Source organism: Juglans microcarpa x Juglans regia, chromosome 4D, assembly GCF_004785595.1.
Source record: "Juglans microcarpa x Juglans regia isolate MS1-56 chromosome 4D, Jm3101_v1.0, whole genome shotgun sequence".
NCBI lineage: Eukaryota > Viridiplantae > Streptophyta > Magnoliopsida > Fagales > Juglandaceae > Juglans > Juglans microcarpa x Juglans regia.
This window is the reverse complement of record NC_054600.1, coordinates 22,981,853-23,101,358: the sequence shown is the minus strand read 5'-3', so window position 1 is coordinate 23,101,358 and position 119,506 is coordinate 22,981,853. Positions and strand designations below refer to the sequence as shown.

Here is a 119,506-nt window from a genome sequence, read left to right as displayed (position 1 = left end):
ATATCAATAACTAATACGAGGATAAATAATTTTTTTACAAGTTTTTCTTAAATATATTTGATATTTTTTGTAAAAAAAAGTATACAGGATTTACACATATTCAAATTATAAAAATTATTTTTTGAGTATTAATTCAAAGCTTGAACGAAGAAATTAAACCCTAAGATAAGGACGACAATTTGGCTACTCAGTAATTCAATATGGGTGAAATCTAAACCACATTGATAATTAATAATTAATTAATAATAATAGTAAATTTTATAAAAAAAGAATATAAACAAGGAATTAAAAAAGAAGCAAAAAGTGAGATATGAGATGGCAAAGATTCATTGGTTATAGAAAATCACTCTGCGGGTCTTCACCTGAGGGGATCCGGAGTCCGGACCCCTAAAACCCTCGTTACAAGGTCTTTCTTTCTTTTCACCTCCCCCCGAAAGGGTCGAATTCTCTGCCTTCGATGGAGACCGCGGACATGGATGTCGAAGAACAGCCGCATTCAGATCCCAGTCCAAACTCTTACAAGCGGTTTGGACTTAAAAACTCATTTCAGACCAATTTCGGCGATGACTACGTTTTCCAAATCGTCCCCAAGTACGATTTTTTCCCTCCCTACTAACATAATTTTCCTTTGAATTTCTAATTTTTTGGACGAAAACTTAGGAAGAGAGGACAAATTGGATTTGAGTCCTATAAAACACCCCCTAATTGACATAGTCAAAGCTTTAAATTAGGTTAGTGGGCCTTCACTATGCATTTTCGCTTGTGTGCTTTTCCAAACCTTTCTCGGGAAACAAACGAGTAATTCTTGTCTGGGATTTTAGGAATTGTGTTCAGTTGTATTTTGGGAGGTGATTTTTTTGTCTGGTTTTGGATGTAAGGGAGGATTGGACGGCAATGGCTGTGTCATTGTCTACAAATGCGGTGAAGCTGTACTCACCAGTAACTGGTCAGTACTGCGGAGAGTGTAGGGGTCACTCTACGACTATAAATCACATCTCATTCTCGGGTGCATCAACCCCACATGTATTGCACTCTTGCTCTTCTGATGGAACCATTAGAGCTTGGGATTCGAGGTCATTGCAGGAGGTAGTCACTTAGTCTCTCTCTTTGCATTTAGATGTATATATGTATGTGGTTATGTGGTCTCCAATATTTTTGTGTGTTTTGTGAGTAAATTCATTTTAGAACGACTGATTCTGATTTTTGTTTATTTTGTTTCATTCTTGATACTGTAGGTTTCATGTATAAGTGCTGGCAATTCGCAAGAGGTCTTCAGCTTCTCGTTTGGGGGATCAAATGACAACCTTCTTGCTGCAGGATGTCAATCCCAGGTTTGATGTCTATAGTAGGAGATCAATGATATTGACTGTTATGAAATGTCAGTTTTCTGATTTAGATATTTCTAGTTTTTGTGAAATGTTATGCATTTATTATTCCCACACATATAGGATAGCTATGTCTAGAGATGATGTTTCCAGAGGATAATATGCTTGTTTTTTTTCTTTTTCATTTGTTTGTTAGACAAAAAAGTTAGTGAAGTGCAGAAATTACTAGTTTCTTACGATTATCTTCTCTTGCATCATTTTTACGAAGATACTCTTCTGGGACTGGAGGAACAAAAAGCAAGTTGCTTGTTTGGAGGACTCTCACGTGGATGATGTTACACAGGTTTGTCTGATGCTTATGCCTGTGAAATGTGTCCATATAACAGATTGAGCCATGCTCACTTATTTACTTGTTTATGCATAGGCAAATAGTGATCTAAATTAGTTTTTAATTTGCCCTTATCAAGTACTTGAAATGTGTTAGAATGCAACTTCTGCAGTCAGGCGTATTAGTTTTTTTAGGATGGAGCATGTATTAAGAAACCTAGATTCCCGTATGGAATGCTGTGTTATGTAGGCCAAGCTTGCATTCTACTTATTTTGTGATACCTGTACTTGGTAAAAAAAAAAAAAATATTTTGTAATACTTGTCTCAGAAATGTCACAACCTGGTTTTTTCACTGACTTCTTTGAAAAGTTTAATAAAAAAAATTGTCTGGCGTGCTTATATGATCTATTGTCATGATAGGGTGATGAAGGGATCTAATTGCTTGATTAGATAGCTCATTTTTGGAACACGTGTTTATTCCGTCTTTTCCATACATTTGTGGTTGTTGGTAGGTTCACTTTGTCCCTGACCATCGGAGCAAGCTTGTTTCTGCCTCTGTGGACGGCTTGATATGTATATTTGATACTGAAGGAGATATCAATGATGATGAACATCTGGAATCAGTAAGCGCAAGCCTGTAATATGTTGAAATTTATGTCCAACTGAGTTGATTGGGATTGATGGGTCAATGGTCAGTTATTAGGAATTTTAAGCAAATTATTGGTCATTTAAGTGACAATTGCTGAAAAATGCAAGTGGGCTTTTGGTAATCAGGAAATCTGGTAGCAGTAATTTCTCGCTTTCAGAATATGACAGATTTAACATCTTATTTGATAAACAACTTGAATGGAGATCTTGTACATTCCCTTCCAATATGGGACACTATCTTGGAAGAATCAATATAACTTTGTGCGTTGTAGGTCTACATGGTATCATGTGTCATGTAGGCAGTCTTGTGAAAGCTTTTATTTTTAAGTCCTTAGGTTAACAGGGTTTCTGGGTAATATATTTTATATATTCTATTTTTCACCCATATATATTCTAATTTGCAATTTGACTTTTTGTCATCAAGAACAAAAGGGAACAACTATTTTTATTATATTTAGGATTCATCTCAATGGTGTTAAACTATTAAATTGCTTTGTTAGTCAAAACTTGTTTAGTTTTAGTTCACATATTACTTCTCATAGGCATTTCTTTTTGTGGTTCTTTGTCAATTAAATGCTTTTCAGTATTTAAGGGCATATTTTTTTTTTACTTGGAAAAAGGGTTTTTTTTCTTTTAACTGCAAGATTTTGTACCAAAATACTGACAAAAAAAAAAAAGAGCATGTATCAAAAACTTAGTATTTGACGTACGTAGTCACATTATGTGACACGTTAAGTGCTTCAGCTAGAGTCTGACACAAACGCATGGTTCTTTTTTGACAAGTTTTACAACCATGCAGGTAATAAATGTGGGAACTTCAGTTGGGAAAGTGGGGTTTCTTGGAGGGAGGCAGCAAAAGCTCTGGTGCTTGACCCACATTGAGACCTTAAGGTATTAATCATTTCTCGTTACAGGTATAGACAGCTTCATTATTAGAATAATCTTTAGATAAAATGCTACCCTTTTATCTTCTTCTCTTGTGGGAATCACGAGTCATATTTTGTTGGGTGTAATGTGACAAGTGTACCCCTGTGACCTTACCTATGGGGTGACTCGAAAGACATTCTCTCTCTCTCTCTCTCTCTCACACACACACACACACACACACACACACACAAATACACACAAAAACAGTCACGTGCAAACTCACAAAAGACGTTCTTTATACACATGCTACATCCATCTGAAGTTACAATCTATGCCGTGCATCATATTTCTTGGCCCACCTCTTCAATTCGTCTCGTATTATTTGTGCTTGAAACTCATTTTTACTCTGATCGGCTGTCCAAATATATGTTAAATGCCGATAGCTTACTGAATTGCTGCTCATTGTAGTGTTTGGGACTGGAAAAGTGCAAAAAATGAAGCAAGCTTTCAAGATGCTCGTTTGTTAGCCTCCAATAGTTGGGCGTTAGATCATGTAAGTCTTTCATGTTAATAGAATCTTCTCGTTTTAATCAATCCGTAGAAGTACCATGATTCATGTTTACTTACATGTGCAAAACTTTCCCATTACTTATTAAAAAATGTAGCAATAACCCTACCCTTGGAAGCTTCCAAGTCCATGAGTTAGTTTGATTACTTGTAGTAAATAAAGATACAACTTACAAGAGGACCAGAAAGATCACAAAGTCAAGCAGTTAAATGTGAACCATGATTCTGCAGCTACCAACCGAATCACCTATTTTGTGCATATCAACCATGCTTTTGCTGTAGTCAAGTTAAGGGACTCTTTTAGACAAAATGATCACTGAAGTTCTTGTGTTCTACTCAAGTAAATTAGTAACCTCACTTGGAACTTTTGTTGGGCAATCACCTCTAGGCATGTTTCCTTATTTGGCAAGAAATGTTAAAATTCTTTAGTTGCTACCATGCAACAATTGGTTGCAATTTTAACAGTTGAGATCTACATGATATCCATGTAGGCTCAAAGAAATAAACTTTTGACATGTGTGTTAATGTTAGTATGGCCCATACTGATTCCCTTCCAGAATTTGCTGCATTGAGCCACATACCTAGTACCCTTCTGTTTTGGCAGGTGGAGTATTTTGTTGATTGTCACTACTCAGAAGAAGCTGAACGGTTATGGGTGATTGGTGGCAATAATGCCGGCACTTTAGGCTACTTTCCGGTAAATTATAATGGAATGGTAGCGATAGGATCCCCGGAAGCAGTTCTTGGGGTGGGCATACAGGTGTTGTCCGAAGTGTGATGCCTATGTCAAGTTTGCAGGGTGGGTTAGCCCAAAACCAAGGCATTTTTGGATGGACAGGTGGTGAAGATGGCCGGTTATGTTGCTGGTTGTCTGATGACTCTCCTCAGATAAACCGATCATGGATTTCAAGCGCACTGATAATGAGGTCCCCAAGGACTCGCAAGAAAAGCAGGCACCATCCCTACTAACCAATGCCATTATTTAGTGGACTTTGTAAGTTTGTATCGTCCTGTATCTTTCTTTCGGTTTTTTTAAGACAGATTCTATCCATTTTGTTTTAGTTCTTTTCCTTTTTCTTGTGTGGTCAATAGAACCATGTTATATTCAGTACCGTGTCGACTTATGTACCATTAGTATAGTCATTATCCAATCAGAATACAGAGCATAGGGAAACAAGATGCGTTTATGAAGAAAGTAAAACCTATTGATCGACACTTTTTTTTTTTTTTTTATTCGCGTTTGACAATTCAGACGATTTTTTCTTTTTGCAAATTTTGTGCACAGTATGAGGAGAGACCAGGACAAGAATGTAACACTTACGAGACTACATTCTTCCTCCCCTCAGCTCCTCGGTGGAGGGAGGAGCTCCCTGCAGCCCAGCCTGATCAGATCCACTTCTCTCTTTTAGACTTTCCTTTCTCGTTTCATGAGTTTTGCTGTCAATTTTTGTGTCGAAAGTGGTTCTTCATATCTGTTGCCAACTATGTAATTAATTTCTTAAGCTGTGTCTACTGCGTTGAATCGTTTGTCAGGTATCCTCACCCCCTTATATAGCTCTCAATTATCTTGCTTATGTAAAGAAAAATGGTGTTTTGCACGTATGTTTGATAAAGAGTGTAAGTTTCAATTTCCATTCCAATGATTACGTTAAGTGCTGAAACAGAATATTTTATTAACCTTGTAGTGATATACTATTTCAAAATTAGCAATATATATACATATTTATGAACTGAAAAATTACGCAAGAGAATATACGTTGAAACCCATAAAAATTACGAGACCAAAGAAAGATGTGAGTTGAAATACACGGGGTGAAGTGCACCTACTCACTTCCCCAACTGCAAAATCTAATAATTTTATCCAACAACTAAAAAAAAAGAGGGAACCATATTTTGCGAAATGAAAGAGGGGAAATCATTACGTCTATGAAGGAAGAGGGGATTTTCGCAGTGGATGACGTTGAGGCTCTTGCTACCTTACGAGGATTACATATGATTTATCAAAACATTTTTAAAAAATATAAAAAAAATATCAATAACTAATAATCACTTCTTTAACTATTAAGTAAAAAAAATTAAAAAAAATACATAAAATATCTAAATGAGAAGACAAGTTGAATAGACGAAGTAGCATTTTTCAAACTGTAAAATCAAAAAGTTTTATCCGACAAAAAAAAAAAGAAAAAAAAATAGAAGAGGGAAGCATATTATAATCGGTAAAACCCGAATTCCAGGGAAATAAGAGGGTACATGACAGATATGCAAACCTATCACATCTTTTCAGATTTTCAATTAAGAGTGTGTTTAAATGTTGAAGTGAATTAAATTGAGTTGAGATGATAAAATATTGTTGAAATATTATTTTTTAATATTATTATTATTTTAAGATTTAAAAAAGTTGAATTATTTATTATATTTTATATTAAAATTTGAAAAAATTGTAACGATGAGTTGAAAGTAATTGAAGATCCAAACAAAGCCTAAGACTTGCAAAGAATGATATACACAACACATTTCACAACAATATTATAAATTAGAAATGTTTTTGTAAAATAAAAATGTTTTATAAAAATACTTCTCGTTTGAAACATAATTGTATAAATTGTTGTGTAGAATGTTGTGTAAATAATTTTCCAAGACAAAAACCGTGTAGTTGAGACAAGTAGCAAAGATCCTGAACGTGCAAACCAATCACATAATATATCAGCATACAGAAAAGGAGTTGGAAAAAGAAATACATAATAGTATATTAGTACGCTCTCATTTATATAATTAGAAGGAAAAGACACGAATAATTAAAACCATCCAGCTGTTGAGTTTTTTTTTTTTTTCCCCTTCTTTTGCTTTGTTTTCCACCCCGGGGGGGGGGGGGGGGGGGGGGGGGGGGGGGGGGGGGGGGGGGGTTGTAACCTGTAGGATTCAGTAATAGGACTTCTCAATAAAAAGAAAAACAACGGTACAAGCTTGTCACTTAGTTCTGAGATACTACACACCTACATTAACTACTCAAAATTAATCAAATTCCAACTGGATTAATCCTAAGAGGGAAGCACTGGAGAAACTGAACACCTGGACGTTTCCAAAAAAACCTAACCACCCAGACAGCACATATAAAGTAGGACCCAATGCACCTTCAACCCACCCACTGAAGTTGGTTCGCCATAACATGAATCAACCACGGCCACGCCCTGCACCTGTCAAGAAAAGAATGAACATTATGGCTTATTATGGATTCACATTAATCTCTAATAATCTCTGTGAGTGTGTGTGTGTGTATTGAATGGTAAGTCGCACTGCACTAGTGGGTATTGTACCCACAACTTATGGGGAAGGAAATCCCTTTTGAGTTGGAGCTCATTGGTCACCAGCATTAAGCAGAAAATAGCATGAAAAGATATAATGTCATGCAATGCTCTGTTTACATCAGTGCATAGATTTTGCCCATTGTGCTGATAGTTATAACCAGATGTGACACCACAGAGAGGGCAAGAATAGTCAATAAATAAGCCACTTTTACTTTTGACATAAACATAGATTAAATGTCTGTCAGCCCCTTGTACGATGTGACTACAAAAGCATATAACTACCACTGCGCATACTTGTAAGATGGAATTAATCGTAAGCACACTTGCATTCAAATGAACAAGAATGGAAATCACTAAGCAATATATATGGGTTTAGATAAGTTCACCTCTGTTTCCACCTGCTTTTCCACCAGATCCACCCCTGCCTCGGCCTCCACCTGAACCCTTAGCACCTCCATCATCCAAACCACGCCCGATTCCTTTTGGTTGGCGTCCACCAGGAACATCCTCTCTACCCCTTCCTCTTCCACGCCCAACACCAGGTGGTCTCCTATCTGTAAAACACAATTGATAAAATAAGAACCTAAATTTAAAGTAATTTCCACTTTTCTGATATACAAGGCTTTATATTACCCCATTGCAGGGGAAAGCCTTAAAGGGAACTCAAAGCAGGATCATAATTGGGTTAAACAAAATCATATTTGTCAAAATATGGCATTTACAGTAAATTTTGCCAATCCTGAAAAGAATGAATCCTTACAACCCTAAATTTATGTAAAGTGAGTGATGCATCCAGCAGCAGGTTACAACCTGATTTCACAAGATTCAAGAATGCAAGATGCACCTATCTGAATGCATATCTATTCAAACTATCCCCTCATTGCAGAAGTGAGTACCAGAACAAATAACCTAGGCGTCTCTGATGACAAAGTTTATACCTGAGCGGCTCTTGGTTTCTTCTTGAACCTTATCTATCACCTAATAACACGACAGAAAAAGCATCAGATCAGTGAAATATACGGCTAAAACAACCAAAAGAAATAAGAAAAAACTAATCAAAGCAAATGATAATAGAATCATGGCATCCAAATTTCAAAATGTGTAAGCTAACAGTCGACATCAATTCATTCACAACAATATTGGATCCCAGAGTCATGCAGCAAAAACAATTGTGTATTATGCTCATCTTGATCCAATCAGGAAAAAAAATTGAAAAAAGTATCCGCCATGTATTTGAAATAAAGGTGGGGGGACCAAGTAGGTGGAACCCAATGCAAAAAGTGAAGCTGACTATAATCCAAATAAAAAGCCAAGCATCTTTACCATTGATTAAATAGAGAAGAATTAATCAAACGCAATTAGCTTCAAAGAAAATAAATCTCTTTTCAATAAAAATTAACGATACTGCCACCCACAAAGTATAACACAAACTCTAGTCACCCCTCACTTAATGCTGCTGGAAGAAACTAATAACTAACAATAAGAATAGAATGAGTGATAGATCAAATTAAGAATCTCATTATGCATAGGAGATGCATTAACCTATGAAAAGAGTGACACTAAAAGAACAAAAGACGGCCATATCACTTCTCTATTATCTGCAGAAAATTAAAAAAAATTCTAATGTACCTCATCAGGAACTCGAAGGTATTTGATTGTATTCCCCCGGATGTAGCATTCAGGCATACGCCAAAACCTATCTCCATCCTACATTATGATTCCAATAGCATGTGGTCATAATCTTAACCAGAATGCAATATTCTCATTATCAAGAACAAACTCTTCGGAGAACAAAAGAAATTTTTTTACAAAACACCATAGGGAACAGCCGAAGGCAATATAATTACTTTAGAGGTACAGATGACTTCACGGAGATGAATGTTCATCCAAGTATCACAGTTGACCAGATGCCCGTTGTAGGTTTCCCCATTTTTTAGTTCCACCAGCTGTTACAACGCATGATAACTTCACATTATGAATCCCTAAACAGAACACAATGCCTAAGAAGCTTTACAGACTGATGTTTATTAAAAACGTATAATAACTTCATCAAGGAGATGAAACTCTCACCATCGGATGCCCTTGGGCACTCTTAAGTAGAGAAAGTGGAAGCTGCAAATAATTAAAAAAAAAGTGAGTAGAAAAGGTTCGTTTCAAGATTAAATTAAAATCAATATCAACCCGAATTCTCGGTTTGGTCGTGGGAAAGTCATAGAAAAGAGAATAAACTGAACTGATAAACTAGAAACATTTCACATTATTCATGAGTTTCGAGGGCAAAAAAAGGTATCTTAATTGAAATCAGTACAAGCAATCGGCTCGTTTCAGTTCAGCTTCATTTTTGTGTTCGTCTGTTCAAAATAAAAACCAAAACGGTGGGAGAGAACGTTCTCGGAACCAAAATTTAGGTTTCGCGTTTTTTCCCTTCATTTCCTCAGCAAACAACAGAAAGTAAAAATTTTGTTCGGAGAGTAACATACCATATTTCTAGGGCACAGAAAGCAGGCCCAACAAAACCTGCAACAAAAAGTCGTCGTCAAAATCTAATGCTTTTGAAAATACAGAACTAAGCTTTTTGCTAGATCAAGCAATATATGAAAAAATAGAGTTCAAAATCCTAACCAAAACAAAAAAAAGCAAAAAAAAAAAAAAAAAAAAATGGAAGAAGAAGAAGAAGAAGAAAAAAAAAAGTTAAACTGATTACGCTCTTACAGGCAGAGAGAGATTGCGGGTACACAGAAGATGAATTGCTTTGACAATGAGAAACTTTTTCTCTTTGGCTACGTATTTGCTTTGAAACCCTAAAGTAGGATGCTCCGATTGCAGCCGGAAGGCGAAACACAAATTTACCGACGGATCGAGCGGGTTTTTAAGGTTTTATTTTTTGGCCGAGTCGTGTTCGCAGTACGTATAAGCCACTGTTTGGGAACCTTAGGTTTCTTTTTCTTTACCGCTCTGAGTTTTGACAAACATATTCCCAATAAATTTAGTTAGTTTTATCAATTCTTTATCAATTCTGCTACAGGTACCCGTCTTTGGGTACCCGTTGCAGAATCGTTTGACATGGCCATGTCATGTCAATTTTATATTAAAAAAAAACAAAAGGCGGAAGATTGATTTCAGAAACCTTACCTAGACACCAAACTCAATTTCAAAAATCAATTTTTGCACTCTTAGAAAGAAAAGTGAGGACGTTTTCATCGTCTCGCCTTGTCTTCATCGTCTTCGTGCTGTCTTCCTTGGCCATCTGAGCAACGGGCATCAAGTGAGTGATGGCGTGGATATGCTCTGTTTTACTGCCCACTCCCCCACTAACTATGCCGACAAAAGTACCTGCACATGCACACCAAATGTCAACAGCCCAAATGCTGCACAGACCTCACCGATAAGCACCAACCCACGTCCCACTCTTTCTCCCTCATTCGAATTCTTCCTCACAACCCACGTCCGCATGCATGCACAACAAGCTTTACGCAGTAGCGATCACGGCAAATCCGCCATCGACCCCAACCGATCCACGGCGCCACTCTTGCATGCATGCACCAACAGCCGCTACCACCCTAGCATCTATCGTAGAGAAGCCCCGAGAACAGTCGCTGCCACCAAACTGAGAACCACCGTAGAGAAGCCCCATCACATTGCCCTACCATTATTCCTCTACTTTGGCTCCCGAAAACAGAGCACCACTCCCTCCACGTGAGCCACTACCTCGCCACCCCGAAGCCAAGCCAGCCACCGTTGCTGCTCCTCCCTCAGACGACCACCGAAAGCCACTGCCCAGCCAAAGCGTCGGCAGCACCAACACGTCTGTTTTTCTCACTCAAAATAGAGATTTTTACCCACCGAACCACCGCACCTCGCCAGCCGCTCCAAGATGTCGCCACCTGCATGAAAAGGGCCGCCAGACAGACCCAAGCCAGCCCAGCCCATCGCAACCCCTTACGGTGAGTACTCCCTCTCTCGACTTACTCTCTTCTTCTCTCACCCAAGATTTACTCAAGCCAATCATTAAGAAATCCAACCCCTAGAGATTCCAGTTTCAACCACACTGATTTTGTACTCCATGGTGAACGGTAAGAACGCGAGCAGTGTGAGCCCGAGGCAGTCCAATTTTGGAAATCTGGGTTTCGACAAGGAGAGCGGGATAGGCGTGCTCAGGAATCCCACGACGGAGACCAGACGGAATGTTGGGATCAGACGAAGACGTTGCTAGACGACGACGACCACAACAAGCTCTACCCACGACGACGACCACAGATGAAATGTTTTGTTTGTTTCACAACAAGCTTCAGTCGTTTTCACGAAGAAGAAGACGAAGACAAAGGAGAAGATGTGAAGAAGAAGAAGATGAGAGGTACCAAATTTGAACGAAACGTCCCGTTTTATTTTGTACACATGGATGGCCGTGTACGCCGGGTTCCCCAACATCGGGTGCAAGTAGTTTTTTTCTTAGTTTTATTGGTATTAATTATTAAATAATTCGAATGAAATAATAATACAAACAAAAAGATGACTCTTACGTCGGAATTAGAGCCTTTGATCTTAGGTTGCGTTTGGAAAGTCAGTTATTCCAATTTTATGAATAATAATAAAAAAGTAATTATATAATATTAAATAGTAAATATTAATAAAAAAATAAGTAAAAAGTAATAATAAAATAATAAATAATAGTGAAGTATTATGAGAGTATCTATTTTTAGTACCCAAACTAGACTTTAGTCTTCCATTTGAAAAATTATACTTATTATCCTCACATTATATATTACACGTAATTTTTTATTTTTTTATTTTTTTTCTTACCAAATATGTGGTGTATTGAATGATGAGCAGAAAAATTTAATTGATTTAAGAAGAATAAAATAATAAAAAATAAAAATAAATATAATGTGTAGTGTGTAGAGTGAAATCACACCAGTTGAATTTGGAGTCAACCAATTTATATCATTATAATTATTGATATAATCAGTCTTTATGGATATAAATTTAATAAAATAAGAATGTCTTATCTTCGTTTCACTTAATAATTATTTAGTCTTGATATTTAAAAAAACAAATGACTTAAAATATAGATTGATAAGTCACAACTATTGATTAAAATAAGTTATCTTCGTCACAAAGTTACTTTCGTTTTAGATGTGCAAGTAACTCATAAATGACATCATCTTTCATAATATACTATAGAAAATAAAGTAATTTATGTAAATGATGTTCAATGCTATGGGTGCAAATAGAAAGAAAAAGTTCAATTTCCGAAAGCATTAAATGCCAAAGGGTACATGAAAAAAAAAAAAGCTATTAATCATTATTTTAACTATTAGATTTTACTTATTTATAAAATAAATGATAGTTGTGTGTGTAAGTATCGCGCAATCACTTTAAAAAAAATGATCAATTTGAGTGGACTATTCTACCGTCCAGAGTAGCCCGACTCTATACAATATGGATAGATCACAGAATTTTTGAACTTTCTATTTTGTGGATGGTGGAAAGAAAGTATTGAATTTTTATAATGATAATGATAATGATAATGATAATGATAATGATGATAATAAAAGACCCAATCAACCAGTTAGGGAGTGACCATTTGCATTGGATTTGATTGCTCAGAACGGGAGGAACTTAAAATAGTTAGATGAGTTTTTAGGCTCGATACTTTAAATATTTTATAATTTTATGAATAATAATAAAATAATTTGAATTAAGATATTTTATTAAGTTTTAAGAAATAGAGACAAATAGTTTAATTCTATTTTTAGGAAATGAGATAAACAATTTAAATGCATTTTTGTTATGAAGTTTGAATCGTATTGATTTCTTGCATTTTATTTTAAAGTTTGTAAAAATTATAATGATTAGATAATAATTATATTAAAAATATTAAAAATAAAAAATAAAAAATATTTTAATATTTGTGTGACGTTTGGAAAAAAATTGTGAAAAAATGTAAAATTTTTTTAGAATGTCTATCTCATTTGCCAAACCAAAGGTACTTTTAAGGTCCATTTAGCAACCCAATTGTTATCAAGTATTTTTATATATTTTATTTCTAAATATCACTAAGACGCAACTACTTTTCAATTTCTAAGTTTTCAACTTTTTCATATAATAATTTATTTAATAATTATAATTTTTCCAAATTTTCAAACAAAATATAAAATATAATATAACTTTTTCAAATTTTAAAATAAAAATTATATTCAACCAATTTTTTAACTTTATAATATTTTATTTAACTTTTTTTCTCTTCTCCTAAAATTTAATAAAACATTTAAATTTAAACTTTTTTATTAATATTTATAAATATACATATTTCAAGTATACAAACGGCCGCGAGATTCTGGTGAGAATATTTATACGATGATTGCTACGAGGCCATCATTATCCTTGTCTTTTTTATTTTTAGAAATGATTTGTCCAACTTCAAATAGATAAATTTAACAACTCAAAAGGAAAATACATATTAGACATTATGTTTAATGAATCATCTATTTTATGATTTTTTTTTTCTCTCTTCTCCACATAGCTTTTTATTGATGGTCAAGGAACATATAAGCTTTAATTTAAAAAATTAAATAAATAAAATTTGAATGCTGCATAATATTCATAACATATAAGTTTTGATTTAAAGAAAAAAAAAAAGATGCAACCCGAAATCCGGGTTTTAAGTTTTTAGAAACCAGTTTCGTTCCAACCTGTTTTTGAAACCCGGGTCCCAGGCCAGAACCCGAGTCAACAATACTAATTTTGAGAGGGAAATTGACTCAGAGTGTACAGTCTACTTGTCAAAAAAAAAAAAAAAAAAAAAATTGACGGCTCACCTCCCTATTCAAAGATGCCTCAAAATGGGAAGGCCGAAGATTCATAAAAGTGTTGGTAAATGGGTTACATCTAATTATGAAAAATACTTTAGACATAAAAAAATTATATAAAAATAAATTCACAAATAAATGTAGCATAATGTGATACATTAGATTATAAAATTATTTTTATTATAAAGTAAGTCTAACGAATCCCATAAAATTATATCAATTTATAAATTTATTTTATATAATCTCTTTATATATATAGAAGTCATCATATATGATTAGAAGGCATACACATAACGACAATCCCACACTGATCCAAAGCTCACCTATGGTTATAGGATTTTAAGGGATCGAGAACCCTAATAAAAGTGATTGTCAAGAGGAAAAGATGTTCAAATGTTTCCAATCTTGATTTGCGGAGTCGACCAATAATTTTCAAGTTATAACTTCTTGAGTCTACATCTGGTGCAAAAAAATCATTAGATGTGTCCAGTTAACAAGCGAGATCATTTTTTTCCCTAATCACAATCAATCTCATTTGTTCATTCAATTAACAGGACATATCCAATAACTTTTTCACTGAATGGAAGCCAAACTCACAACTTCTTCACGTTTGTTTAGAATTCTCAAGAACATTTTATTCTTCTTGAAAATATGCAGAATGCCCAATAAATCATCCCCAAAATTTAAAAAGGAGCATCATAAAATGAAATGCTTGAAGAAAAAGAAGAGATGATATACTAAAATCCCCAAATTACTTATAAATACCAAAATCCAACAAGAGTTCAGGATACTACCTGCAGACATTCACCTTAACTTCAATAATTTAAAGGTGATCCTGACAATTTTCAAGTTATAAGAAATTGTGAAAACTAGTGCGTGTGCGCCACTCTCAAAAGCAATATCGATTATGACTTCTTAATAGAGATCGTCCAAAGAAGATCCGAATCGGATCGCACTGTTATTTTTTCTTCTTTTACAATATTTGATGTGCTTACTAAACCACCAAACTTCATCTCCTTGTCAACTGGAATAGAAAGAACACAAAAATCAAAGTATATCAGACATGCTATCAAATCAGGTAGTGAAAGAGGAAATATAAAAAGAACAAAACGTAAAAGACCACTAAGACCATCAGCTCCATGACAACACGCCTATAGCACTATTGCCTAACCCCAATATGTGAATATTTAATGGGTTTCCCACCAACTATCCGCATTTGGATGAATAATGGATGGAGGGGTCAACCACTAGAGGACTTGCCTCACTCATTGGAGAACCAGCACCATTACTCAGTGCCTAATAAATTAGCCGTTGCCACCAATTTGGTCATATCTTTATGCAAGATTTGAAGGGCACTGATTGGTGATCCGACCATCAAAGCCAATTTCTTCCCATTAAAGCTTGGTAAATGAAAGCTAGAACTCAGATGGCAAGTGTGGGATTGTGGTATACTTACTTAGATCCCACTGGAGTCCAGTGGTTGTAGTGCTTCCAGATGGCATACCAATAGGAATGAGTCCACAATGCGGACCCTCAACAGAGGACTGGATATGGATCTCATGATGATGAGTTTTTGGAAGAAGGTGAATGAGACAATCATCAGATAAAAGAATTATTCGCATGCTTGAAAAGCGGCAAAGAACGTTGATGTTTCCAATCTCGTGGTCAAACCGCCCACCAAGTGCTCCGGCGACAAGAATGCATAACTGGCATTAAATCAAGAACAAAAATTAATAACAATGCCAAACTGAACATGCATGCTGGTGACTAATTCAGCAGAATCACAGAGCGTCTGGCACACTAAAAAAGAAAAAACAACCCGTATCTAATCAGGAGGTGCAAGAACAGATGCAAATAGAATTGTATAATCACAATTTGGAATACAGAACCAGACAGACTCAAGCTAACACTGGCAGTTTCACATAAAGAGCTTCTATGATGACCATACTTGACTTACATTTGACTTATCAATGTCTGGTGTGAAATCACGCAAATATGCTACACACTTGTGTAGATCTGTTGTGTCCTGGTCCTGAGATTCATCCAATGTCTCGGTTCCCTGAATTCAGTAAACAAATATAGACTTACTGAGAATCGTTCTGGAGCACTGAAAATGTTAAAACCAAACACCAACACCACCATAATAACATAAAATATATGAAACTTGTAAACTTGGATGCATATATAATGGTCTTTAGGTGCTAGCTCCAGGTATAAAATCATCCTTGTAAAGCCAGGTCACAAGTTCTAGAGTCGACTCCACAACAGGATAGTTGAAGGGTTTTCCAGAGAAAATAAACCTAGTTACCAGGTTTGCATAAAAGTCCAGTACTTCTGTTCGAATTGAATCCATGTCACCTTTGATAACATCCGGCTTGTACCTGCGCAAATATCAGAAGTGTTATTTAACACACCAGCATAATTTTAGAAACCACGCTGTAATGAACTAAACCAAAATCCAGCATCTAAACAGCTTTCAAAACAAGACAATACACCAACTCGACAACCACTCAAGCTCTAGCTTGTGCAGTCTAACATGGTGGCTTCAGATGCACACAGAGGGACTTGGCAGGTTTGCATCTAGAGGAGCAGAATTGATACGGTTAAAAGCCAAAGTAGCACAAATACTGCCAATGAACTCTAGGTCAAATGAGACTTCCTCCAAAAGAATGGCATGGAGGGAGAGATTTTGGGTTAAAAAGAAAGTGTGCATAGAATTTTTTTTTACTGTCTCATTTAAAAGAGCATCAGGGAACAGCAGAAACAGCCTGTCATCCCAAGAGACAGAAAGGCGTGAATGATGGAAGTATGAAACATAAATGCTGAAGCAGTTAATGCCAGATCTAAGAACAATTCAAGCTTATATGCATCCATTTCAGTTGGTATAACAGGATGCTCAATTTTCTTTTTAGTGAACTAACGGGAAGCTTCATGATGCCATGATCCAAAAGCAGGCAGCCAAACAATGAGCCCTAAATTGTTGTAGCTAACATAAACTAAAGTAAGAAACTATCCTAGCAGTTCACCACCATGTTCCAAATGATTGGCAAAATGATACACTAACGATAAAGAAATGGAAACCACAAAACGTGTTAAAGCTCAGCTATTTCTTGATAGTGGCAATAGCATGTATCCGTTATTGACTGAACGCAGGCTTCAAACTACTAGTGGCCTCGTTTGTTTTCTCAAAACTTCTCAATTCATCTCATCTAATCATTACAACTTTCTCAAATTCTCACTCAAAATAAAATAAACAATTCAACTTTTTCAAATTTCAAAATAAAAATAATATTAAAAAACTATATTCTAACAATATTTTATTCAATTTTTAACTTTGCATCTCATATGCGAAAATGTGAAAACAAACCAAGCATTAGACTACTATGAAAGACTTCAAATTGACAGCGGTTCCTCATGCCTCTCTGAATCCATATAAGGTCTTCTTTCGCACAGTTTAATCAATTGTTCAATTGTTTACCCCCCCCCCCCCCCCAAAAAAAAAAAAAAAAAAAAAAAAAAAACTTCAAATCTATAAACTTACCATGTACCGACACCAACCGGAACTATTCCTAAAGCTTAAAAGGCCAAAAAGCTTTTTTTTTATAAGTTAAAAGGCCAACAAATTTTCTTTTCCATACTGAAAATTAAGTCCCCGCGCATGCACAAACCGATCTCGTCAAAAATCAAAACTTAAAGTACAACCACTTTAACTGAAAAAAGATTTCTGCATCGAGTACGAATACAAAGAGACAATAAACATAAAAAAGAAAAATTCAAATTAAAAAAAAAAACAGCAAAACAAGCACAGCTACAAAAGAATTTCAAACCTGTTTCGAACATGGATGGCGTCCTCGCGAGGAAAGAGCAGAGGCATTTCATCGTACAAGCGGTTCGCGCCTCCATCAGCACAGAGACAGAGTTGTGCTGCTCTACACAAGCGCATGCACGCACCGTATTATTTCTCAGAGAGCCAGAAATCACCGATTAAAACCCTATGAATGCAGACAAGAAACAGAGCGGGAAGAGAGTGCAAGAAATGTACCGTGCTCCCAGAGCAAGGGAGTAAATTTCGGGATGCGTTGGTTAAGCACGACAAGCGCGTACGTTAGAGCGGGGCGGTGGTCGGGCGGGATTGTGGGCAAAAGGAAGGCCGAAGAATGGGACATGACGTCCATCGCTAACGTGCGCCTTTTAGGTACGCAAACTAATCTCGCAGATACAAGGAAAGACTGAAGATAGAGAGATATAGAAGGGAAGTCTGAAGGCAGAAGGCTCCGCTGTTGGAAGGTGATGGCGTGTCATGACCGCACGCGGGGTAACGTGGGACAGCGGTCTATAATGGCTGCCGGGCTCATCATTAATTACAACTATATCCTTTCAAAAAACAAAAATTTACAACTATACAAAAATAAAAAATAACATCGTATCACTCTTCTATAATTCATCAAATATACATATTTTATACAAAAAAAAAAAAAAAAAAATCTCTATAATTGGCATTCATTTAGAATTCTAAAAGAATAAAAATACACGCATAATTTCTTAATATAATTATGTTTTAAAATAAAGATATTTATATAAAATAATATTAATTTTAGAATTTATTTTATAAAAACACTTATTATTAAAACTATAATTATATATAATGTAAAGAAAATTCTGTGTGAATTATTTTCGATTGTAAAATATATTAATTAGCATGAACATGAATTATGAAGAGAATGAAAACAAAGCTTAATGGTTGACTTGGACAACGAAAGAGCCGGTGTACCCCAATCCATTGTTTTAAATATCGTACCGATATGCCGGTATATATCGTACCGACTATTGATTCAGTAAAGGCATTACATATATTTCATACCGGTTCAAATACCGGCCGATATTTTAACCTGTACTTGCCTGTATTTCAGCCCGTACCGACCAATATTTTGGCCTTTATTTTATTTATTTTATTTTCTATTTTTTCAAACTACAAGCTCATTTTTTGACTCTCAATTAAGACTAGGCTATTTATAATTTATATATATGTATTTATATATAACTTATTCATATAGACTATTATTTTGGAATATAATTTATATATATAATTTATTTATAAATCGATTATCCCGAAATGATACACGAAACAGTACCGGTATCAAAATATTTCGTTCCAGTGCCTTGATCGGTACGGTATTCAAAACTCTGCCCCAATCGAATTAGTGGGAAAATATCCTAGATATCTTTTTCAATTAATGCTAGATACAGTCATGGAGTGTATAAGCGCTATACAATATTTTTAAAAAATAGTGGAGTCTTCTATTAAAAACTTAATATTTTTTTCATGTGAGTAATGTATTTACTCACTCTTTTTCAAAAGGATTGCGAGACACTTGTGTATTTCATGATTGAAAATATCATTTCTCATTTTCTTATGCTATAATTTTTTTTTTTTAAAGAAACATTGTGCCATAATAAGGTTATCAAAGGAGAAATAAAATAGATTAGATATTCAGAAACGAATGAGGTTCAGGGATAACCCAACCTTGTCCTTAGTCTCAATTTTTTTACTAAACAGTTCATTATTTGTTAATGCCTTAACTTTCACAACAGATCGGAAAAGAGGAAATAATCATCCCTAACTCACGATGATGATTTGGGTTTTGATACAGTGCTCTTCGTATTCATCCATATGATAAATAATAAATAAGCGAATAAAACTAAATAAATAGAGACACAGAGATTTACATAGTTCGACATAATGTCTACTTCCATGGATTATTTAAGGGTGAAATCTACTATGATTGGTAATTTTACAATATCTCATTGCTCACTTATCGCTTAATACAATAGACGAATTTAGTGGAGATCCTTTAGAGTCGCTATATGTAGTGAATGTTGTACATAAGGAGCTTTTGTAGAGAGATCTTTTGTGTCAGTCCATTTTGTGTGGGATCTCCTCATATATATAGAGGTCCAACTTACCTTGTGAATCTTTTTTCCTTTTAGGAGTCAGTGTGTCTTTTCTTTTAGGAGTCAGTGTGTCTTTTCTTTTAGGAGTTTATGTGTCTTTCCTCTTAGGAGTCTGAGTCAACTTGTCATATCTCTTCTTAGTTTCATCTCTTAGCTTGGTTTTCAGTCTTATCTTGGGGCTAAATTATAGGCTGCTGATTTGACCCCTACAGATGCATGTGATTTTTAAGGGTGATTTACTGGACAAGAAGGCCTTGAGAATCTACAGGTCAATAATCTGCAGAATAAATTTTGAAAACTGATCCTTGGTTTCCAGTTCGATCCCTAGCTTTTTGTTTGTTTTATGCTAAGCGGTGAAGAGCTCAACTTGGAGAGATAGGAAAACGGTGTACTCAACCCCATTAGATGTGAGCATAGAGCTCTACTTTGGCGGGAGATGTACTCAATTGCATTAGATGTGAGCATGTACCTCTACTTTGACGAGAGATATACTCAACCACATTAGGTGTAAGTGTGAAGCTCTACTTTGGCTGGAGATGTACTCGACCATATTAGGTGTGAGCGTGTAGCTTTGTTTTGGCGAGAGATGTACTCAACTGCATTAAGTGTGAGCGTGAACCTCGATTTTGAGTTTGTTTATTTGTGTAGATGTTTGCCGTGAGAGATTGTTTATTATCAGCAAAGAGTGCATATTTTCATATTTTTTTGTGTGTATTTTTGTGATCGTTTTTACTTTTGTTGGTAGTAGTGGATTTTTTACTTCCTTGGTGTAAATTGTTGTTGGTGTTCTCATTTTGATTCATGGTGTTTGTTGGTAGTAACCCGCACTTAAGTAGTTAGGGAGCTCGTTGACCCCCTAATCCATCTTAGGTGGTTGTTGAGCTCGTCGACTTGTTCCCGAAGGACACTCGCATGAGGTGGTTGTAGAGCTTAGAAGCTCGTTCAAGAAGGTAACCTGCTGGCAGCTATTGTAGCGGGAGGATGCCTCGATCACGTAAGTTTGGCGATGGGTGTAGCTGGAGGATGTCTTGACCGCCTAACTCTGGCGATAGGAGTGTAGCGGGAAAGTTGCTCCACCGCGTACCCCTGGCGAGTGGCATAATCGGAGGGTTCCTTGACTGTGTAGCCTTGGTGAGTGTAGTGTTGAGGGAGAGTTGCTCGATTGCGTAACTCTGGTGGGAGATGTAGCGAGATGATGCCTCGACCATGTTGGTGTTAAAGTTGAGTTCAACTGCTTCGTTGTGTGGGAGATAAAATGCGATCGTACTCTGTGGTGAGAGCTAGAGCTCACCTTGTACCAAAATAAAGACCAAAGAGGTTAGATTAAATAATTCAAATCACAAGTTTAAGATTTGCAAACATGGGCCATCTCACTTGAGTGTGGTGAAGGCTGGTGACACATGAGCGCAATGCCCGTTGGCAACCATGCTTTGACAACTATGAGGACACATGATGCCTGCAATATTGAGCAATCTGTTTTGATGACAACAAATTAAGACGGCGAGCGATGCTTGAGAGGGGCTTCGTAGTCGGTGATTCATGCCACACAGGTGATTCCCAACGAATTATATTCTCGGGGTCGGGGAGTACAACCACTACATTTCTCCTAGAACCTTAAGGAGCTTTACGGGAAAATCCTCTAGAAATCAAATGCATTAGTAAATAAAATAGCAAGTTTGAGACAAACCAGAGCAGTTTAGCTATCGCTTTCAATTCTTCGAGACTCCTGGTTGACATGAGACCGAGGTGCACTGTTCATCAATTCATTTGTCTTCAATTAAACTATTTGATTCATAGTCATTCTGTACAAACGCGTTGCTCATGGCGGAGTTGAGTGTGGGGGTTCAAGTCGTGTGCTTCTCGGTGGTAATTTTGTCTTCACTGGTTGTGACTTAGAGCAGAGTTTGGCAGAGATGTTGGCCTGGTTGCTTGGTGGAGAGGTGCTTGCCAAGGGACATTGCTGTAAGTCGTTGCGTACCATGCACCATCGCTCACTGTGTGAACTGCTTAGTGTTGTCTCTGTGGGTGAGGGAGCTTTCGTGGCCTAGCACTGGCGAGGAACTGGAACTTCGGTGGCGAGGGAATTTCAGTGGGCGAGGAACTTAGTGGCGGGCACTAGAACTTCAATAGCGAGCACGAGTGGTGAGGAACTTAGTGGCGAGCACTGGAACTTCGGTGGAGGTCATTTGGCGATGAGAAACTGGCCAGCAACTCTTCCGTGGTCTAGGATCTCCTTTGCCGGCGTCCTAAAATGCCGGCAAGGCAGGTGATGGTTGTCAGTGGTCTTGCCTGCGCACGAAAACTTCGCTTTTGGGCCTTCGACAGCGTGCATGGTGCAGTTAAGCTCGCCAACTACATGTGGAATGTTATGGCGGGCGGAGCTACGGGGTAGATGACCCCTATGCTGGTGATAGAGACCGGTGGTGGTTGCTGGCTAGTGTGTTGCCAGCGGGTGAAGTTGCCCGAAACGTGCATCGCGCACGAATCCTTAACCTGTTTCCTTTTGTCAAATCCGAGGGTGCCAATGGGAGGGAAGCACCTTGTCACTGACAGGCCGATTCGTGGCCATCGACGACCTTAATAGTCTCTGGGCAGTTAGAAGGCGACTTCCCGTCAGTGTTTGGGTTCCTGGCGGTGAGATACCGGAAACCCTCGTCGACTCTGTCTTAGTTCTCAGCCTAGTAGCCAGGACTATGCCGCGCCACACATGGAGTCGGTGGGCAGTAAGTTTGCCATGCACGACGATCCATGAAGGGGCCGTGGAGTGCTCTGGGCCATACACGAGCACGCAATGTGCATGGCATACGTCACCCAGTGCTTGGTGCACGTTCTCAATGCACACCACATTTTGTGGGTCCCTCCATATATATATATATTAATTTGTTCTACGAAATAAAATAATAGGTGCAAGGTCGAAGAACTTATCTGAGATTTTTGGAGAAGATCTCGTGAGTCGGAGAATGTCTTTCTCCCAATTCTGATACCTCCACAATTTACAAAGGCTATCTTATAATTACTATAAATGCCAATAAAAAAAAAAGAGGAAGGACCAGATTTTCTTAATTGCTTAAGATTTAAGGAAATAGTTGTCACAAGAATGATTGATTCAATGATCCTCAAGGTTATAGCTGATTTTGATTTTCCTGAAAATGACTGGATGTGTGTTTTGTGGCTTGCTTTAAGAATATCATCGGTTAAATCCCCTTGCTTTGGCAAACATAAGTAAAAGGAAAAGCTAGGTTCACAGAAATTGTTTACCGAAACCATCCACCGAATGACTTGGCTGCTGCCAGGTGGATCAAAAAATAAAAAATAAAAATAAAAACCCTCCCTCATCTCTAGACTCCACCTACGAGCCTCCATCCCCCTCATCTCCCTCATCGGAAGCTGCGACTTAAGAGCCCTCATCTCTCTCGTCTCCCTCATCTCCACCTACGAAGCCTGTCTCCCTGAAAATCTCGAGCACATATAACAGAACCAGACGATCCCTCATCATCTTGAAATACGAACCCTTGCCCGTGGCCTCCATCTCCCCGAGCCATCTCATCTCCCTCTTGGCATCCTCTCAACATCTCATCCCCTGAATCACGAACCCTCGCGCGAAACTTGAGCCAGAACCCTCCACTTCCAAAGCCTGTCGCCCCTCACCTTGAACGAACCCCCACCTTAAACCAACGATTGCTTCAATCCCTTTCCCCCATTTATTTTTAAACCCCCTGAACACTCAATCTCCCTGAGCCCGAACCCTCCATCTCCCTGAGCCCGTCGCTTGCCTCCATCCCTATTGGTAGAGCTCCATTTACAACAACAGAGCCTATGTTGTTATACAGTATGCTTCGTTGCTTGTCTCTAATTTTCACTTCTCTATTTTATGCTTTCTGGGATGATTTATGTTTAGCCCCTCTAACTTTTTGCCATTATTGATGGGTTATAAATTGTAATTATTAATTGTTTGAATTACTATTATTGTAAATGTTTTCTGTAGTGATTTATGGTTATTGATTTAGCATTATTGTAACAATTAATATGCTTAATTGGAAAAAAAGAAAAAGAAAAAAGAAAATTAAAGGAAGAAGAGTTGTAGTTTGGGTTGCGTACATTGTTTGAAACTCAAGAAGAAAATGAGAATTTAATTTGATAAGTATTTTCCTTTTTAATTTGCGAAGCAACAGAATGTAGAAAAAAATAAAGGGGCTCTGTGTTAAAAAAATGTTGTATGAAAACAGAGGCTCTGTTGTTGGCTCTATTGTTAACACAGTATGTTGTTGTCACAACAACATTGTTACACATTTTTTTAACATAGTATGCTATTGTTACAACAACATAGGTAAAAAAAAATTTCGTCAAGCTTAACACAGAGTAATTCTATTTAAATGGCAGAAAAAGGACTCCAATTAATTGAGCTCCATTTTACATGTAGCAATATCAGAGATTTTGATTTAGGCAATGGAGTTCTTTGCAAAAAGGGGCATCTGAATTATGGACTTTGATGACCTTTTCTTATGGATTATAATTTACCTTCCTCTGCTAATTGAATGACATGAATACAACAGACTGTTCACAAACTTAAAGTTGTATATTTCATTGATGACAACAAATATTGAAGTTGTACAAAATGTGTAGATGATAACAAGCAGTTGCAGTTGCTGGATGAGCATGAATTTGGTGTTGGGGTAGGAGTTGCAATTGCTGGGTTTTTTCCAACTTTGGTTTGGTATCTTTGTGGTTTAGGCAGTTATGAGATGTACTCTAATATTGACATGTAAGGGAAGGACATTTTTATGCTTTGGGTAATTCTGAGATGCACTTTAATATTGACATGTAATGGAATGACATTTTTATGTTATGGGCATTTTTATGTTTTGGGCATTTCTTGTTGTAAAGTTGTAAATATTTTGCTTTTGAGAATGAATGGACAGTTTTAGATTTGTGTATATCTCCACATGGCAATTTCAGCTTTAGTTTTTACAGGATATTGCATTCCATGTAATCGCATTCCATCACAAAATCGTGCATTATAGGATATTGCACTAATTCCATTAATACAAAAATGCATTATAGGAAATTGCACTAAGCCTATTACAGGAAGTACATTTGAATATTACATTACAATAACTTAATGGACCAAAACACCACCACATACTCCAATAATTTCCACCAAAATCGCACGCTAATAATTTCCACCAAAATATACTCCAATATTTGTGTCCGTACATAGTCATTTCTACCAAAACATTCTTGCTAATCACCACCATTTATACTTGTCCTGATAATCATCATGATCCAATAGATGCAATTGAGATGGTTGGACCTAAAGAAATAAAATTTAGTAAGAACAACAATAAAAAATTAAAAAATAACATTAGTATCTCACATTGACACTACCTGCACTGGAGGAGCAATCGCTCCAATACCCAAATAATTTGTTGTATATACTTGCCCGTGTGTATACTATAGTCATAAAAAAAATGTTGTGTCAAATGTATCAAAATGTAATATCATAATGTGTCCAAACAAACTTTATTTTCTATATTTTTATGAAGGTTTACCTGTGAAGGAGCAGCAGTCGCTCCAATTCCTAAATAATCCATTGTGTATACTTGCTCATGTATATACTATAGGCATAAAAGAATGTTGCGTTAAAACCAAAAAATGTAATAGCGGTACAAACTTTATTTTTTATATCATGCGAATGTTTACTTGCGAAGGAGGAGCAATCAAAGGAGTAGAAAAAAATTATGGTGCATGTGTCCAAACTTGATTTGTTATATCCTGTAACAATAGACAATAGCATTATTCACGTACACAACATCAAAATATGGACAAAATATACATATTGCTCTCACAACAAAAAACCACGAAAGGAAGTACCTGGGTTTGAGGAGATACATATTGTGTGCCGCTCACATTGCATTAATCTGCTATTTGACTACTTTGCTCTCCAGGAACCTCAACAGGGTTGCATCGCAATCTCCTTTTTGTTCTAGCTTTCTTCATAACATTCTCAACAAGATGCGCTTTTCTCCTTGACAATGGTCTTCCCTTACTTCGAACTACCAACAAACTAAGAACTGTATTTTTTCTGCCCTCCATGGAAGTAGGTGGATCAACTGGTTCGTTTACACACTGAGAATTGATGCCAGGGTACTCTAGCTTCACTTGCTCTATTTGGCTGATCAATTTCACACAACTGATCTCGGCCTTTGAAACATTCGAACACATTTCATAGGAGGAATTTTGGATCCCATCGTACCTTTATCCATCGTAGTTGCTACTCGACTCATAACTATTTTTTACAAAGGTGTATTTTTGCTTTATATCTTTCCTCCACCGATCCAAAATGTATTTTGATGATATTGTACTCTTGCCTAGCAGAGCTAAGATGTGAAGAGCGTGTCTGCATAATATGCCTCTACACTCAAACAACTTGCAACTGCATTTAACATCCAGGAGATCTTGATCGACCAAAACACTGTAGTTTGCATGTTTTATTAAGTTATGACTCACTCGAACCTCATCGGCTACTATGTACGTGTATCTTCCACCCATGCATCCCAAATACAAGGTAGTCAAATATAGAAATCCTCGAAATTCATCTTGTACTTCTTTAAATTTGGAAATTGTGTATAATTTTTGAAACTGCTCCTCAAGAGGATAGTGACTGATGCAAGGAATCACATTATTAAATGAATTGAAGTCGGCAATGGATTCATTCTCCACCTTCCTCCTAAAAGCTGAATCGTACTAATCAACAAATTGCTTTAGAGTGGTCTTTGAGTTAACGTAGTTATCGAAAAATGCATTCATACCTTTACTCCATTGTGTAGTTAACATTCTAGCCCAAAATATGTCTCTAACGTAGGTTGGCACCCAAAAATGTCGGTCACTAAATAGTGATCCCAACCATGCATTCTCATGCAAATCATACATGTTGAGGAAATCAGATCAACGTTCTTCAAATTTATGCTCACTTAAAGAGTCATACACGCATTTCTGTAGTACACTCTTAATCTCATCATATCGAGCATGTGACCCAAACCTTTCAGGAAATTTTTTCATTATGTGTCACAAGCAGAAGCGATGCCTAGACGCTGGAAACACCCTAGCAATTGCAATTTGCATTGCCTTGTTTTGATCTGTAATGATTGCACTTGGTGGTTGGTCCTTTATACACTTCAACCATGACTTAAACAACCACTCAAAGGTATGTGCATCCTTACTGGATATCAATCTGCATCCGAATATGATTGACTGACCATGGTGATTCACACCCACAAACAGTGCAAAGGGCATCTTGTAGGCATTAGTCAGGTATGTTGTGTCAAATATAATCACATCTCCAAATGATTTATACATAGCTCTACTTCGAGCGTCTGCCCAAAACACATTATTTAATCTTATATCATGGTCCACGTCTATGGAAAAATAAAAATTTAGATTTTTTTTTTTGCATTTCTTGGAAGTAGTTACATAAAGCTTCAACGCCTCCAACCCCGAGATGAAGTTGTCTTGCTTTGTCAATATAGTTTCGACATTCATTCTCTCCGAATGATAGTTTATCGTAACCCCCCGTTTCAACAACTAGAGACTTGAAATTCTTTGACATTCGTATTCCTGCCTCATCATTTATTTCAAGTCTTTTAGCTACACGAGCATCAAATTTCTTAAAACATTTGAAATGTCTTGCCTTTCCCGGACTACAAATGTGTGTGCGCTCCAAGTTTATTTTAGTCAGGGTATATATACCTTCATCATTCATTGTCACATTAATCCTCGCCATACTCCTTATTTTCTCCGTTTGTCTTGGCTTGAGAACATTGACATCCTTACTCTTGATTTGCCTTCCCTCACACATACTAAGGTAAACCATCTGAGATTACTATCATCATCTTGTTTAGAATTTCATTTACACACTCCAAATCCCTCCTACTTACCATACTTCATATAATAAGATAAAATTTCTTCTGCAGATGAAAATGCCATTCCGACCTTAGGTTCATCGACTATTTCAGCACATTATTTCTCATTATCAACTTCTACCTCTTTATACTCATTATCTGTATGTTTCATATCGGAATCAATTGCAACTCTAGTATTTGAATTACCTAAGAATATCTAACCAGATTCAAATCAAGATATTAACTTGAATATTGAAAGAAATCATATACAATCAAAGAAATCATATATAATCAAAGGGATTTAAAAGAAACGTGTATGATTTGTTTTTGTTGTAATTATTGACAATGGATTTTACATTAAAAACAGTACACTCAGGGGCATTTTTACCAATCAATTAGAGTACTTCAAGAATGGTACTGAAGCTATAAAAAGGAAAAAAAATCATACAAACTAGCTAAAACAAGCAATTTCTCATATAAATTTTTGAAGCCATTGATAGTTGAGTTGAATGCTCAGGCCATTGTGTGCAAACACATCCATACGTAAAGTTCAAATGCTTAGAGATTTTTTATTGGAGTTATGATAAGCAGAAATCACTAAACACAAGAAGTTGAAATAAGCCATTTTTTACCCAAGAGAAAAAGGGAAAAAAGTGGAGAAACAAACAAAAAGTTGGACCACTTCGTATGCACAAAAAGAGAAACAAACATTTTCATACAAAAGAAATAATATATACAAATAATATAATAATAAACTGTATACGTCCAAAATTTTAAGGTCCAAAACTAAATATGTTCTGATTATAAAAAAAAAAAAATGAATACGTCCAAAATTGTGTACGTGAAGTTTGAACACAGACAAAAATCTAAGGTCCAAAACCCTCCAACACAAAAGGCTCAGCAGGATAGAAAATCAAAATAGTTTCTTTTATTATTTAATTCCTAGTGGGTTTGTATTTCTAAACAGATTTTATATTTTTGAGTACTTATTTTTTCTAATATTTGTAGATAAAAATCTTAATATTTGAATAAAAATAGAGAAAAGATGAAGGAAAAACTATCGCTCGGAAGAGGGGGAAAACGATGCCGGCAGAAGATGGACTAGAATTAGAGATCTGTGCTGGAAATAGAGGGAAAAAGCGTTGTAGGCTGTATCAATACAGAGAGGAGACGGACGAATGGCAAGAACGAATGGTAGGTTTGTTTTTTTTTTTTTTTTAATTCACGTGGGGACGAATGGCAGGTTTATTTTCTTTTTTGTTTTTGATTTTTTTTAAATTCTCGTGGGGACGAATGACAGATTTCTTTTCCTTTTTGTTTTTGACCTTTTTTTTTTTTTTTTTTTTTTTTTTTTTTTTTATGGAGCGTGGCATGCCAACTCAAGAGGACATGTCATTCGGTAAAAAATTTATATGACCATTTTCGGTGGGTGTAGCAACTTCCTAAGTAACATGGGAAGATAAAGACATATTGATGGTCAAGGAAGTTGTTGAAGTGGTGCGTGCATGAAGGTTATGCATACGTGGAAATGACGGGACAATACTTGTTTCTTTTGTATTTAATTCTTCGACCACTCATGAATGCATTTTGAATTGCAAAAGACTTGTTTCTCTTTGAGAGCTGACTGTAACTTATTCTGGATGAATCTTAACGTACGCCATCTGCATTGCGTGAAAAAGATGCATACCACAAAGCACAAACTCCGAGTGCATACCATATGTTTCAGAGTTGATACCGATGCATACTACAAGTTTTTGAAAAAAATTAAACCTGAGTTGTCTTTTCATGCTGATTGACTTAGGTTGTAATTTAGTGGCTTGTCCTAAATTCTGAAGCCAACGGAGAGAAGCTGCATTTCAAGAATGAGAATATATGAAAAACATAAATGCTACGTACAACCAGCGTGTGCAACCTTTGCGCAACCGTCTGAAATAACTGGGTCCCATTTTCTCTCTTTCTTCCTTCCTCTTTCTCTCCCCTCTCATTTTCCCATCTTCTCAACCAGCTCTCTCTTCTTTTATACTCAATTAGAAGTATTCCATTATTCATAAAAAAAAAAAAATCTCACAGACAAGAACGAAAAACAATTACAGCAAACAAAAAATGATAACTTGTAAATGATCTTCAAACATTTGAAGCAAAAAAATTCATTCTCCTGGCATTGAACTCAGGTTTAAACATTACATAGAACTAAAATTGAAAATCAAACTTTGATCAATGGAATAACTCCAATAACTTATCAGTTTACATCCATTGAAATCAAACTTCTCTTACTCCCAAGCATAATTTCTTCCTCTAAAGCATAATCTCATTACATCCAAGAAATGAATCAATCATGAAGAGTGCCCAAGATGTCCTCATCCTTGTATAAATGGAACTTTTTGTCCTCCGCCATAGCACTACAACATCTCAGCCACCTTGAATGGTAGCAAGGAAGCCTCACCGGTTCCACCAGGCCGACCACCCCACACATGACAGCAGACCCTCTCTCACTCGGTTTCTCCCTCTCTATTTTTGTCGTTCTCGACCACCACCCATAACCGCAGTCACCAACCATCAACCACCGCCTTTGGCACTACCAGATGCCCAGCCCCATTGTCGCCTTCACCCATAGATCACCAAAGTCGTGAGCCCCATGGAGATGCCCCTAGCCAAAGCCCCTCCCTTCTGTAACTCGAACCCATCACTAAGAGCTACCAACCAGCCTTTGTCTTGGCATCGTAGTCATTCGTGGCTCTGGTTCATGGGTTTGTGGCTCTTGGGTTCAAGAAGAAGACGAAGACCCACTGGCTTCGTGTAGAAGACGAAGTTGATGGAGACAGAGAAGAGGGTTTCGATTGAATGGAGGTTGGCTTCATGGGGGGATGGGGATAGAGGCTGGCGTCGCGGGAAAGACGATGGGAATGGAGAAGACGAAGAGAATCATTTTGTGATGAGGGTTTCTAACTTTCTACTGGAATGGAGGGGTATGAAAGCCACTTCATCTTCGTTGGAATTAAATTAAAAACGATGTTTTGAAATGCCACATGGGACACGGTGATACAGGAGTTCCCTAGATCAGTTGTAAGTAGAATTTTTGTATGAAAAAAAGAAAGCCCCAAGGAATGGTTGCTTTGTGAGGAGAATATGCGCGCGCGCGTGCTGATCAAGGCAGCCTGCTGCTTCAATTGTAGATTAGCTCGTTGACTGATGCTTTCTTATAAATCCCATGGATATGCTGAGCAAATTTGGTGATTGGTTAGCCTGACAAAAGCCATGCACCCATCTTGTTCCTGATCATCCATATCAGATGGTAGCTATTTATAAGTGACAACTTAAAAATAGACAAGTACAAGGTTTCAGTCATTTGAATTGAGAAACCCAACCCATCTCATCTATCTCATCATTACAACTTTTTTAAATTCTCACAATTGTAAAGCAGAGAGAGGGAGAGATGACAGGATGTGAACAAAAGAATCATCAACATGATCGATATACACTTTCTGCAACTTATTATCCTGAACTTACAATTCGTTTTAGAGAAGAAATAGATTGGATTAAAAAGATGCTACAGTTAAATTTACTGCTCGGGCACTCGTAAATTTCCTAACAAAAAGGTTAAAGAAATTTTTTTAAAAAAAAAAAAAACAATAAAAGGGAAAAACCCTATATATAATACAATGGGGGGCAAGGACCTGCAAAGGAATTTCCACAAATTAAGGTCCCTAATCTCGCCACTCTTTAGCTTGACGAAGAATGACCTAAAGAAATGCTATACAAAAGATACATCCACCTACATGAAATAGCTTAGAGATCTCTTCTTCCTTGATCCACCCTCTCCATAAAGGTCATTCCACTGCAAGAGTTCGTTCATATTTGTCGACTCTGATGACACACTTGCACACACCTGCATTAAGACGAATGATTCAATGAAGTAGTCTTCAAGTCCCATAAATATGGCGAACATCATTAATAGGGGAGCAATCTGGCGGCTAGTTAAAGTTTTCAAACCTTAGGCCCCAACAAAATCAAACTCGTACTTCAATTTGTACAAATAAAATTTAATATGGTACTTAACTCCCAATTAAGAAATAAAGTATATTGCGATGCATCATTAGGAAATAAAAACTAGAACTATAATAATACCACGGCCGCAAAAATATAAAACAAAAATAAATACACCTCAAATAAGAACCAATTGACATAACATGCATGTATAAATGCAAGAATCAGTACTAGGTGTACAAGGAGATCTTACAAAAAGTTTTACAACCTAGCGTGTCCTAATGCTATACGTCGCATGACTTCACAATTAAAGAGCTTTATAATCTAACCTACCATATTAAATCATGTAAGTTTGTAAGCTTCCTTTTGTAAGAACACTTTGTAGACCAAGTATTTCTCAAAATCAAAATATAACTAAATAAGAAAGTTAAAAGGCACAGATATTAAAAACATGGGTCAATTGAAGTCAAATAAGCATGTATATCTGACAGCTTAAGGGTATGGAATGAGCAAGTCTTAAGTAATGAGGGCATCGTAATATCTATTGGAGGAATTAGAGAGTTTGGATGGTGTAGAAGAGAAGAGAGCATTATCTGAAGAAAAACTAAGGAAAAACAAAGTGCATTTGATCTAGAAAGAATCACTTTACTAAAGGAGTCTTGGAGGCAAAATAGGAGCTCTACGGTTAAAAAGAGATTGATATACAAAGGTTTTTGCATCAAGTGTCTCTCGAATAGGAGAAACGGTGCTATTGAAATGCTTCTAGTCGATGACTCAACCTCTCTTATCAGACGATGCTATTGAGTGGTTTGCTAGGAGGCTCAAACCTGCCGGATAAGCACTTGAAGCCATAGCACAAGAGATGGCTAAGTGGCTTGAAAGTAAGGTTCATAAAGTGGTAAAAGGTACAATCAATGATGAAGCACCAGACACGGATGGTTTTACCATGACTTTCTTTTGAGCTTGCTGGGATCTGATTAAAGAACACCCCATGTGTGTAATCAACAAGTTTCATACCAATAGTAAGTTTGAAAAAAGCCTTATTGCCACCTTCACAACATCATTTATAAAAAGTAGGGCTAGTTGATGATTATCACCATAAACAATGGGATGTATAAAATAATTACCAAAATTGCCACATTGGGGAAGGTTGTTCTTATCTGTTTTGTATGGTTTATTTGGAGGGAAAGAATGATAGAAATTTTGTGAGTGAATAAAAGAGGAGCCTATTAATTGATTCATAATACTCTGTTCGTTTGGCAACATCTATAGACTTTAATAGGCTGAATTTCCATTATTTTTTTTTGTCACTTTTTCTATTTCTAGCTGGGTGTTCTTCTCGTACAATTTCTGTGTACCAGGGCGATCTTTTGCATTTTCATAAAATATTCAATTAACTATCAATTTAAAATTTAGGACAGCAACTAGAAATCAACATTTAGTTTACAGTTATTAGAAATATTATCTAATTATTTCCAAATATTTGGTTTGATATCTTGATCTACATGTTAGGGTTACAAGTTGGGTTTGAACAAACTACCAAAAACTAGTAATGTGCACAATCAGTTAATTGACCGTCAACAATTTGACAGAATGTGTTATTTGAAATAAAGTTGTAGTTTAGGGATGAAATGTGTCAAAAGTAATAGTTTGCATGTCACATTGTTAAACGTGTGACAGTTTGAGCATGCAATGTGTATTTTTCCTCTTTATTTCGAAGTGAGAGTTTTCAACCCAAGCCCACCATGGGCTTGAAAAATTCCAACTGGAGCTAGAACTTTAGGCTTGAGTTGGTCTGGGCCGGCTTGCCCAAGTGGAGAAAAGATCTACACCTAGAAACTAAAACACACACGGGACCTCTACTCCCAAGAAAATAAATCCCACATACAATCCTATATTATTGCAAGAGATCTTTGTTGACATAACTCCCAACAAATCCCCATATATTCAAGCTTAGCATATTCCATAAGCTTTTAAATCCCAACACCTACTTTATGAAGTCCGACTCCACCTATGATGAAGTAAAGAATTATACCATGACATAAATTTAAAGACGTGTTTAAACTCTATTACACAACCAACTACAACACTCGTGATCATAAAGACCATGAGAAAAGAAAAAGGACTTGATTTATTCCTGACAAAAAGAGTGATTGATTCCAAGAAATACAATCCAAATATCAAACAGAGAGATATATCAATTACCCAACATTGGCAAAAACAAAACCATCAACGAAACACAAATGCTATTTTTAACACGATGCCTTTTTAGCTAAATGGTGCAATGTGATTCATGCTGGGAAAAAAAATTCTTCAATTTGCTATTTCTTAAAACCACTCGACCAATATTTTCAAGGGGTAAAAACTAACTTCTCAAAAGTTTATTCTTAAGCAATTCATCATACCTGCTCATGCGCATATTTGAAATCCTCCATCTTCAGAGAACGAACATCAGCACTGCTATGCAATGCTGGTAAAGGCCTATTCTCTGCCAGCGCTGCATTCTTTTCCTGGAATATACACAAGGGGGTTTTCTTTAAACCAAAATAGACCTGTTATGAATATCACTAGCTACCACATAGGTGTAAAGAGAATAACGACAGAGATGGACACAGACAGGGAGATGCGAAGTAATTGCAAATTTAAACTAATTCCTTGAAATTCCACAAAAAATAGCCAAAGTTCAGAGTAGAAAAAGCCAAGAAGATAACATGCTGATTAGATACAACAATAGAATCTTATTTATGATACCCCATACTAAATGATAAGAATAGGTGGTGCATGTAATCCCACATTGCTTGGAAAGGAGAAGTTCTTGCTCTTTATAATGGTTTCAATGAAGCTCCAATTGTATCATTAACTAGTCCTTTTGGACCAGACGAAGAATTTGGGAGTTTTTTTTTTTTTTTTTGGGGGGGGAAGATTGTGATACCACATTCTGAATGATAGGTAGGTAGTATATGAGATCTCACATTACTTAGGAAGGAGACGTTTTTATTCTTTATAATGGTTCCAATAGAGCGCCAATTGTATCATTGACTAGTCCTTTTGGAGCATAGACCCAGGTGCGACTTGGGCCTACATTATTAGTGTACAAACAATTTCACTACATGAAGTGTTATGGCCAAGGTATCCTATTGCCCACTAAATAGGAAAGCTCCATGAATCAAGACTTCTAATTTTGGTAAATAATAAAATATTTTATTAAAAACAAGAATGTAGGCCAAGTGCATAGGACGTATACACAAATCAACTTCCTAAAGCATCTATAGGCGTAGAAGAGAATCATTATCCCATTTCAGAGTGTTCAAGAAAGAATATTCTCATAATAAATGTTAGAGGGCACTGATGTAATAAAATATAAATATACAATACAAGGGTGTACTAGTCAATTCATTCTCTATTCCCACTACATTTAGCAAAAGATTGAGAGGGAGAAAGCACGACTTCCTCTCATTTTGTGCAGCTCTAGAGTTGACATGGTATCAGAGCAAGATCCTAGGATTCAACATTTTTTTACCGTTCTCGAAGCACTTCTCTTTCTCTTCCCAACCATTTTTCTTAGTAATGTTCTTGTTTCTAATTTTGTTCTCCCTAGTTCTCAAACAATACTCACCAATGGGCTTAGTACATAACCGAAGCCCATGGAGGTGGATGGCTTTGTCATCATTGCCGCAAATGGAGGGATGTCATTTTTTCCATTGCATCGCTTCTCATCTACGTGGTAGACAACAGATCTAGATGGTGGCTGTTGAGGAGGTTATTTTCCCTTAAAAAAGCTCCTTTTCAAAAATAAATAATCCATCGATAAGCTTATCGATTCAAGGATGTTGGTGGTTGTGGGTGATGGTAAATAATGTTTGTTCAATTAAGTGGTGATTCCTAATGCCTTTGTGATGGTGTTGGCATGTCTGTGTCAAGAATCATCAATCTCAACTATAATTGATTTTAGTGGTTATATTTTGGTGATTGGCATCGTTGTGACTATGGTGGATGTTGGCCCATCAGTATGGAGCAACAGGCCTGAAAACAAGGTTTGAAAACTGTAAAGCTCGATCTGCAGAGTTTATCCTTGTAATTATACCAACCTACACTCCCAATCACGATTGAAACCAATCGATTGTCAATTTTTTTTTTTTATAATTAATCAATTATGTAAAATTCCATTCAATTCAGGTGGGTTTTCCTGCCAAGTACAATTGAATCCATGCTATTTGGGCTATTTCAAACACGATTTCCTTTGAATGAGATTCCAATGCCTAATGCAGTGTCATCAGTTTAAAACTATACCAAGTTTGGCTTTTGTACTTTTTTTGGTTCCAGTTTAGCTTTATTCTCTTATTTCAATAGTTCCTACTGAGAGCACTTGCTGTTTGGTCTGGTTGGCGGCCTTTGGGCAATTATTTGGTTGGTTGGGAACTTCAAGTTATTACCACTAATTTTGCTTGCTAATGTTAGTGTATGGTTTTGATACCACCATGTGTTTGTACAATTATTTGGTTGGTTGGGAAATTCAAGGTATTACCACTAATTAATTTGATTGGGTTGCTTCCTACTGTTAGGTTTTGAACAAGTATCATGGATGCTAAGGGCTCGTTTGAGAATTGAGATCAGATGAGATGAGAAATCTATGAATAGTAGTGAGATGGTTTGAGTTAAGATGTTTGAAATGGTTTTGTAAAAGTGTGTGGGTCCCATTGTGAAATATGTTTGGATGTAGAAGTGAGATGAGATGGTTTTAACTTTTTATGGGAGTTTGAAAAAGTGATGCGTCCCCAATTATTAGAAAGTGTTTTTAATGATTAATATTGATGAATCTTATTAATGGAAAATTTCTCTCTTTCTCAGTTTCTCTGTATTTTTTATAAGCTCTCTCTCGACTTCTCTCTTCTCCACCGTGAGACCAAGAAACTGCCGCCAAGGATCAGTCACTGACAGAAGCAAACCCAAGCACAACATCAACCCTAACACCAATTGCACCACCAGCAACCAAATCAAGAGCCACCACTCCATAAAAACACAGCCGCTGTCTCCTGCACCGACGGATTCCTACACATCCAATTAGCAGCCGCAGCCCACGTCCAAGCTCCACCTCCCACAGCCAGTTGCACCACTGAAAAAACCAATGACAGAAGGCTCAAGCCAAGACACCGTTGCATAGAACCACAATGCCTCTGCCAATAAACTGCTAACTGCCACCAACGTCCCACACGACGTCGAAACGCACCTTGGGAAACCAACCGACGAAGCCTCCATAACACCCTCCCCATGAACAGAGCAACCACTTCGGCAGCGTAATGCTCTCCACACCAAAGTATTTGAGATGAGAGCGTCTCTGTGTAAACAAAGTGAGAATGGTGCAGACATAGCTGGGAAGTGGGATTTTACTTTCTAGGCCTTGTGAAACGGAGGAAGGGAATGGCAAAAGAAAGTGGAAGAATCCTTAGGGTAACACGGAATGAGAGAGGAGCCATTCTTGACAAAGGCTTGGGACTGTGTATCTGTATTTTGTGTCCGTGTATGGTTGTCAGTGAATAGTGTTGAGATGATGAGAGACCGACTAGGATGAGATGAGATACACTCGGATTTATGTTTGGATGCCAAAGGTTGTCTATCCATACCAAACACACTAAGACGGTTTGTGTTTCATCTCAGTGCCCAAACAAGCCCTAAGTCTGTATTAATCACCTCAACCTTTTTTTAATGCCAAAATGACTTATGTCGAACTTAATGGCAAAGATCATATCATGGCCATATTTGTGGAAGTGTTTTTTTTATTAAATAGGCAAACAAAATAGGCTTAGCCTAAGTGCACGGTATGTATACAAAGAGAAAGCACCTATCTAAGGACTAGAAACAGATACAAGAAAATCACGGAAACTTAGCCCATTGAAGTCTTTAGCTATTGCCCATAAAAACAAGGAATTGGTGAAGAGATTTCTTAAGTCATCCAATGACTGTTCAAGATCTCCTAGCTATTGCCCTTATGGAATGAACTCTTCACTCGGGTGGGACTAACTTGGGTGATGCCAAGAAGGGTGATCGATCTCCTAACTTCTTAGAGAGGACTTCGGAGGTAACTCTCATATTGCAACGATATGGAAGATGGTCTCAATATGCCTATGGTGCATTTAGAGGGAGAGGAACGAAAAAAGCTTCAAAGATCGAGAGCAGTCAATGGATGAGCTTAGAAAATTGTTTTTCAATACTTTACTCCATTGGTTGGTTGTAATTGATTTTATCAAAATGAGCTTCCATGAACTTCTTGTATCACTGAGCTAGCACACTCAGATGATGCTCTTGTATATGTCATGTATACTTGGATCTTATTCTAATGATCAACAAAATCTTGGTTACCGATTAAAAAACTGTTCACGAAATATGAAAATCCGATAATTTATTTCCCTTTAAATACATCATAGTGAGCATGTGGGCCATCTTTCATACTGCTACGACTTGGGGATTGCCATATAATCTTCTCCAATTTGCAAGAACAACCACCCTTATGAACATCACCCATATCAACCCAACTCTCCTAATTCTGGTGTTTCCTTAAGTTATCCTGATTAGGATATTCTCTAAAGAAGCTGTTCGTACATTTTTTTTTTATAGAGGTATTACGGAGGCAAGGGCATTATCATCATGCAGCATCAAATATGTCCAACATAGCTCTCAACATTGCAATCCAAATGGTTTGAAAATTGTAAGCTCAATCATGTACGCTGTGTATGAAATCAAAAAGGGGCAGGTCAATGTTCAACTAAACCAGCCCACTCAATGGTGGATTAAAACGAAGGCCAAAGCCCTCAAACCATTATTCTCAAAGACCTCAACCTTTGAATTTTGACCTACTGAAACACAAAGGCTGCATTTGGATGTTGAGATGAGTTGGGTTGAGTTGAGTAGTGAATAGTAGTAATTTGGGAGTCCTATTGAGATGAGTTTAATTTTTTTAGATTGAGATGAGTTTAACTTTTTAGGTTGAAATGTATGAAGTAGGTTGAGATGAGTTTAACTTTTTATAGGAAGTTGAAAAAGTAGTGGGTCCCATCAATGATTGGTTTGAGATGAGTTGAGATAAGTTGGGTTGGGTTCAACAACCAAACACACCCTAAAAGAAGCACCTGAGTGGGATGAACAATTGTGGCCTTCTCCAAGCATTGTTGCAGTCCTATAGGCACCAAAGAAGGATGAAACTCACTTTGCTTTTGTAGAAAATCATCAAGAGGAGACCTAATGCACATTGAAGGAGGCAAAGTTTGACAACATGTCTACCAACACCTATCAAGTACAGATTTCAAACACCATTATCCCTTCTTTATGTATGGAGATTGTGGGAAAGGAGATTCGGGAAAGGGTTATGCACTATGGGACCCTTGGGGAAAATCTATTGAGCATCCCCTTTGCATTGGGAGACATGATGATGGTCCTAGGGCTGAGCCCAAAACTAACAACCATTATTTCAGGATGCAAGCACTCCAATTCAGTTTTAGTAACAAGAAAAGGTCAGAAGGAATATGATTACTCTTTTCATTTTTCCTTCCTTCTATTATTGCCATTGGAGGAAAATGTGGGGGTAACCTAAGCAAATGAAAGGTTGTTGCTATGTCTTCAATGGATGCTTGTGTAATGGGTTCTTCGCTGAGGCAATGGTATATGCCTGTGGAATTAAGATCCCCTTCAGTGACAATAGGTAATTACAAGGGATGGCAATATTGTGAACCTCTGAATGTGTCTTCCTTTGAGAGGGATGACTAATGTCACTGTGCAAAGAAGTTTGATATCAGGCTTTTAAGTGCATGTTGGGAATGGGATGGATCTCAGTATTTCCCATCTACTTTTCACAAATGACACCAACATTTTGTGACGCAAGTCATGACCATTTCCACAAGCTATGTTGTTTATTCCTGTACTTTAAGCAGTTCATGATTTAAAGATCAACTTAGCTAAATCTTAATTGCTTCTGGTTGGTAGGGTTGAGAATGCCACTAGTTTGACGGATCCTTTGATATGAGAATGGGATGTGTCCTTGAGAGCTCTATCTCCACACCATCTATCATGCCAGAATTTGATTCTAGATCACGGATCCTTTGATGTGAGAATGGGATGTGTCCTTGAAAGCTCTATCTCCACACCATCTATCATGTCAGAATTTTATTCTAGATCCATATCCCATCACAATTCTAGTATGTCGAAAAAAAACCCCAACCTCTTTTGATAGGCTTCCAGACTCCAATCCCATAAACCCCTTCTACCTCCCTAGTGCTCCCCCCCCCCCCCCCCCAACATACCCACATACTTACGATCAATCACCAACTTCCACAAAGCCTCCCTCTCAATGATATACCGCCACAACCATTTCCCAAGAAGAGCTTGTTGAATACCTTCAAGTTTCTAATCCTCAACCCACCAGCAAAGATTGGAGAGCTTAGCTTCCCCACTTGACCAGGTGAAACTTAATTCATCACCTAACCCACTCCAAATGAAGTCACATTGTAGCTTCTCAATATAGTTCGCCACATAGGCTAGAAGTGGGAACAAAGATAAGAAATAGGTTGGCAAATTGGACAAAGTGCTATTGACTAAAGTGGTCCTCCCCGCCTTTCAACAAATACATCTTCCAACCTACCAATCTTAGTTCGATCTTCTCTATTACTTCATCCCATATTGATTTAGCCCTGAAAGAGGCACCCAAAGGAAGACCGGGGTATTTCATGGGAAAAGAGGATACCTTGCACCTCAAAATGGTAGCCAACATCCGAAGCTTGCGAACGTTTCCAACTGAAACCAACTTCGACTTGCATAAGTTCACTTTCAAACCAGACACGGCTTCAAAGCAAAGTAGGAGTGACAATAAAGAATGAATCTGACTTTGTTTTGCCTAAAAAAAAATCGAAGTATCATCTGCAAACAGCAAATGAGAAATGTTAAGAGTACCACGATTGGTGTCACCAATAAAAAACCCAGCCATAAAGCCACTTCCAACCATAGTAGGCGTCATTATGTTAAGTGCCTCCATAACAATGAAAAAAAGAAAATGGGACAAGGATCCCCCTACCTTAGCCCTCGAGAACTGTTAAAGAAATTAACTGGACTGCCATTCACCAAAACTGAGAACCTTATTTGAAGTTGCAATGCCTAATCCATGAGCACCATCGTTCCCCAAAACCACACCTCCCAAGCAAATATAGTAGGAAGTCCCAATTAACATGATCATGAGCCTTCTCCATATCCAAATTGCATAAAATACCCGATATGCCCGATTTTAATCTACTATCCAAACATTCCTTAAAATTCATTGCCGCAACCTTCTTGGGAATAAGCGCAATAAAAGTGGCATTGAGGCTTTTCTCAAACTTCCCAAATGAGAAAAATTCCTGGAAGACCCTCATCATATCATCCTTCACCACTTCCCAACAGGATTGGAAAAAACCCATAGAAAAATGGTTCGGATCAGATGCTTTATCTTTGACCATCGTCCTCACCAACTTTTAAGAATCGCTCTAATGCTCAAAGGTGTTAAAAGCTAACCCATCGAGATTTGGCCTCCACGCCATCGGCTCGGTGAAAAACTATTCATAAAAACCAGCAACATGCTCCTTAATCACATAAAGGAACGGAACAACTTCGTTGATGTTCAACATCTCAATGGTATTAGTCCTCCTAGGTGAATTCGCCACTCTATGGAAAAACTTCATACTTCGATCCCCCTCTTTTAACCATAGTGCCTGAGATTTTTGATGCCATGAAATCTCCTCCAATAAAGTGACCCTCTCAAGTTCTGAAACTAGTTGTCTTCCAAGAGAGTTCTTCCAGAGATAATGCCCTACCCTCCTCTTCACTCTCTACCTCTTGTAGCTTCTCCAATAGAGACTTCTTCCGATCACCCATATCACCAAAAGATTGTTTATTCCATACCTTCAAATTTTTTTTTAGAGCATGGATCTGTGTAACATACTAGTTTTGGATTTAGGGTATAAGAGTAAATTTCTTAGTAAAAATTTTTCTATTATTATTATGATTATAGTTTTATCAGATTTTATATTTATTTTATTTGAAAATTTTTAGAGTTTGTTTTAATAATGATTACTAAATTGTATCAGACTACGTTCACTAGAGTTGGTTTAAAATTTAAAGTTTATATTTTTCTCTACCTCCACCGAACCTTATCTCTTGTTTTTAGCCTCTATTTTGCACACTTTAAACCACCAATCCGTAAGTTTCATCCCACTTTCTGTCGAATTTGAAATTCTAACCTTATTTTCAGCCTCATCCCTAGCTTAGTAAATTCAAATTCTAGTGGAAACCGACTCTGTTAGTGAGTAACGATTTCCACTCCGCACGTCTACACTCTCAGTCACATGCACGTCTCTACTCCTCGAGTTTTCCTTTTATTTTATTTTTTTCTCTATCGTCTACCATTATAAATATCGCTTACCTCGTACGAGAGGAGTAACTCGTGAGCCACTCCAAAATCATCTGCTTCTGAAATACCCAGAGTACCAAAACACTGCCGTTTAAGCCTTAGGTTCTTCCCAACCGCCGCCGACCACCATAGGACGTCGGAGCACCAACCGTGGAACCAAAAACTGCCGACCAGCTTAGCCCCAGCGCACCCACTCCCTTCCGGTAAGACCTCGACTGCAGCCAGCCTCTTTTTGGTTTCGGTAGTTCTCGGTTTAACATTGTTCTCTCTCTAATCTCTCTCCCTCACTCGGTGTCGCACCACCACAGAGAAGCCACTAGTTCCGCCGCCGTGACCTCCGCTTGTTGCCAGATCCGCCGCGCAGCCCATCTCCATCTCAGCCTCTCTCGGTGAGTCCATCGCAGGATCGCAGAACCCCTCTCTCTCGATCTCTCTGTCGTTTGGTTTTAGCCCGTGTGTTTTCGGTTTCAGCAGAACCCGTGAGTCTATTTTGTTGGGCCCTAGGCCCTTGTGCATGTGTTTGAGTTTGTTTTGTTGGGCTCTGGTAGTAATAATAATATGTTATGGGGCCAAGTTATTTTACAGAAACTAATCTAATTATTTTAAATGGACTTGTATTTTAATTTGGATTTGATTTGATTTGATTTTATTTCAATAACAGTTTACTAATTTTATTGGGCTTAACATTTTAAAAGTCAGTTTTTCTTAAATAAATATATTAGTCAAAGACTATTTTTATAAGGATGTTTGCAATTATTTTGTTAATATTCCTTTGTCTATTTAGTAGAATTTATAAAATTATTATGTTAAGAATTTAATGAAATTATGATGTTAAGAATATTTAATAGAATTTATTAGGTTTCTTATAAGATTTAATAATTATGTTAAGAAATAAAACTTAGTTTAAGAATTTAAGTTTATGAATTATTTTAAAATAGTTCGAGTATTCATCTAAATTATAAATAAGTATGTTAAGTAATTTAGATACTAGGATTTATCGATATGTTTAACACTATCTTTTAGATTGTGGTTTTAATTAAGATATTAGTACTTATGTGATTCCAAACCAATTTAGTGATAGTTATTATTTCATATAGGTCTCAAGTTACGAAGTGTTATTCAAGAAGACACGCAGCGAGGTAAGTAATTTGATCACAAGTTTAGGATCATCACGGTTCAGTTTATAGATAATTAGTATTCAAGCCAGTTCATTTCCAGCCAATTATTTATGCACCACTTATGTCATATGCAAATATGTCATCCAGCATAGCATACTATTTTGTCATTCCGCATCATGTTTAAATTCAAAAATTATGATTATGTATGTAGTATGTCATGCATCTCATGTGTATAAGACACGTAAGCCATCTTAAATTCAAGTGAAAGATAAGATCAGATTAGTTAATAAGATGACCATTCAGATGCATGATACCAATGCAGTTCAGTTTCAGGGTGGATGTGCAAGCCACGAACTCAGTCGTGGTCCACCATAGTATGCTAGAATACTATCAGCGGCCACTGAATGTGGGGCCGGTGCACAACCTTGCACACAAGGTTAAGTGTGTTGGCCAGTCAGATAAATCAGATTAGTCAGATAAATCAATCAGATCAGTTAGTTAATTCAGTTAAAACAGTCATGCATAGCACAAGCATCAGTATGAATAGTCATGATTTTAAACTCTCAGCATGAAAGTTTTTATGAAAATCTTATGTTTAGTATGTTTACGTTGTGATGGATTCCTTGCTGAGTCTTCGACTCATTTTTGTTTATTTTCATGTTTTTTTAACCTGGGTTTTTTTAACCACCCAGGTGATAATGATGAATATGAGCAGGCAGACCAGGAGTAGAAAGAGCATTAAATTTTTGTTCAGACTTTCTAAAGTAAAACATGCTTTTATGACATGAGTTTTGTTCAGTTTATTTCATTTAAATTTTTGGAAGACATTTTATTAGACATTTTATTTACAAAATAAATTTTCTAATTTCATTTAGGAAATTTGAGGTCTCTTGCCGAATTTAATTTTATGAAAAGTACATGACACTCCTAGCCTTTGGGAAGGGGGTGTTACAATCTGATAGGAGGAGGACCACCATTGCCTGACCCTCTCCACAAAACATTCAGTTTTTAGCCACATATTCTCGAACTTGAAGTACCTACGCCCCCTTGAATACCTCCACAATCCAACAAGATCCAAACAGAGGAGATGTAATCTTTTCTGACATAACTCCGGATAAAGGTTTCCCAATCCGAGAAAACTAAAAATCTGTCCAATCTAAACCACGTTTGATTTTTGACCATTTGCATGTTCTAGCCATTAGAGGAATATCCACCAAGCCCAAATCAAATATAAACTCCAAGAACTCCATCATTGCAGGTTGAAGCCCACTCTCACCCAATCTCTCACTAGGGAATTTGATAACATTAAAATCACCATCGATGCACCATGGCAAGTCCCACCAGCTATGCAACCAACATATGGACAAATCCACAAGCTTTGAACAAAACTTCTGGAAATAAGTTCCATCACAATTTCTTGCAAGCAAACAATGTCCACCATCCATTCACAAAGCAAATTTTTTATCCGAAGATGCTTATTGGCCACATTAAGCTCCCGGACATTCCAAGATGCAATCTTAGGCTTCATAAAGAAGTTGAATGCACCCTCCCTTTGGAACCTAACTTCTTAATCTAAGCATGACCTACTACAATGACAGTGAGCAATGTCATAAATTGTTCCTCAAAGCCCTCACACGCAACCCCCACACAACCTTGGATTTGCTTCACCTTTGGTATCACCCAATCAGAGGATGAAACTAAGCTAAGCTAACATGAAGGCAAAGAATTTAAAGGAATGGGTTCATCTGCCATCTCAATTCCTTCCCTTGTGGCTCACTGCAATTCCATCAATTCCCCCATGTCTCCCTCAGGGAAGAGAGATCTGCACTCCAAATCTTGATCCTTATTAGAAGCTACCACCATCCGTAAGGCATCCTTATTACCGTCGAGAAATGAAATTGAAAACTCTGGACCCACCTCAGTACAAGGCTCTTGAGAGCCTTCTCCTTTCAGAGATTCCTTTGTCGACTATGACAACCCCTTGGACTCCAGTGGAATAGCTTCCGTGCAGCCCATCATATCTTCCTGTCTATTTTGGACTGAAGCTCCAATGAAAGGCAGTGAGTTTTCATGTTGGCTCGATTTTGTGCCCATTACACACCCTACTGCCAACTCTTCTTCCATTAATTTCTTCATCTAGACCACCAGCAACGGCTCATAGGTCTGCCGCAAATCAATCGAAGCAATCTCAAGCATGGTTAACAGGCACCTAGCCGCAAAGGGCCCTGTTGCACTCTCACATCCTCCCCTAACCCACCACATTGCATTAGTCAGGGTTATATCAATCAGACCCAACCCTATTTTAGACTTCCCCTTATCTCAACCCATTACTTGGGGCCCAATGGAGTGGCCCATTTGCTTAAAAACTTCAGCCCCAAGCCTCGCTTGATTTTGCCCACCTACCACATTTAAGCCCAACCCACCAATTGCACTAGTTGTTGTATTAGGACTGGTTTGGATAGTGAGATGAGATGAGATGATTTTAGATGAAAATTAAAAGTTGAATAAAATATTGTTAGAATATCATTTTTTAATATTATTATTGTTTTGAAATTTGAAAAAATTGAATTGTATATTATATTTTGTGTGAAAATTTGATAAAATTGTAATGATGAGATGAAATGAAACATTTTCACTATCCAAACGGGGCCTTAATATGCTTTACTAGGCCACTCTCTAAGCCAAAGCCCATTCCCAATTCCTTATCAACACATCGTATTAAACTATTCATTGTCTCTAGCAAATCCATCAATTGCTGCTTCATATCCCATAGAGTGCTACGTATGCCACCCCTTGCAAAGCCACCATCAAGACCATCACCACCCAATCTCTTTTGAGCAAATGATGGACCTACATGCTTACTTTTCTCGAGACCATGGACGTTGTTGTGACCAGCGGCAGCTCCTCCCTTGACTATCAACTTGACATTACCTCCTCCCCTACACTGGGTGCCGGGACAACAACAAGGCCATCGACTCTTTAAGCACCTCCCTATACAATTGTTTGTTCCCTTGGATTACCTCCACCTTCGGCACCAAAACCGACCTCCTTCCTCTAGAAGGCTCCTCCTTTCGACCGAAGCCCAACCTCCCTCTATAATAACCCGATTTTCCTCCATACTCTGAGTTGTTGCACACTTCTCTCAGTACAAACGTCATTTTCTTCCACCCCATTCCCTTCATTTCTTCAAGCATGAAGATAAAATCTCGTCTGCCACCTCCTCCATACTCCACTAGTGCCATATATTGACCATGAGCATTAGCGCATCTCTGGGCAATAAAACTTCTACCACCACCATCCCATGAAGTTGCATAAAATTCCTTCTTCTCACCCATCTAGCATTCCTCCAGCATTTTAGTGAACCAGTTCACCGGGTACATCCCTAGGATCATCTCTTTTGTGACCTTCCAATTCCTCTCAGTTATCTGAATCGATTTGCCTTCCACCATTAATGCAAATACTTTGAATTCAAAGAGCAGCTGTTTCGAAACTCCCATGATTAAAAGTAGCAGCTCCTTGATTCCTCAAACTCAAAAACTTATTGTTAATCACCACAAGGGAAAATATTTCAAGCACATCATCTAGAAAAGTTCCACCAAGAGGGAAAATATGACATTTGTATCTCTATCATATTTAAAATGATAATCATTCTATGGAACTTGAGGTTCTACTCTATATGTCCAGCTATCCTCGTAACTGGACAATATTTAGAAGTTGCATTCAACCCAACCAAAATTCATACATTGAAGTCCCTCAAAAGGAACAGTAATGGATATTATTTTACTACTTTCTGATAAACAGATTGTTCGCTATAAGTGGGTGTACACGGTAAATTTTACATAAATGGCTCAATTGAACATTTAAAGGCATGTTGGTTGCTAAAGGTTATTCATAGACTTAAAATATTGATTATAAGGAGAACTTTATTCAAGTTTTCACGATCGCCTTTGATTCATAAAAGAAACAGGCCTGCCATGTATCCAAATCATGGACTTTAGGAGGATCGAGGATCACTATTCAAAGATCCTACTTATCAAAAAAGTTATTCCTAGATCCTAACAGATATCCTTAATAAGTTAGGAAGCTAAATTATCATACCATCAGTAGTACGGATACGTCATATGACATTGGTATAGCCAATTCTAGGAATTCCTACCGTCCCAATTGGGACACCATCTTAAGAAGCTCCTAGACCCAAGTCATAATATAGGTTAAAATAGAAGATATATTCTTCTTCAAATAGAAGATATATTGCAAGATACTGTACTTTCTAGGCAGTAGTTTGATTACGTGTAAGAATAAGTAAAAGGTGGTAGCTCAAATCAATGCAAAAGCAAAATATAAAGCAATGGATTACTTGTAAAAATAAAAAATAAAGCAATGGATCACAATTACAGTCAATCATAATGTTTATTCCTAGCATATATAACAGAATCAAGAGAGGGAGGAAGCATGCTTTTCATCACATTGTTGACAAAGGGTGCGGCCGAGCTTAGAATACAATTAGCACCAAACATACAAACATAAAGATAAAACTTGACCAAACAGGTGTGTCAGGCTGAGCTTATTATGCTCTCATTAAAAGATAAAGCAGAGTTTCATTCATATACCAAGATAGCAAACCAAAAAGAAATACATCCTTGAACTAAAAATGGCAAACTAACCTTCTTTTCCTTCTCCAAAATTTCTCTAATCGGACAATGTGCCGCAGTCACACAAAGATTCTACAACCAAAAAAGTAATTAGATGAACCCAAAATGCAATAAAGAGATAAATTATCTAGCTGGAGAGCAGATTAAAAAAAAGGTAATGGGAACCTTTAGGTCACTCCCAGAATAGCCATCGGTCATATTTGCAATTGCTTCCAAATCAACATCAGGCGACAACTCTTCTTTGGCTAAAATAACTCTCACAATTTTTTCTCTATTTGGTGCATCTGGCAGATTGACCATCAATCTATACACAACAATTGCATGTAGAAAGCATATGAAACTTGTTTTGTGCCAAATAGTAATGGAACGAAGTGATGACAAGTATGACGCATTTACTTTACCTCCGGGGAAGCCTCCTAATAACAGCCTCATCAAGGTCAAAAGGCCTATTGGTAGCAGCAAGTACCAGCACTCGCTCCTTATCCTTTGTTCGCAGACCATCCCAATTCACCATAAACTCATTTTTCATTTTACGCATAGCCTCATGCTCTCCTGGATTTTCCCTTCTTCCTAGCATGCTATCAACCTGTAAAAATAATTGAAGTGAACAGTTTTTTCCCTGTTAAAGAGGAGGGAGAAGCAACCAGAAAGCTTATATGAGGGCTGTGGTGAGCCCCCCCCCCCCCCCCCCCAACACAAACAACAAAAAGGGGGCAAGGTTGGATCAAACTAATCTATCAATAAAAAAAAAAAAAAAAAAAAAAAAACCGATGCATTAAACTTACCTCATCAACAAAGACAACACTAGGAGCAATTTTACTAGCTAAAGAAAAAACTGCTTTCACATACTTCTCCCCTTCACCAAACCACTGCAAGCAATAGAGAGACATCACTAGAAGTTCGGAAGAAGCAACAGAATAGAGTGCAGACAACCTTTCCATATCCATAAATACCTTTGAAGTAATGCTCGACATCGATATATTGATAAAATTTGCACCGGCCTCAGTGGCAACAGCCTTTGCAAGCATTGTTTTCCCAGTACCAGGAGGCCCAAAGAGCAATATTCCCTTGCAAGGCTGTCACATGAGTAGCTATCTTAAGAAGGTGAATCACAGCCCCCCACCCCCCAAAAGAGAGATCCAAAACAGATGTGCATGGGAAAATAAAGCATAGTTTCTTAGCCAAATATAGGTAGGAGAAACTAGTGAAAAACACATATATAGATCCTCTCACCTTAGTCAGCTGCCCTCTACAAAATAATTCAGGCCTCTGAAGAGGAAGCATCACCAATTCCTTCAAGGTATCCTTTACATTTTCTAAAGCCCCAATATTGTCAAAAGTAACCCCAATGTCACTTGGTGGAATAACATCAGCAAGAAGTTTCTTCTCAAATTCATTCTCAGTTACCACATCCTGAAAAATTTTGAGCTTAAACAGAATATAAAGTACAAACAAATCGGGGGGAGTACATTTCATTCCCAGAAAGGAATGGGAGAGGTGACAATTGAATCTGTGAGAACAACCAAAAAGTAGATGTTAACTTTACCTTGAGTGATTTCTTCAAGTTTTTGCTTTCATTTTGAATGCTCTGCAGAATGTTCAGCCCATACTTAATGCTGCAAATTAACAGTCATGAACAATGTTAACATGGGAAAACAGAGAGGTAAACCATTTTTTAACTATTTGATTACGAATTTCCAAAACATGATGACCACAATTCAAAAGAATTGGACTACCTTTCAGCAGAAATCACAAGTTTAGCATCTTTGACTGACGCTTCAGTATGATGCATAAAGTGGTTACTTAGAGCCCATCCAATTATTTTCTCAACACCTAGCATAAGAATAAGTAAAGGCAAAATGATATCACAGTGAAGATCCCCACATAACTTGGGGAAACAAAGGTTGAGACAGAATACATACTTTCAGTAGTAAGGGCTTGATCTTTAATAAACAAAGTTTCAAGTTCAGGACAATCCAAGCCAATTCGGTTTAGAACCTGAAACCAAAAATTATTTTGTTAACATCCAACAATAGCACAAAGTCAACAAAAACTAAACAATCTGACTGTTATAACAAAAATAAATTTCAAAGAAATACAAATATTAAGGATTTCTGAAGCTGATGAGAATGAATGCATTTCTCCTGTGTGCCCGCGCGCGCGTGCGAGAGAGAGAAAGAGAGAGAGAGATCGCAATATTCAACCTCAAATATTATTTATGAATGGATATCTAATTCCCACTGGGCCCAAATTATGGGACAAATGTACGAGCACTAATGCTACCACTGCCATAATGTCAAATGGTTCTATAAAGCCAAGAAGAATGAGCCAATGGATTTTGTTTCTAGGCAGAAATAACTATCAGCATAGAGGAACGTAGAGGGTGAAAGTAAGATCCCCAAACAACAGGATCAGGTGCTACTCACTGAGTGAATGCTGACAATATTAGACTGAGCTTTCAAAGTTTCAATATCACACTCCAACTGCTGCTTCCAGTCCGAAAGTAGAGTTTCATCCTGTCAAGAATAACAGAAATATCAAATATTTTCAGAAAACAACAGCATCATCATGGCAGTATAGATGAAGGTGGGCCCATACCTGAGGCAGTTGTACCATCACTTTGTTAGGGAAAAGTCGAGCGAGTTGCTTCATTGCTTTTGGGATTTCTTTACTCCTATCATGCAATCTACCAAAATTATCCTGAAATTAAAGCAATAACCATATCATTTAGATCAAAAGTGACCACTGTGCATATGTGTGAGTGCATGTCTATCTCTGTTTGCATTGAGAGAGGGAGAGAGATCATATAATAAACTTCCTATCCAATAGCAAATTTTATGCACAGTAGACAAGATTGTATTCCATAAGAGAATATCTTCACGCAGGTTGAACCGATTTCACTTAAATAACGGCCTCCAATAGAGATGTTCCATGTAGACTTTTTTTTCATCCCATCAACCCATCCGTCCCTCCCTCCCCTCTCTCTCTCTCTCTCCCAAGAAACCCACGAGAAACGAAACCAACGCTCCCTCTCTCTCTCTCTCTCTCTCTCTCTCCTACGAAATTTTTTTCTTATCCTCATCATTGATTTGTGGAACATATATCAGAATTGAGAATATCTTCTAACCCCGATTTCATGGCCAGGACTTTTGTGCTTGATAATCTACTCATTGCCTTTTTTTTTTAAATATGATCTGGTCCATCCCACGCCAAACTGATGTTCTTCCAAAAAGCAATTATAGTGAAAACACAAGTTTTTAAGCTATATTTCTTCAAAAGTAATCATTAATCAGATTTAAGAATATCTTCTAACACCAATTTCATGCCCAGGTTTTTTGGTGCTTGATAATCTTCTCATTTGGTTTTTTTTTATCTGATCTGGAAGTGTTTAGTGCAATTTTACAGTGTTTTTTTAGTGTTGGGTTAGTGCCATCGGAGCTCCTGCGCCGGTATGAATGTGTGCAGCGGTGTGGGTAGGGTGGGTTTGTGTTTTCAGAATAATAGTTGTTTCTCTCGGTGGCTAACACACGTTTTCTCTAATTTTTCTTTTATTAACATGTGATGCACTCACGTAACTTTTGTGTGGGTTGCTGATGTGTCAGCATTTTATTTGTGGCCGTTAACTGCATGAGAACGGAATTGCCGTTTCAAAGAGTTTCTGATTCCATAAACAGAGTAGTGACCAGAAATCAGATTGTAGCTGCCTTGCCATCATGGCACTCAAAGCAAAGGTAACGCTTTCAGTGTTAAAAGCCAACCATTCCTCGTCCTGAAGGCCAATTTCAACTCTATCCTAGAGGAAGAGGAATCACACAAGCCTTGATAGGTTATTTTTTAATGCCACCAACAGACCCAAAATCTTAAATGATCCAACTTCCACTTCACAAAGAGAACCATGTCAAGTTCCACAGTCCTATATAATCATGGTCCCCAAATAGTCATGCATTACCATAATACAAACCAAGCAGAATTGAATGTGGAAAAGTAAGAATACACCTTTCAGCTTTTTGGCCAAAGAAGAAAATCTAATTAAAACAAGATTGATGAAGGCTATCAGGAAGAAACCTAGAAAATGGGGCTTACTTCTTTCCAAGGCTATCTGAAAAACTTAGGAAATGGAGCTTACTTCCCTTCAAGGTTATTTGAATAATTTAGCTCCAAAGAAATATTAAACCTTAACAGAGATTAATATTTCCAAAATTTATAACACATAATGGCAATTAATAGAGGTGAAGGTAAATAAAAAAGTACGGAAGAGGATGTCCAAAGAAATCCTAAGGCATAGTTATGCGAGAATTTATTTCATGTGATTCTTATCCTTAATTCTTCATAAATAATCATACTCTGATCAATTCCCAGGTTGGAGTTTTCAAGTCAGGGCCTTGCTATTTTTAAGGCAAACTGTCGATGATTATCAACAAGTTAGTTCAATTTGTCTTTTCTAGAACTGCTCAAACCACACCTAATACACGGTGATCACTGATTACTTTATAAACTGTAGCTGTGATTTTGCAGGTTCTTCTCATCCTTCACAACCACCATTCTCCTTTAGTCATTCATCTGCAAAACAAAGACTCATTTTCTGTAGCCATCTCAACTAAATTAATACAGGATCTGTCAGGATCATCTCAAGTGGACCAATTTGAGAATAATCCATAGACGTGCTCGATCTGCTTTGGTTGCCTTTATGCTACATAATATAACTGTAGTCAGAGGACAGCATAGCTCATTTCTTAACATGCTGAATATTGTGCATGTCATCTATCATTGTTGGACAATTATCTACCATGAGCTAAACTAACTAGAGGGGAGAAGGAAAATACTGGTGCTCGATCTGCTTTGGTTGCCTTTATGCTACATAATAGAACTGTAGTCATAGGACTGCATAGCTCATTTCTTCACATGCTGAATATCGTGCATGCCATCTATCATTGTTGGACAATTATCTACCATGCGCTAAACTAACTAGTTGGGGGAAGGAAAATTAAAAAACAAGTAAAAACAGCGTGACATCTGCAAATGTGCAATTGCAAGAGATATTTCAAGTTTCCCAAACATATATACAAAATGACAACTCTGAAAAGCTATGCCACTAAGGAGACGTTAGGTATTGCACGCAGTGTATATACATGATAACAAATTGAGACACTAATTAGAATCATATGCATATATAAGTTAGTGACAACCTTTATAGGTAGAGAGCAGAGCTAAGACACCCAAACAAATACATATGGATATATACATGCACCTGAAGCAGAAAGGGCAGAAGGGAAAAAGAAATGGCAGAGGTCAGCATACCGGAAAAGCAAGATCAAGCAAAGCTGTCTGGTTGCTTCCAAACTTAGTGAACAGAAGCCCACCAGGATGGCACTGGAAAAATGGAAGTCGCAAACATTAAGTAGGAACAGTATTTCAGCAGGCCAAATACAAATCTTGGACAAGAATGTCAGTACCTACATTTTCAAACAACCCAACAGAGGAAAACAAGCAATTTCTTACCTTCTCCTTACGACTGTCCATCTGGGTATGGGAGCCAATTATAACAACATTCTCTGGTAAATTTTCGAGCTTACTCTTTAAGACCGTATATGAATCCGAGCTACCCACCATAGCCTTTTCTATGTCTTTGACGAACAATATTAATGGACCAACTTTACTTTCTTTAGAAGTGACCTACAAACATGAGACATCTCAATCTTGATTCCAAAACACCACCACCACCACTTAGACCAGTAAAGAGTGGAACTACCTCAAAGAGCTCATTAATAGCAAGCTTGTCAATATCATCACCTCCAAAACCATCTAAGCGTTGTAAACTATTGGCTGCAGAGTAAAGCATCAATAAGTCACAAAAGACAACAGAAAACTGCAACAAATAGAAAGCCAGGATTCAAAATGAAGGAAATAGAGGAGATTTGGATCAAAGGAATCACCCGAACAAAAGAAACCATGGTCATCTTCACAAAGGCCACCGAGATTGTTGCCATCTGGAATTGATTTATCAAATCTAACCCCAATTTTTGAATTACCATTTTCTTCAAAAGCAAGAACAACTTTGCCACGACAACCAGCTGTTGGTCCCCTGCTTAGGGATGAACTAAATACAAATAAATAAATTTGCAACAAGAACATAGGCGTTTTACACAAAATACCATTAACTTTGCATCAAAGTATAAATTAATACAAAAGATCACTAATCATTCCCTCAATACAAAGAATTAGTACCAGATCCTAATACACAAAATAAAACCGTGATCCCCAATCAATCCTTATATGCCAATAAATGGTATGCGATTTATAGCATGCAGAAAGAATACCTTAGCGGACAATTAGGCAGTGGAGGAACTCCAGAAGGTATTGTACCGACAAATTTTACTCTATCACCTGTAAATTTTACATGATGCAGCAATAAATTATGTGTATACTAAATAAATTATGATACAGCCATTCATAGCATAGTAACCAAGCACATGGATAATCAAGCATCCATATATTATAGTTACAGAAGAGCGCAGAGGACTAGCGTGCCTGCTTTGAGTGTAGTGCTTTTTGATGATGCAGTGGATGCCTCCTGCTTCGGCATAGCCTGAGAACTTAATGTGGATCCACCTGTAATATCAGCATCAACGCTAGAAGCTGGTTTCTTATACTGAAACCCAGCAGCCTGCGCAGCTCGTTTAACAAAAATTGATGCTCGGTCAGGCCTCAAAGCTTCTTTCACAGAATCAGAATCTTTTGGTGGTGGTCCCTAAAATGATTTGCAATGATGCAAAAAAAGGTAAGATGCGCATGCAAACTGGTAATTCTTTGGTCCAAGCAAGAGCTTATATTACAATAATGTGGAAACAGCTTTTGTTAACAGAAAATTGCAGCTTAAAAGACAGTAATAAAATCCTTACAACACAGAGGAGGTAAATTTCAACAATGAAAGAGAAAATTATATAAAGACATCAAGGAAGCTTACACCAGGCAACATAAGAGAATCAACAACTAGCAGTCTAGCGCCAAAATGTTTGGCAAGCGCCTTTACCAAAGTCTCCTGATATATCTCTGAACCTGTAAAATTCCATTGGAAATGTCTCATCCAGGATTAGGAATACAAAACTTCAACACGCCCAACATAGGAATCACATCAACACAGAAATGGCAGATTACCTGCAGGACCAGAGAGTAATATACGTGGGGACACAGTAGGTAGGTCTGAGGAATACTTCACAAATTTATTACACTTCAAATGAACATGCGTTGAAGCAATCAAAACATCCTTGGTAGTGTCACTGCCACATCGCACATAATTCAAAGAAGATAAGTCTCCAATGTACAGCAGAATATGTAACGTGTATGGGCAATATCAGGCTATAAGCCTGGATCAAACAAGGAAGTACAGGAACCAGATGCCTTTTTCTTTTTCTTTTTCTTTTTTTGTGTAGTTTCCTAGGCATGGAATGTACAACACATTGCCAAATAAAACATATGCAATGATTAAAATAAGTTTCAAATGACGTACAACCTAATTATAAAATAAAATTAAAGTTTTATACCTCAAGTAATATGGAAAACTGTCAAATGAGACTTCAATATTGTCAGAACTGAAAATTCCTAGTTGTAATCTATCCTTATATGCTTGCCTCCTACTTATCAAATTTGATGGAGGATCAAAATCCTTAAGGATTTCTCTCATTTCCCTCTGCTCATCAAGTCTTTTAGAGATGCTGCTGCTTAAACCAAAATCTGAAGATGCACCAGCAAGCATCCGCAATAGTGGCCTTAATTCATAGTTTGCTGCAGGGACTTTTCCAACATCAGAGACCAAAAAAGGATCCAATCCAAGATTAGCAAGATTAGGGTTCTCATTGACAGCATCAGGTGATGGAACAACAGTTTTCTCTCTTGAAGAAATACCGGCAAGATCATTATCATTAGCAATATCCTTCAAGTCAATGTCTGGAGTATGATCATCTGACCCTCCACATCCAGAAGGTAGCGTGGATATCTCAGTATTCTGTTCCACATCCTCACCAGTCTTAGCAGGTTCCTGAAGTAAGGTTAGCTCCTTTGGCAAATTAGACAAAGAAGCTAAAATTGATGCTCCAGCAACAGCTGAGGGGTCCCCAGATCTTGCCTCGATATGAATCCCCTTTATTGGAGCACTATGTGCTTCTAATATACTTACAGGAGCAGCTAAATTATCGCTGGTGAGCTGCTGAAAAATCTGATTTCATGTCAAGGAATATATAGAACATCCATATGGAGAAATAAAAAGATTGCATGAAGCAACAGTATCACACCAAGGCACTGCATCAAAAGAAAACATAGGGATTTCTTCTTTTTCTGAAGGGTGGGGGGATGTTTTAAAAAATAAATAAATTAAACAGCTTTACCCACAATGGCATTCACTGTAAAAATTTGGGGGGGGGGGGGGGGGGGGGGGGGGGGGGGGGGGGGGAAGGATACATATGCATGCTTCCCAAAAGTACCGAAGACCAACTCATCACCTCCGCTTAGAATTACACTAGAATTCTTTCTATAGGTCTTGCCATTTACTTGCACGAGACCTTTTCCCCCAGTGATTTCCAGTAATGTAACAGATGACCCTTCACGCTATCCAGAATTATTTTGAACAAAAAAAAAAAAAAAAAAAACAGGTCAGTAGTATTACAAGTCATCCTGAAATATATAAGCAATGTCCTTGCACTGTAAAGAGAACCAACCTCTATGTACTTGAATCTACACAATTTAGCACTAATGGATTCATCATCAATACACAAATCGCATTGAGGACCTTGACCAACTGTGAAGGTAGTACCACATAATGACAGGTGAGGGTTCTGGGAAAAGATAAGGACCAAACAGCAGATTAGTTCAAAAGCAATGATACAACATCAAGATCAAGTTAAGACCCTGCCTGCCTCACTAGAAGAGATGAGAAATAAATAAAATAAAAAATTCTAGGTAAAGAAACGGTAAGAGATGAGAAATAAAAATCAAGTCCTCATTTACCTGTTTGCTGTGGCAACCAAAAACAATTCAACCCAAAATATACGAGAATTGAAGCTAATTAAGCAGATTCGGACTCCAGGATATATTTGTAATAAAAAACAGGATCCAAGTTTCTTAAGGCAAGGAAAAAACTAAGATTAAGAGAGATGGGAAGAGGGCGAGTTTCATTAATCAAGTAACAGATTCTTTTCAACTAAACTTTTCATCCCAACAATAATATCCATTAGTTTCTTGATTAGCCAAAACAAACAATGATATGTTGAAAAGGCTGCATGAAAAAATGTTTGGTAGAAAGTACATTAATGATTAAAGGGAAAACAACTTTCGGCAAAAAGAGAAGAAGAAATTCTCAATAGACAAATCAAAAGGATAGGATAAATACCTTCTTAGAAAGATAAATGTTACCAAAAAAAGGAAAGGCTCGTTCTCAGTTGTGCTATTCTTTTTTTTTTTCCCCTTTTTCCAATGATTGGTAAGTAAAAAATGCACCAAAGGGTCTTGAACCCACAACCATACTCTCCACCTTGCTCTTCTTAAGTCTTGGCTGGCTGGGTGGTTTTTTTTTTTTTTTGGGGGGGGGGGGGGGGGCAGCTTCTTACAAACTTTCTGCTTTCTCATCAATTCTACGGGCTGCATCTCATGATCCAAACTCATGTCTCAACAAATACAGGCATTCTAAACCTGCATCACACAACACTCTTAACAGTTCCGCACAGACATGTAGAGTAAGGTTTTTTCATTCATGAATAGAGGATACATTATAAGACCGCCCTTCTAAACCAGTAATGTTACTTCCACCCCTCAAGAGTACACCAAATCATCTTCTTTCACCTTGCTCTTGGCTGGGGCGGGGGGGCTGGGATCCTATTAGCAGCGTTCCCCTTTCTTTGACAAAATTATTATTTATACTTCCAGAAAATTTTTCACTAAGACACTCTGGCCAAGGAAAGAAGAAATTGACAAGCTAAGCAATCACTACACACCACTAAAAGCCTCACAGGATAACTTCAAGCAACTTTCCCATCAATTCTCTAGGTTGCATCATGATCCAAACTCATGTCTCAAGAAATACAGGCATTCTAAACCTGCATTGAACAACACTCCAACAGCGAGAAAATAGTTGAGGAAGACATGAGGAGTAAGGTTTTTTTTTCTTCATGAAACAGAGGATACATGATAAGACCACCATTCTGAACCAGTAATGTCACTTCCACCCCTCATGAGAACACCAAGTCCTCCTCCTCCTCCTCCTCCTCCTCCTCCTCCTTACACTTTGATGAGTGAATTCATTTCATTAAAAGCACAGGAGCACAACCCTAGTACACAAGATGTATAGACGAGATAACCCTGTTTTTTATCAGTGAGAGAGAATCCCTTCAATGGTTAAAAGAAGGACAAGAATTCATAAATCCAGAAATATTACAAACTTGGGAAATATTATACATCCTCATCCATGTATGAAGTATTTCACCAATATATTCTATAGATCATCTACCAGCATCTCACAATCTTCAAAGCATCTTCCATTGCACTCTCTCCATATGCTTTGCAACAAAAACAAAGGTACCGTCCTCAAAGCAGCTAGAACTGGGTGATCTCCCAATCGAACTCTAACAATCTAATAACTCCATTACCCTTCTAGGCATGACCCATTCTACTCTAACAACGCTTAAAATAGCAGTCTTGCCGCTTCACAATGGAGACAGTGACTAATGGATTCCCTGCTCCCATTGCACATACAACACCAATCCACCACAGAAATTTATCTCCCATAGGTTATATAAAGTCAAAACCTTCCCAAGGTCCACCATCCACACAATAACATTTCACAGGCACATTAACTTTGCAAAAACTCTTCTACAGAAAATAATCTTCCAACATAAATAATGCTTGATAGTGCAACCTAACTTCAAACTTCCTTCTCTTGGAAGGGAGCCACCAAATACTATTTTCACCACCTAGTCTCACTTCACTTTGAGAGAGTACAACATTCAAAAAACATTATTCCCAATTTGACCTCCCAACCTTGAACAGATCTAATAAAAGATAAATTCCACTGAAGAGTTTCATATAATATTGTCTAATCAACTACCCGTGCCTCCTTACTGCAAGCAATACTGAACGACTACAGAAAGTCCTTTAATGGTTGATCCCCGCACCATAGGTAATGGCAAAACCTCATCTTAATTCCATCCCCAACTTCCTATCTGAAAAAACTCAAAAATCTCCCCACCCCTCCTAATGCATTTCTAAACGCAACTCCATAAGGACCCAGTACCACCTTAGTCCATCCTCCATTCAAATGATATTTTGTTCTCACTACCCTTCTCTATTAAGCTTCCCTCTTGTAGAGTAACAATGTAATCCTTTCCCCTGGTAGCACTTTCTTAAACTGATTTAGGCCTCATTTGTTTTCACAGTTCATCTCAACTCACCTCATCTAATCATTACAACTTTTTTAAATTTTCACACAAAATATAATAAACAATTCAACTTTTTCAAATCCAAAAACAAAAATAACAGTAAAAAATATTCTAACAATATTTTATTCAACTTTCATCTCAATTCATCTCATCTCATATCAAAAAACAAACGCGGCCTTAAGCTTCTTACCCCCTTTCCTTTTTTATTCTTTCAAAATATATAATTAGTCTTAAAAGCAATCATTTTTTTGGTAGGATATTCTTAAAAAGATTATAAACGCAAACAAGACTAGGTTCAAGCAAAATGTAGTAACAAATTAATCGCCAAAGAAGCATATTAAGTTTAAGGCCATTGTAAAGTCTCATATCCTACTTATCCAATAATTACCAGTCCAAATGTAAACCTCCCTAATGAGGAGAATTAAAGGGTCACATTCCAAATGAAAGTAATTGATCCATGCCTACTTTTCCCTTTGTGATTTCAACTTACTTGAACAGACAAATCAAACTTCCCCACTTCACACAGCTACTCCAGACAAAAGGTACCCACCATAAAGGCAACCAAAACAATTTTATCAGGCCTAGCAGATCTAACAAATGCAGGCTTGAGAAGGGAGTCACAGCTCAAAAAACCATCCATAACCCAATAAAAGATTTAACAAACCATGTATAACCAATTCAACCAAATCTCAAAAGCTCAATACAAAAAACCCAGAGTCTTGGCTCAATTGCTTGGAAAACCCAAGAGAATGCAACAAGATGAAATATTGATTCTATTTGGAAAGGTTCAAGTAACAAACAGCCATCAAAAAGTAATTCTTTCCTCTCCATGGATTTTCCCAATAAACCAAACAGAGCAACGATCGCATCAAAATAATCCAGATTTCGGAGAAAGCACAGGAAAAGAAGAAAAGCCAACCTGAGAGCACTGGGAAAGAAGCTTTCCCCAAGCGGCTTTAGAACTCGATTTGGTCAGCTTTGTAGGACGCTTCTTCGAACGTAGTGCAGTGCCGGCCGCCTTTGATTTATCAGCATCCATGGCAGCTCCACCTAAATCCACCACCAACCCCAGAACAAAAAATAAAACCACCTAAATGCACAACTCAAACAAAAACCCAGATTTCAAACACACTCAAGAGCTCATGCAAAAGCTAAAGCTTCGAAATTATTTTACCCAAAGACAGCGACGACACCAAGGCCTCGCCTTCGACAACGAAACCAGCACATTTATCCGCATCGCAGGCATCAGCGGGCTTTGGCGAACCGGTGTTCAGCAGATCAGGGGATTGCAGCTCCGGGTCTTCAGTTTCAGACCCGGATTCCTTAACTGGACCTAAATTCTCCACCGACGGAGCGCTCCGAGCATCATTGGTTGACGAGGACGCCTCGGATACCTAGAGTTTCACGCCACAATCAATCCAAAAAAAAACCATATCCCCAATAATATGCATACATAGAACAAAACTCAAACATACACTGGACCCAGAAATTTCACCCATATGCACCTAGACAACCGTAAAGGATAAAGAGGGTACCTTGGATCGTTTGGCGGTGGTGGGAGGAGGGGAGGAGAGGGCACGTTTGGAAGAGGAGGAGCTGCGTCTGGTTTCAACCATGGTGTTGTTGGTTGTTGATAGTTTTTTTTTTTTTTTTCCTTTTTGTCTCTGATCCAAACAAGGTCCTGGCCGGAGAGGGAGATCAAGGTGGTCTTCTCAATGATTAACGAAGATCAGTTGAGGGTTTTTTCTTGTGTTCTGTTTGGCTTTATAGATTTCTTCATTTTTCTTTGCCTACGGACAACACAAGTTGTGAAGCGGTGGGTGGTAGGAACTTGGAAGAGGCTCTCTGCAGCTCTGCTTTTGTGGAATCGGGGATTTAATATGTATTTCATTTTCTCGCACACATATTAATATATATATATATATATATATAAATTATTCTCATCAACTATTATTTATTATTTACTATCTCATATCCTACATCTTATAAAAAATACCCTCACATCCTATTAAAAAAAAAAAAATCTGGCTGTAAGCAAATTTGCACACCAATACGAGCACCAATGCAAAAGTAGAAAGGTAAATTTAATGAAATAGTATAAATTTGAAAATGAATATTTGATAAAATAGTCTACATCAATATTGATGCACAGATTGATATGAGAATTCGTTTTTTTTTTAAGTATAAGATGTGAAAATGAATAATGACTGATGCATAAACTTAATTTTTTTTATATATGTTTATCATTTTATTGTTACTTTAAATAAAAAAAATGAAAAAATAAAGGATAATTATTTAAGATCATAAATAAAGTCAAAGTTACTTTAATGACTTTTCCGTTACAAAAAATATACCTTAAAATCTTAAATTAGAGAGAATAAAAACCCACTATTTTTGTTCTAAGCAGGATGTATTTTGTCATGTGATCAAGATTAGAATTAGAAGGTCCCAATAAACACCATATTACAGCTACTACAACACAAAATAAATGACAGAAAATGGATATGGATCTATCCTCACTAAGATGAGCCATCTTATGTAGCAATTTTAATACACTCATGTCTTCAGACTTATGGAGTTTAGAGCCAAAGCTAGAAGGCAAGGCATGAAGATTTGAGTGATGTCCTTTCTTCTTTGGATTGGTTGATTGATAAATCTATTACCTCTTATTTTCTATCTTTGATTAGGAAAAAATCATAATATGGCTAGATTGTTAGCTATGAATGATTCGAGTCACTGATGTGAGAGAGATATATTACTATTATATTTTTCAGTGTGGCGCATGTCGCATGTCGGTAGATAATTAAAGATTATTTATTATATTTCACTTATAAACATATTATTTAATGTCACATCATGTGATTATAAGAAGATGGTAAAAAAAATAATAATAAATAGATTTTCTCTTTTTTTAATTGCTGTAATTGATCACTTCGTCTTCATCTTTCTTTTTATTGCATTCAATTACTTCGTCCCAACAACACTCACCGAGGAAAACCTTAAAAAGCTAAACAAGTGTAAATACTAAATAGTGTTTATTCAAACCATCTTTTGTAATTCAACAAATTAAATTTATGGTGCAAACAGTAAAAAATCTGAAAGGACTAGTCAAATTTCAACGGAATTATAAACAATTAATTTTTTTTTTATTATTATAACGTGAGGAATTGGGATTAAAATTGAGTTAGAAGCAGAAAGAGAGATTAAATATAATGAGATTTTATGCTCAAGGAATGCTAGAAATTGAGACTAATCTCGTTTGGTTACGCAGTTCAAATAAGATAAAATAAGATATTTTATTAAAAGTTAAATAAAATATTATTATAATATTATTTTTTTTTAAATTTAAAAAAATTAAATTATTTATTATATTTTATGTAGGAGTTTAAAAAAATTATAATAATTATATAAGATAAGATGAGATAAAATAATTTAATTTTATATAATCAAGCCAGCCCAATGTCTGCTCTATTCTTATACTTCTATAGGTATATTTATACGAAAAAGTAGTTTCTCTTGATTAGTATAAATTATCCCATGTAGCGCCCTGTGGTTCTAACCATTGTTCTGGATGCATGATATTTATTAGTAGTGGTATGAGTTTTTAAAAAGATAGGTATAAATATTAAATAGATAAGTATAGAGTAGATTCTTTGTAAAAAAGTGAGTTTTATTAAAAAAATAATAAATTTTTAAAATTTTGTTAAAAAATAAGATATATTTTTTTATTAAGACCTGCACGATACTTATTTATTTAATATTCTGTATAAATTATTTATATTTTAAGAATATATTTTTCATCTTGAACAATGCTAAAGCTCCCGTTGAGGGCTCCCGCTGGAGCTATAGCATGTGTTTTCACATGTTTTTATGTTCTTTTTTTTAAGTTATTTATATAAATTTTTTTAATATTTTTTAAAAATAAAATAAATTAAAAACATCATTAAAAACACTTTCTTAATTAAAAAGTAAAAAAAAATTATTAAAAAATACTTCGTTAATCACGAAGTAAAATAAAAAAAATATTTTTTATTTTACTTCGTGATTAAGAAAGTATTTTTTAATAATAATGTAAATTTTTTTATTTTTTAAAAATATTTAAAATTATTAAAAAAATCTATATAAAAACTAATTTAAAAAAAATACATAAAAATACATGTTAGAGCTCCGGCGGGAGCTCCCAACGAGAGCCCCCAGTAGGAGCTCTAATATTATTCTTTCATCTTAATTAAAATGTACTTATCTATACCATTATTTCGAATTTCGTACCATACCAGCTAATACGGTCGAAATTTTCCGTACTAACCGCTGGGCTGGTGCAGGTACCCTACACGTTTCGTACAGGCCAAAATACCGGTTGTTCCGGCCTCAATTTCGGCCTGTACCAGCCTCAATTTCGGCCTTCAGTTTTTTTTTCATTTTTTCAAACTACAAACTTATTTTTGACCTCCAATTCAAATTAGACTATTTATAATTTATATATATGTATTTATATATAATTTATTCATATATAGACTATTATTTTAAAATACAATTTATATATATTTATATATACAATTTATTCATATATTGACTATTTCGAAACGGTACACGAAACGGTATTGGTATCGAAATATTTCGTTTTAATGTCTTGACTGGTACGACTTCCGGTACGGTATTCAAAATATTGATCTATACACAATCAAAACTTATAATTTTTTTTTTTAAAAAAATTTTATGGTGTCTATTGGCCACCAAACTCTGACGGCTGGTGACTCGATCCGAGTGAACTCCGGCAATCTCTCGACGCAATGGCTGGAATAATGATTAAAAAAACTCTAAAAAATAATTAAAATTAAGATTTTTAAAGATTTTATGGTTCGAAATTTGCTTTTAAACTATATCAATATAGTTTAAAAATACTTTACAATTATGAAGTGGTTGTGTATAATTGAAAAATGTACCACATCTGACGAAAATGCACCCTATTATAAAATATAATTCATATAACTGGTTTTCTTCTATTGTCATAAGTTCTGAAAAGCTGATCATATGCCTAGAACCCATCTACAAAGTACAAACCTTTTTAAAATAAAATTTTAATGTAAGAGGTATTTTATTCTCAATTCCATACGTAGAGTACATTATTTATATTATTTAAATTATAAGATTTGATTTATAAAATTCAGATTTTAAAAAATTATCTTTTAAATCAATTTATATTATGTAAATATTTTAGTACATATGTTCGAGCAGTTTAGTCATTAATGATGTTTATTAGATGAATAATGTTATTTTGTCTACTCAACTTACTTTCTCATTTGGACACTTCATGTATTTTAATATTTATTTTAATTTTTTTCTTTACTTAATAGTTAAGAAAATGATTATTAATATATTGATATTTTTTGTATTTTTTAAAAATATTTTAAAATGATAAAAAAAAATATGAAAAAAAAGAAGAAAATTTTGATCTAGTGATAACATCGAGTAGGCTACTCTAAGCGACAAAGTAGTACCGCTCTTATTATATATTTTTTCTATGGGGGAGCTTAGCAAACATAGTATTTTTTTTTTTTAATTAGCTTTAATGAGATTATATGATAGGGGAGCTTAGGCAGTGTAATGAGAAATTATGGAGAATGCACGTGAAAGGAATTTGATTGGATAATTAGCTTGTCAACTGTCAAGGCAAAAGTGCATTGACACCATCGACGTCAAGTTGCTTTTAAAAGCAAAAAAGATTGGCATGGCCTAGGATAGACATCTATATTTTATATAAGAAATGATAGTTATTATTGTGAGTATATAAATATTATATAATTATTCAAAAAAATAAATAAATATAAGATTTACATAAAAATAAATTAATATTTTAATAATAAATTTTATTTTTTTAAAACGATTATAAGATATTTGCATCCTATAATTATATATAACATATAACATTACTCGTACTACGTATGCGTAGGTTCAACCTCGGTGCGCGGCTAATTTAGCCATTCTAGGACACAACGGTCTAAGCCGGGGGCACAATAATCTCAAAACAACACCATCGAAGTGTTCAAAAGTCGTTCGTATCGTCAAATTCTCAATAAATCCGCAACCTTTCTCTCTTTTTAAAGTCACACACACTCTTCAAATCCTACTCTCCTTCCCTCCCCGTCACTTTCTCCTCACTTCAAACCATGAGTGCAAAGTTTTTATATATTTTCTCGTATTTGAGATGACAAATAATTAATCAACTAACTTTCAACTATCTTTGAGCCACACGAGTAATGCTATATTCTCTATATACTCTTATCTTATTTTCATCTCACTATATAAGATATAGTATATTTATCATAATTTTGATCATTCAATAGTGATAAATATGTCATATTTTACGTAGCAGAATAAAAATAGAATAATAATGTAATGTATAGAATTTTCACACACCTTTTTGCAATTGATGATAAGCCTAAGCTCCACGCACCGGTAGATATCGGCGTGCTTCTCAGACATCTATGAATATTTGGTCGGGTCAATCCTCCAATCCCACATGTCTTACTTCTTTCTCCAAAATCCAAATTCAATTTATTCTCCCATCAAAGTTTTTGAAATATGATACGTATACTTTCTTCAATTGCAACCATTGATCCAAAATTGGCACCATCGTATCTAGCTACAACAGCCTCTCGTGACTGCAGTGGAAATCTTTGGCAGACCTTTGTGAAGATTGCCAACAAAGCCACCTTCATGATTAGTTTTCTCTTAAACCATATTGCAATCTATTTGCCAATAGAACATGAGAGTTAGACAGTTAGTCCCAATTTCCTCTCCATATTTTCTTTGTACACTTCCTTGACTGTTTAGCACCTAGGTTTGGAAATTTGTGGTGATTATAAAGGTCCCAATCCCAATTTACTGTACTTTAGATCATTATAATGAAATCATTTGCTTTTTAAAAATAACAAAAAAAAAAATTCTCATCTTAAGAGTTAGCTGGTATGATAGCGCATAGCGTCATTTACCGTGACTTTATAAAATAATTTATAAATTTGTTTGACATAACGTAATATATCAAATCTATTTTTTAATAAAAAAATATTTTAAAATTTGACGTATCACATTAAATTATATCATGTTATCATATTATTTTTTTTAAGATTTATGTATAAAATCAATATTTCTCTAGTTCAAATACTCGACCTTCACTTTTCATTCATCAAAAACAAAATAACTAGACAACCACCGAGTTTGCCAAGTTATATCGTCTTCAGAAATTATAAATCTCTCAATAAAGAAAAACATTTAAATACGATGAAGAAAATTCAGATCGAATAGCTAGCTAGCATTACTTAAATGGGGCTGGCTTATGCTTGCGTGTTAGGTTCTAAAGTGGAATTTAGAGTCCGACATGTTATAGCTTTAAAATACGAGCATTCTAAGGTATATGCAGTCCTGCCCTTGCATATCAAATCATGTGGCCGAAAGAATAGCAATGCATGCATAAATAAATGGGTTTGCAAAAAATGTTACAGTTATAAAGAGATATTATAAAAATAAATTTACGAAATAACGTGATCTTATATTATACATTATATCTATTTTATAATAAAAATAATTTTACAATTTAAGATACTATATCAAATTACATCAATTTATAAATTTCGTTTTGTAATATCTCTTTGTGCCAAAGCATGTCTAAAAAATTGTTTGGATCACGTGTTGGACAGAACATTTTGGTTCATTTATGTAATTATTTTGATACACTTTGGAAGAAGACCATGATCTGTCTATTCAACGGATCAGGAAAAAGAAATCGAAGGTTGAAGAAGACTAGTCAGGCCTCCTCTTTCCTTGTGGGTGCGTCGACTCAAAATGAGATGTGCTTTAGACTTTAGAGGAGTTTGGACTTTGGAGGAGGAAAAAAAAAAACGTTTTTTAAAAAAAAAATGATAGAAAGGGACAATCGAATAATGCTTTCATATTTGGGTGCGATGATAACGACATTTAACTTGCTGAAAACCAGACAGAAAAGACTATTTTTAAGTACGAAATTACGTCTAATAAATAGAGATCACAGACGCACCAAATAAAAGACTATTGCAGCCATAAGGGGTCGTTGGAGCTTTTATTGTTTCCCATGTGAAATAGTCTTTTACAAACAACTACCATTTCTCTCTTTGGCCACGCTCCAATCATATATATATATACACTAGCAGTTATATAACGTGCAAAGCAAGTTTGCCCATTTGTCTAATTAAAAATGATGTGTCTAAAAAAATAAAATTGTTGAAAATAATGTTAAAGTTATATGAAAGTTTCAGCTCTACAAATTAACCATATTTGACGGTCAAGGTCAATGCATGCATGTCATGTTACCTTCAACTATATAGAAGATGTAATGAGCTCGTATGAAGCTAATCCACCCTCTCTGTTCGTGCTCTCCCTTCTTCTTTTTAGTTAATTAAGAATATTATGAGATTTAAATTATATTAAAAACTCTAATTATTTATATGGTTTTACTTTCTTAAAAATATGTAGCAAAATTTCATGAAAGATTAATATTTTATAAATTAAAGTTGATTTTAAGTGTATGATATGATATTTATATTTTAAATATCTATTTTAAGTTAGTTTAAATATTGTTTAAACCTCCACCATTGGATCAAATCTGAGGATTCAATATGAACGACTGGGATTTAAAACCTCATTTTTCCCTCACTTTTCCTTTCTCCTTCTCTCTCCTTCCCAGCCACACGTCTTCCCTTTCTCTCACCGATCTCCTCCCTCAAGCAACACAGTGCCTCCGTGCGCCACCCTGTGACGTCACCGACCACCTCAGTGGCTTCCCCTCACGCTGGCGACCAAATCCCATAGTTGAAGCCTCTTGGCAGCTCCTCCCTCAGCCGCACGCGAACAACCCGAAATGGGTCTCAACGCACGGGTTCTCCACCCTTAAGCCACCGTAGCTTAGCCCCAGCTCCACCAAGCACCACCACTGAGTTCCCCTCACGCCGTGGATCACTTCCATGGAATCCACCACTCGTAACTCCTCCCTAGCCCCTTTACACGCACGAGTTTCTCCCAGTAGTGCCTCTGTTAGCCACCTCCATGCCACCGCACCACCACCACCACCAACCTCCTCCTTCGCGTACAGCCCCTCCGCTTCTTCCTTTCCTCCAGCCAAAGTCCTGGCTCCTCTCATGCCCTTTCTCTTCATGGGATCCCAGATCCACCGCCGTAGGATTACCACGATGCTGCCATATGCCGCCTCTAACAGCCACGACACAGCTCCCTAACTCTGTTGTGTGGTATTGTTTGCTCTGTTGTGTGGTATTGTTTGGTAATTGTTGTGAGGATGTAGAGGGACATAAGTGGGAGAGGAAAATGTAACTGTTTATTACTCTTTATAAGTACTGTTCAAAACGAGATAGGCTCTTTTAAGTATAAGGATATATATATATATATATATATAGCCCTCTTAGATCCCCAGATTCCTCACATGCAAGAGTACCACTTTTCTAACTTGACTTTGCTCATATAATATATATATTATATAATATGTTCAAGTTCGATGGCTAGGAGTGCAATGGGTCGATGCTAGCCAGTAAAGTGGCAGTATCTCTCTCTCTCTCTCTCTCTATATATATATATGGGCGCTGCTAAAATGTTCGTAAAGAGTGAACGACGGGTGTTACCAAACAGTACATTTTTTTAAATATTAAGAAGAAAAACATAAGAATGCTCTATCGCTAATATTTATCGGTCACTCATCTTAGCATTTTATTTCCAACTTGGTCCACATGCAATCAATCGCAAACAGGTGAGCGAACAATGAAATTAAGGGACAACAGATCATACTTTCATGTATTCTTCACGCCCGACCGACCTCTTACAGAAATATATCTATATATATATATCTATATATACATACACACACAGATGGAATAAAACACAATAATTACCTACTCCAAAGCCGTTTACTTCTGCTGCCGTAAGTACCCGAATTTTTTAGGTAAGGAGTAAAAAAAATGTAGAACTGCCCTGTAAAGTTGAAAGCCGCAAAAAGCTAGCCATAAGGATATTGTCATGCACGGGTCATTATCAATGTGCAGGAAACTACAGTGTTAATTATATTCGGAGGATGAGTTTAGGGACGGGAGGGGGAACTTTGCAGTCACTCAAAGTGATGTATATATATATATATATATTTCGGTGAATGTTTAGTATTAAAGAAGTGTTTAGTTTATTTATTTATTTTTATGTCGGGAACTTCTCCAAAGTAGAGCCCTTTAGACCCACTCATCCTCAGTAAACTCTGGTCTCAAACAATGCACCTTCAAAAATTTTTCTATACAGAATTGATTAAATCTTTGACTTTTCATTAGGGGTGTGGCTCTAAAGGATTGTTTGCACTAATGAAGTATTGAATGTTGGATCTTGAAGAGAGCGATACCTCAAAATCAAAGTCTTCATCACTTGGGCCAACCTCTTGGAATTGTGTTTAGTTTATTATAATGTATTAGATTCATGTAAAATTATTTTATTATAAATAAAAATAACATGATAACATATCACAAGATACATCAGTGTGTGTGAATTTTGTTTATACGAAATGTTTATGTGAATATGATTATTTTCTTAATATTTTTTTAAAGAGGGATCACATGCAACTTAGAAAGTGGAAGAAGGAATCGACTTAAATTAATTAAATTTATGCATGGTTTTTATTAGATTTAATCATTGATGGGTTTGTTTACGTGGATATAAGATTTGGTGTGGGGCCAATATAAATTATTAGCTGATACTAAAATTAAAAATTAATGGAAAACAATATATATATATATATATATATATGGAAGATAGCTAGGCATCAAATCATGCTCTATCATTAGGTAACAGTACTCTGAATTTAAAGGACCGCATGACACGATAGACCAAATCCATGCATGCTTTTGTATTGTGAATTAATATTTCCATTTTGGGAGCTCCCATGATAACAATCATAGGTTCAGATCCAAAGCAAGACTTCATTGTAAACGCAATATATGAACGCGAGACATCATTATTATTTTTTTCTCTTCTTTTTTTCTTTTGATCCTCTCTCTCTTTGGTGGGAAAAGTTCCTTAATTTGTTATTTGAACACGAAAAATATTTTAACTATAAATAGATTTCTCAAAAAGTAAATTTATAAAATAACGTAATTTAATATAATATGTTAGATTGTAAAACTATTTTTTTATAAAATAAATATAACGTATCGTATTAAAATTGTAAGTTTATAAATTTACTTTTATAAAAAAAATTTGTGATCGTAACATTTCTCTTTGAACATTTGTCGATTCTTGAGGTGAATCAAAACCTAAATTATTTTCTATATTCTTGAGGTGAATCAAGCCAAGAAGAAAAAATTATTCGGGGCTAATTTGTTTGAGATAATCATACGTTGTCTTGGACATGTAGCATTACCTTTTTTGACCAAATAATCGATAATTTCTATTAATATGCATGCATGCTACATTTATAAGCATTACAAACCCAATTTCATGCTCTTTGTTTATCATTTTTGTTTGAGTAGATTGCTTTAAATAAATATCTTAATTAAGAGTTATTTTTATTGAAAACCATGAAAAGTTGTCTCCAAAATTAGATTTGATTTGTTGGCACAATAATTCATCACTCCAAATTGGGGTTGGACAATTAAACAGTGGAAGAAGCATCAGTTCTTGGGGGAAAAACTTGCCACATTATTAACTAAATCAGAATATTCTGCATTTTAATGCACGTACGTAGTATCGATTGTTTCAATTGAATGTTCTAAAGCCACCTCTTTGATCTCATCTTCATCCTCCATGGCTGTCATTATATGCACGGCAATTACTGACGTGCATGAGAATCTAATTTTTATAATGCATTTGTATCTGATTTCATAACATGAAACACACATATTTATCGGCCATTCAAGCAGTAACCTAAAATATTTATTAATTTTATGTTCATTATCAATTTATCATTACAAAAAAAAATATTTATGACGAGTTATTTACAACAAGAACTACTATTTGTAACGAGAATATATTTATTTTGACAAAAAAATAATTATTTTTGTAAAAAATAACTTACTACAAATAAACCTTTTTCTTATATTGAAAAATTCTTTTCATTAACTACTATTTATCACCCCACATCCCGCAGCCTAAGAAAAACACCCTCACACTATAAAAAATCTATAAGTACTAAAGAGTATGAGAATAAATAGTGTCTGATGCATAATAAATCTCTTGTTACATTAAGGCTTCGTTTGGTTCCTTAATTCATCTCAATTCATCATTACAACTTTTTCAAATTCCAATTCAAAATATAATAAACACAAATCCTAAAATAATAATAATAATATTAAAAAATAATATTCTAACAATATTTTATTATCTCAATTCAACTCACTTCAACATCCAAACACACTCTAAATCTACATTCAGACATAAAAAATGCTACTCTGCAGCTCCAAACGTACCGCTCGGTGAATTATTTATTTTTTTTATCAAATGATGATAGAAGTGATTTTAAGTGTATTTATATATTTTTTATTTTTTAAAAATATTGAAATATATTAAAAAAAATATAAATAAAAAAATAAAAAAAAAAATTACTTTTACAACTAACGATAACCCCGAACGGTGCGCCGCTCTTCAGACATTAGAGGGTAGAGGGTAGGCTTTCCAATTTGGTCGGAAGCCAAATTATCCAGTGGGCTGCCATCTGCATGCACCCTTACCCGAATGCATACTCCTATCATCCCAATAATGTGTAATATCTTGTACCAAGATTTGACATTTCATCGCCAGTTTAGGTGAAATACACTATATATGTTTCAGATAATATTTAATTTAATAATGAAGGAAATGTATTTTTTTATTAAAAAAAAGTAAATATTTTTTTGAAAAGAAATATTTCTTACAAAGAAAGAAGTGTGGAACTGTGGAGATGGAAGAGAATTTGGGATGCTGGGCTATACCTGAGAAGCAAGAAATATTGGGATCATATGAAACGAAAGGGGGGAAGTAAACAAAACGCTCGCTGACAAAATAACTCAAACATCTCAAACGTTATATCTTCCGAATGCAACCAAAAAACAATTAAAATATTTCGATAAATTCTTAGAAGCCCTGTCGTTCCTTTGTTTAGATAAGATTTTGTCGTTGAAAGGAAGTGGGAGTGAGTGTTACTTGCTAGAAAAGACAGATTAATTTTACTCTATAAACTCAAATTATATGAATTTTGTAAGAAATAGTTTATTTATTGCCCATTTAATTATTATTCTTCTATTAAATTTTAACATGGTATTCATTAATTAAAAATTTATTCGTTATTTTTCATTTATTCACTAGTGATTTGACCATACATAGGAGATGATAAATAGAAACTTTTCTTTGCATTTTGCATTCAAGATTGAATCATTAATATTATGTCAGGTCATATATTTTTCATTTATTTTAAAGGTCAGAATTGGAAAATAGCGTTGTATGTATATTTTTTTCCCCCTTTTTTATAATAGAGTGTGCAATATATGTCTATTTTGATACTTCGAAATTGAAGTGTAAAGAATAAAATCTCTCAATAATTTCAGTGCAAAATTCCAAAGACAAATACATTGCACTTGATGTTTATTGCGGATATATAAGCCCATCTAAACAATTATTAGGCCTCGTTTGATTACACAGATGAAATAAAATGAATAATAGTAAGATAATTTATAAATAGTAATGAAATGGTTTGATTTTCATGGGATGATAATTTTATGGGATTTTAGAAATGAATAGAGAAAAAGTTGAATTAAAAAGTTATAAAGTTAAAAGAGGGCTATAATATAATTTTTTTAATATAATATTTGTCTTAGGATTTGAAAAAAATTGAATTATTTTTTGTGTTTAGAAGTTTGTAAAAGTTGTAATGATTAGATGAAAAAGTTGAAAAGTAGGCTACCTCACACCATACAGTGCGGAATAGCCCCCTCCCCACCCCGCATCCCCAATCTACCCCGTCTCCCGCCCATTTTAATAATGGACTACAATTCACTAGACCCAAAAATTATTCCTAGATCAAAAAGTGATCAAAAACATAATTTTAGACCCAAATTATAAATTTACTAGTGCATATTTTGTGTAAATTGTAGTGTAGTAGGGTGACCCTTTTATACATTGTCAATGCAATACAAGAGTAAAATGGTCACCTTACTAAGTGTGAGATTTGTATTGTGAAGATAATCTATAAGAGGGTCACCCTATTACACCACAACTTATACAAAAAATTAAGTAAAAGTTCTACTTAATACATATTACTATATTTATATATAGTACAAATAATAAATATTTATAAATATGTATAATATAAATATATAAATACATATTTATATAATAAAATATATAAGTGCAGGGCGGGGAAATGCGGGGTGGGGTTGGGCCCTCCCCGCCCCTGCCCTCGCTAAGAGCATTGGCATTGGTTTCATCAAAAGTCTAGCCAAATGCAAAATATAATGAATTTTAGTAAAATTCAGCTGCATTGGATTCATCAAAGGAATGGATGGGAAGTTTTGAGTTACAGTAAATCTATAGGATTCTTCAAATTTGAAGAGTAACTGTTCATTCAGAAAATGTGTTTTTTATTCTATTTTAATCCGAACGGCCTTATTTTTTTTCCTTTCTCTCTCTTCTTTTCCTCCCCGCGTCTTTTCCCTCCCCCTTTCTCTCATTTTCCCAATGCCCTTTTCGTTTTCGCAATGAACCATTTCTCTCTTTCTCTCGTTTTCTCTCCCTTGTTTTCGTAGTGAACCGTTTCTATCTTTCTCTAGTTTTCACAGTGCCCTCATTCTTTCTTTCTCTCGTTTTCGCCATGCCCCATTTTCTCTCTCTCTCATTTTCGAAGTGCCCATTTTCTCGTTTTCGCAGTGCCTCTCTTCGATTCTTCACGCATAAACAAAGCAGAGCACACTGGTTTCTCTCCTTTCAGGTTTGCGCGAGCTTCTTCTCCTTCTCCTTTCATGTACCGTTTGTCTCATTTCTTTTCTCCTGCAACTCTAGTTTCAAGAAAAAATGGAACTGGTTAGTCCCGATGGAGGCTTTTGCTTAGTGGGAATCATCTAGGAATTTCATCTATTACATTTTATTGACCCTGGTTCTTTTTTTTTTTTTTTGGTTGATTTTCTCAAGAGCACTCAGTGTTGCGGATTATCAACCACTCTGAAAAGGGTATTGTGTTTTTTTCTTTCTGTTGGTATATTACTAGATTTGCATCTCTAGTGTGTGATATTTTTTTGGTTGTTTTTTCTTTTTGGTATTGTTGGTATATTTCACGATTGCAAATCCCCTGTGTGTTGGTTTGTTGGTATATTCTGTGTTTCATCAAACGCTACTAAAGCCTGGATATGGCAATTTCTTATTAAGCAATTTTCTTTGACAGTTGGTACAAGACAAGAGGGCGGATAAGCCTTCTTCTGTACCTCATAGGGATTTCTAATCCCTAAAACAACCTTCCCAACTGGCTTGCAAGCTCAATAACACTTCATTCACTTTTTCTTTACTTTCCTTGCCCTGTCTTCATAGAGAAATATGAAAATAATCCATTTACCTGATGAGTAATGCTACCTATACAGATGTTACGCACTTAGGTGTTGGCATGGCGGTTTTGTTTTGTGAGAGAGACTATTCACTGACGCTTCCATGCATAGTTTTCCTTGCATTTTCGCAGCACTCCAATTGCCTGAAATCTATTTTTTTCACAGTCAAAACACAACTCCCACTAAATAAACAAAAATCCACCTCAAGAGAATCACAAACAATCTAAAGATTCAACTTGACCACCAAGTGCACCCAAACAACCAAACTTAAGTGAAATTGTAAAACACTCTTCATGAAACAAGCTTTAATTTGCAGAGCCTCCAAAATGGAATTTTCAAAAACACTTTAAGAAATAAGACTTCGACAAGATTAGTAAAATTTTAATGTAAAAAATGAAAATAAAGAATATAAGAAAAAGAACCCTTATTTTCTAAGAATCCACCTCATGGTGTTAGAGTGAAACAAAGCCACTTTTTTCCAACCACCAAAAAGAAAATGGGTTCTGCACAAAAGGATAAACCCACTTGGCAAAAATGCTTCATTTAGAGGAAAAGGGGAATGACCCAGATAGATGAGTTTGATGTTGAGTTTGATGAAACTCTATTTTTGCAAAACAATGACAATATAGTTTAAATTCTGAAATTGATTGTATTCTGTTTTATCATGTGGAGCAGTTTTTACTATTGCTTTTTACTTTGTGGTAATGAAGATTGTATTGCTGCCTTGATATCTACAGATTGTATTCTGTTTTATCATGTGAATTTGGATGAAGAAATTGTTAAAATACATCCTGATTACTGCTAATTGTTTGCTGAATTTGTTTGGGTACTGCTAATTGTACTGCTAATAGTTTAATCTAAATGAACTTTGGGAAAGCAACCTGCAGCATGGTTTGATATTTTTTTAAAATGTGTTGCCTTGTATCAATTTTCTTGTGCTGCCTGGTATCTATCTTATTATGCTGCATTGTCTCTATTTTCTTGTGGTGCCTCATCTGATAAGTTAAACATTACAATTCTTAAATGATGGACACTCCATCTGAGGAGGATCACTTCTTTACCACTCTTTTACAAAGTAGAGGAGAAGGCTGTAATGACACTCCAACATATGAGCAATATTATAATGTTTTGGTTCAAACAACTCCCCTTCACGGTGAAAAGAGGCATCTGGCAAAAAAAGTTCAAAGAGGTGCATCTTTCACTGTAGAGGAGGATAATGTACTTGTCTTCGGTTGGCTCAACATTAGTATTGATGCCATACGGGGTATTGATAAAAAAATCCACTCAAATGTGGGACAGAATTTTTGAGTTTTATCACGAGTATAAAAAACCAAATACTGTCAATCGTTCGATAGGGTCATTGATCAATCGTTGGTCCATGATCCAGAAATGCACAAACAAGTTTTGTGCATTTCTAGCGCAAGTAGAATCATTGCACCCAAGTGGTGCGACCGAACAAAACAAAGTATGTACCATTTTCTTTTAATAATGTATTTATTTATTTAAGATTTCTTTTCTAACAATATTCTTTTACTTTTTCAAATTGAAAAAGTAAAAATAATGTACAAAGAGATAGAGAAATCTAACTTCACACTAGAGCATTGTTGGTGTCTTTTGAGACATCAACTCAAATGCCAGCAACACATGATTTCACTGAATACAAGGAGAAGACCACATGATAAACGTCTAGCCAATAAACAGTCAAGTGAAGTTGTCGACGAAGTTGTGGAGGAGAACGTTGAGAGGCCTCGAGGCAAAAAGGCTGAGAAAGATAACTTGAGGAAGCGAAAGGCCCAGGAATCATGTGATACTGAGTTCAACGGTGCGTTAGAAAAAATGACCGATAATAGACGGTTGTTTATGGCAGAGAGGAGAGCATGGGTGATGAAGGCAAATGAAGTTAGAGGTGCACAACTGGAACTTGATAAGAGAAAGTTTGAGGCGGAGATCATGAGCAAGGATCTTTCTAGCATGACTGCCATGCAACAAGCCTACTTCCTTAATATTCAGAGGAAAATTTATAAAGACTCTTTGAATAATTCCAAAGGTACATTCGACAAATCTCCATCCACACCTCATCATAAATTCAAATTGTATCAACATTACAAATCAAATACATAATACATACAAATGATTCAAATTTTAATATTTTAAGAAATTAAGAATCTAAAGATAGAGGCATAGAGTTGTTTGAGTCTTTACTATGACATTTGGGGCGGCCCGGATGGGTAGTCTTTTGAGATTTGAGCACATATTCATATTGCAATGGAGGTAGACGTCGTCTGAGTCGTCTCATGTGTTGCTACAACAATTAATACTAAAATTAATATCGATGAAATTGAAATAAATATAAATAAATCAAACTAATAAAATAAAAATAACAATTACCAGATAGTCCAGATCCAGACTAATCACCACCCTCCTCATCGGTCTCCTTAAAATCTAAAACATCTGAAACATAAATATCATTTCTCATCGTCAAACTCTGTGTGCATATCAATCCTTCCATAGTTGTAGGAGACATTGAACTACGAAAAGGATCCAATATGCGCCCTCCGATAGTAAAGGCTGACTCCTAAGCAACGGTACTAATAGAGATAGCCAAAATACAACAAGCCATCTCAGAAAGGATGATATATTTCTTTGTTGAAGCCTTCCACCATCCTACTATGTCGAAACCATCATCATTTTGAATAAGATCTCCTGACAAATAGTTGTCTAATTCTGAAACCACTTCCGTAGATTGACGGACTATTATGGGATTATGTACCAGGGTCTTAACCCACGTCAATCTACACTTCTTTATTGCTTTGGTGTCTGGAGGAGGTGTTGGGGTAGGTATAGGTGTAGTAAATGCAGTACCACCCTTAATTGCATTAAACTTATCATATAATTTAGCCAGGGTATCTCGGGCCATCTCACCAATAAGATTAGTCCATGCCTGATCGTGCGCAAGTCCCAAACCATATAACATGCTTGAAATTTTCAGACGGAGATCAAGAATAACAACCACATATAACAAAATATTTAATCTACTCAAATATCCCAAATACTTGTCATATTTGACCCTCATGGTCAATGTCATCCCCTCATCCTTAGATTGGAACCTCTACACATGTCGTCTAATTCTTCTTTCACCCTACATATTTGATGACAAAATTCATGTGATGTAGGGTACAAAGAACCAGATAACTTCAATGTTATATCTTAAAAAATTCCGAGAAAATCAACAGAAGTAGAAATTATGTAACACCCCATTCCCTTAGGTAAGGAGTGTCACGTATTTTTCACAAAAATAAATCCGGCAAGAGATCTCAAATTTCATAAATGAAATTAGAAATTTATTTTGTAGAAAAAGGTTTAATAAAATGTCTTTCAAAAACATTAAATGAATAAACTGAACAAATTCATGTCCTAAAAGCATGTTTTATTTTAGAAAGTTTGAACTAAAATTAACTGCTCCTTCTATTTCTGGCATGCCTGCTCGTATTCATCGTCCCCACCTAGGTGATTAAAAACATGAAAACAAACTAAAATGAATCGAAGACTCGGCAAGAAATCTATCACAACGTGAACATAATAAACATAAGGTTTTCATAAAAAATTTTCATGCTGAGAGTTTAAATCCATGACTGTTCATACTAATGCTTATGCTATGCATGACTGATTTAACTAAAATAACTGACAGATCTGACTGATTTATCTGATTTAAGTAATTTATCTGATTGGCCAATACACTTAACCCTGTGTGCGAGGTTGTGCACCGGCCCTACGTCCTGCTGCAGCAAGGGGAGCCGCTGATAGTATTCTGGCATACTATAGTGGACCACGACTGAGTTCGTGGCTTGCACATCTACCCTGAAACTGAACTGCATTGGTACCATGCATCTGAATGGCTATCTTATTAACTGATCTTATCTTATCTTTCACATGAAATTAAGATGGCTTACATGTCTTATACACATGAGATGCATGATATATTACATACATAATCATAATTTCTGAATTTAAACATGATGCGGAATGATAAAATCGTATGCTATGTTGGATGACATGTTTTCATGTGACATGAGTGGTTCATAAATAATTGGCTGGAAATGAACTGACTTGAATAATACTTATTTATAAGCTGAACTGTGATGATCCTAATTTGTGATCAAATTACTTACCTTGCTGCGTTTTTTCTTGAATAACACTTCGTAACTTGATACATATATACAATAATAATTATCACTAAATTTGTTTGGAAACAAATAAGTACTAATATCTTACTTAATTAAATTCACAATCTAAAAGATAGTCAAACAAATCTTTTGTTTAACACTATAATCAATAAATCCTAGTATCTAAATTACTTAAATATTAATCTATAATTTAGTAGAATACTCGAGCTATTTTAAAATAATTCATAAAACTTAAATTCTTAAACTAAGTTTCATTTCCTAACATAATTATTAAATCTTATAAGACACCTAATAAATTCTATTAAATATTTTTAACATAATAATTTTATTAAATTCTTAACATAATAATTTTATTAAGTTTTACTAAATAGACAAAGGAATATTAACAAAATATTAGCAAAATATCCTTATAAAATAGTATTTGACTAATATATTTATTTAGGAAAACTGACTTTTAAAATGTTAAGCCAAATAAAATTAGTAAAACTGTTGTTGAAATAAAATACGATTAAATCCAATTTAAAATACAAGTCCATTTAAAAATGATTAGAATTTATAAGAGTTGTAATCTGGCCCATAACATAATATTATTACTACATGAGCCCAACAAAATAAGTCCATCACGCACATAAGGGCCTAGGGCCCATAAAAAACCTAAGGATTCTTCTAGAAACAGAATACACGGCCAAACAAAACAGAGAGTTTGAGAGAGGGAGAGGATCTGCAATGATAGAGGAACTCACTAAGAGGGGAGCTTACGTGTGGCGGCTTAGGTGGCTGGCAGGGGTCACGGCAGTGCGACAGAGTGGTCTTCTAGGCAAGGAGGTGCGACGCCGAGAGAGAAAGCGAGAGTTAGAGAGAGAAATCTGCTAAACAGAAAACTATCGAAAATAAGAGGAGGCTGGCGGCGATCGAGGTCTTACCGAAAGGGAGTGGGTGCGATGGGGTTGAGCTGGTCGGCAGTTTCTGTGTCGCCGGAGAGATGGTTCGACGCCTCTTGAGGTGGCTACCGTGGAGGAGGGGCGACGACTCAGTTTCGGATAACAGGGGTTCACCAACAAAATGGTTTTCTGGAAGAGGGTGGGTCAGAGGCTTACTGTGTTTGGGGAACTCTTGGCCTTGCATGGTGGTTGAGAGTGGGGGAAAGCTCATGGTATGGAGAAGTTCCAGTGGGATGGCTCACGGCTTCGAGTTTCTCCTCTCGAATACGAGGTAAGCACAATTTATAAGTGTAGAAGATAGAAAAATAGAAGGAAACCTAAAGGAGTAGAGACGTGCATGTGTATGAGAGTGGAGACATGCGGAGTGGAGAAAATTGCTCATCAACAGAGTCGGTTTCCACTAGAATTTGAATTTACTAAACTAGGGATGAGGATGAATATGAGGTTAGGATTACAAATTTGAAAAAAAATGGGATGAAACTTACGGGTTGGAGGTTTAAAGTGTTTAACTTAGAAGCTAAAAACAAGAGATGAGGTTCGGTGGAGAAAGAGAGAAATAAACTTTAAATTCAAACCAAACTCTAGTGAACGTAATCTGATACAATTTAGTAATAATTATTAAAACAAAACTCTAGTAAATTCAAATAAAATTATAATATAAATTATTTAAAATAATCAATATAAAAATCTGATAAAACTATAATCATAATAATAATAGAAAAAGTTTTACTAGGAAATTTACTTATATACCCTAAATCCAAGACTAGTATGTTACAAACTACATCCCAATCATCACTATTAGGCTTTCCTAATCCCCTATGCTCATCAAAATATTTGACATATTGAATGTCTTCATCACCCAATAATTGAAAAGTTGCCTTATATTTTTGGACCGCCTCCAACATCAAGAAGGTTGAGTTCTATCTGGTAGCAACATCAGTACAAAGAACCTTATTCGATGTTATACCCACAGTCTTCGCAGCAATATTGAATTTCTTCAATCTAGAAGGAGAAAACCTCACAAATTTCATAGTCATTCTAACTCGGTTGTGCAACCGAGTTATCAACATCTTTCTACCTTTCAGTCACAATTATATTCAAGATATGTGCAGAACATCTAATATGTAAATATTCACCACCCAAGAATGTCTTATTTGCCTCTCTAAGATAACTCTTCAGATATCTCAATGGGACATCATTAGACGAGGCATTATCAATTGAAACTGTCAAAACCCATGCCAACCCCCACTCTTTTATTGAGGCCTCTAAGGCCTTCCCAATCATCTAACCGTTGTGATCAGTTATTTGACAAAACTTAATAATCTTTTTATGAAGAATCCAATCAGAATCAATAAAATGAACAGTTAAAGACATATAATTGAAATTTTGGATAGAAGTCCAAATATCGGTAGTGAGGCAAACTACCAAACCCGCCAATTGGCCTCTCAAAATATCTTTATTTTTCCTGTACATCTTTTTAATATCCTTTGCTACAGTGTGGCGAGAAGGAAGCGTAAATCTAAGTTCTAATTCTTGAAACCTTCTCTCATCCACAAACTGAAAATGTAGCTCGTTTATGAAATCATACAAGCTAACTTCATTCTACACTCATCGACATTATACTTCGTATACCCCTTCAACGTTGGACCCCCATTACTTCCGTTCGCCATTTTGTTTAGTCCAATATTTATTCTAGATTGACTATTCTCCAGTAAGGATCTCAATATTGGACTCATCTTACATTGTTCTTCTAAATGAACCTTTAACTAGGATGTACCATGTTTTCTATAGTGACATCTATATATTTTTTCACAATAATTACATTTAGCTTGAGGTTATTGTGGTTACCACCATCTAGTTTGGTAAAGTGAGACCAAACTACGGAAACAGGTTTCTTGCTTTGTGTGGGCTTGGGGGCGGGGCAAGGTGTACTCATACTCTCAAGAGTTGGAGTAGAGTTAGGTTCTGGGGTAGGGGTACTGGTAGGGGTATGAGAGCTATCACTGAAATCCCTTTGACAAGATATTCCCGATTCCACAACACAATAAAAAATTATAAAATCAATTAATACAAGACATAAAAAAATCATAATAATATACCACACATGAAAAAACAAAACAAAGTGCAAAGTCAACCCAATTTTGGGGTTTTGGATTGAAACCCCTAAATAAATTGATATAGGGGTTTCAATTGAAACCCCTAAATTGAAAACAATTTATTTAGGGGTTTCGGATTGTAAATCCGAAACCCTAAATTGATTTAGGGTTCCAAATCTGAACACCATAAACTACAAACTATAAAAAAAAAAAAAAAAAAAAAAAATCAAACGCAGTGGCAGAGGCGACATCAATTTCAAACACATGCATAAATCAGAATCCACAGCACACAAATTCACAATCATTTCCATCCTCCATCTCCGATTCAACCCATCCTTCCTTCAATCTTTAATCCATAACCCAAAAAAAAAAAAAAAAAAAAAATTTAGGTCCGGGAGTTTTACCTTTGGAGTTTAGTGTAGCGAAGTTGTAAAGTTCAAACGATGGTGGTGCTCGTGTAGTCATGCGAGAGAGAGAGAGAGCGCGAGAGAGTGAGTTTGAGAGTGAGAGATAGAGAGAGAGGAGAGTTCAAGAGGGGGGCGCGAGGGGGGGGATTTAAGTTGAAATTGCGCCGTTTTGTCATGGACAAAATGGTGTCGTTTCACTTGCTTATGAGTTTTTTTTTAATAATTTTAATTTTAATTATATATATAATTATGCGGGGCGGGGGAAAAGCGAAACGAGGCTTAGCCCCTTCCGTCCCCCGCCTCCGCTAGTCTCCAGGGGTGTGGGCGGGGCCCTCTTGTACCCCGCACAAGGGGGACGGAACCCCAGCCCCGCATGGGCAGGGGTAGGGGCGGGGCGAACTGGGCTGTGCAGTAGGGTGTGGGGCCCTGCTGCCCACCACTAATAGATTTAAAAATTTTAATTTTACAAATCAAATTATGTCACGTGGATGACATGTGGTGTAAAAGCCTTCAAATAACATTACTCTTCAATTACATAATTTGTGATGATTTGTTTTCTTGATACTTGAGATCCGTTTGGTAACACAACTATTCTAAAGTATTATATGATATTCTTAGTATTTCTTTCCTAAATATCACTAAAAAAAAAATATTTTTCAATTTTAAATTTTAAATTTTCTCATCCAATTATTAACTAATCATTACAACTTTTCAAAACTTTCATACAAAACATAACAAAATGCTACTTTTTCAAATTTCAAAATAAAAATTATATTAAAAAACTATATTCAAACAACATTTTAATTTTATAATATTTTTATTCAATTTTTTTTCTCTCATTTCCCAAAACCAAGTAAAATATTTTAACTCAAACTATTTTACTACTATTCATAAATATATTGATATATTCTAGTATCCAAACGGCTCTTAGGCCTCGTTTGAATGTTGAGATTAGATGATAAATCTGTGAATAATAGAAAAATAGTATGTGAATTATAGTGAAATGATTTGAGTTAATATGTTTTATGAGATTTTGGGAATGAAAAGAAAAAAAAAATTGAATAAAAAATTATAAAGTTAAAATATTATTAAAATCTAATTTTTTAGAGTTTAACTTCAAAACCGGCATGGTGTGTATTTTTATTTTACACCATTCGATGAAAAATCGACACGTAGAGTGTCTATGTTATTTACAATGTTTGTGATTTGAGAGAGCAAAACCAGCCATTTTCCCTTTTTGTCGACTATCTCCTAAGAGCATCCGCATTGGCCTCGCTAAAACTCCTGAAAAGCCAAAATATGAACTTTGTGGTCTTTGAACGAGCTGCATTGGACTCGGTAAAACATAAGAGTTGAAGCTTTTAGCTACAGTAAGTCCATCCCATTCTTCATATATAGCGAGTTACTGTTAATCGCCAAATCATTATTTTATTCTAAAATCACATCTCCTCAACCGTGAATGAACTACTCTGTATATATGTTTTGTTTTTCTGAACTGTTTTGCTGAAGTTGGTGGAAACTAGTAGACTTTCAATGTTGCTACTGAAGTATGTTGGTACTGTTATATGAATTGTTGGTGGAAATGAATTAAGTGGAAATGGTGGAAATCTGTACTCTTTTATGAATTGTTGGTGGAAATGAAGTTTTAATTGTTCCCAGTTGGGTCAAGTTATATTTTCTTTATTAATTAAATTATTAATTAACATATAGTTAGTATAATTGCAATATGAAAGAAAAAATAAAAAATGTTATTATTAAAAAATAATATTATATTATTATTTTGATGAATTTAATGGCTAATCCAATGGAGGTTATGGATAGGAAAGTTTTATATTTATGGAAAATATGTAATTTTCATCAAATTTTGAAGATGAATTTGATGAATCCAATACTAATGCTCTAAATCCTCTTTCTCTTCTCCCCCAACTCCCATTCTCCTTTCCATTTTCTCTCTCTTCTCCCCTTTTCCTTTCCGTCAGTCGCCCCCCCTCTCTCTCTCTCTCTCTCTCTCCTCTCAAACCCCTCTCTCTCCCCCCTCAAGCCCCTCAACGTACATCATGAGATTTGATGAAAAGGAAGAAAAAAAAATCATACGAAGAGTGAGAAAAAAATAGAAGGCATTGTGAGAGAGAGAGAGAGAGAGAGAGAGAGAGAGAGACATAGAGAGTTTTGCAGACACGAGTCTACAATGGCATAAAGAACCTCCAACAGTATTTAAGCAACTTAAAAAAGACACGAAAGTATCTCATCAAAATCAATATGAAGAGCATGCAACCATAAAGATCCTGCTCTCTTTAGTACTCTGAAACCGATCCTAAATCCTTTATTTTATCCTCTACAATCTACCAATCTTGTGATGAGTTTTACATAAATAAACTTTGTTAAATCTTTGAAAAACAAGAAAACTAAGAATCGTTATACTGTATCAAACCAATTAAATAAGTGAATACCCATAAGAAAAATTTACTGTTAACAAAAATGTTTTATCGCTTTCAACCAACTAATGCCAAAGAGAGATGAAAATCGAGAAAGCTGTGAATGGTCGTGCGTCGGTGCTAGAAGCTAATGGCTGAGACGCCACAAAAGCTAGGTGCTTTGTTTTTTCCTTGACAACTATGGCGATGTTAATCTAATGGGATTATCGGCACATGTTTATATACTGCAACAAAACTCATGTAGAGGGAGAGAGAATCGTGTTATGATCCCAATTAAACAACTCTAGAAGCAAGCTGGGTTAGAGAACTCTTGTGCATATGAGTGAGGTAGATGGTTAAGGGAGCTGAACGACTTATCATTTATAGCTGTCCGTTTAGATCAATAATTGCATCTTATCTTGCAATCTGTTATGACCATTCTGTTTTTACTTTTCACATGTTGCATTTTCATTGGTTATATTAGTCATGGGCTACGTCCATATGTAAGCCAGAAATGGCACAGGGGAGGGATCTGGAAAATTATTGCTGAAACTTGTATTTTCATTTGGGAGGAATTAGGGATTTCGAATACTCCTAGGTGTAGCCACTATCTTTATCTTCTTCGTTATTGATTCTCTTTTACTGTCTATATTACTATTCTTTCCATCGGGTTCATTACAAACCAACTACAATGCTTGTGATTGCTTAAAGGGAGAGAGAGGGAGTGCGAATGAGAGGTGAGAGAAGTTGAGAGCTTCGACGGGTGAAAAGGTACACGACAATTGATTATCTACTTTCACAATTTCCTAGAAAACTAATTGTTTTACATTTCTTAGAAAGGATGTGTCACAATTTTATTGAATGGTGTAAATATAACATTAGCACTGAGACCGGTTCCTAGCCTCTCTCAAAATTTTAATATTATTTTTATTTTAAAATTTAAAAAAATTAAATTATTTTTTATGTTTTGTTTGAAAGTTTGAAAAAGTTGTAATTATAAGGTAATAATCAGATGAAAAAGTTAAAAATTTAAAAATTAAAAATTGAAAAATATTTATATTTAAGTGGTATTTGAATGTTTAAATAGGATGAGATTGTATGAGATGAGTTGAGACTATCTCAACAATATATGAGATACCATTCACTCCATATGGTTGCTCTTCAAAATCACTCCACTACTATCTCGTCAAAATCACTCAACTACTATTTAATATTTTATAATTACATTTTCATTACTTTTAACTACTATTTAATATTTTATCATTAATTTTTTACTGAGATTATTGTATCCAAACATAGTTAATAAGACTAGATGGAGGAATCCATTTGCCTCCATCTTTCAGTTTTTATATTTTTCACTTACATAGCTGTAGTTTTATGTTCGGGTCTATGGTAGGGGTGCTACCTCCTCGCTCCCGGCTCAGCCCAATGACCCATTGGGTCTATAAATTTTTTTGTGGTCTAAAGTAAATTAGAGTTGTATTTTAAATTGTCTTGACCTCCTAGACTAACTTTTATATAAGAGATTAATACAATACAATAATCATACTTAAATAAAAAGTTTATCACGAGGGGCGGGGCGCTACCCACCCCTCGTTTATGGTATATAAAATTTTGCTAAGACAAATAATATGGTTACTACTTATACATGAATGAAAATAGTTATTTTCACTTTAATTCAGCATTTTTTTATCTTTTTTTTTAAAAAAAAAATTAATTAGCAAGAATTTATCAATTACCTGGGAAAAAAAATGGAAATCACTTGGGAAAATAGAAGAAAGAATGGCCTTTGCCCGGTCAGAATCAATTTCGAGCTAATTTTCGAAGAAATGGATGATCAAGAGGCAGTTTTCAAAGAAGTGTTTGGCGAGTCATCGGACAGCGAAGGGTACGAACAACAACAATCGCCTCAATTGGAAGAACATGATGAAATGCACGAAGATCGACCTACTCCAACAACTTTCGATCAAAACACCAACTGGGAACAAATCAAAGAGATCAGAGGGCTGTGGTTGTGCAGGGATTTTCTCTCGGCTGGACAACAGTCTTCCGTGCTCTTCTCCATTGCAAACGGTGCTTTTCATGCCCACCCACTCTTCTTTCTTTCCTTAACTTTTCCTCCCCTTTCCCAGTTTTTCGATATTGAATTTTTTTTTTTTAGGTTTATAAGGAAAAATCGAAGAAATGGAAGGATAAAGAGGAGTTCATTGCCACTGATACGAAAACAGAAATAATTGTCCATCTAATGAATAAAGTTGTAATTGAATAGAATTTTATTTTTACTTTATAAGGCTAATGTTATGTAGTAAATTCATATGATTTTAGGTTTAACATCATTGTTAAAGTCTCACATGTTGTGTTTTGTACGAACGTGTGGTTGCAGAAGGATGGTTCACTGAAGCCTCTCATAACCAGGTCCGTACCAGCCTAGAATGTAACATAAGATTAGCACAGTGTTCTAAATCTTGAATATATAATCTGGTACTAATTATGGGTATGCTAATGTCAAGATAAGGTTTTGACCTGTCACATTGGTTGTCGTGTATCTGTAAATCGTGAAGAAGTTTACCCGTTGGTTTTTAGTTTAGATGGTAGTTGAGAACAGCTTGATGGTAGTTGGATACAGTATGAGAATTTCTTTTGCAAACCGGGGATCACAATTAAGGTGATGATAGCAATTACACGCGATACTTACTTGTGATATAGGTTTTTTCAGATAAGCTTATCGGTTTCTTGGTCTGCAGGCTATGAGGTTTGGAAATCTTCCGGCATGGGCAAGTGAGATTTCCGATTCTATCCGTGAGCTGGTGCTTTTAAATGATCCTGGTCTTGATCCTATGAACTTGGGAACTTATTATGGGGCACAAGAAGAATGTGCATTTCCATCAGATTTACTTTGGAGGGAGCCTCTCTTTGACCAGCTCATTGTAAATGCATACCAGCCAGGTGAGGTGCGAGATAACTACTTCTAGTTCCAAGTACATGGTCTTGAGTCATTAGCCATGAAGTTATTGGGCTTTGAGATTGTTGATTTTGGCTTATTTCTGCAGACTTCTATGTGATCAGTTTAACCTCTTGTGCTTCCTTTGGAAGTACTAAGGGTTTCTAAAGATTGTATTGGCGGTGTCTTTTAAGAGGGTTTCTAAAGATTGTACTGGTGGTGTCTTTGTTGTCTATCTTTCTAGTAAATAAGGATAAAATCAAGTCAGGTCACGTTGTTTGAAATGGAAATTCCCGGTCCCAAATTTTATTTATCGACATCGTTTTGGTAGAGCCTTAACTCCGTTTTGGCTTTTGTGTGTTAAGTGGGTTAGTTTGGATCGCAGGAAGGGAGCGGAAAAAGAAGGGAGCAAAAGAAAACTGAGAAACTGCGTTCCTTTCTTGGATATTTTTTTAATTTCTTTTTACTATGTATGTATATTGATATATATATATATATATATATATATTTATATAGATATATGGATATATGCAACTGTGTAGAGTATTGATGTGGCAAAGAGAGAAGATGCTGCAATCAAGCTCTGTTGCATCTTTCACATCTGAAGTGAATGGTCTTTTGTGGTTTCACATCAAGTGTCTTTACCAAGACATCAATAATATATCCACAATTCTCTTATGAAATCGCCATGTTGCAATGTGGAATTGTGTGTTAAGGAGATAATCTCCCTGGAAGTCTTTTTAGTAGGATTCAATATTTATATTTTGGGATGTCACTCAACCTAAAAGCAAGCCTATGGGCCTTATGGTGCTTTATATATTGCCAATTATCACATTACCATGTACTCTTCCTGACTTAAAAGTTTAAAGTACTTGCCATATGCTTTATTTATTGGTGTCAAATATTACATGACATTCCAGCACACGTATGTGCAGGGGATCTGTGCACATGTAGACCTTATGCGCTTTGAAGATGGTATTGCCATTGTCTCCTTGGAGTCATCATGTGTGATGCATTTCACCAAAGTTGGAGAAGCTTATTGTGACGCTGCAAATGGGGGAAAGTCGCATCCACCCGCGACAAAGATTCCGGTTTATCTGACCCCTGGATCGCTAGTTCTTATATCAGGAGAAGCTCGCTACAGTTGGAAGCATGAAATCAACCGGAAGCCAGGGTTTCAAATATGGGAAGGGCAGGAACTAAATCAGAGGAGGAGAATCTCGGTAACACTAAGGAAGCTCTGCAGGGTTGATTAGCATGTTAACCATCACATTTTGAGTTGCAGGATACATTCGTTTTATTGTTTTTTGATTGAGCCCTCGTTCTTCTTGATCTTAGGGCTTGTACTTCATATGGGGTGACTAGAGGATAATGCTCGAATGAGAACGTCAATAAGAGGGCACCCATAAGTCTTAGTTACAGAAAGTTAGCTTGTGTTGTATCTCTTTTCCTTTTTGTGGGATTTCTGAAGCTTTTTGTGTCTCGAAAGAAAAAAGAATGAAGGACGTTTGACACCTTATGTTTAACCAATTGAAATTCTAGAAGTATCTAATTTCCTTAAATTTTAGTCCTGGGAAGTACCATTCCAGTATGGCATGACTGTTCTAGTTTGTTCGGATAATTCTCATGCCCGCATATCATTTAGGCTACATTTGGATGTTGAGCTAAACTAAACTGATTTGAGTTCTATATAAATAGTAGTGAGTTGAGATGATTGATTTAGTTTTGTGAGACTCACTTAAGATGAGTTTAAAATGTAATAGTAGTGAGTTGAGGTGATTGAGTTTTGTGAGATACACTTAAGATGAGTTTAAAATGTATTTGAATGTTAGAATGAGTTTAGATATATCTATAAAAAGTTGTAAAATTATTCAAACTGACCATAAATATCTACTATTTACTGAAATTAATCTGCCCACAGTGCGCCGAACCTGCAAATAAAAGAAAAAATTTTCTACACTTCATTCTGGTGCAAGGATTAAGGAACAAATGTCATACTATAGGTTTGAGTTGTGGCCTGTGAGGCCCAACAACATATGTCAATGAGTAATGCACTTGAAATTCACTATCCAGCCGATGTCAATTGTCAGCTCATGTCTGGAGAACCATAAAGTCCATTTCGGTAGATGCCAGCGCTATTTACGTGGACCTCAATCAACAAGTTCAAGTTAAACTGTATTCATTTGTGTTTGGATGTCCAAAGCAGCTTAAAAGTAAAGTGCACTCAGCAGCTTTCAACATCCCGCAGCTAAGTGTTCTCATATATGAATTTTGATTCTCACTCATTCCAGGCAACAACTGATGTGGTCGCACGATTTGCACTGGCAGTACGGAAGTTGAATAAGAAAAGCAACATTAAATATGGTCTCTTGTAAATTATAAGATCATTTGAATTACCTTTTCATTATTGCTTGACTCGAGTGCTGAGATAGGACTATACAATTAGGAAAAGTAAGATTAGATGGATGTTCCAACTTCATTAGCGTCACTTCATTTAGTTGAAAGTTTCATCTTTGAATTCGCTACTACTGCTGTTAGGCCTTGCTCTGTTCTGTATGCACGATGCGTGTATTTGTGTGCAACCAGCCAAATAAGAAAGTCATGAAAGCTACTTAACAGTAAACTACCTCGTCATAAAATGGATAACCTGTCGAGGAGAATCGCAAATCTCGTAAGCCATTATTCATTGGGTTCCTTCGAATCTCTTTAACATTGAACCACATGTTTTCAAAGAACACAAAAAGTGTTCTTAGCTTTTGAGCTTGATATTGTTATTACTGATCATTGTGAATTCACAAGGAAAAAAAAACAAAGCAATATCTCTTATATCCAAACCGGACCAGTCTTAGCATTATTATACAGTCACGACTCACAACAATACATATTCAACATGCCATGTATGATGTATCTACTAATTGTATGCAGAAAATGAACTTTTTACAAACTATATATAGGATAACAGTGTGCTCTTCATGCCACAAAGGGGGGAAAAAGAAGGAAAAATCGTCCAGAATTTTCAAAGAAAAAGAAGCTTGAGATTTACAATAGCCAAAAACGCAGTCCACGCCAAACAGGGTTTAGCCAGATCACCGGCGATCGGATTCACCTCCTTAAACATCCGATAACACCCGACCACAGCCCCAAACATCGCCAAACACACCAGCAGCCCGATCCGACTGGCTCCCGCGCCGAGAACAATCTGGTTCCAAGCCAAGCTCAATCCGAGTTGAGCCAAGTAAAGGTACAGCGCTGTCGGTTTCCTATGGAACCCACCCACGGCCCAGACAAGCCAAGCCGACAGATTCATCAGGAAACTCGAAGCCAGGCATGTCATGTGCAGGGCCCACGGCGGTGGTAACCAGAAGCGCTTTGACAGAGTGCCGTAGCAGCTGCGGTCGGCGCCGAGGTGAAGGCTTAAGAGGGTAAGAGAAAGCGGGACGGAAACACCTATGGCGAGGGACCTAAGGCCGCGTTTGGCTATGGCCGCGTTTCTAAGAGGTTTGGCTTTGTTTTCCCTGTCGTTGTAGGTGCGGGTGGTGATGTCGGGGTTCTCTCTAGTACGATGTTTGAGGTTGTGGGAAGCCATAAACGTGTGTGCGTCTGTACGGATTGTGCGAGTTAGAAGAAAAGGGTTTGTAGGCGGGTCGTTATATAGAGACGGGGTGGGGACGGAAGTGAAACGTGGAGTAGGAGGTGGGGAAGAAGTGGACAGAGATGTTACACGTGGATAAGGTTTAGTGCCAGCAGATCAAAAGAATATGGTCATCGTCATCATCATGCTGCTTACGGAACGAAAGGAATGGGGGGAGCTGGAGCTCCAACTACCAAAAGCATTTTCGCAGCCACACGTGTGCTAGTTTGTCAGTGTCCGATGATGATAAGTCCGCCACCACAAAAGATAAAAACCGACGCTCTGTTAAGAGCTTTTTTTAAGGAGATATTTGTATGGTGAAATGGAATGGTAATTTTGTAAATAATTATCAAATAATTTATGAATAATAATAAGATAGTTTAAGTTAAATATTTATTAAGTATTGAAAAAGAAGATAAAAAATTGAATAAAAAATATTATAAAATTAAAATATTGTTAGAATATTATTTTTATTTTAAAATTTAAAAAATTTTATTTTATTTTTATTTAAAAGTTTATAAAAATTGTAATAATTAATTTGAAAGTGTTATAATGTTTAATTTGAAAAAGTTTGTATTTAATAATTTTTTAGATGGAAATGAGATTAGATGAGATTGAAAATTATTTTCAAATATCTCGTTGATAGGTGATGTAAAATTCATGTATCTATCAAATTGTCTAGAAAAATTCTACTCTTTATCTCACATACTATATACTATATATAATTTTTTATTTTTTATTTTATTAAATATGTGGTGTATAGATAATGAGTAGAAAAATTCAATTAGTTTAAGAAGAATAAAATTATTTAAAAAAAATAAAAATAAAAATAAAAATAAAAATGATATATGGTATATAAAAATTATAAGTAAAACTCAATTGGCTAACGGATGCTTTATTTTATTCAGTTTGTTACAGCGTTACAACTTGCGTGGCTACGTAACGTGTACTGTGCTTGTGCACAAATATAAATAAGATTTAATTCATTTTTCTCTCTTTTGTGAACTTTTTTCTCTGTAGCGAAATGAGTCGTACTATCTATAAACATTTATTTAAAAATATATTATCTTATTTTTTTTATCCCACTTTATTTATAAGTATGTGAAATGATTTTCATTACGTGGATAAAGAATCGTGCTATTGATAAGCCTCATACCCTCCTGTAAATCCATTTCAAAACATGTCAGTCATTTTACTTTTTTATCCGATTTTATTTCATTTCCGCCCCCAGTTTGTTTCGCGCTATCTTCCCTTCCTCGGTTAGTTTCTGCTCGTCGATTCCATCAACCACGACCTTCCTTTCTTGTGCTTCAAATATGCAAGACTCTGGTTCCATCCCGTCGTCCGCTTGAGGTAAACATAATGTATGTATTCTCCACGCCCCTCCTCCTTTTTCTGAGTGAGTTTTGGGTATGCTTCAACCTCTTCTCTATCAATCTCTCTATTCTCCTGATAAGCTGCTGTAAAAACTTTTAGTGGTTGAAATATGAGATTTTCGAGCATGTTGGTATGTGTTTGGATTTTTTTGGGGATGGTCGCATATTTAGGATTTTTTGTCTTATTTTCCTTGGTTCGACAGCTTCTACCTCTTCAAACTCGCAACACTTGTTGGGTTTGATTGCATATATGCATTTGCTGGTTTTAAGTCTATTTAAAGTCTTGAGATGCAATGATTCTATTAAAAAACCTACTGATTGCATATATGATTTCAAAAACTGGTTTGAGTTTGTTGTTGTCGTCTTCCCAAGGAAGAAAATATGGGAATGTTGTTGCTGTTGAGTGTGGGGCGTTTCTGGTTTGAGTATGATTATGAAGTCTCCCTTTTCCATTCGTGCCCTAAATGCCAATTTATTTTTTCTCCAATTTCTGATGTTACAACAATGTAGTTCTTTGAATTTATAGAAAAATCTTTAAAATATAAAGTGATTGAGCTAGAAACACCCATTAGCAGTTAGATTTATAAAACATAGGCCATGATTCTCATCACCTTTGTTTTTCTCTTTTAATGCTCGAAATGCTAAAACTGTTTTTTCTCATTATCTAAAACTGTCTAAAGAAAGTAAATGACAAACTAGAATTGCATGCAAATTTAATTTCTTCACACATTATGAACCAAAAAATTAAAATGTATAAAATGAATAAACTGTCTATTATTATAGGAGCTGCAGATATTGTACAAACCATATCAATGATTGTCTCTGTTTTTGCAGTAGCTAGATAAGGTGTCATGTTTACCTATGTTTTTTTTAGTAGGTGTCAATTTTTGCCTCTGTTTTTTAGTAGCTAGAAACCATATCAATTTTTGCCTCTATTTTTAATTGAGTTTTTGTCAAAACGAGAGGTACTTGTCATTTAGAATTTTACTTACTTGTTAATTGAGTTTGATTGAGTTCCATGGTCCCAACTCATTTTCCTTTGAAGGATGGATTCACTACTCCATGGAGTTCCTTCCTTCACTACCCTCTTACAAGAGGGGGAAGAAAGCTATAATGACTACCTTAAGGCATCCTTAAATGGCAACTTAGAATCCCAAGTTACTCTCCTCCCAAACCAAAACAAGCAAATACTAGAAAATTAAAAATCAAGACAAGGAAACTTTAGTGTAGAAGAGGACAATTCATTAGTATAAACTTGGCTCAATACTAGTTTGGACCCGATCCATGGAGTTGATCACTCTAAACATTCATTTTAGGTTAGAGTACATGAATACTATGAGGAAAACAAAAAATCCACTTCTTGTGAACATAGCTCCAGCTCTCTCATGAATAGGTGGTCAACCATATAATATGCCACAACCACATTTTGTGGGGCCTTAGCCCAAATCGAAGGAAGGTTGACAAGTGGGGTTATTGAGCAAGCAAAGGGGCTCTACCAAAGTAACCACTCTATCGCATTCAATTTCCTTCATTGTTGGACTGTGCTAAGGTACCACCTGAAATGAAAACAGACGTTGGCTAAAGGGAAGATGAAAATTAAGAGGAAATTAGTAACTGAAGAAGCTTATGTGCCAGAGTTTACATGTATAGTGAAGATACCATGTCTCCATCTATACATGTGGATTTGGAGAGACCTATTGGAAAGAATACTGAAAAATAGTAAGAGAAAAAGAGAAAGATGCAAGATAGCGCAAATTCCAATCTTATTGACTTGGTGAATGAGATGAAAGAGGAGAAGAAGAGAGCAAATGTTGTGAAAAGAGAATATAGGAAAGAGATTATCCGCCTCACAAAAGAGAGGCTTGAGCTGGACCAGCAAAAAGAGGAGTAGGAAATTATGAGGATGGACACTTCAACTTTGCCTCCAATATAGTAAGATTATTTCTATTGCATCCAATTGAAAATACTTAAGAAGTGAAGGTCTAAAAAATCGTGATTGTGAGTTCGGCATGAGTTGCAAAGGACAATCTTTTGTAAAGTAACAATGTAGCCACTATCGATAGTTATATTTTGATAATTTTTCGTAAAGAACACAACTCAAAGCTGGGAAGCCCACGTGTGGATGCCTATTGACTACGTAAATGCAGCCGCTGCAGATAGTTATATTTTGATCCCTTTTTGTAAAGAACACAACTCAAAGCTGGAAACCCACGTGTGAGTAGTTACTGACAACATAAAAGCAGCCATTTTAGATAGTTAGATTTTGATCTTTTTTTTAGAGAACAATACTATAAGCTGGAAACCCACATGTGCATGCATACTGACTACAGAAATAGGCGCAGACTGTGTTGTTCTCTCTTTTGATAAGTTGGGCAGCACACTAAACTACTATGCCATCATAACAACTTTGTTATATTTGTAGATTTTGACAATGGTGTATAGATTTCATGAATATTAACTGTCATGTATGAATATTGTGGATTACTATATATTTCATGAATATTATTAACACAACTATGTATGTATGTATGAAAATTGTGAGGCTTATGTTTTTTTTTTTTGGTAAGTAGTGAGGCTTATGTTGTACTTATGTTGTATGCAATAGTATTGGCAGGGCTGTTTATATGCAAATGGTGAGACCTCTATTGTATGCAAATGGCAGGGCTCACTGGTCATATAATACAGGGTTGTATGTATACATTATGGTGGGGCTTCTGTTGTAAACAAATGGTGTTGTATATATGTTATTGGCAGGGCTGTATGTATGTATGGGCTTTATGTAGGTAGGAAAGGGCCTGTTATTTCTTAAAAAGACTAACTGTTAGGAAAGGAAAACAATAGAGATGATAAGACTAACTATTGTATGCAAATGACAGGGCTCATATAATACAGGGTTGCATGTATACATTATTATGGTGGGGCTCCTGTTGTAAACGAACGGTGCTATATGTATGTTATTGACCATGTATGGGCTGTATGTATGTTGGAAAGGACCATTTATTTCTTATAAAGACTAATTGTTAGGAAAGGGAAAGAGTAGAGATGATATTGTTTCTTAATCATTTTACGTCGTTTAATTCTTTGTGAGAATAAAAGGAGGATAGTAGAGTTATATGTCTATTTTTTGTGAATGTATGCATGTGGAGGGGAAGAGTAGGGAGAAAGAAGATAAATTAGAGTTTATTGTAAGTAATGATTTTTTGAGAAGTTGGGAAAGTTGCTTGTAAGAGGCACAATAAGCAAATTAGTTCTAAATTGTATGACATGATGGTTGAAGATACCAAAGTACGGTGTTCTTAGCTGTTTTGAGAGTGATTAATTATTGGTAGTTGGATAATGACTAAGCATACAGATTGACTATATATTTGTCATAAATGTTTAATGAGATCCAACTGGAGTTAAAATGAAGTCATCGATCTCTAATGTAATGATGATGTTCAATGAAGTTGTAAAATTCATCTGTATGCTCATGAGACACTAGATCTTGGAATATTTCATCCTTTTTTTCATAAACATCTCAGTCCTCTTAGCGATCATCAGCACCATGATGCAGGGTGTCGACAATCACTTCTGATCACATGATTGGATCGGTTGTATCCGATGACTAGAAGCTTGAAGCATCCCTGAAAAGAAGAGATGCTACAAGTTCCAAAGGCAAAGGCCTAATTGCATGAGAATAATCACTGGTGATATCTTTGATCTTGGCCCTCCTCTGTCTTCAATTTTAGTGTCTCTCTCTTTCTATGTCTACCTCAAATCCCTTAGTTTTTTTCTTCTTTCTTCTTCTTCTTCTTTCCTCTTTTTTTTTTTTTTTTTGTTATATCAAATGTGTTTGTGTGCCAGAGAATCAAGAGTCCTCTGTCCTTCTATTCAGTTGCCTGCCCTGCACACTATTGTTGTTTTAATTTTTTTTATTTATGTTAAACTAATTGAGTTATTTTACTCATCATTCATATAACACACTTGCTAAGGGAAAAAAAATAAAAAAATAAAAAATAAAAGTAGGTGTGTAGTGTATAAATGATGAGTATAATTATTCGAGAATCAATATCTATCAAAATTATTAGGATTTTTCCATAATTTAAATGAGGAATGGGGAAACAGAATGAAAAATGTCCGTATAGTGCTAGCTGCCACAAGATATTCATGTACTCAAGGGTTGGCCCAAGTGGTGAAGGCCTTGGTCCTGGGGTATCACTCTCTTCAAGGTCTAAGGTTCAACACCTCATGGGGTGCAAACAATCTTTTGAGGCCACACTCTCTGGTGAAAAGTCAGCGATTTAACCAGTTCTGTGTAGGAAAACTTTCGAGTGTGCGGGGCACAGGACTAGGATTTATGGGACTAGGGTTTACTCTATTGGGATGGGTTCGAAGGGCCTTGCCTTGGAGAGGTTTCCTGACATAAAAAAGAAAAAATAGAAAATATTCACGTACCCCGAATTTAACGATCGGTTAAAACATGTGTTAACTTGTAGATTTGATTTTTATTTATTTATTTTTTCTTTCTTTCGATCAATGTGAATAAAATTAAGAAAAATTTCTAGTCATCATCTTTATACCACACATCACACATGATTTTTTTATTTTTTTTATTTTTTTTCTCACTAAATGTGTAGTGTATGGATGATGAGTAGAATTTAATTAGTTTAGTAAGAATAAAATAAAAAATAAATAAAAGTAAGTGTGATGTGTGGGATGATGAGTAGTAAAATTCTAAAATTAAATGCAAATGACTTTTAGCTAATGCAGTACCAAAATGTCAAACATAAATACTTTAATTATAAAGAGATTTCATAAAAATAAATTCACAAATTGATGTAATTTAATACAATACGTTAGATTGTAAAGTTATTCTTATTGTAAATAGATCTAACGTATCATATAAATCATATCAGTTTATCAGTTTACTTTTACATAATTTTTATACTGTAGCACTTTACCAAGAAAGTGAAGAATTTAGGCACCGTTTGGATACAAAAACAGTTTCATCTCATCTTATCATTATAACTTTTTAAAATTTTCATACAAAATATAATAAAAATTCAAACTTTTTTAAATCTCAAAACAATAATAATATTAAAAAATAATATTTTAACAATATTTTATTTAATTTTTAACTTTTATATAAAACTATATCATCTCATCTCACTATCCAAACGGGGTTTTAATTGTTTTTTTAGGTATGCATGAAGTCCTCTATAAGCAAAAACAAATAGTTTTTAGATAGTAGATGCTCAAGACATAGGATTGAAGATAATAATAATAAAAAAATTAAGTTAATTGATCTTACATCCAAAGATGGAGAACCTATAACATTTGAAGACAACTCAAAAGGTAAGATAGTGGGAATAAGTAAAATTGGTAATGAATATTCACACATAATTGGATATGTGCTACTTGTTGAATGTCTAAAGCATAATCTTTTGAGCAGAAGTCAATTATGCGATAAAGATTTTATAGTTACTTTCAAAAGGAAGAAGTGTAGTATTTTGAATAATCATGATTGCAATATTTGTTTTATTGTTTTTAGAAGCAACAATGTTTATATAATTGAATTTGAAGAAATTATCTTGTGATGTTATTTGTTTTTCAGCTCAAAATGAAACTAATTGGCTATGGCATAGAAGACTAGTCATGCCCACATGGAACTTATTTCTAAACTTTTAAAAAATAATCTTGTAAGAGGTTTACCAAAAATAAATTTTCTTAAAGACAAAATCTGTGATGCATGCTAGTTTAGTAAACAAACAAAAATTTCTTTTAAAACCAAGAAACATATTTTCACTATTAGATTATTGCAACTAATACACATGGATTTTGTTGGACCAAACAAAGTTGTAACTTTGGAGGAAAATAATAAGCATTTTTTTTTTTATTGTTGATGATTTCTCTACATATACTTGGGGTATCTTTCTTGCTCATAAAGATGAGGCACGTCTTAAAAAATGCAAGAGAATTCAAAATGAAAATAACTATACTATTTCAAGTATCAGAAGTGATAGGGGAAAGAGTTTGTAATAAAGACATTGAAATTTTTGTGATGAGAATGGTTTTGTGCATAATCTCTCCATTCCTCGAACTCCTCAACAAAATGGAATAGGATAGAGGAATAACATATCCCTTCAAGAGATGGCAAGAACAATGTTCAATGAGAACAACTTGCCTAATTATTTTTTGGTCAAAGTGGTAAGTATTGCATGTTGTGTTATAAATAGAGTTATGTTAATATCTAAGTTAGATAAAAGCTTTGGAATGGGAGAAAGCCCAACATTGGCTACTTTCATGTGTTATGATGCAAATGTTTCATTTTGAATGACAAAGATAATTTAGGCAAGTTTGAAGTAAAATATGATGAAAGTATCTTTCTCGAGTATTCTACTAAAAGTAAAGCTTATAGAGTCTTCAATAAAAAGACTCTAACTATATAAGAATCTATGCGTGTAATATTTGATGAATCTAACTCCCTAGTTTCCAAGACATATGTTGATGAAGAAACAGAACTTATAAATGACATGGAGAATCTCAGACTCAATAAAGAGAACACAACAGAGAAAGTCCAACATGAAGACATAAGAAAATATCATCAAAACTTAATGCAAGATGCAACCAAACAGTAAAAACTTGTGAAAGATCACCAATGAAACAAATTCTAGGAGAACCATGATGAGGTATAAATACTCGATCGTCTCTTAGAAATACTTGCAATCATACTTTATTTATTTATTATTATTATCTCAAATTGAACCTACAAATATTAATGAAGCACTTCTTGATGAATCTTGGATTCTGGCTATGTATAACAACCCGATCTTAAGATTAGGCCATAAGATAAGTTTTATATATTTTTCTTATAACTATAAATATTTTATTATTATTATTATTATTATCATCATCATCAGATTTTGCATTTATTAATCCTAATAAGATTATTATTATTTTATTATTGGTATTTTAATATGACCTGATTTTGCAATAGCCACTAGAGTTTATTTTGAATTTTAAGCCTTATTTCTTCCTATTGGTAAGCCTCATCCTTATCTCTATTTGATAAATCCAAATGCTATTGTGAAAACCAACTTAGTTGATGATTAGTTTCCCCACTCCGCACGTCTCCACTCCTATGCACATGCACGTCTCTATTCCTCTAGATTTCCTTTTGATTCTCAATCACCTATATATATATATATATATAATATATATATATATGCACCCCGTGCCGACTTGCATCCCGAAAACCACCGTAGGAGGACCCATAACGTAAAACCCGATACCCTCACAACCTATCGTGCCGCAAACTACCATCACCCATGTTCCTCCACGGCGACTCCACACTGCCTAGACCTGTGTGAGCGCTTTGTTCGTTTGCCATACGACACCGCCCACCACCTCATCACATGTAACTCCAAACCGCTGCAAATCACATTAAGACAACCCCCGTTCTACGTAGCCAGCTACCAAAATAGTCGCCCAAGCAACACCACAGAAACAAGACGCACAACACCTTCGCTTTCACAACCCATTCCCATCGTAGCCTGCACGCAGTCTCTGTGCCCTACAACATCGTAGCACCTAGTCATTCCATATCCCATGTAGAAGCAACCATAACTCTTCCTTTCCACCCTCGAAAGCAGCCCAAACACAGTAGCCACCATCACCAACTTTCATGGAAAGCAGAAACTGGAGCTGCTCTGTTTTGAAGCCATGGAGACAGAGCATCCTCATGCAAACCAAGAGCCATATTTTTGCCACAGTTGGGCAGCGATGCCACCGTCAACGGCAACAGATGATGCCGGAGGTCAAGCCTCCATCGCCCAGTGACGCCCAGCGCCACCGTCCGAATCCCCCATGCATGCCGGGTGGTTTGTAAACTTTCTCTCTGTTCTCTCTCACTCATTCTCTCTCTCGACGTCGCACTACCCTGCCCAGAGGAACCCAGTCGCGCTACCTTGACTCCCAGCTGTTGAGCACTTCTGGCCGCCTAGAATCGCCGAATCGCGCCGTTGCCCTCGGTGAGCCCTCTCTTTTGCTCTAGCACGACCTTTTTTGTTGATCTGTCCGTGTGTTTTGGCTTAGTTTTTAAGGAAACCTTGATTCACAACGGCCAGTGGGCCCAAAGTATGCGGTGCTTATTTCAAATGGACTTATGTTTTTGTAGGCTGGGTTGTAACTTTTACAGATTCTAATGATCTTTAAATGAATTTGTATTTTAAATTGAGATTGATCTTATTTTATTTCAACAACAGTTTTAGTAATTTTATTGGGCTGAATATTTTAAAGGTTAGTTTTTAATATAAATATATTAGTCAAATGCTATTTTTATAAGGAAGTGTTTCAACAACAATTTTAGTAATTTTATTGGGCTTAATATTTTAAAGGTCAGTTTTCAATTAAATAAATATATTAGTCAAATGCTATTTTTATAAGGAAGTGTTTAAAGAATTTGAAATATTTTTTAAAGTATATTATTGAGCCTAATATTTTGTCAACATTCATTTTTCTATTTAGTAGAATTTTTATAAAATTATTATGTTAAGAATATTTAAATAATATTAGTATTTATTAGGTTTCTTATAAGATTTAATAATTATGTTAAGAAATGAAATTTATTTTAAGAATTGAAGTTTTATGACTTATTTTAAAAAAACTCAAGTATTCTACTAAATTATAATATGTTATTAGTATTTAAGTAATTTAAATACCATGATTTATTGATTATAGTGTTAAACAAAAGATTTATTTGACTATATTTTAGATTATGAATTTAATTTAGTAGGATATTAGTACATATTATTCCCAAACAGATTTAGTGATAGTCATTATTACATACAGGTGTCGAGTTACGAAGTGATATTCAAGAATAAGCGCATCGAGGTAAGTAATTTGATCACAACTTAGGATCATCATAGTTTAGCTTATATATAAGTATTATTCAAGCCAATTCATTTCCTGCCATTATTTATGCATCACTCATGTCATATGCAAACATGTCATCCAGCATAGCATACGATTATGTTATTCCGCACAATTTTCAAATTCAGAAATTATAATTATGTATGTAATATGTCATGCATCTCCTGTATAAGACACAAACTATCTTAAGTTCAAATGCAAGATAAGATAAGATCAGTTAATTAGATGGCCATTCAGATGCATGGTACCGATGCAGTTTAGATTAGGGTGGATGTGCAAGCCACAAACTCAAGCGTGGTCCACCATAACATGCCAGAATACTATCAGCGGCTCCCCTTGCTGCAGCGGGACATAGGGCCGGTGCACAACCTCGCACACAGGGTTAAGTGTGTTGGCCAGTCAGATCAGTCAGTTAAGTCTATTCAGTCAGTTAAATCAGATCGGTCAATTAAATAAAATCAGTCAGTTAATTCAGATAAATCAGTCATGCATAGCATAAACATCAGTATGAACAGTCATGAATTTTTTAAACTCTCAGCATGAAAACTTTTAAGAAAACCTTATGTTTATTATGTTACGTTGTGATGGATTTCTCATTTTAGTTTATTTTCATGTTTTTAACCATCCAGGTGAGGATGATGAATATGAGCAGGCATGCCAGGATTAGAAGGAGCAGTTGATTTAATTTCAGACCTTATTGAATAAAATTGCTTTTATGACATAATTTTTTTTTTCAGTTTATTCATTTAAGATTTTTGGAAGACAATTTATTAGATAGTTTTTCTACAAAATAAATTTTAATTTGATTTATGAAATACGAGATCTCTTGACGGGTTTATTTTATGAAAAATACGTGACACTCCTAGTCTACGGGAAGGGGGTGTTACACTATGTAAGAAAGCTAAATCAATTTGAATGAAATGATGTTTGGATACTTGTTCCTAGACCTAAAAATCATACTATTAATTGGAACAAAATGGATTTTTAGAAACAAGAAAGATGAATCCCGAGTCATCACTAGAAACAAGGCTCGACTTGTAGCCTAAGGTTTCAATCAAGAAAAAGGAATCGATTATGATGAGACATGCACTGGTCGCAGCAAGATTAAAAGCTATACGAAAAGATTGCTTGCATATGCTTGTTATAAAGATTTCAACTTTTTCAAATAAATGTTAAAAGTGCTTTCTGGAATGGATTTATAAATGAGGAGGTATATGTTGAGCAACGTTCAGGTTTTGAAAATCATATTTCTCCAAATTATGTTTTTAAGCTCACAAAAGCACTATATAGACTCAGACAAGCTCCTAGAGCTTGGTATGAGAGACTCAATGGTTTAATTGAAAAATAATTTTCAAGAGGAAAAATCAACACAACATTTTTCATTAAACATTTTAAGGATGATATTCTTTTGATTCACATTTATATAAATGATATAATATTTTGTACTATTAATGAAAAGATGTGCCAAGTTTTTATTAAAAGTATGCAGAAAGAATTTGAGATAAACATAATGAGAGAACTTAACTTCTTTTTCAGATTGCAAATCAAGCAATGAAAAAGTAGAACATTCATTAATCAGTCAAGATATATAAAAGAATTGCTCAAAAAGTTTAGAATGGAATGCACGAAGGTAATTGGAACACTAATGAACTCATTCATCAAACTAGACAAAGATAATACCAGCTGACTCAAGGTATATTGAAGTGTGATTGATAGTTTATTATATTTGAAAACAGGTAGACCGAATATTACGTTTAGTGTATGCTTATGCCGCATTTTCAATCATCTCTAAAAAAATCTTATTCGATTGTTGTTAAAAGTATTTTCAGATATCTTGTTAGTACAATTGATCTAGGGTTATGATATCCTAAGCACACTTATTTTGATCTAATCATTTACGTAGATGTAGATTATGCTGGTTGAAAAGTTGATAAAAAAAATACTAGTAGAACATGTCATTTCTTAGGTCATGCACTTGTTTCATGGTTTAGTAAAAAGTAAAACTCTATTACATTATCTACTGCTGAGACATAATATGTTGCTATGGGTAGTTGTGCTCAAGTACTATACATGAAGCAACAAATTGAGGATTTTAAGCTCATGTATAATCATATTCCAATCAAATGTGATAATATTAGTGTTATAAATCTTTTAAAGAACCCGATACAACATTCTATGACTAAGCATATTGAGATTAGATATCATTTTTTACGAGATAATGTGCGAAAGAGTGACATTGAAGTAGAGTTCACAAGTTCATACGATCAGTTACTGATATTTTCACAAAACCTTTTCTAGAAGATAGATTATGCATGATTAGAAGAGAATTAAGAATGATGCATGTTATAGATATTTATCAAATATTTTTTATCATCTCAAAGTCACTTACAAAAACTTGAGGTTCTTATTCTCATTTTTTAAACGCTCTTACTTTTCATATATCTGCATCTAATCCTTATCAAAAAGGATTAGGCAATTGAAAGGAAGAGTTCAACAATGATTTCAACTTCTTATTTTCTTATTTTTAGCTCCCTAACTTTATGTTAGATTGCTGAATAAGACGTTGAAATAAAAAATTCTTTTCGTTAAGCTTTTCAACATCACTTGTTCTAGACTACAATTGTTGAAAAAATACGATATTGGATGATGAGTACCGAGTACCAAGAGATACTAGTTCATAAATGGCGTCATCATCCGACTTATTAGCCAGAGCTTTTTCTTGTTGCAAGAGCTCTCTCCGTGGGAATCTGATGGGTAAGGATCATACTTTAAAAACATATCCCAAAGCTTTCAAATCTTTACAAAATCTCATTTGTCAAAAATATAGAGTAGTGGTGTCCGAGCTAGCCATATATCTCTTTAGCACTTGTCTGTATCCGAGGAAATCCAATTACTCAGCTCTGTACAGTTTCTATTAGAGACCCTTTCGTCGATGCATTAGTTATTGCGATCATTTTAATGACGCCAAAAGTGGGGATAAGTTTAAAATAGAACATTAGCATTATTCATTATCCCCATACACCACACTTTTTTTTTCCTCTTACTAAATGTGTAGTATATGAATGATGAGTAGAATAATTCAATTAGTTTAAGAAGAATAAAACTAAAAAAGTATTTTAAAAATAAAAAAAGTATAGTATGTTTTATGTGGGGATGATGAGTTTCAAAACCCTTTTGATATATGGTAATGGATATATGCTAATACTTAATTTGTTTTATTTTTTCTTGAACAATTGCATTATATATATATATATATATATATATATATGCTTGGAGTTAAGTTTATCTATACCTATTGCTTGAAAAATTAACACACATTCTCAGGGGATACTTAGTAATTACAACAGATATCAAAATTTTGCTAAGTGTTTGCCATCATAAAAAAAGGGGAGATTGTTAAACCCAATGTTTTAAGAATCATATGATTCTATTTCAAATTATAGGTTTTGATAATAATAAATAAGTTCAAGCATAAAAGAGTCTCAAGTTATCCATATAATTAAGATTTGAATATCAAGAAAATCAACAAATCAAGTATGATCAAGAAAGGAACAAGCTTACAAATGAAGTCCTAAGAGTATTTCGGTACATCTCTTTCAAAATTTGAAAAAGGGCAAAGGCTCAAAAATACTTTTAATATACTCATGAAAAATCATTTTTTAATATACTCATGAAAATTCGAAAAAGGGCTAAGGCTAAAAATATTTTTAATATACTCATGAAAATTCATTTTGCATTTTTTCAATATGTGCACGATATGATTAAAAGTTTGAAATTTAAAATTTGAAAGATGATTGATTGAGATTTTTCACATGTGCATGATATGTTTTAAAGTTTAAAATTTAAAAATTTGAAAGATGATTAATTGTCATTTCTTATATGTGCACTGCATGATAGGTTTGAAAGTTTGAAATTTGAAAATAAAGTCTCATATGTCTATAAATAGCTCATTTGAAATCTTCAACATCACACATCAACCACAAGCTTTACGACATTCATTCATCAAAAGCCTTTAAGCTCTTTTTTCTAAGATTTAAGTCTTAACACTTGTTCATTTTGAGATATATAATTTGCACTTTACTGTTTCATTTCACTCATTGAGTAGTGTACTCTGATAATTTATCCAGTATCAACTCTTATATAAATAGTCAAAGGGTTGTGTAATCTTTGTGAGAGTAGTAGGAGTTCTATATAGGGAATATCTGAATCACCATTCGTAAGATGATTGTAAGTGTAAAACTTGTTCTACACGAATTTTTTGAAGCAGTGTTACTCAAATGTGTAATAGGTTTCTATCTCCACCTAAAGGAGGTTAAATAGAAAATTTGGGAATACTCAAGGGGTGACTTGAGGTGAGGGTGTAGACAGTGGGGCTAAAGCTCATTAAACTACTGTATTTGCATCTCTTACCGTTGTTCTTTATATTTGTCGTTACTTAATATTATATCATATTTTATATTGTGTATTTGATTTATAATTGTTATTATTTTAAACAACTCAATTCACCATCCTCTTAGGTTAGTCATCTGGACAACACTATTCAATAAAGAAGCTAATCAAAGTCATATAAAAGATCCAAGAGACCTAGCAAAAAATTTCTATCACTCAAAATGATATTTTACCCCATTTCACCTAGCTAAGTCTATTAAGTATTACAAGTCAATCCTTGAACATACTAAATCCATTGTTTTCAACCCTATCATGGATGAATTTGACTCCATTAGTCAAAAATTTACATTCCATAAATTGTGCATTTTAAATATAATTTCTAAAAAAACAATGGGGAACTCACTCATCTGTTCCCAAGAAATTACAAAATCATCAATAACTATTTAGTTATTATGACTTCATGGAAGCATGTTTCAAAGTTATTCTCTACCAAAATGAGAGTTATACTCATTCTTGGTTTGTAAGTTTTGACAACTCATTCAAGAGCAAAATCCCAAGTTGGTTTTTAAGATGGTGGACTATTTATGACACTATCATGAAAATTTACCCTGAATAATTACTTGAAGTTATCAGACAATTTTTCTGTCTTCCTAGTTCACAAACATGATTCCTAATTTCCTACTTCCCTCCTCATAATTAAGTATAAAGTCTTATGGATCCTGAAATGGAAATTTGCCAAATAACGAGATACTTATATACATAAGTTTTATGTAAAATTGTGAGATTAATTCAAGTTTTCACATGGTAGTTTTACAAGCTCATAAAAATTCCCAGCACCAAAAGACCAAACCAAGTTCATTGTAGAGAAAGTAGGACTTCAGACAGTCATGACTTTAGCCATGATTGATGTCCATACCAAGGACGACCTTGCATACCTTCTAAAAGAAGAACCATTACAAATTGAAGAAATGGAATAAAATGAGTTAAGAATAAGAACAAGAACAAGAACAAGAAAATGAGTCCTCAATAAATTTTAGACAGAGTCACAATATCTCTATTCTTATCTTGGTGAAGATTTTTAAACCCTGGAAGAGAAGGTAACAAGTAAAAATGTAGCAGAAAAATCAACTCACCAATAGTGTGTCGTCCCATGATCATTTTTGCCTTGTTTGCAGAAGTTTTGGGTGACAGAGATAATTGCTACAAGACAAAAAACTTTTGATTCTACCAAGTCAAAAAGAAAATAATTCGATAGAAAAAGCAAAACAACATGTGCAAGATTTTAAGTAATCTAATATTGCCAAGTAACTACTACTCTCAAAAATATTTTTAATATACTCATGAAAAATTATTTTTTAATATGCTCATGAAAATTCGAAAAAGCGCTAAGGCTAAAAATATTTTTAATATACTCATGAAAAATTATTTTGCATTTTCTCAACATGTGCACAATATAAGTTTGAAATTTAAAATTTGAAAGATGATTAATTGAGATTTTTCACATGTGCATGATATGTTAAGGAGAAAAATTATTTTGCTACATTTTTACTTGTCATCTTCTCTTCATTCGTGAGAAAAATTATAACAAAAAAGAAAAGTCAAAGATAAAAATGACTTATGTTCAGGATTTTTGAAAACATTTATTTGAAAAAGTATAGATGAGATATTCACGAAACGAAAACATCTTGGGTTTCCATTTTAAAAGACAAGATGAAGGAAACCCAAGAGACGCTTTTCGTGAATATTTCTTATCTATGTTTTTTTGAATAAATTTTGTAAAAAATCCTGAACATAAGTCATTCTTATTTTTGTCTTTTTTTTCTTCTTGTAATTTTTTTCATGGAGGAAAAGAAGATGACAAGTTAAAATGTAGCAAAAAAATAAGTCAAGACACTATTCATGGAATAGTAAAATCAGACAAAGTACAATTAATGAACAATGCATAACCCCGTGACCAATCTCACCTCAAGTCTGCAGAAGTTTTGGGTGCTAGACATAATTGCTACAAGACAAAAAACCTTCAATGCTACCAAGTCGAAAGGAGAATAATTTGACAAAAGAAAAAGCAAAACAACAAATGTTGGGAGCACTTTATGCTACCAAGTAAAAAAAATAATTTGACTAAAAAAAGAAAAAATTGCAGCAGGTGGAATCCTCAAAGCATTCCAAGCTCTATGAAAAGAAGAATAGATGAATAAAGAAGGAACGGCGAAAAATATCAATAACTAATAGGGGTGAAAATTTTTCGGTCCGGATTGGAGAAAATGACTGGACCAGACCGAAATGCTTAATGGTCGCTTTCGGTTCTAGTTGTATGGAGATTTCGCAAATCGGTCGGGTCTCGAGGTGGGGTTCTTTCACCTCGGACAGACCAAATTATAAATATATATTTTACACATTATATATATAATAGTGTTATAAGTGAATTAAGTAATTTTTATCTAAACTATCACCATTGACAATATAAAATGTTAAATATATAAATATTAACATGTTATGAGTTAACTAATAATATATCATATGACTCACAATAAATTATAAATTCATAATATTATATGCAAAGATACATATTCGATTTTTTTCTTTTATTTGAAGTTAGGATGATATTGTATTTTTCAATTTGATTTTCTCTATTTTTTTAAGTTTTTAACTTTGTTATGGAGAATTGATGGGTATGGATAATTTTGATAAAACTTTCAAATTTTTTTAGACTAATTTTAAGTACAAAATGTGCTAATAAAGTTAAATAGTTGTATTATTCAAAATTATAAATATTGTGAATTTTTTAATTTTTTTTATACTAATGGGCCGAAAATATACATTTTAGGCTTTTTTGTATCCTGATGGAGTGATGAGCCTTTTAAACTATCTCGGATCGATATGGACTGATAGTTAACTGTCTAGTCCGGTCTTTAGGGGTGATCGGTCCGATCAGGTCTAGAAAAATAGTGGACCAAAATTTTCAATTTGTAACCCCCCCCCCCCCCCCCCCCGAAACTAAACCGGACCGTACCGTCTACACCTCTAATAACCAAGAGTGAGGTTTAAAGAGAGTAAATCGTAGGGAAACCACTCTCTTATTTTTCTTATATATCCCAGTTTATTTGAATTTAAGTTAAAACTTCAAGTCGTATATTTAATAAAAGCCTAAGATTGTAAGTAATTTTATAGTTTTCAATAAAATTTATATTTCAAAGTATGTTTACTGTCTAGTTGCTTTACGTATTATGTTTATTGTTTACCTTCTTTATAGAGTTATTAAATTATTAAGAGCATCCATGTCTCGCCTTCATCATAAACTCAAGTTTAAACCTACCAATTTCAAAGTATCTTCCTTGACCTCCAAGTTACTCAATGTAATATGTTGTCAAGTAGCTACCCTATGACTCAAGATGAACTCCAACAATTCCATTTTAGTTATTTGGTAGTCAAAAGTGAGTCTCATATAAGTACTTCTTGTTATACAACTAGATTTGAAACATGAAAAAGTAGGAACAAAATTCTCCAACACAAATAGATTCAGAAGAACCTATAAATTCTTAATTGTTAACCATAAAAAACATACACAAAAACATCTCGTTACGGAAGAGAAAATAAGAAGTAAAAGCAATAGGAATAAAAGAAAAGATGAAGGAAACCCAAGATGTCTGTTTTTTGTGAATATTTCTCATCTCTTCTTTTCTGATAAGTTTTTGTCAAAAATCCTAAACGTAAGTCATTCTCATCTTTGTCTTTTCTTTCTTGTTATAATTGTTTCCATGGACGAAGTTAAGGTGACAAGTAAAAATATAGTATAAAAATCAAGCCACGGATACTATTTATGAAATAGTAAAATTCAACAACGTATTATTCATGAACAATGCATCACCCCACGATCAAGTTCACCTCAAGCTTGCAGAAGTTTTGGGTGCTAGAGATAATTGTTACAAGATAAGAAACTTTTGGTCTTACCAAGTCAAAAGAAAAATAATTCGACAAAAGAAAAAGCAAAACGACAGCTGCAAAAACTTTCATATCAGTTTATGCGGTCATGTCAAAAACAATTTTGACAGAAGAAAAAGAAGAAACCAAAACTAGAGGAATCCTCAGAGCATTTTGAGCTCTATAAAAGAAAGATCGATTAATAAATAAGGAACAACGAAAAATATAATAACTAAGAGCGAATTGTAAAGTGAGGAAATCACAGGGAAACCCCTCCTTTATTTTTCTCATGTATCATTGTTCGTTTGAATCAAAGTTGAAGTTTCAAGTCTTATATTTGATAAAAGCCTAAGATTGTAAGTAATCCTACTATTTTCAATAAAATTTATATTTCAAAGTATGTTTAGTGTCTAGCTGCTTTACATATTATGTTTATTGTTTACCTTCTCTACAGAGTTATTAAATTATTAAGAGTATCCATACCTTGTCTTCATCATAAACTCAAGTTTAAACCCACCTATTTCAAAGTATCGTCCTTGACCTCCAAGTTACTCAATGTCATATGCAGTAATGTAGTTTTCCCTATGACTCAAGATGAACTTCAACAATTCCATTTTAATTATTTGGTAGTCAAAAGTGTCTTGACTTGATTTTTTTGCTACATTTTTATTTGTCATCTTCTTTTCCTCCGTGAAAAAAATTACAACAAGAAAGAAAAGGCAAAGATAAGAATGACTTATGTTTAAGATTTTTGAAAAAATTTATTCAAAAAAGCATAGATGAGAAATATTCACAAAAAACAGACATCTTGGGTTTCTATTTTAAAAGATAAGATGAAGGAAACCCAAGATGTCTGCTTTTTATGAATATTTCTTATTTATGCTTTTCCGAATAAATTTTATCAAAAATCCTGAACATAAGTCATTCTTATTTTTGCCTTTTCTTTCTTGTTGTAATTTTCCTCACGGAGGAAGAAAAGATGACAAGTAAAATTGTAGAAAAAAATAAAGTCAAGATACTATTCATGGATAGTAAAATCTGACAAAATACTATTAATGAACAATGCATAACCTCGTAACTAATCTCACCTCAAGCTACAGATGTTTTGGGTGCTAGAGATAATTTCTATAACACAAAAAACTTTTGGTGCTACCAAATCAAAAGGAATAGTTTGATAAAAGAAAACACAAAAAGACAGCTGTAGGAACTTTTAGATCAATTTATGCTGCCAAGTCAAAAAAAAATTTTGACAGAAGAAAAAGAAAAAAAACCACAGTTGAAGGAATCCTCAGAGTATTTCCAGCTATATAAAAAGAGCAATCAATGAATAAAGAATGAACAACGAAAAATATAATAACTAAGAGCGAATTGTGAAGTGAGCAAATCACAAGGAAACCCTCCCTTATTTTTCTAATGTATCCCTGTTTATTTGAATATAAGTTGAAACTTCAAGTCATATATTTGATAAAAACTTAAGATTGTAAGTAATCTTACTATTGTCAATAAAATTTATATTTCAAATCATATTTAGTGTCTAGTTGCTTTACATATTATGTTTATTGTTCACGTTCTTTACAGAGTTATTAAATTATTAAAAGCATCTATGCCTCACCTTCATCATAAACTCAAGTATAAACCCACCAATTTCAAAGTATCTTCCTTGACCTCCAAGTTACTCAATGTCATATGCGGTGAAGCAGCTTTCCCTATGACTCAAGATGAACTCCAACAATTCCATTTTAATTATTTTAAATACTTCATATTATACAGTCAGGTCTGAAACATGGAAAAATATGAATAAAACTCTCCAACATAAATAGATTTAGAAGAACCTATAAATTCCCAATTTTTAACCATAAAAAGCAGACACATAAATATCTCACTAAGAAAGATAATGTAACAATTGAAAGCAATAGGAATAAAAGACAAGATGAAGAAGGAAATCCAAGATTTCTGTTTTTTCTAACCATTTCTTGTCTTTGCTCTTCTGACAAAATTTAGTCAGAATTCCTGAACATAAGTCATTCTCATCTGTCTTTTCTTTTTTGTTGCAATTTTTTTCACGAAGGAAGAGAAGGTGACAAGTAAAAATGTAGTATTAAAATAAGTCATGGACACTATTCATGGAATAGTAAAATCTGAGAGAGTACCATTCATAAAGAGTGCTTCACCCTGTGATCAAATTTGCCTCAAATTTGTGGAAGTTTTGGGTGCCAGAACTACAAGACAAGAAACTTTCGGTGCTACCAAGTCAAAAGGAAAATAATTTGACAAAAAAAAAAAAAAAAACCCAAAAGAATAGCTGCAAGAATCTTCAAAGCACTCTCGTGCTGCCAAGTCAAAAAGAAAATAATTTGACAAATACAAAAGAAAAAACCATAGCTGGAGGAGTCATCAGGACATTTCAAACCCTATAAAAAGAAGAATCAGTAAACATAGAACGCACAATGAGAAATATCAGTAACCGCGAGCGAATTGTAAAAAAAGAAACTCTGAGAGAAACTCATTCCTTATTTTTCTCATATATCATTGTTCGTTTGAATCAAAGTAGAAACTTCAAGTCATGTTTTTGAGAAAAGCCAAAAATTGTAAGTAATTTTATTATTTTCAATAAAATTTATATTTCTAAGTATGTTTATTGTTTATTTGCTTTACATATTATGTTTGTTGTCTACCTGCTTTACATATTATGTTTATTGTTTACCTCTTTTACAAAGTTATTAATTTATTAAAGAGTCTATGAGTAGATCTACTGCTTTTGGTTGTTTTATTTTTTGGTTGACCAAATAGTTATTAGCTACCATTGTCATGTGTTGAAGTTTATTAAGGATTTCTTGTGCAGAAAAATAATCTACGTTCCATTCATATATTTTATCCACAAATACTAAAAATTGACTTTGAAAGCTTCTTTCTTCAAATTGGATATCTAGATTTGTTGGTCTAGGATACCAATTTTTTGTTAGGCTTATTGGGTTGTTCTAATACTTTTTATTCTGTTTAGTTTCAGAAAACTCTTCTTCTTCTAAGCAATCATCCGTATCTTTATTTATTATAACCTTTATAGTTTTTTAGGTAGATGCATTCTCCTATTTAATTTTTTGTTAATTCTTTTAGCATTTGATTTACTCTAGCAATTGCTTTTGTTTCTCTTTGTTTTGTGCCTATTGCTTTTCCAGATAATTGGATTAAGGTAACCCATGATAAATCTGAAGTCACTGACACTATTCATGTAGTATCAGAGAATGGTGGGAAAAATATATCACTCATGAAAACATACATCTTGGGTTCAAGAAATCCAAAACATAATGCATTCTCATTTTTTCATTTTCCAAAATATATCTCATCTATATATAGTAATTTTAATTTTCTATTTCAGTAGACAAATTAATGTAAACATTTTTTGGGATATTAATGTAATATAATATGTTTTTAGAAGTTGTCTTTATCATATGACATAATTTGTATAGGTATATCAACAGGTTTAGATCGACTCGCTCACACTAGTGAATACCTCTAGCACTACGAAGAAGTAGTCAGTAAAGATGAAACATTGTGTCTTTTGATAATTGTCCAAAAGGGATATATTGAATGACACAAAAATATGTCACATTAGTGGGAGTTAAGATGACATCCATTATATTGAGAGGACCATGCAGAGACACCCCACAATCCAAGTAGCCTAGAGTTAGCTAGATGCAAGACTCTCTTTGGCGCATTGGAGGTGAGCAAATGGTGGGACTTGGGCTAAACACATAGATAGTGTCTAGACTAAGATATGTATAGTGTTTGAGATGAGCATACACTATTTTTAAAAGAAATCCATCATAGCATATATTTTATATTACATGTGCTTATTCGATCAAATGTGAAAGTGAGTGAATGATTTCTTACTACCTCATTGTATATGTCCCGTTCTTATTTATAAGTGCCCTTGTTTACTTTTGACTATATTGTAAGATTGAGTTTTGATGTATACTACTCTAGCATATTATCTAAGATCATGATTGATTTGGTTTAAAGACATATTGCTAGAAAAACAGTTGGACCAAAGTTGACTAATATGAGGGCGAAAGGAAGACAATTTGACAATTCATTTTCTTTTGTGTTTGTTGATGTCACATTTTGGTGCTGCATGTGGTAATAACAAAATTTGTGTTTCACATGAATTAGAGGTGGTCAAGCATATTATGGGTTTCTTGAACTCAAGAAGGACAAAAAAAGGCTTGATCAGATGCGATTGATTGAGTTTAGGGCATAGAGAGACACTCTAGGGATACTGTTATGTTGGTATTCTCTCAGCGAGATTTGGTGTAGTATTCCCACATTTCTTTTGCAGGTGTATTATGTGGTCGAACAATCTATTTGCTAGCATGAACAATATTGAGAACACATTAAAATATGCAAATCTAAGGTTGTACCCACTATGTGCGATTGTGATATGTATAATAAAGGGCATAGGGGCACCCTTAATAGGCACTCCCTTCACCCTTGGTTGCTAGGCAATAAAACCTACTAGTTATGCCTGAGTCATGAAGTGGCCAAAACAACCACTTTATGGCCATTATGGTAGGGGTGAGTACCGACTTTAGTCGGAGTCGAATTCCTCTAAATTCGACTTGTGTAGGCTCCGATCCAATTCCAACTCTGACTTGTATGAGCGGAGTCGGATTTAAGTTTTCGGCTTTGGGCTTCTTTTTTTTAGCTTTATATTTAGCCCATTTAAAAAAAGAATTTTTGTGGGCTTTCAAATATCAAGTTTTCAAAAAAATTAAAAATTAAAAACTAAAACTAAATCATTCATTGCTAATTTACTTTTATACTAATATCTAACTTATTTTTATACCAGACATATACTATAGTGTCTAATTACATGTTATCATACTATAGTATTACATATTATTTTTAGTGTCTAATTATATGTTATTATACTATAGTATTACATACTATTATATTATACTAATGTCTAACTTATTTATAACTTATTTCTATACTAAACTTATATCTAGTGTCTAATTACATATTATTATATTTTAATAAATTGGTATTATGTGTTATTAACTTATTATACTAGACTTATTAGTTATTTCCATATTAGTGTCTAATTTATTTCTATATAAGACTTATACTGTAGTGTCTAATTACATGTTATTGTACTTAATAAATTAGTATTATATATTAGTAACTGGGGTTTGGTTTGAATGGCCAAACGTTTTATCTCATCTGGTCTGTATGGAAGAGATCGTTTTGGACATCCAAACGGTTAGTATTTCATCTTTATTTCATCTATACATTTTCAAATTCATCTCAAACATCTCAAATAAATTCCAAAAAGTCAAAACTATCTCGTCTCATCTCACTATCCAAACATTCATTTTTACAAACCGTCTCATCTCATCTTAACTCAAAAAATCTTACTACTATTCAAAACATCTTATCTCATCTCCTCTGAACTGCCTATCCAAACTGGGCCTTATTATACTAGGCTTATTTATAGTGTCTAACTTATCTTTATTCTTGATTATGTATGATAGTAATATTATAATATTTACACATAGTAAACTATCATTCGTCTATTTATATTACAGTATAAGTATATTATTTTATAATAAGTAACTCATACTAGTATATTATTGAGTTTAACTATATAAGTTCTAGTTATATAACTATAAAATTATACTAGTATATATAATAAATATATAGATAAATATATATTTTTATAACATATATACAATATCGGAGTCGGATCGGATCGGAGTTGGTCTAGCGACACCTCCGGCTCTGACTCCGATGGAAAAATTAAAAAAGAAATCTGAATCCGACTCTGTTTTGTTAGAGTTGAAGTGGAGTTGGATTTTCGAATTTTTGCTCAGCCCTAATTGATGGTTGGGTTTAATGCCTAGCCATAGGTTACACGGTTGGAGATGTAGTCCCTAACCTTTGCTGAAAATATACCCCTAGAAGAAGCACACATACAGTAACATCTCTCTTTGAGAAACTAGTTCTTCATGAAAAAGGGCATCCAAGTTGTGGATGTTTGAGTGTGTGGCTCTAGACCATCTATGTAGTACACTCACCTATTGTGTGGAGACAATCTTGAATTGATCAGAGCTTTATAAATTGGGTACACTCGTGAAACAACGGTAAAAATTAAGTTTGAGGAATACATTAAAATTATTCTTCTATTGTGCATATATATATATATATATATATATATATATACATACACACACACATACATACATGTGTGCGTGTGGTCTAACACGAAGTCTTCCTTGACCCCTGACCAAACCACGTTCCCTTCTACTTTGTTATCCTGTTTTTGTTCTTTCCTCCATTATTCAAGCTAAAACTTAATTACTCATACAATAACAAAGTGGCGTTCTTTCTCAATGCGAGCCAGAAGAATAGAAATTATTAGAGCAAATGAATCACAAAGACAAATGGGAGTACAGTCCAACATCTACCATCCACCATCAGACATAACTGCCCCCTATAATCTTATTTAGCCTAAATCTAATCCATTTAAGAAAAAAATACACATCTATTACATTGCAATACCACAAAATCCACATCAATCACAACTAAGAAAATCCAAATATCAAATGCACATAATCAACAATAACTAAATTCACTTGGAAGTTTAAAAAACTCAAGAAAAAAATCATAATTAATTTCCCTTACCTCTTTCATAGACAAGAAAAGCTTTATACGGAAGAGAAATTAAATGTTCACCAAGGAGAGAACTCATCTTAGAGATTAAGGCCACACTTGCTTGAAAAGTCTATGAATATATCCGTTCAATCCTCAATTTTGTATGCTCGTGTTTGGTGTGAGAGATTAAGCTCCCTAGCATAACCTGAAAAGTAATTAAAGGGATTAAGCTCATTAAGAAGATAATAGCCAAGAACTCAATAAAGCACAAAGCTTTCAATAATTGGAACTAAAACCTTTAAAATGGATAGCAGATAATTTAGCAATAATAAAATGGCGTCCAATGAAGTCTTCTACTAAAAAATATGCATGCCATCATGCTTTCCTTTAGCATTTGACCATAAAAAAACCGTGTAGGTGGTAGGTTTGCGTATAATTTCAAATCATGCTTGAAGCACTCCAAATACTCGTTCTACATCTTTCTTTGCAGACTTTGAAGCTGCATCAAAATGTTTTTTTCTTACTTCCATGTGGAGTATGAATTGTTTTGACAAATGCAACTATGAATGATATGAATGATATATACCTTCAGCAAGATTATATCTCATTGTGTGGTCATTTCTATTAATTGAGTAATTGACCTTGGGAGCACATCCTTCAGCAATCTCTCTTAAAACAGAATAATGTTCTAGGAAATTAATATCATTATTAGAGCATGGTAACCCAAAAAATACATGTCATATCCAAAGATCGTATGACGTTACAGTTTTAGAAATTATCATTGATTTATGAATATGACCACAATATATTCTTTTCCATGAACTTGGACAATTTTTCCATTTTCAATGCTTGCAATCAATACTCCCTAACATCCCTGGAAGGAAACCTACGACTTTCTCCAACTGCTAGCAATCTAGCAATATCGATGTCATTTGGTGACCATAGGTACTTGTCGGAGAAGATACAAATGACAGCCTAAATTAATTTTGTCAAACACTTAGTTGCTGTGTTATTTGCAATCCTCAATAATTCGTCCATAAAATCACCAGCTACTCCATAGGCTAGTATTCTCGTTGCAACATTTATTTTTTTAAGGAAGTAAGGCCCAAGTCTTCTAGTAGCATCTCATCTTTGGACGAAGTATGGTTCGTATGCTGCGACTGCAGCTTGAATACACAAGAAAAATGGACATTGCATGCAAAAGCTCCTACGAAATACATTCAGACGATATATGAGTAATTCAACAAAATAATACGAGAAAAGGCATCGGTAGCCTTCAAAAGAATTTATTTGGATGAATGTACGATGCATAATAGAATTTATAACACCCTGTATTTTAGTGTATTTTTACTGAAGGATTATTTTTAATAATTCAAAAATTTATTCTCTTAATTTATAATTATCGGATATTTTAAATGAGTTATTTTATGATCTTTAAATTGTGAAAATTAAATTGTTATGTTTTCTTAATATTTATTTATTGTTGTACATTTAAATTGTTCTTCTTTTTAAATTAATTGATTGTGAGATTTAATTATTTTATTTTTATTGTATCATTACGTTTAAATTATTTTAATTGAGATGTTGTTTTAAAATCATTTTCGTTGGATCATTTTTTGTGACCCAAGATGTGAGAATTGGACCTCATTTCTTTCTCTTCATTTTTCTTTTTCCCTTTTTCTTTTTTTTTTTTTTTTTTTTCTTTTCCTTCCCCCAACTTCCCCCCCCCCCCCCCCCCCCCCCCGCGTGACGCACCCCCTCCCTCTCTCCCGTCCAATTTCTCCTCCACCCAGCCAGCCGTCGTGAGCTGCCCGTGACCGACACCGCCCATTCCGTTCACCTCCCCATCGGCCGGCGACCTCATCTCCCAAATCCCAGCCCCTATCTTGCCGCCGATAGCCTCCACTCGCAACATCCAGCCGTGGCGCATCTTGAGCTCCAGCGTCGCCGTTGCGCCACCTCCGGCCACCATCTCTTCACCACTTCATCCTTGACCTCCTAGCAACCCAATGGACCCAACCCCAGCTCCGATCCGTCATCGGTGAAGTACATCCAACCTCATTTTCGATTTGGGTATTTTTGGCCTAAAACCACCATTTGCGCCACCACCCACGGCAAACCACCACCACCATTGGCTTCACCGACCTCTCTAGGCCCTACTCTATCAATTTCGGATCTTAGTTTATCTCCACTCAAAAGTGGGTATTTGAGACCCACGGTCACAGTGTATTTTACACTGTTACGTTGCTGTGTCGCCACCTTTTGCTGCTCCATGATCTTTCAGAAATTATTATATAGCACTGTAAGTATTTTTCCAAAGAACTATCGTGATTTAAATATATTTTTGCACTAACCCATATTATTGTGAACTGGTTGGACATGCCGGACTGAGTCCAAGGAGTTCGGGGGTCGGATGGATTGTGGACGGAGTTGTGTGTTTGGTTGGTATTGTGAAATGCTGATTGTTGGTTTTGGTGTTGTTCATGTACATGGCATATTGCACGCATGATCATGTTTGTAAAGGAAACTAGGTTTTCGTGTACATGCATTCATGTTCATGTGTTTCATAAAAACTGGGTTTTCATGTGTTAAAGGATTTTGGGTGCGTGTGTATCACGACCCCAAGCCGAGATGGGGTATTATCTCGGTGGAGCTCTTTTGGTCACTCGGGAGCTGAATATACTGAGTGACGTCCTCTGGATTGTAGCTGGGCGACGATGGGATCGGACGAGATGGCACACGAGACCTCTAAATATTCTTCT

General features: G+C 35.2%; 6 protein-coding genes and 1 long non-coding RNA gene across 12 annotated transcripts; 3 read left to right on the top strand and 4 right to left on the bottom strand.

Annotated features, from left to right (window-relative positions):
• The first annotated feature begins 367 nt into the window (after positions 1 to 367).
• On the top strand, positions 368 to 4,843 carry LOC121259638 (WD repeat-containing protein GTS1). The gene is given in 9 exon segments (XM_041161283.1): positions 368 to 591; positions 879 to 1,086; positions 1,236 to 1,331; positions 1,594 to 1,668; positions 2,166 to 2,276; positions 3,101 to 3,192; positions 3,637 to 3,721; positions 4,340 to 4,478; positions 4,481 to 4,843. Coding segments are annotated over 9 exon segments (1,164 nt in total). The 5' UTR covers positions 368 to 457; the 3' UTR covers positions 4,705 to 4,843.
• Positions 4,844 to 6,629: 1,786 nt separating this feature from the next.
• On the bottom strand, positions 6,630 to 9,950 carry LOC121259637 (probable U6 snRNA-associated Sm-like protein LSm4). Of its 2 annotated transcripts, none has more exons than XM_041161281.1 (8): positions 9,753 to 9,950; positions 9,521 to 9,557; positions 9,111 to 9,152; positions 8,888 to 8,986; positions 8,670 to 8,747; positions 7,979 to 8,018; positions 7,427 to 7,594; positions 6,630 to 6,929 (listed from the first exon to the last, which is right to left on the bottom strand). In XM_041161281.1, the coding sequence occupies exons 2-8, from the start codon at positions 9,521 to 9,523 to the stop codon at positions 6,907 to 6,909; spliced, it is 453 nt and encodes a 150-aa protein (XP_041017215.1). In that variant the 5' UTR covers positions 9,524 to 9,557; positions 9,753 to 9,950; the 3' UTR covers positions 6,630 to 6,906. The 2 variants fall into 2 exon arrangements, with proteins under 2 accessions (XP_041017215.1, XP_041017216.1); XM_041161282.1 differs by having other exon boundaries at positions 6,630 to 6,923; positions 9,753 to 9,947.
• A 4,639-nt stretch (positions 9,951 to 14,589) lies between these two features.
• LOC121259636 (thiamine pyrophosphokinase 1) lies at positions 14,590 to 18,095 on the bottom strand. Of its 2 annotated transcripts, none has more exons than XM_041161278.1 (6): positions 17,892 to 18,095; positions 17,677 to 17,773; positions 16,158 to 16,230; positions 15,807 to 15,908; positions 15,306 to 15,555; positions 14,590 to 14,873 (listed from the first exon to the last, which is right to left on the bottom strand). In XM_041161278.1, exons 1-6 carry the CDS (start codon positions 18,022 to 18,024, stop codon positions 14,755 to 14,757), a joined length of 774 nt encoding a protein of 257 aa, XP_041017212.1. In that variant the 5' UTR covers positions 18,025 to 18,095; the 3' UTR covers positions 14,590 to 14,754. The 2 variants fall into 2 exon arrangements, with proteins under 2 accessions (XP_041017212.1, XP_041017213.1); XM_041161279.1 differs by having other exon boundaries at positions 17,677 to 17,778; positions 17,892 to 18,033.
• A 13,048-nt stretch (positions 18,096 to 31,143) lies between these two features.
• Positions 31,144 to 61,191, bottom strand: LOC121259565. 2 transcript variants are annotated; one of them, XM_041161196.1, is made up of 27 exons: positions 60,838 to 61,191; positions 60,477 to 60,696; positions 60,222 to 60,352; positions 56,591 to 56,707; positions 56,334 to 56,480; positions 55,421 to 56,091; positions 55,035 to 55,156; positions 54,844 to 54,935; positions 54,408 to 54,627; positions 54,197 to 54,263; positions 53,813 to 53,976; positions 53,629 to 53,702; positions 53,379 to 53,552; positions 53,178 to 53,249; positions 50,478 to 50,579; positions 50,306 to 50,395; positions 49,802 to 49,877; positions 49,616 to 49,712; positions 49,426 to 49,495; positions 49,113 to 49,292; positions 48,833 to 48,955; positions 48,665 to 48,748; positions 48,281 to 48,465; positions 48,045 to 48,183; positions 47,892 to 47,951; positions 34,089 to 34,193; positions 31,144 to 31,585 (listed from the first exon to the last, which is right to left on the bottom strand). In XM_041161196.1, exons 1-27 carry the CDS (start codon positions 60,916 to 60,918, stop codon positions 31,472 to 31,474), a joined length of 3,777 nt encoding a protein of 1,258 aa, XP_041017130.1. In that variant the 5' UTR covers positions 60,919 to 61,191; the 3' UTR covers positions 31,144 to 31,471. The 2 variants fall into 2 exon arrangements, with proteins under 2 accessions (XP_041017130.1, XP_041017131.1); XM_041161197.1 differs by having other exon boundaries at positions 53,813 to 53,961.
• Positions 61,192 to 86,676: 25,485 nt separating this feature from the next.
• LOC121261575 (alkylated DNA repair protein ALKBH8 homolog) lies at positions 86,677 to 89,396 on the top strand. 3 transcript variants are annotated; one of them, XM_041164008.1, is made up of 4 exons: positions 86,678 to 86,998; positions 87,309 to 87,340; positions 87,670 to 87,871; positions 88,802 to 89,396. In XM_041164008.1, the coding sequence occupies exons 1-4, from the start codon at positions 86,755 to 86,757 to the stop codon at positions 88,834 to 88,836; spliced, it is 513 nt and encodes a 170-aa protein (XP_041019942.1). In that variant the 5' UTR covers positions 86,678 to 86,754; the 3' UTR covers positions 88,837 to 89,396. The 3 variants fall into 3 exon arrangements, with proteins under 3 accessions (XP_041019941.1, XP_041019942.1, XP_041019940.1); XM_041164006.1 differs by having other exon boundaries at positions 86,682 to 86,998; positions 87,670 to 87,876; XM_041164007.1 differs by lacking the exon at positions 87,309 to 87,340 and having other exon boundaries at positions 86,677 to 86,998; positions 87,670 to 87,876.
• Positions 89,397 to 90,689: 1,293 nt separating this feature from the next.
• Positions 90,690 to 91,486, bottom strand: LOC121261699 (translocator protein homolog). The gene has a single exon (XM_041164185.1). The coding sequence runs from the start codon at positions 91,450 to 91,452 to the stop codon at positions 90,883 to 90,885; it is 570 nt and encodes a 189-aa protein (XP_041020119.1). The 5' UTR covers positions 91,453 to 91,486; the 3' UTR covers positions 90,690 to 90,882.
• Positions 91,487 to 92,732: 1,246 nt separating this feature from the next.
• LOC121261549 lies at positions 92,733 to 95,903 on the top strand. The gene is made up of 2 exons (XR_005939920.1): positions 92,733 to 92,850; positions 95,479 to 95,903. It is a non-coding gene; the product is annotated as an uncharacterized LOC121261549 (long non-coding RNA).
• The last annotated feature ends 23,603 nt before the right edge of the window (positions 95,904 to 119,506 follow it).

What these genes read in the sequence shown, in the direction of transcription:
- LOC121259637 (XM_041161281.1), bottom strand. An exon ending in AGAAACCAAGAGCCGCTCAG is followed by an intron (nt 7,595 to 7,978) that starts GTATAAACTTTG and finishes TGTGTTTTACAG; the next exon opens with ATAGGAGACCACCTGGTGTT. An exon ending in AAAAGCAGGTGGAAACAGAG is followed by an intron (nt 6,930 to 7,426) that starts GTGAACTTATCT and finishes TTTTCTTGACAG; the next exon opens with GTGCAGGGCGTGGCCGTGGT.
- LOC121261575 (XM_041164006.1), top strand. Translation starts at nt 86,755, where the DNA reads ATGGATGATCAAGAGGCAGTTTTCAAAGAAGTGTTTGGCGAGTCATCG. An exon ending in CTGAAGCCTCTCATAACCAG is followed by an intron (nt 87,341 to 87,669) that starts GTCCGTACCAGC and finishes CTTGGTCTGCAG; the next exon opens with GCTATGAGGTTTGGAAATCT. An exon ending in ATGCATACCAGCCAGGTGAG is followed by an intron (nt 87,877 to 88,801) that starts GTGCGAGATAAC and finishes ACGTATGTGCAG; the next exon opens with GGGATCTGTGCACATGTAGA.
- LOC121259636 (XM_041161278.1), bottom strand. Translation starts at nt 18,024, where the DNA reads ATGGACGTCATGTCCCATTCTTCGGCCTTCCTTTTGCCCACAATCCCG. An exon ending in GCCATCCATGTTCGAAACAG is followed by an intron (nt 16,231 to 17,676) that starts GTTTGAAATTCT and finishes ATATTTGCGCAG; the next exon opens with GTACAAGCCGGATGTTATCA. An exon ending in TGGACTCCAGTGGGATCTAA is followed by an intron (nt 14,874 to 15,305) that starts GTAAGTATACCA and finishes TTTCTATTCCAG; the next exon opens with TTGACAAGGAGATGAAGTTT.
- LOC121261699 (XM_041164185.1), bottom strand. Translation starts at nt 91,452, where the DNA reads ATGGCTTCCCACAACCTCAAACATCGTACTAGAGAGAACCCCGACATC.
- LOC121259565 (XM_041161196.1), bottom strand. Translation starts at nt 60,918, where the DNA reads ATGGTTGAAACCAGACGCAGCTCCTCCTCTTCCAAACGTGCCCTCTCC. An exon ending in ATTACTCTCTGGTCCTGCAG is followed by an intron (nt 54,936 to 55,034) that starts GTAATCTGCCAT and finishes GGAATTTTACAG; the next exon opens with GTTCAGAGATATATCAGGAG. An exon ending in TCAAATATGCGCATGAGCAG is followed by an intron (nt 31,586 to 34,088) that starts GTATGATGAATT and finishes GTCTTAATGCAG; the next exon opens with GTGTGTGCAAGTGTGTCATC.